General features: G+C 46.3%; 1 protein-coding gene, 1 long non-coding RNA gene and 1 pseudogene across 9 annotated transcripts; 1 reads left to right on the forward strand and 2 right to left on the reverse strand.

Moving 5' to 3' along the window:
• The first annotated feature begins 11,405 nt into the window (after positions 1-11,405).
• Positions 11,406-117,576, forward strand: GARRE1 (granule associated Rac and RHOG effector 1). 7 transcript variants are annotated; one of them, XM_033225647.1, is made up of 14 exons: positions 11,407-11,495; positions 58,460-59,747; positions 81,531-81,740; positions 89,074-89,214; positions 89,429-89,524; positions 89,648-89,809; positions 92,177-92,335; positions 95,652-95,749; positions 102,233-102,358; positions 104,109-105,136; positions 109,921-110,086; positions 111,067-111,204; positions 113,517-113,595; positions 114,642-115,018. In XM_033225647.1, exons 2-14 carry the CDS (start codon positions 59,253-59,255, stop codon positions 114,948-114,950), a joined length of 3,207 nt encoding a protein of 1,068 aa, XP_033081538.1. In that variant the 5' UTR covers positions 11,407-11,495; positions 58,460-59,252; the 3' UTR covers positions 114,951-115,018. The 7 variants fall into 7 exon arrangements, with proteins under 7 accessions (XP_033081543.1, XP_033081544.1, XP_033081538.1 ...); XM_033225649.1 differs by lacking the exon at positions 11,407-11,495 and adding an exon at positions 21,850-22,389; XM_033225648.1 differs by lacking the exon at positions 11,407-11,495 and adding an exon at positions 27,755-28,008.
• LOC117092304 lies at positions 55,012-55,660 on the reverse strand (annotated as a pseudogene).
• On the reverse strand, positions 115,082-121,643 carry LOC117092305. Of its 2 annotated transcripts, none has more exons than XR_004440721.1 (2): positions 121,307-121,643; positions 115,082-115,809 (listed from the first exon to the last, which is right to left on the reverse strand). It is a non-coding gene; the product is annotated as an uncharacterized LOC117092305 (long non-coding RNA). The 2 variants fall into 2 exon arrangements; XR_004440720.1 differs by lacking the exon at positions 121,307-121,643 and adding an exon at positions 120,489-121,296.
• Between the last annotated feature and the right edge of the window lie 253 nt (positions 121,644-121,896).

The following is a 121,896-nucleotide window of genomic DNA, read 5'->3' on the forward strand; positions in this document are numbered from 1 at the left end:
CTGGCCAACAGGGTGAAACCCTGTACTAAGTACAAAAATTAGCTGGGTGTGGTGGCAGGTACCTGTAATCCCAGCTACTCGCAAGGCTGAGGCAGGAGAATCACTTGAACCTGAAAGGCAGAGGTTGCAGCGAGATGAGATCACTGCACTCCAGCCTGGGTGACAGAGCAAGACTCCATCTCAAAAAACAAAAATAAAAATAAGTAAATAAATAAATAAAATAAAAAACATCTCCGCTTTGAACCCTGTAGCAACTTCAGAGCTGGCTTGGAGGACTCTGGCACTGTGTGGAAGGAATGAAGACTCACGTGTTAGGTCCTCCTTCCCACTGTGCCTGGAGGGAGCCGATAAGCTGCGGGCTGGTTGGCTGGCTGGCTGGCTGGCTGGCTGTGAGCTCCTTCCAGGCATCAGAATCACTGCCAAGGACAGCCATTCTGACAGCCACAGTACCCTTTTTGTTAGGGCTAATAAATCCCCTCTTGTTTTAGTGAGAAGGAGTTAGGGTTATTACATTTTGATAACCAAAAGGAAAGTCCACTTACATGGGAAAAGGGGACAGAGTTCTAGTTTCTTCAGCCAGATGGACCCAAGAAGATTTCTCACGCCCCTTAGCCCTGGCCCCTGATGGGTTTAAGAATCTGAGGGGATGCTCATAATTTTCATTGTTCAGAACCCCTCCAAAAAATGTTCAACTTAGGCCGGCACAATGGCTTGCGCCTGTAATCCCAGAACTTGCGGAGGCCAAGGCAGGCAGGTCACTTGAGGTCAGGAGTTCAAGGCCAGCCTGGCCAACAGGGTGAAACCCCCGTCTCTACTAAAAATACAAAAATTAGCCAGGCATGGTGGCATGCGCCTGTAATCCCAGCTACTCAGGAGCCTGAGGCACAAGAATTACTTGAACATGGGAGACGGAGGTTGCAGTGAGCCGAGATCAGGCCACTGCACTCCAGCCTGGGTGACAGAGGGAGACTCTGTCTCAAAAAAAAAAAAAAAAATGTGTTCAACCTCAAATTCTTTTTTTTTTTTTTCTGAAGCAGAGTCCCCCTCTGTCGCCCAGGCTGGAGTGCAGTGGCCTGATCTCAGCTCACTGCAACCTCCACTTCCCAGGTTCAAGCGATCCTCCTACCTCAGCCTCCCGAGTAGCTGGGATTACAGGCGCACACAACCATGCCCGGCTAATTTTTTTGTATTTTTAGTAAAGACAGGGTTTCACCATGTTGGCCAGGCTGATCTTGAACTCCTGACCTCAAGTGATTTGCCCGCCTCAGCCTCCCAAAGTGCTGGGATTACAGGCGTAAGCCACCATGCCTCGCTCGACCTCAAATTCTTTACAAGGCCACAGAATTGACTCTGCACACGATCCTCTAACAATTCCTGGGAGACACATCTTGTTGGACCAGCGTCTCAATGCGGGCCTTCTGAATGCAGGTGGGGCCTGTGGCCAGGGGATCTGGGAAGGACAGGACCTTTGCTCTGTCAGCTGTGGAATGGACAAGAGCTACTCTTGACTTTCAGTACAGCACTTGAGCCCAGGAGGTCAAGGCTGCAGTGAGCCATGATTGCAGGACTATACTCCCGCATGGGCGACAGAGTGAGAGCCCATCTCTAAAAAAATGACTCCAAGGTCACAGTCCTATGGCTCCACCAACACTAGAACTGTGCCTAAGGTCCCTCCCCAACACACCTGTCCTTCCTTTCCTGGTTATAAGAGCCCTTAGACTCCCTGGGAGTTTGTAGGACCTAGAAAATCTCCCTCCTGCTGGGCACGGAGGCTCACACCTGTAGCCCAGCACAAGGCGAGAGGATCGCTTGAGCCCAGGAGTTTGAGACCAGCCTGGGCAACATAGGGAGACCCCTGTCTCTACAAAATAAAAATAAAAATATAGCCAGGCATGGTGGTGCGTGCCTATAGTCCCAGCTATGGGAGGCTGAGGTGGGAGGATCACTTGAGTCAGGGAGGTTGAGGCTGCAGTGAGCTGAGATCAGGCCACTGCACTCTAGCTTGGGCAACAGAGCAAGACCCTGTCTCACAAAAAAAGAAAGAAGGAAAAAGAAAAATAAAACTTCCCCATTGTGCAGATCTTCACAGCTGGTAACTGATGGATATAGTCTCCAGGTGGCCCCTAGTCCCTTGAGTAGCTCACCCTCCACACACACACACACACACACACACACACACACACACACAAAGATACTGTTGCTTCACCAAGCCCTAGAGAGCCCTCAGGGAGCCCTGCAGCAGCTCCTCCTACCTGTACCTTAGGTTTCTCCATCTCCACACCACCCCAGCAGCCTGTTACTCAGGACTTTGCAGACGGTAAAATCAACAACATGGTATCAGACCTCTTGTCCTGGCTGCAGTGGAAGGGGCCTGGACTCCTGGGGTCCAGCTTATCCATCAGAGATCTCCCAGGCTCCTGGCCAGCACCAGACCACGAGGACAATGCAAGGTGACCATAGCTTACTGCAGCTTCAACCTCCTGGGCTCAATGAACCCCACCGTATCGGTGGGGTGAGATAAAAGCAGATTACTGCCAGGCGCGGTGGCTCAAGCCTGTAATCCCAGCACTCTGGGAGGCCGAGATGGGTGGATCACAAGGTCAGGAGATCGAGACCATCCTGGCTAACGCGGTGAAACCCCGTCTCTACTAAAAAAAATACAAAAAAAAACTAGCCGGGCGAGGTGGCACGCACCTGTAGTTCCAGCTACTCAGGAGGCTGAGGCAGGAGAATGGCGTAAACCTGGGAGGCGGAGCTTGCAGTGAGCTGAGATCCCGCCACTGCACTCCAGCCTGGGCGACAGAGCGAGACTCTGTCTCAAAAAAAAAAAAAAAAAAAGCAGATTACTCTGCCTGGCAAGGGCCTCTTAGCCACAGCACAACTGTTTCCAGCCAGTGGGGGCTGGGGCAGAGTGGGCACAACACGGTCCTCACAGAGTTATACACAGGGGAGAGAAGGGGAGGGGAACTTCCTCAGGGAAGCAATCTGGAGACTGAGGGGGAGGGGTCCCCTTCCACACTTAACCCATGCTGCCCTGAGTTCTGTTCCTTCCTGGGCTATGCCACCTAAGCCACTGGCCTGGCCTCACCCTAGACTCTCCATACCCAGCAGATGCAGCCAGTTGCTCTGTGCCCAAAATATCTAGCCAGCCCTCTCCAGACCTGTTCCCAAATCCTGCAGACTCCGGAATGCAGCTACCCTTCCTGGGGTTCACCGCCCATCTCACAGCTTTCACATCCTGCCCAAGGGAGACCAGGAAGGTAAAGTAGAAAAGTTACTCTTGGCCGGGTAAAGTGGCTCACACCTGTAATCTCAGCACTTTGGGAAGCTAAGGTGGGAGGATCACCTGAGGCTAGGAGTTGAAGACCAACCTGGGCAACAAAGTGAGACTCCATCTCTACAAAACATTTCAAAAATTAGCTAGTCATGGTGGCACCCACTTGTAGTCCCAGTTACTGGGGAGGCTGAGACAGTAGGATTGCTTGAGCCCAGCAGTTCAAGGCTACTGTGAGCTATGATTGTGCCACTGTACTCCTGCTGGACAACAGAATGAGACCCTGTCTTAAAAAAAAAAAAAAAAAAAAGTGACTCTGCAAACAACCCCATTGCCCCCTCCACCACCAAGAGCACTCGGCTGTGAAAACCCCTTTCCTGAAGGCTCTTCTTTCAGATATTCCCACTGAAACTAACATGTAAAGCCCAGCCTAGAAGCCCTGACTTTTATTTCCATAAGGAATGCACAAACCAACGGTAATAACTTTGGCTACTTAAGAAAATCAGGGCCGGGCGCGGTGGCTCAAGCCTGTAATCCCAGCACTTGGGGAGGCCGAGACGGGTGGATCACGAGGTCAGGAGATCGAGACCATCCTGGCTAACACGTTGAAACCCCATCTCTACTAAAAATACAAAAAACTAGCCGGGCGAGGTGGCGGGCTCCTGTAGTCCCAGCTACTCGGTGAGGCTGAGGCAGGAGAATGGCGTAAACCCGGGAGGCGGAGCTTGCAGTGAGCTGAGATCTGGCCACTGCACTCCAGCCTGGGCGACAGAGCGAGACTCCATCTCAACAAAAAAAAAAAAAAAAAGAAAATCAGTTCTGGAATCCCCGAGGGGCCCTCTAAGTGGGATGTTCTGATTCTGCAGCTTTTCTGACAATAGTAATGTGAAGCCCTTAGAAAAGCCAGAGGAGCAAATCTGCTTTTTTTCTCAGCAGGCAGAGCCAGCTCCTGCTGAGCTGCTGAGATCAGAGTGCATTTTCTCTTTCTTTCTTTCTTTCTTTCTTTCTTTCTTTCAGACGGAAGGAGTCTCGCTGTTTTGCCCAGGCTGGAGTGCAATGGCGTGATCTTGACTCACTGCAATCTCTGCCTCCCAGGTTCAACCGATTCTCCTGCCTTAGCCTGCCAAGTAGCTGCAATTACAGGCGTGTGCCACCATGCCTGGCAAATTTTTATATTTTTAGTAGAGATGGGGTTTCACCATGTTGGTCAGGATGGTCTCGAACTCCTGACCTCAGGTGATCTGCCCGCCTCGGCCTCCCAAAGTGCCGGGATTACAAGTGTGAGCCACCATGCCCGGCCCAGGGTGCACTTCTTTGGCATCTCTCACACAAATGCGGGTCTCGTTCATTCCAGCTCTTGGGTCATGGAGGGGCTCCCGAAGCCTCCTTCTACTCATTTGTCACAGGCACCAACCTCAGAGATGCTCATGCTTTTCATGGGACCTGGCTCTAACTCTGCCTCTATGCAGATACACAGGGGGCCAGCTGCATTCTGGAGAGACCTCTGTTTCCTGGTCTTGACCTTCTTGGCCTCCTAAACAGCAAATTACAGGTGTAGGTCTGGTGGTCTCTAAGGCACCATCTCATGCCTGTGCACATGCTGAGGCTCCGATTCACAGACCTTTCTGCAGAGCTGGAAGGCCATAGCTACCATTCCTGAAGAGGAGGGCCTGGCTTCCATCTTTAGACCTGTGGACTCCATCCCTTTTTCTCTTCTCTTCTCTTTTTTCTTTCTCTCTCTTTCTTTTCTTCTTTCATTTTTTTTTTGTTTGTTTTTGAGACAAGGTCTGACTCTATCGCCTAGGCTGGAGTGCGCAGTGGTGCAATCTCAGCTCACTGCAACCTCTCCCTCCTGGGCTCACGTGATCCTCCTGTCTCAGCCTCCCAAGAAGCTGGGACTACAGGCACATGCCACCATGCCAGGCTAATTTTTGTACTTTTTGTTTTTTGACATGGAGTCTTGATCTCTTGCCCAGGCTGGAGTGCAGTGGCGTGATCTTGGCTCACTGCAACCTCTGCCTCCTGGGTTCAAGCGATTCTCCTGCCTCAGCCTCCCGAGTAGCTGAGTAGCTGGCACTACAGGCATGTGCCACCATGCTTAGCTAATGTTTTCGTATTTTTACTAGAGACAAGGTTTCACCACATGGCCAGGCTGGTCTCGAACTCCTGACCTTGTGATCTGCCCACCTCAGCCTCCCAAAGTGCTGGGATTACAGGTGTGAGCCACCACACCCGCCCTAATTTTTGTATTTTTTGTAGACACAGGGTTTTACCATGTTGCCCAGGCTGGTCTTGAACTAGTGAGCTCGAACAATCCTCCCACCTCGGCCTCCCAAAGTGCTGGGATTACAGGCGTACACCACTGCATCTGGCCTCCATCTTTTTTTCTCAACAGTTTGGTGCAAGGAACTTGGAATAAAGAGGTGGCATGAGGTGACGAGTGCCTCAAACCTATGTGGTGGGTACGTGGGTGTTTTTTTCCCTCCTTCTCCATATGTATGTGTATTTGATGAATTAAAATAAATAATTCGAACCTGCAGGGGATGGGTATAATAGCTGCAGATGGATTCACAAAACAGAAGGTGATATGTCCACAATACAAAATGCTCTCAGGTAAGCTTGAGAGGTCCAAGGCCGTCTGGTCCCCAGAGCACCACAAAGGCCACCGAAAGGGCCCCAAGATTGTTAATGTTCACAGTGATCTCAGAACTGCATACATAGCTGAGTGGTTCTCCAGGACTCCTGGCCCAGGGAAGGGGCCAAAATGGTGTGAGCATAAGCCGTTTCTGGCACATTACTCTGGGACCATGAGGTTTGGGGTAAAGTGAGCCACAGCTTTCACATGTTAGTTTCAGTGGGAATGTCTGAAAGAAGAGCCTTCAGCAAAGGGGTTTTCACAGCCAAGTACTCTTGGTGGTGGAGGGGGCAATGGGGTTGTTTGCAGAGAGTCACTTTTTTTTTTTTTTTTTAAGATGGAATCTCACTCTGTCTCCCAGGCTGGAGTGCAGTGGCGCAACCTTGGCTCACTGCAAGCTCCGCCTCCCGGGTTCACACCATTCTCCTGCATCAGCCTCCCAAGTAACTGGGACTACAGGCGCCTGCCACCACGCCCAGCTAATTTTTTGTATTTTTAGTAGAGATGGGGTTTCACCATTCACAGGATGGTCTTGATCTCCCGACCTTGTGATCCGCCTGTCTCGGCCTCCCAAAGTGCTGGAATTACAGGCGTGAGCCACCGTGCCTGGCCACTTTTTTTTTTTTTTTTGAGACAGGGGCTCACTCTGTTCCCCAGCAGGAGTGCAGTGGCACAACCATAGCTCACAGCAGCCTTGAACTGCTGGCCTCAAGTCATCCTCCTGCCTCAGCCTCCCCAGTAACTGGGACTACAAGCCCAGCTAATTTTTGAAATTGTTTGTAGAGATGGAGTCCTACTTTGTTGCCCATGTTGATCTTCAACTCCTAGCCTCAAGTGATCCTCCCACCTCAGCCTCCCAAAGTGCTGGAATTACAAGTGTGAGTCACAATGCGGGTCTCGTTCATTCCAGCTCTTGGGTCATGGAGGAGCTCCTGAAGCCTCCTTCTACTCATTTGTCACAGGCACCAACCTCCCCACTGGGAGTAAATTTTAACTGTCTTGGTCTCCCTTGGGCAGGATGTGAAAGCTGTAAGATAGGCTGTAAGCCCCAGGAAGGGTAGCTGCATTCCAGAGTCCGCAGGATTAGGGAACAGGTCTAGAGATGGCTGGCCAGACACACGTGGGCAGGTGTGTCAGAGTCTGCCCCATGGGAAAGGGCCAATTTAACATCTCATTTGTGGCTGGCTGTGGTGGCTAACACCTGTAATCCCACCACTTTGAGAGACCAGGCTGGTGGAGCTCAGGAGTTCAAGACCAGCCTTGGCAACATGGTGAAACCCTGTCTCTGCAAAAAATACAAAAACTAGCCTGGCATGGTGGCGTACGCCCATAGTCCCAGCTCCTTTGTAGGCTGAGGTGAGAGGATGACTTGAGCTCAGGAGGTGGAGGTTGCAGTGAGCCAAGATCATGCTACTGTACTCCAGTCTGGGTGACAGAGCCAGAACCTGTCTCAAACCAACCAACCAACCCATCTGGTGTTTACCAAGTACATCCAGGTGTGGTCACTGAAGGATTCTGTGGCAAGGTCCAGTAGCCCCTGGGGCTTGTAGCAACAGCTGGGAGGACCTCTGAATAACAGATGGGCTTATCTGAGACTGCAGGAGCCACAACTGGCACACTCAAAAGCTTGCCACTAGCCAGGCATGGTGGCTCATGCCTGTAACCCCAGCACTTTGGGAGGCTGAGGTGGGAGGATTGCTCTTGAGCCCAGGAGTTCGAAACCAGCCTGGGCAACATGGTAAGAACCCATCTCCACCAAACAAACGACAAAACTTGCCACTATCATTCCTAGCCCCTTTTCCAGCCTACAAAAGCAAGAGGATGCTAGCACCCAGGCACACTTCCTCCAAGCCAGCTGTCTTCTTCCCTCTTCCCTCTCTCCTCCTGTGGTTCAGGTTCTATAGCTCAGTCCATCATGTCAGGAACACTCTTGCCCTACTCTCCGTTACTCAACCTTCTGAAGAATCCTTGCTCCACCTTCTTCCTTTACGTAAAAGCTACTGGACAAGTCCCTTAGTAGAAAGATGTCTACAGGCCAGCACGGTGGCTCATGCCTGTAATCCCTGCACTTTGGGAAGCCGAGGGGGCAGATCACCTGAGGTTAGGAGTTTGAGACCAGCCTTGCCAACATGGTGAAACCTCATCTCTACTAAAAATACAAAAATCAGCCGGGTGTGGTGGCGGGCACTTGTAATCTCAGATACCCAGGGGCTGAGGAGGCAGGAGAATCGCTTGAACCTGGGAGGTGGAGGTTGCAGTGAGCCGAGATCGTGCCACTGCACTCCAGCCTGGGTGACAGAGCGAGACTCCATCTCAAAAATTAATAAATAAATAAAGGAGATGTCTATGGTTGTCAACCTGCAGTGAATCCTCAGTACTACTGGGAAATTCTACCACGTTTCTTCTGTCCACTAACCTTTGTGCTTCCAGACCTTTCCCACTCCCCTCATTCTTTGCTGCAGTCTAAGGTAAACCTACCACCAAGCATTTTATTTCTGAATTTATTTATTTTGAGACAGAGTCTCGCTCTGTCACCCAGGCTGGAGTGCAGTGGCACAATCATGGTTCACTGCAATTTTGAACTCCCTGGGTTTAAGTGATCCTCTCACTCCAGCCTCCTGAGTAGCTGGGACTACAGGTGCATGCTCCTGCACCTGGCTAATTTTTGTATTTTTTGTAGAGACAAGGTTTCACTATGTTGGCCAGGCTGATCTCCAACTCGAAGGCTCAAGCAAAGAGCCCACCTTGGCCTTCCAAAGTGTTGGGATTAATGGTGTGAGCCACCATGCCCGATCCCACCAAGCATTTTAGATCCCCTCCCTCAAGCCTCTTCAGAACTTCACAAGAAGAACCAGATGATCTCTCTCCTATAATCTCAGCCTCTTTCAACCAGATCCTCCTCTCTGACCTTAAAACATGCTTAAGTCTCTTCTACCTTAAAAAAATCAACCACCAAGGCTGGGCGCAGTGGCTCACACCTATAATCCCAGGACTATGGGAGGCCGAGGCAGCGGATCACTTGAGGTCAGGAGTTCGAGGCCAGCCTGGCCAACATGGTGAAACTCCATCTCTACTAAAAATACAAAAATTAGCTGGGCATGGTGGTGCGCGTCTGTAATCCCAGCTACTTGGGAGGCTGAGACAGGAGAATTGCTTAAAACTGGGAGGCAGAGGTTTTAGTGAGCCGAGATTGCGCCACTGCACTCCAGCCTGGGTGACAGAGTGAGACTCCGTCCAAAAAAAAAAAAAATCAACCACCAAGAAAGATATTCCCTCAATCTACACTGACATCTCCAGCACATACCTCTCTTCTAAGCTCCAGATCCTCATCCCCAAGTGCCTTCTTGGTGCCTCCTGTTTGATGCCATGTTCACACTGGAACTCGGGTCATTTTCCCCATCCTCCGCCCTCCCAAATATGGTCCTTTTCCAGGGTTTCCCAAAAAAGTGAGTGCCAGCACAATGGCTCATCCCAGAGACCCAGGAGACATTCAGGATTCTCACCTCTCCCTCACCCTCCATATCCATTTCACCACTGATTTTACATCAATTTTATTCCAAAATCTTTCTCAAATATGACTTTTTTTTTTTTCCATCCCCATTGCCACTACCATAGTCCATGAATGGTTTTCAAAGGGAGGTTCACATACCTCACAGTACGGGAGGGCCATCCATTGGGACACTGGGAGAAAATATTAGAACTACTATATTTCTTTCTTTTTTTTTCTTTTTTCTTTTTTTTTGAGATGGACTCTCGCTTCATCGCCAAGGTCGGAATGCAGTGGTGCAATCTCAGCTCACTGCAATCTCCGCCTCCCAGGTTCAAGTTGTTCTCCTGCTTTGGCCTTCCAAGTAGCTGGGATTAGAGGCCTCTACCACCACGCCTGGCTGACTTTTTGCATTTTTAGTACAGATGAGATTTCACCATGTTGGCCAGGCTGGTCTGGAGCTCCTGACCTCAGGTGATCCTCATGCCTCAGCCTCCCATAGTGCTGGGATGACAGGTATGAGCCACAACGCCTGGCCCCTGTCTCTATGTTTTTGACGGCTCTAGGTATCTTATGTAAGTGGAATCATATGCTATTTGTCTTTGTGACTGGTTTTTTCTTTTGGCATAATGTCTTCAAAGCTCATCTATTTGGACAGTAGCTGGGATTACAGGCATACGCCACCACGCCTGGCTGATTTTGTATTTTTAGTAGAGACGGGGTTTCACCATGTTGGTCAGGCTGGTCTCGAACTCCTGACCTCAGGTGATCCACCTGCCTTGGCCTCCCAAAGTGCTAGGATTACAGGCGTGAGCCACCGCGCCCGGCCTCCTTCAACACTGAATAATATTCTACCGTTATGTTTATACCACATTTTGTGTACCCATTCACCCGTGAGTGGACAATGGGTTGCTTCCACCTTCTGACTAATATGAACACGGGTGTACACGTTTATATCCACTCTTGCCTCCCCTCCCTAGTCCTTCCTTCTCCACACTGCAGCTAGAGTAACCCCTTTACACTCTCAAGTATGGACAAATCACCTCTTGCTTAAAACTCATTAGTTTTGTGACACTGTCAAGTAAGACCTAACTTCTCACCACCCTGATTTATTATTAGAACACAAAACTGGGCCGGGCTCCATGGCTCAAGCCTGTAATCCCAGCATTTAGGGAGGTCGAAGCGGGCAGAACACCTGAGGTCAGGAGTTTGAGACCAGCCTGGCCAACACGGCGAAATCCCAGCTCTACTAAAAACACAAAAATTAGCCGGGCTTGGTGGCGCACGCTTGTAATCGCGCTACTTGGGAGGCTCAGGCAGGAAAATCACTTGAACCCGGGAGCTGCAGCTTGCAGTGAGCCAAGATCACGTCACTGCACTGCAGCCTGGGCGATAGAGCAAGACTCCGTCTCAAACAAACAAAACTCACAAAATTGGAAGACATTTGCTGTTTCTTCTGAGCAACATGTTTTCCTCCTTTCTCCAGTTTTTTTTTTTTTTTTTCCTCCCTTCTACCCCTTAGGACCTCAGCTCCTGCTCTTTCCTTGGGGGAATTCCGGATCAGTCTCCCCTACTAGGTCAGGGTACTCCCTCCCTCTTACTCTTTCCCCTTCTACCACTTGTCACCATTGGTACTATATTATCACCCGGATTTGTGACAATGGTATTGTGTGTTTACCACTAAGGAAAAAACCTATGAGGGAGAGAGCACTACCCGTTCCTGCAGAGCCCGTCGGGGCCTGGCATCTAGGAAACCCTCCATGCGCCAGTAATCAATTTCAGTAATAAATTCAGGAGGACGCAGCCGACCTCTCCCGCCTGGGGGCCAAGCCATGGTGGAGGATCTGCGTGGACCTCCGGCTCTGGCCGCCGGTCCTCAACCTCCGCCCCGGCCGTCCCGCTTGGGGGCCCTGGGTCCCAGGAGAGGAGGCTCCGGGGCGCTCCCTCCCCGCTAGTGCGAGGGCAGAGTCTGCTCCAAGCGCGGGATCCGCAGCCGCCCCGCGTCCGCCGGAGGCGGGGGCGGGGCCGGACCGGATACGTCACTTCCGGTGTACACAGCCGGTCCAAGGCGGTGCGCTGGGGGCCGGGGCGCGTCGCAGGTGAGGAGCGGGCGCGGCGGGCGCGGCGGGCGCAGGCGGGGGCTGGCGGGCGGGGTCGGGCGGTGGGCGGTGGGCGGTGGGCAGCTGGGCCCCGGGCCGCAGCCAGGGCTGACGGCGAGACGAGCTCGCGGGGCGCCGCTCCGCTCGGGGCCGCAGGGCGCGGGGCCGTGGGCTCCCGCCCCTTGCCCGCCCGCTGTGGAGGACGCCGGGCTTTGCGGGCGCTGGCCGGGCCGACGGAAGCCCGGAGGGGCCTCCTGGTGCGAACCCGGGACCTGGGGGCGCGGCGGTGACTTGGCGGCCGCGGCACCGCAGGGGCGGGTCGGCGCCCGTCAGGCGGGGAAAGGGGGCGCTCCCTCGGGTCGCCGGGGCCCAGGAGGTCGCGCTGGCGCCGGGACCCGTTCCCGGAAGCCCGCGGAGGGAGGGCGGCCTGTTGACGGCCGGGGTCCGCTGGGGCTGGCGGGGGAGGCGGCCCTCACGCCACCCCGAGGCTGCTGGGCTGGCTGCTCGCATCTTCCCGGCGGCGCCAGGCTGCCAAGGAACGCGCTTTTCCGGCCCTGCGGAGCCCGCGGGCGCATTGGGCCCGAGGGAGGGTCCGCGGGGACCGGGAGGGCCGGGGCTGAGCGTGGAGGACCCGAGCCCAAGGGGCGAGCGCAGAGTCAGGGGTGTGTCTTCCTGCGCCGCACGGTGCGAGGAAAGGAGCATGCCTGGTTGGCATGATAAGAATTTTGTTTAGACTTTTCAGAAATTTTCCAGAGAAAGACTCAGCTTCGGGGGCCTCCAGTTTGAAAATAGCTTTTTCTGGTCCCTGATCCCCATTATAAAAGCAGTTCATTCACCTCTCCTGGCAAAACACTCAAGACGACACAAAAAGTCTAAGGGAGAAAATGACAATCATCTGCCGGTCTACCATTCAGTGACAACCACTGCTAACATTTTGGTGATAATCAATAAATACAGATAGGTATTGTTATTTTTATGGACTTTACAGTATGTGATTTAACCACTGATGAGCATTGAGATCGTTTCCAGTTTGTCACAACATAATTCTGCCGGAAGGATTCATCTGATATGGTCTTTTTTTTTTTTCTTTCTTTCTTTAATAAGAGACTGTTGTCCAGGCTGGTCTCAAACTTCTGGCCTCAAGCGACCCTCCCGCCTTGGCCTCCCAAAGTGTCGGGTTTACAAGTGTGAGATACTACACCTGGTCTGATTATTAGAATAAATTTACAAATGGGGTCAAATGTAACGGTTTTTGTTCTTTGAGACAGTCTTGCTCTGTCACCCAGGCTGGAGTGCAGTGAGGGGATCTAGATTCACTGCATCCTCCGCCTCTCCAGTTCGAGCCATTATCCTGCTTTACTCTCCCGAGTGGCGGAGATTACAGGCGCCCACCACCACGCCCTGCTAATTTTTGTATTTTTAGTAGAGACAGGGTTTCCCCCGCTTGACCAGGTTGGTCTCGAACTCCTGACCTCAAGTGATCCGCCCGGGTTGGCCTTCCAAAGTGCTGGGATTATAGGCGTGAGCCACCTTGTCTGGCCGTAACATTCAATTTTTAAGAATACATGGCGGGGCGCGGTGGCTCACGCCTGTAATCCCAGCACTTTGGGAGGCCGAGGCGGGCGGATCACGAGGTCAGGAGATCGAGACCATCCTGGCTAACACTGTGAAACCCCGTCTCTACTAAAAATACAAAAAATTAGCCGGGCGTGGTGGTGCGCGCCTCTAGTCCCAGCTACTAGGAGGCTGAGGCAGGAGAATGGCGTGAACCCGGAGGCGGAACTTGGAGTGAGCCGAGATCGTGCCACTGCACTCCAGCCTGGGCGACAAAGCGAGACTCTGTCTCAACGTCTCAAAAAAATATAATACATAGTGTTTATTTTCCTTTGACATACTTGAAAAATTTTTCTGTCTCATTGTCATAAAAAAAATTCCAGCCTGGCGCGATGGCTCATGCCTATAATCCCAGCACTTTGGGAGGCTGAGGCGGACAGATCACTCTAGACCAGCCTGGCCAACATAGTGAAACCCGGATTCAACTAAAAAAATACAAAAAAAAAATTAGCCAAACATGGTGGTGCGCTTCTGTAGTCCCAGCTACTTGGGAGGCTGAGGCAGGAGAATCGCTTGAGCCCCAGAGGTGAAGGTTGCTGTAAGCTGAGGTCATGCCACTGTGCTCCAGCCTAGGCAACAGAGTGAGACTCCGTCTCAAAAAAAAAAAAAAGAAATTCATGTTTGCTTCTCATAATTTCATGGTTTTATTTTTTTGCTTTTAGTCTACCTAAAATTCATTCTTGGTTTAAAATATGAAATATTTTCTCAATGGCTAGTCAGTTCCAGATTTATTGAATAATATGTAAACTTTATCATTTTATCATATTTTAGACCAAAAGTTCTAAGTATATGTTTGTAAGGGCTACTTAGAAAGCTCATATTTAGATTTTGTGTATGTTTAGATGTTTTCAAGTTTCTTTAAAAATCACAGTATTTTCTTTTCACAACATCTTCACAATATTTTGTTTTAGAAATCATTTTCCAGTACAAGTCCAGGGAATATTTCATGTTTGAGATTTTTTTTTCTTTTTATCTTTAAAACAAAAAGTTTAGTTTATTGCGTTTCATTTGCTTTCTTGCTGACAGGATAACAAACTCCATATGAAGAGTTCAGGTTTGTTGTGGCAACTTTTCAGTCTGGCATTTGAGATTCTAATCTTCCTCTATTTTTGCACACAAATACGTAGGTTAGCATTGGAGACCAAGATAGAAAAGTTCTCAGATTCCCTTGGCAAGCCTAGATTTTTCAATCTAAAATTATCTCCGGATTTTTGGAAGACCATGTTTTAAGCATCCCTTTTTTTTTTTTTTAAGCAAATTGCACATGATTCTGTGAAAATTTTAGTAAATGTTTATTCTGTTGAAAACCTATAGCCTAATACATCAGGATCCATGTGGCAAGTGGGTCTTCCAAGTCTATAGGAAAATAATTGTTTCTGAAAGCTAGCAGGCTGGGATATCTCATGGGTTGGGTGTCCACTCTTTTTTTTTTTTTTTTTTGAGTCGGAGTCTCCCTCTGTCCCCCAGGCTGGAGTGGAGTGGTGCAATCTTGGCTCACTGCAACCTCCACCTCCTGGGTTCAAGCGATTCTCCTGCCTCAGCCTCCCTCGGAGCTGGGATCACAGGTGTGAGCCACCACGCCCAGCCAATCACTCTCTCTTTTTTCCTCTTGTGACTTTGTCCTTAGTGAAAAATGATGATCTTCCTAGGTAGGCAAAAAAATGTTGATTTAGATAAGGAATTGATTTGTTTTGGAGTTATTGAAAAGCGGGTTGCCGTTTTCTCTGAAGTGTAAGTTCACAGAGAGCCTGAATGTTGTGTTTGGATAAGGAAAAACAGCAAAAGGTTGTGCTTGTGCTTGAAATGTCTTTTTTTTTTTTTTTTTTTTTTTTTGAGAGGGAGTCTGGCTCTGTCGCCCAGGCTGGAGTGCGGTGGCCGGATCTCAGCTCACTGCAAGCTCCGCCTCCCAGGTTCACGCCATTCTCCTGCCTCCGCCTCCCAAGTAGCTGGGACTACAGGCGCCCGCCTCGTCGCCCGGCTAGTTTTTTGTATTCTTTAGTAGAGACGGGGTTTCACCGTATTAGCCAGGATGGTCTCGATCTCCTGACCTTGTGATCCGCCCGTCTTGGCCTCCCAAAGTGCTGGGATTACAGGCTTGAGCCACCGCGCCCGGCCGAAATGTCTTTAACTCTACTGAAACTGCCTTCTTGAGGGTCCCCTAATTGATGCATGCAGTGGCGATTGCTTAATCATTTTCCTTGACTTTGATCTCAGGTATTTGGCATGGTGAGCTATTCTTTCTTCCTCTCGTGAATCTCTCATTGATTGGCCTGCTTTTTTCTTTTTCTTTCCTTTTTTTTTTTTTTTTTTTTTTTGAGACAGAGTCTTGCTCTGTTGCCCAGGCTGGAGTGCAGTGGTACGATCTCAGCTCATTGCAACCTCTGGCTTCAGGGGCTCAAGCGATTCTCTTGCCTCAGCCTCCCAACTAGCTGGGATTACAGGTCTGTGTCACCACCCCCAGCTAATTTTTGTATTTTTAGTAGAGATAGGGTTTCACCATGTTGGCCAGGCTGGTCTTGAACTCCTGACCTCAAATGATCCACCCTTCTCGGCCTCCCAGAGTGCTGGGATTACAGGCGTGAGACAGCACGCCCAGCCTTGATTGGCCTTATTGACTTGAAACTAGTGTGGTCATTTCTTGCAGTCTGTGACTACATTTTCTCATTTGTCTTTACTGCTTCTCTTCATACATATATATACCTTGGGGCATTTTCTGAAGCCTAGCTTTGTACCTCTTACCCTCCCCTCCAAAACATGTTCCTTCCCACTCTTCCAGTATATGAGTCCTGGGTAGAGAACTACCTTATTTCCTCACCTCTGCCACCACTTAGTGACCCTCGACTCAGACTTTTCTGCAAGTCAATTCTTTTTCTCCTGCTCAGTAACCCCTGGACATGTTCCTGAGGCCATACTTTCTCCAGGTGAAGAAAATATCACTTCTGGCCGGGCACAGTGGCTCACGTCTGTAATCCCAGCACTTTGGGAGGGCGAGTTGGGCAGATCATGAGGTCAGGAGACCAAGTCCATCCTGGCTAACACGGTGAAACCACATCTCTACTAAAAAAACTACAAAAAAATTAGCCGGGTGTGGTGGTGGGCCCCTATAGTCCCAGTTACTCTGGAGGCTGAGGTAGGGGAATGGTGTGAACCCGAGAGGCGGTGAGCCGTGATCGCACTGCTGCACTCCAGCTTGGGTGACAGAGCGAGACTCCATCTCAAAAAAAAAGGAAAAAGAAAATATCATTTCTTTGCAAGGACAAGGTGGGAGTTTTACTTGATCTCAGGAGTTGGAGACCAGCCTGGGCAACATAGTGAGACCTCCGTCTCTTAAAAAAATGAATTTTAGATTGGGCACAGGGGCTCATGCCTGTGATCCCAGAACTTTGGGAGGCCAGGGTGGGAGGATTGCTTGAGATCAGCCTAAGCAACATAGTGAGACCCCAAAATTATCTAGGTGTGGTGGTCCATGCCTGTCTTTCCAGCTACTTGGGAGGCTGAGGCGGGAGGATTGCTTGAGCCTGGGAGGTTAAGGATTCAGTAAACTGTGATTGTGCCCCTGTACTCCAGCCCAAGCAGCAGAGTGAGACCCTGTCTCAAAATAAATAAGTAAATAAATAAATAAATATCACTTATCAAAGTGTCCTGTCCTTCCTGACTCTGAGGTTCTTACCAGCTGATGAATCACATCTTCCTTCTTGATATGGATTGTATTTGCTATTTACTTTCTATGCCCACACCTTGATTTAGACTTTGTACCTTTTTCCTAAGGAATTTCAGAATTAATGTGGTCCTGCCCTGGATGTGAAAGGAGACCCAGTGAATTTAGTCATGAATTGAGTTAGCTCACATTTGTGGAGTACCTACAGTACGGCCCAGTTACTTTACTGTAAGATCAGAATACAGAGCCTAACAGCATATCCTGGGAAGAATGCCAAATAAGCAATTGTCATAAAGTATCATAAGTGCCTAGAAGGGGAGACACCAAGTAACCTCTCCCAGTTTTCAGAGATCTTGTGTGTCTTGTTCACTGCTTTGATCTCCAGGGCCTAGGACACAGTGCCTTGGAAATGATGAAGTATTTGTTGAAGGAATGAATGGTCATCTGAGAATGACATCAGAATAAATGTTACACATATTAGCTATCTATAGAAAACATATAAGTCGAAAGATATTTTGTAAATGTAGTTTGAAGAATCTCAGGGAAAACTTTAAATTCAACCAAACTGACCCAGCTATAACCCCAGGAAGGCATGCTTGGAATGTGTTTGTAGCCAGAAAGCTTAAACTTAATTTTGTATCCTCAGAAGAAATACTTGTGCTTCTGGGAGAGGATTGGGGCAGTGTCTGGAAATTGGGGTGGCGGGTCCAAGAGAGGAATTAGGTGGTGTGTGTGTAGCCCTGTCTGGGGCCCTGACCAGAGGAGCAGTGTGCAGTGTTCCCTCTACAAAGCCATCTGCACTAATGCACAGATGGGCGTGTCCCTGTTGTTGCCTCTGGCTACGAGGGTCTCTCCCTTGCTTAGCGTCTGTCCTCCCAGTACCATTTGAGTAGAAGATAGCTGCATGTGGAGATTTCTTGGTAAGGAGAGAATGTGAGTGGTTGAGAGCTCTGCATCTAAGCTGCTTGGATCAGATCCTGGTCTTGGGATGCTGGCTAATCTTTCAGTTTTCTGATTTGTAGAATGGGGATAATAGTAGCACCTTTCTCTTAGTGTTGCAGTGAGGGCTCTGAGCATGCTCCCTGGCACCTGTGATAAGTATTCAATGAGAGTATTAGCTCTCGTTGGTGTTTATAAACTAATAACTGGCCTCTGGTTCATACATCAGTCTTTTTTTTTTTTTTTTTTTTGAGGCGGAGTCTCGCTCTGTCGCTCGGACTGGAGTGCAGTGGCCGGATCTCAGCTCACTGCAAGCTCCGCCTCCCGGGTTTACGCTATTCTCCTGCCTCAGGCTCCCGCGTAGCTGGGACTACAGGCGCCCGCCACCTCGCCCGGCTAGTTTTTGTATTTTTAGTAGAGACGGGGTTTCACCGTGTTAGCCAGGATGGGATACATCAGTCTTCTTTGAGCTTAGATAGCCTAAATAATCAGTCCCCATGAAACTGCTTGCTTCTGGTTGCATTGAATAAGCTGATAAATAGACATTGGGAAGTAATGACAGATAAGCTGTTCCTAAACTGCTCATCCAGGGAATCCAGCCTGCAGTTCTCGGGAGACTTCCTGGAGAAGGCTGTTCTTGAGCTGAGTACCGTGGGAAAAAGTAAGTCCAGTGCCACAGCAAGAGGGGAGGACTCTTGGGCAGGGGCATGACACGTCCAAAGGTGTGAAGGTGAGAGCAAGCATGAGGTATTTGAGCTGCAGAAGATTGAGGGTAGAGTCTGGACAGGTATGAATAAAGAGTAGAGGGAAATGACATTGGAAAGCGGGACCAGTCCTTGAAATAACTAATAACAATGTCTAACTGGGCACTAACAGCACTTCAGGTCCTGTGCTGAGTCGTTCGACTCACTGCGCTAACGAGGTTTGATGCTGAGGGCTTTGTCTATATTGCCTTGTATAATCCTCATAACAACCCTTTGATGTAGGTACTTACCTCTGGTATGTGTGGCATCATGTCACATGTCACCTGGCAGGTCTCTCTGTTTTTTTTTTTTTTGAGATGGAATCTTGCTCTGTCATCCTGGCTGGAGTGTAGTGGCAGGCTCTCCGTTCACTGCAACGTCCACCTCCCGGGTTCAAGTGATTCTTCTGCCACAGCCTCCCGAGTAGCTGGGACTACAGGCGAGTGCCACCATACCCAGCTCATTTTTGTATTTTCAGTAGAGACAGGGTTTCACCATATTGGCCAGGCTGGTCTCGAACTCCTGACCTCGTGATCCGCCCACCTCGGCCTCTCAAAGTGCTAGAATTACAGGCGTGAGCCACCGCACTGGTCTCAAAATATGAATTACCTTTTTTTTTTTTTTTTTTGAGGCCGAATCTCTCTTTCACCCAGGCTGTAGTCCAGTGGCGCAATCTCAGCTCATTGCAACCTCCACCTCCTGGGTTGAAGTGATTCTCCTGCCTCGGCCTTCCAAGTAGCTGGGATTACAGGTATGCGCCACCATGCCCGGCTAATTTTTATATTTTTAGTAGAAACGGGGGTTTCACTGTATTGGCTAGGCTGATTTCGAACTCCTGACCTGATGTGATCCGCCCGCCTTGGCCTCCCAAAGTGCTGGGATTACAGGCATGAGCCACCTCACCTGGCCTCTGCTTCTTGATTCAGCCTGCACATGGCTGCCAAGGTAACTCCCACTGTCTTATATAGGTTTAAAAGCTTTTCGTGATCCTGTTTCCTGATGAAGTCCAGGCACACTAAGATTCTCTGACTTCAAGAAAAACCATGAAGTTAAAATGTAAAAATATGTACATCTTAGAATTTGATAAAAACAGCACAGGTGCAGATGTAGATCAAGCTCAGAGAAATAATCAGTGAAAAAAGCAAGGTGCAGAACAGTGTATATTTGCCCATTTGTGCTTTTCTAATTTTAAACAAATTTCTCCACTTTTGAAGCAATATGTGCTTATTTATTTTAAAAAATATATATAGGCCAGGCATGGTGGCTTACGCCTGTAATCCCAGCACTTTGGGAGGCTGAGGTGGGCAGATCACCTGAGGTCCGGAGTTTGAGACCAGCCTGATGACATGGTGAAACCCCATCTCTACTAAAAATACAAAAATTAACCAGGCATGGTGGTGGGTACCTGTAATCCCAGCTGACCGGGAGGCTGCGGCAGGAGAATTGCTTGAACCTGGGAGGCAGAGGTTGCAATGAGCCAAGATCACGCCACTGCACTGCAGCCTGGGTGACAGAGTGAGACTCCATCTCAAAAATAATAAATAAAATAAATAATGTCTCCCTCTCTCGATAGATAGATAGAGAGATAGATAGAGAGATACACATGAAATAGGTTTATAAGTGGAGAAATAATTTCTGGAATGATAGAAAAGAAACTGGTTGTTTTGGGATGAGACCCTAGAAAACCAGGCTGTTAGGCTGAGTTAGCATTTTCTTTGCATACCATTTTGTATGGTGTGAATTTTTTTCCCTGTGTATATGTATTGTCTTTCTTTCTTTCTTTCTTTCTTTCTTCTTTTTTTTGAGACAGAGTCTTGTTCTGTTGTCTAGGCTGGAGTGCAGTGGTACGATCTTGGCTCACTGCAACCTCCGTCTCCTGGTTGAAGCGATTCTCCCTTCTCAGCCTCCTGAGTAGCTGGGATTACAGGCGCCCACCACCATGCCTGGCTAATTTTTGTATTTTTAGTAGAGACGGGGTTGCACCATGTTGGCCAGGCTGGTCTCAAACTCCTGAGCTCAAGTGATCCACCCGCCTTAGCCTCCCCAAGCGCTGGAATTACAGGCGTGAGTCACTGCACCCGGCCTATGTTTTCATTTTAACAATAACTTTTAAAATAAATGTCTATGATGTACATGGCTGTTGTGTAGAGTGAACGCAGCATAGAGGTTAAGAGTGAGGACTGTGTAAGACGGCTTGGGTTCAAGGCCTGCCCCTGCCTTCACCTCAGTTTCCCTCCTCTGAAAATGGAGAGGTAGTAATACCTGCCTCCTGGGGTTGTAGCAAGGCATTACTGAGTTAATATTTGTTTTTTTTTTTGTTTTTTTTTTTTTTTTTTGAGACGGAGTCTCGCTCTGTTGCCCGGCCTGGAGTGCTGTGGCCGGATCTCAGCTCACTGCAAGCTCCGCCTCCCGGGTTTTTACGCCATTCTCCTGCCTCAGCCTCCCAAGTAGCTGGGACTACAGGCGCCCGCCACCTCGCCCGGCTAGCTTTTTGTATTTTTTAGTAGAGACGGGGTTTCACCGTGTTAGCCAGGATGGTCTCGAACTCCTGACCTCGTGATTCGCCCGTCTCGGCCTCCCAAAGTGCTGGGATTACAGGCTTGAGCCACCGCGCCCGGCCCTGAGTTAATATTTGTAAAGTCCTTGGAACAGTTCCCAGGAGGTATGTGTTTGTCGTTGTCTGTGTTGCTCTGTCCCTGTGCTGTGCATGACAGTAAGTGTAAAGATGTGTCCAGCCTCTGTCTCTGATGCTCCCAGTTCATTTGGAAAGGGAGAGCACCAGCTAATGACAGAGACAGCAGAGGTTGCAGGAGTCAGAAAAGGCTCCTTGGGATCTGAGGTGGCCAAAGATGGTTTCATCAAAACGGCGGATGTTAAATATGGGTAATTTCTAGAGGGAAAATAACACAAAGGGATTTTTTCCAAGGTTGTGTGAGGCAGGCAGAGGAGTCAGAAACAGGACAAGAGCTTTGAGAAGGCCTGAAATTGGGACATGTCATGTGATGGCATGTCATTGTTATATGGCAGAGTTTTTCTTGGCATATATATGAGACAATGATATGATTTGTAAATGACGGCATCTTTGACTCAATGAAGTGTGGTGGCTCTGCCTTGATGTTTGGAATGGCTGTGAGGTGTTCCTGTGTGATGTATTTAACAATCCTCGTAATGCAGGGCACGTGGGTTATTGCTCATAGCCAGTGTTGCTAGTCAGTGTTCTTGACGCAGGCTTCTACATTAACTGTGAGTGTGTTCTAGGATTCATGCCTAGATAGAGTATTGCTTTCCTTTCTTTTTTTTTTAGTTATTTTGATTATGTTCTTTGTGTCTGGGCCACTGTCAGGTAAGTGTTTTTTCAAATTGACAGTTGCAAAGAATCATAATGGGAAGATTTTTGAAAGTGGAATTAGAGCGAGATACTACCTGAAAGAAAATATAATTTTCTTACTAAAAATGATTTTGGAATTAAGTACTAATTAGATGCTAATTATGGCCAGGAAACCTGGAAATACTTGCGTCTTCCCTCACCCCACCCCCAGGTCCCAGAGGTGGATGTATGTGCATGGGAACAGAGGCTGGGGAAAGCTGGCTTGGTTCCCAGATTTGGGTGCCGCAGGCTCTGGTGACCTAGGCAGGAAGAGGCGAAAGTGGTTCCTCTCACTAGCCACAAGGACCTGTGCTGCTTCTGTGTGTCGAGGTGGGAGAGAATGCGCTGCAACCTTGTGCTTGAGTCACTTTGTAATGTACTTTGTAATTTGAGGTGATGCCCCTCCTCAGCTGTGTCCCTTCTGTTCTTGCCTCTGGCTTGGGGTTGAAAGAGGAGGGAGTGGTGGGCAGGGAAATGGGAGGAGCCATGACCTCTTTCCCCTCCAGCGCACAGGGCACTACTTCTTTTAGTTTGTTGCTTGGACTTAGGAGTTGGGCCCGGAGCTGCAGGAAGGTAAGTTTTATTTCTGAAAGTTGTTTTAACTTACAGATTTTGGGGGTTCGAGGAAGTTTGTTTTCAACTAGTAGAAGACCAGAATTAAGAATTGCAGTGGAAGATGAAATGCTACCCTCTTACTAGTCCAGGGCCTCTTTCAGAGCAGTAGCTTTCATTTATGTAGACTGAGGGTATGGCGGAGGCTGTGCTTTATGGATTTAATCTTCAGCAGTACTGAGGCACAAGAGTTAGGCGACTTGCTCAAAGTTAGTAAGTGCTATTTATTCAGCTGATATTTACTAAGAGCAGGAATTCACATCTAGATCAGTCTGATTCCCATACCCATACCTGTAACTACTGCATTTTGGAAGTGTGTGGTTTCCATGAAGTTTCTTTGTATTGGAGCATCTACCTGAAAGGCAAGGAGCATTTTCTCCTTTTCCCTTATTAATGGTAAGCTCCTTGAGAGCAAGCATTATGTCTGTCTCTTCACTACTGCATCCTGGATGCTGGGAGCAGTGCTATGCACTTAGTAGAACCTTGGTGAACGTTTGAGTATGTGAAGGCTTATGGCGCAGATAAGTGGCACAGCTAGAAGCCAGCCAGGAGGTGAACCATTGCGGGCCTGCTCTCTGGGACTGTCTTCCCTGCCTAGCGGGTGGATGGTGAGGAATCACCTAGAATGTTCTCATTTTTTAATGTTTGACCTGCTGAAATATTTCTAGGGAAGAATGGGCTCCCTGGCTGTGACTCTGATTTTCTGTTTTTATTTTTTATTTTTTTGAGACAGAGGAGTCTCGCTCTGACGCCCAGGCTGGAGTGCAGTGGTATAATCTCGGCTCACTGCAACCTCTGCCTCCTGGGTTCAAGCGATTCTCCTGCCTCAGCCTCCTGAGTAGCTGGGACTACAGGCGCATGCCACCACACCCAGCTAATTTTTGTATTTTTAGTAGAGATGGGGTTTCACCATGTTGGCCAGGATGGTCTCGATCTCTTGACCTCGGCCTCCCAAAGTGCTGGGATTACAGGTGTGAGCCATTGCGCCAGGCGACTTTCTAGTCTTTTAGAGGGATGGGAAGGTTTGCTGGGTATGCAAAATTGGAGTCAGTGTTCTCAGCTTGGAAGAGATGTTACAATTTATTGATAAAATTTTTAATGGATGCCTTAAATTCTCAGAAATGGTCTTGAATCTTAAGTTTATCTAAAATTTATATAATCCCTCTCCATAGTGAGAAAAAAAATTTCTAAATTATAGTTTGATTTATCTGTTTATATATAAGCTTCTGGATAAATACTTGTTTTTTTTTTACCCGTTTGAGGTTAATTTTGGATAGGTTCCATAGTGCAAAGTTGTTAAGAGTGGCAGTATAGAATTTTTAAGTTTTCTTGGGCCAAACATGATAGTTTATGCCTATATCCCAGCACTTTGAAGGGCTCAGGTGGGAGGATCGCTTGAGGCCAGGAGTTCAAGACCAACCTGAACAACACAACAAGACCCTGTCTCTGCAAAAAAAATAAAAAATTACCCAGGCATGATGGTATGTGCCTGTAGTTCCATCTATTTGGGAGGCTGAGGTAGGAAGTTGCCTGAGCCCGGGAGATCGAGGCTACAGTGAGCTGTGATCACACAGCTGCAGTACTCTAGCCTCGGCAACAGAGCAAGAGACTGTAGGGTCTCACTGCAGCCTCAATCTCCCTGGCTCAAACCATCCTCCTATCTCAGCCTCCCAAGTAACTGGGACTACAGATATATGCCAGCACACTGGGCTAATTTTTTTTGTTTACTTTTAGTAGAGTCGAAGTCTTGCTATGTTGCCCAGGTTGTTCTTGAGCTCCTGAGCTCAAGCAGTCTTCCTACCTTGGCCTCCCAAAATGCCGGGATTACAGGTATGAGCCACCACGTCCAGCCAAGACCCTGTCTTTAAAAAAATAAGTAAAAACAAAAACAAAAAACATAATTTTAAGTCTTCTTAAATAACTTTCTAATGGACATAATTAGTTTTCAGTAGTCCAACTGTTTTTTACAAGTTTTGAAAACTTTTTTGGGATACCTGGGCTTTTTCACATTGTACCACACTGGAACAAAAATAAACTGCAGGTTTCTAACTGGTGTAGATTGTTGATTTTTTTTTTTTTTTTTTTTTTTTACAAATTAGGTTTGAATAAATTATGTAATTGCTTTGTGATTTTTTTTTTTTTTTTTTTTGAGACGGAGTCTTGTTCTGTTGCCCAGGCTGGAGTGCAGTGGGGTGATCTTGGCTCACTGCAACCTCCACCTCCCAGGTTCAAGCGATTCTCCTGCCTCAGCCTCCTGAGTAGCTGGGATTGCAGGCGCCTGCCACCACGCCTGGCTAATTTTTGTATTTTTAGTAGAGATGGGGTTTCTTCATGTTGGCCAGGCTGGTCTCGAACTCCTGACCTCAAGTGATCCACCCGCCTCAGCCTCCCAAAGTGCTGGGATTACAGGCATGAGCCACTGCACCCGGTGCTTTGTGATTTTTTTTTTTTTTTTTTTTTGAGATGGTTCTTGCTCTGTCGCCCAGGTTGGAGTGCAGTGGCACCATCTTGGCTCACTGCAAGCCCCACCTCCTGAGTTCATACCATTCTCCTGCCTCAGCCTCCCGAGTAGCTGGGACTACAGGTGCCTACCACCACACCCGGCTAATTTTTTGTATTTTTAGTAGAGACGAGGTTTCACCGTGTTAGCCAGGATAGTCTCGATTTCCTTACCTTTGATCTGCCCGCCTTGGCCTCCCAAAGTGCTGGGATTACAGGTGTGAGCCACTGCGCCCAGTCTGTGATTTAAAAAAAAAAAAATTTACTTAGAAATAAATTATTTTGGCCGGGCGTGGTGGCTCAAGCCTGTAATCCCAGCACTCTGGGAGGCCGAGATGGGTGGATCACGAGGTCAGGAGATCGAGACCATCCTGGCTAACATGGTGAAACCTCGTCTCTACTAAAAAATACAAAAAAGCTAGCTGGGCAAGGTGGCGGGCACCTGTAGTTCCAGCTACTCGGGAGGCTGAGGCAGGAGAATGACGTGAACCCGGGAGGCAGAGCTTGCATTGAGCTGAGATCCGGCCACTGCACTCCAGCCTGGGTGACAGAGCGAGACTCCGTCTCAAAAAAAAAAAAAAAAAAAAAGAAATAAATTATTTTCACTCCCTGATTTACATTTGAATTCCCACCAGCAACACAATTTGTTGTCATGTTTTCATAGTGCTTGGGAACATTTGATGCAGAAATTTTTAATGGTCCAAGAGTATTTTAGTTAATAGCTGAAACCTTCATTTTACCTGAAAAAACTTTTTCGGAAGTTTAGGAGCCAGCTTTGTTCATCCTTTGGTGATGAGTGGTGGTTTGTATGTGTTTGTAGACAAAACTTTCCTTGGCGGGGATTTGCCCCTTTTGTTTGTTGTTTCTTCTTTCTTTGAAGGTCTCTGTTTAACAAAGATTTTTTTTTGGCTCACAGTGTTCCTCTAATAGAATTCCTTCAAGAGTTCTAATACTAGTTTTGTTTTGTTTTGTTTTGATGGCAGCAGGTTCTGAGAATGAGCTTTTGACTTCATAAGAAGACTAAAACCACAGTCTTAGAGTACAGTTAAGTCAATTTATTACCAGAAAATCAGACAGACAGCTGGGTCTGTCCTCATCAGGACCAAGTAATACTGGATTTTTTTTTTTCATTAAATGTTCACTATTTTTCTTTGTATGAAATTGAGGCCAGGCATAGTGACTCACACTTGTAATCCCAGCACTTTGGGAGGTTGAGGTGGGAGGATTGCTTGAGTCCAGGAGTTTGAGACTGGCCCAGGCAACACAGTGAGACCCCGTCTCTTAAAAAAACAAAAAACACAAAAAAAAAAGAAAGAAAAAAGAAATTCAATATGTGGTGATTACTACCCGTTTCATTTACTTTTTTACTTACTAATGTAGTGACTGCTTAAAAAAGTGTTATGCGTTGATCTTCCTGTTCCTCCCCCACCAAAAATAAAAGCAAAAACAACAAACCACCCCTCAATTGAAACAAAATTAAGCCTGTTCTTTATCTATATGACTACTTAGCACATTTGACCTATTTTTTTAAGACCTGTGTTATTTTGAAAGTAAATTTTGGCTCCATTGACCTTACGGTTAGAAAAGTTGTTCTTCTGCTTAAATGAAATGATCAGTTGTTTGTAGATTACCAAATATAAAAGCTCTTCAGAACCGCTAATGATAAGTTGCTTTGGCTTCATAGAGGAACACCATGGTTTGTGGTGGTAGATTGTTACAGAGCGAATGTCAGTACCAGAGGCGGTCATGGATCACCACGTGGAAGCAGGTTGTTCCTACATGAGACTGGTAGCAAGCAGGTGGTGCATCTGTCTCCTTTCCCACTGCATCCTGGGTGTCTGGAGCCGCACAGGGTTGACCTGTGTCACTGAGCGGGGGCAGGGGGGGATGGTTGTAGAAGCCTCTTTATTTTACTTTTGATAGATTCTGGCACTGATTAGAAGGTTTATTCAGTAGTTTTTTTCCTATCCGCCTGAGTTTTCATAGCTCAGTATAGGATAACCTGGGCTTCGGACTTTGTCAACCAATCAATTATATAGTAGCTCTTTGTTTTGTTTTTAAAATTTATTTCTCTTTCTTTCTTTCCGTCTTTCCGTCCTTCCTTCCGTCCTTTCCTTTCCTCTCCTGTCCTGTCCTGTCCTTTCCTTCTTTCCTTCTTTCCTTCTTTCCTTCCTCTTGCTGTGTTACCCCAGGCTGGAGTGCAGTGGCATGATCACATAGCTCACTGCAACCGTGAACTCCTGGGCCCAAGTAATCCTCCTGCCTTGGCCCTCTGAAGTGTTAGGATTACAGTGTGGGCCACCACACCTGACCCTTGTTTTGTTTTAGTAGCTACCTGTTGACTAGAAAAATAGTTTAATCTTGGCCTCCTTAAAACTTTTTCATTGATATTTCTTACTTTGCTAGAATAGTTCAGTTTTTGCATATCTTCAAGTGAACATGCTTTAGTATTAATTCCTTGGAAGCCATTTCTGTAGAATAGGCTAGTGTCCAGTTTTGTCCAGTTTTCCTTTTGGAGCAGTGTTTCAGGCACAGAAATAGTCTGGGCTTGGTGGACCCCACCCCAAAGTGTCACTTCCTTTCCTCTGGCCTTGCTCTCCATGCCCGCCTTTCTCTTGTGATGTTTTAATGATACCCTCCCTGCTCGGTGATTTGTGTTCAGGAAGCTAGGCAGTGATTACTTTTGTTTCTGCTTTGTGAACTTCCTCCCCCACTTCCTATTTTTACCGCAGTTGCACAGGAAATGAGGCGGCTCCTGGCTGGCTGCTGCTAAGCAGTGATTTTAGGTAGCAGAGGACAAGGCCTTAGGACCTGAGCCATTTAAGGCATTTTCCACCTTAGTCTTTTCACTACCTTCTTCCTCTGGGAGTCATAGGAACATGATTTTGTGATTGGGTTGAAGTGACATCATGTCCTCAGCCTTGTGGGTGGAGATAGGGGTTGCTGTTTAGTTGGAGGACAGCACTTTTGTGAAGGAGGTGAGGGCTTTTTTCAGCAGTAACAATGTGGGTGGGATGTTGTGGCCCTGTGGCCTCTGCAGCTTGAGGGAAGGTTAAGTTGAAGGGAGAGGCCTTGTTGCAGGTAAGGATGGGAAGGTGGATTCTGGTTACTTTCTAGGGGGCCTTGGCTGGCAGCTTGAAGTGAGCTGAGGAGCCCAGTCTGCTCTCTGATATCTTTGAGGAGAACCTCAGCCTCTATGGCACCCTCCTTCTTCTGAACTCATGGCATTTGTTTTCTAAACGACTTACTTAGCATTTATCAGCCTCTTTTTTGATGATGCCTCTTCTTATCTTATGGACCAGTTATAGCTTAATTTATGGAGAAAGTTTGTATCATCTCCCCAGAAAGAAGTAATACTTGTTATACATTAGTTAACTTGAATATGGAAGGTGCTCAAAGCATTAGTTTATCGGAGATTCTTAAGAGCTGCACTATTAACATTTTGGGGTGGATAATTCTTTGTAGGGGCTGTCTTGTGCGTTACAGGATGTTCAGCAGCACTTCTGGCCTCTACCCACTGGATGCTGCCCACTCCAGACATTGCCAGGTATTGGTAGGGCAGAGAGGGACACGTAATTATACTTTTCCCCATTGTTGAGAACCACTGTGTTAAAGAATTGAATTACTAATTACTATTTTATAAAATGGAATAAAGTAGAATGTTTGGTTCCCTGGGACTGAAGCCATTTGTTAGTTTCTACTTCCATATCTGACATTCTCATAATTCTTAGTTTGCTACTTAGAGTGTGCTGTGCTCTATCAGCTTCAGCTAGCGTTCAGGTATGCCTTCTGTGCACTTTCTTTCTTTTTTTTTTTTTTCTTTTTCGAGATGGGATCTCACTCTGTTGCCCAGGCTAGAGTGCTGTGGCACAGTCTTGGCTCACTGCAACCTCTATCTCCCAGGTTCAACCGATTCTCCTGCCTCAGCCTAACTAGTAGCTGGGACTGCAGGTGTGCGCTGTACACCCACACCACACCACACACCACACCCGTCTTTTTAGTAGAGACGGAGTTTCACCATGTTGGCCAGGCTGATCTCGATCTCCTGACCTCGTGATCCACCCGCCTTAGCCTTTCAAAGTGCTGGGATTATAGGTGTGAGCCACTGCGCCGGGCTCTTTCTGTGTACTTTCATTGAAAGAGCTAGGGGCTGGGCGTGGTGGCTCATGTCTGTAGTACCAGCACTTTGGGAGCCGAGGCAGAAGGATCGCTTGAGCCCAGGAGTTTGAGACCAGCCTGGGCAATGTAGGAAGACCCCATCTCTACAAAAAGTCAAAGAATAAAAATTAGCTAAGCTACTTAGGAGGCTGAGGTGGGAGGAACACTTGAGCTTGGGAGGTTAAGGCTGCAGTGAGCTATGATCATGCCATTGTACTCTAGCCTGGGCCACAGAGCAAGTCTCAAAAAAAAAAAAAAGCTAGGACCTGAGCCTTTGGCAGGCTGGCTTCTTGTCCTCATAGAAGGCATTCTGTCAGCTTCTGTGCCTTGATTTTGCTTGCTCTGGGAGTCAAGTTCCTTGAAAGCTGAGTAGTGCAAGGGTAAAGGAGGTGATGAGAAGCATTTAGGATATAATAATAACAATAGGTAACATTTATGGAACAGTTGCTATAGAACTGGCACTATGGTGAACAGGATTGGCAGGATTGAAAGGACAGGCTAGTCAGGGAACAGGACAGGGACCATCTGGTTTAGGTTAAAAGTTGGTTGTGCCTTTGACCAAGCAAGGCAGTAAATGTAGCAGGAGGAGTGGGAAATGGAAAGGTGACGGTAAAACTTTTTTTTTTTTTTGAAACAGAGTCTTGCTCTGTTGCCCAGGCTGGAGTGCAGTGATGCAATCTTGGCTCACTGCAACCTCTGCCTCCTGGGTTCAAGTGATTCTCCTGCCTCAGTCTCCCAGGTAGCTCGGATTACAGGCGCCCGCCACCATGCCTGACTAATTTTTGTATTTTTAGTAGAGACAGGGTTTTGGTCAGGCTGTCTCAAACTCCTGACCTCAGGTGATCCACCCACCTCGGCTTTCCAAAGTGCTGGGATTACAGGCGTGAGCCCCAATGGGCGGCCGTGAAAACGTAAAACTTGAAGACCCTGCAGAGATGCCTCATGGGTCTGGTCCTTGGAGAGGGAGGTCTTGACTGGAGAGTTGAATTTGGGAATCATCAGCAGTGATATGGAGCATGATCTCCTTGAGAGAAGTCACTTTTCATTGCTCCAGCTTAACTTCGCCTCAGTTCCAAGAAGCTGACAGCCTTAACCATCTCCTAAGAGTGGTAAACAGAGTGCCATAGTCTGGATATTTGACAGAGGTGGGATGGTGCAAGGATGGAGAGCTCAACTTCTGGCAGCAGATTGCCACATCCCAGACCTAGCTGTGTGGTGACCATTATCTTAGCCGTGTGGTGAGAACGTGAAGAACTCACTTCATCTTGTTAGATGCCTCACCTACCTTACAGGGTCATTGTGATAACCTCGTAATTTGATAACATGGCCAGGTGTGATGACTTATACCTGTAATCCCAGCACTTTGGGAGGCCGAGGAGGTTGGATCACTTAAGGTCAGGAGTTCAAGACCAGCCTGGTTAACATGGTGAAAACCATCTCGACTAAAAACACAAAAATTAGCCAGGCGTGGTGGTGCATGCCTGTACTCCCAGTTACTTGGGAGGCTGAGGCTGGTCAATCGCTTGAACCCAGGAGGTGGAGATTGCAGTGAGCCGAGATTGTGCCACTGCACTCCAGCCTGGCCAGCAGAGGAAGACCCTGTCTCGAAAATAGATAGATAGATAGATAAATAAATACATTTGATAACATGTAAACTGCATAGCACAGTGCCTGGCTGTTACCCACAGTTAATGTCAGCTGTTTCAAGTTATTTTATACCTGAAGCTCCAAGTATAATGCTTGACACGTCGTAGACACTTAGTGACTGGTCCATTTCTTTGGGGAGTACTTGTGTGGACGTGGCATGTCTTCACCAGCTTATTTATTTATTTTAAACAGAGCCTTATTTCTAGCATCTAACTGCTGCCTCTGTGGTTGGCAAGAGTGACTTCACGAATGTTGTAAAGAAATACCTTTAAATAAATACTGAGGATGAACTGATAATTCAACAAATATCTGTTAAATGTTTACAACGTGCTTAGCACCCTTGGATGTTTTGAATGAGCTCAGAGGTCCTGGGGGTTGGAGGTGGCAGGGAAACCCAGAGCAAACCGGCAGTTGTGATCTAGCATGTTACAGTACAGCAGAATTAATGTTAAGATGGGGCTAAAAACAGGGTGTTACGGCAGCAGAGGAACCCCTCGCTCAGTCTGTCAAAGTGGTTTCTCAGAAGAAGTGATGCCTAAGTTAGACATCCAAGAGGAAAGAGAGTGAGCCAAGAGAGCTTTCCAGACAGTGGAAATGAAACGTGTGGCCAGGTGGCGAGAGGGAAGATGGCACATGTAGGAAGTGGGTGGTGTTGGGTGTAAGAAAATTGGGAAGGGTAGTGGAGAGCCATAGTGAATTTTAAGCACAGAGTGGTGTGATCACATTGACTCTGGAGACACAGCATCCAGAGGGGAGTAGCCCAGGCATTTGGAAGATCACTCAGGAGGTGCCTCTGTAATTCAGCCAGGAGGTAAAAACAGTAGCTTTGGTACGGCAGTGAAGATAGAAGGGAAAGGACTTGAGAGATACTAAGAAGGCAGGAAGAGGCCGGGCACTGTGGCTCACACCTGTAATCCCAGCACTTTGGGAGGCCAAGGCGGGCGGATCACCTTTTGTCGGGAGTTCGAGACCAGCCTGACCAATATGGAGAAACCCCGTATCTACTAAAAATACAAAATTAGCCGGGCGTGGTGGTGCATGCCTGTAATCCCAGCTACTCGGGAGGCTGAGGCAGGAGAATCGCTTGAACCTGGGAGGCGGAGGTTGCAGTGAGCCGAGATCTCGCTATTGCACTCCAGTCTGGGAAACAAGAGTGAAACTCCGTCTCAAGAAGGCAGGAAGGATAAGACTGTGATTAATTGGATGTGAAGGAGAGTGAGGAGTAGAGGTAACTCCCAGGTGTCTGCCTTGTTCAAGTAGGCAGATGGTAATGTCATTTGCCAAGACTGGGAAGGCATATTGAAAGACTTGGGAAATTTGGTTTTGGATTTTTGACTTTGGGAACTGTCCACTAGGCAGTTGAATATTTGGGTTCTGGAGCACAGGACAAAGATCTGGGCTGGAGAGATGGATTTGGGAATCTTCCCAGAAGGAATATGTTGCTCTTAGAAACAGAGAGGGCACAACACTTAAGGTCTGTCAGAGGAGGAGTAGCTCAAAGGGGCAACTAAGAATGGCCAGGAGGTATGAGGAGAGCCAGCACTAGCGTCTTTTTGTGTTAGCAACCTACAGAGTTGCTTCACTTTGTAATGTGGTAACAGATAAAGGAGCTCGAGCTAAAAAAGTAGAGTTCTAAGGAAGGTCCGAGCAAAGCACTGAATTTTCCAGGCATTTTCTTTTGCCTGGATAGATATTTTAAATTTATGAATTTTTTTTTTTAATTTATGAATGTTGAGAATAAAATTCTTCAAAGCATTTTTCTAGAGTGGATTTCTAAATATGGTTTGAGTCAGTCTGAACTGACTAAAAACATGGAAATGGTTGGGCTTTGAACTTCATAGACAATAACTTCACTAATCTGCCTAAAGAATTTCCTGTAGTGTCTCCACATTATCAAGGGTAGATATTTGGATTTACATTTTTGTGGATTGGAGAGGACAGAACATTTTCTGTGTTTTTTTTTTTTTTTTTTCTCAGAAGAGGGAATTGTTTAGGAATGATTCATCTTTATATTTTTTGTAACAGTTTTATTGAAATATAATTCACATACCATACAGTTTACCCATTTAAAGTATATAAATTGGTGGTTTATAGTGTATTCATAGCAACCATCACCAATTTTAGAATGTTTTCATCACTCTGCAAATAAACCATATACCCATTAGCAGTCCCTTATTTCCCCCATTCCACACCCCCACCCCTAGCCTTAGGCAACCATTAATTGACTTTTTGTTTCAATGGATTTGCCTAGTTGGTACAGTTCATATTAAGGGAACCATACATGGCCTCTTGGGTCTGGCTTCTTTCACTTAGCATAATGTTTTCAAGGTTCATCCGTGTATCAGTACTTTATTCCTTTTCATGGCTGAATAATACTCCATTGTATAGTTATACTACATTTTGTTTATCCATTTGTCAATTGATAGACATTTGAGTTGTTTTCAGGTTTTGGTATTATGATAATATTGCTCAAAACATTCATATGCATGTTTGTGTGTAGGTATGTTTTTCATTTCTCTTGGATATATACCTAGGAGTAGAATTTCTTGGTCGTGTGGTAATATTTTGTTTAACTGTCTGAGGAACTGCCACTGTGTTTTCCAACGTGTCTGTATCATTTTGTATTCCCCTGAGCAGTATATGAGGATTCCAAATTCTGTAACATTTTGCCAACACTTGTTATTGTCTGTTTGATTATAGTTATCCTAGTGGTTGTGAAAGAGGTATCTCATTGTGGTTTTGATTTGCATTTCCCTGATAGTTAATGATGTTGACTGTCTTTTTTTTTTTTTTTTTTTTTTTTTTTTTTTTTTTTTTTTTGAGGCGGAGTCTCGCTCTGTCGCCCGGACTGGAGTGCAGTGGCCAGTTCTCAGCTCACTGCAAGCTCCGCCTCCCGGGTTTACGCCATTCTCCTGCCTCAGCCTCCCGAGTAGCTGGGACTACAGGCGCCCGCCGCCTCGCCCGGCTAGTTTTTGTATTTTTAGTAGAGACGGGGTTTCACCGTGTTCGCCAGGATGGTCTCGATCTCCTGACCTCGTGATCCGCCCGTCTCAGCCTCCCAAAGTGCTGGGATTACAGGCTTGAGCCACCGCGCCCGGCCCGACTGTCTTTTCATATGCTTATTGGCACATCTTATTTGGAGGGTTCATCTATATTTGGTTTTTGTTTGTTTTTTTCTTTTTTTCCTTTTTTTTTGAGACGGAGTCTCACTCTGTCGCCCAGCCTGGAGTGCAGTGGCCGGATCTCAGCTCACTGCAAGCTCCGCCTCCTGGGTTTACACCATTCTCCTGCCTCAGCCTCCTGAGTAGCTGGGACTACAGGCGCCCGCCACCTTACCTGGCTAGTTTTTTGTATTTTTTAGTAGAGACGGGGTTTCACTGCGTTAGCCAGGATGGTCTTGATCTCCTGACCTCGTGATCCGCCCGTCTCGGCCTCCCAAAGTGCTGGGACTACAGGCTTGAGCCACCGCTCCCGGCCTGTTTTTTTCTTTAGAGATGGAGTCTTGCTCTGTCGTCTAGGCTGGAGTGCAGTGGTGCCGTCTTGGCTCACTGCAACCTATGTTTTCTGGGTTCAAGCAGTTCTGCCTCAGCCTCCTGAGTAGCTGGGATTACAGGTGTGCACCACCACGCCCGGCTAATTTTTGTATTTTTGGTAGAGACCGGATTTCACCATGTTGGCCAGGCTGGTCTTACACTCCTGACCTCAGGTGATCTGCCTGCCTCGGCCTCCCAAAGTGCTGGGATTAAGGGGTGAGCCCCTGCGCCCAGCCCGTACATATTTGATCATCAGTTTTGGCAAGGTAAATTAAGTTGCAAAACCTGAAACTTTAAAGGAACAAACATACATATTTGTTTGTAGAAAGGAGGGGAAAAGAGTGTGTGTGTGTGTGTGTGTGTGTGTATGTATGTGTGTGTGTATGTACATATGTGTTTATGTACAGTGGAAGGTGCCATATACAGATTTGTAAAAGTTAAAGGACAGGCTCCCCAGAGAAATAGCCAGTGTGCTCCATCCACATCAAGCCTGAGCATGAGAGGAGAGTTCTGGATAATCCTGTTACCTGGCTCTGACTTTGGAAGTGAAGACTATGATCTCTGCCTTCTCCCTCATATCATATGTCTTAAGGTCACAGATGCTGCAGCCACTGCCAGGTTTCCACAAGCCAGTCACCTTTCAGGTGGAGAGGTAGCTTGCTATAGCTGCCAGTTTCTCAGGTTTGCACGACAGTGCCACTGGAACAATGGCTCATTCATGTCAGATTTCCAGAGAGTCGGCCAGCACACTTGCGAGAATCCAGCTATGAACAAGCCATTGCTGTCTTTAGGAGCTTATGTGCCAGGTGGTAAGGTGTACATATGCAAATAAAATGGTAAGATGATTGCAAGTTGTCATGAAGACAAGACAGCATTGTAGGGGGGAGGTGACCCTAGATTAGACAGGTTGGCTGTGGAAGGCTTCTCTGAGGGTGTAACACTTGTTTTTAGAGCTAAAGGATGATAGGGAGGAGCATCATGAGTAGGTGGGAGGCAGGAGCTTTCTGGATAGAGGCAGCAGCATGTGCAAAGAGCTTGGGGCACTAGAAGAACTGGAAGATGAATGGTGTGGCTGCAGAATGATGAGCGAGGGTCAGGAGGCAAAACATGAGGCTGGAGAGGTGGGCAGGGCTGTGCGGGTCTCAGTAAGGAGTTTGATTTTATTTGAAGTGCCAGGGACCATTGGGTATAAATTCTTTGTAAACTGCATGCAGAAGAAAGATTAAAAGGTTGGCAGAAAGGAATAAAAATGCAACTGGAGGACCAAACTGGTAAAAATTGCCCCCAAGGGTCTACCAGAATCCTAATTCACTTAGGCTAATAAGATCAGTGGTTACTTATGAAGAATACGATTGAAAAGACCTATGAAAAAACACGTGAAATTTGGAGTGTCTCTGTCTCTCATGTTTCCTATAAGTTATTCGCTAGATATAGAGACTCGATTGGATTTTGATTCAGTATTTTAGGCAAAAATATTTTTTGGGTGGTGCTGTGTGCTTCCTATTTTGTCACAATGATAGGCATATAATTATATGTTTAGTTCCCCACCTTAATGATGCTGAAAGTAATTAGTGGGTTCAGGTGTTATGCCTGATTCCTTCATCATAAACTTCCCCATCAAGTTTCACCATATCATTTTAACAGTGATTAATAATCATTGACTAGATACACTATTTCATTAGAGTTGCAAAATAATAGTTTTCCTAGCATTTCTTCTATATTTATGGGCTAATTTTCTTTGATTAAGCTCTTTTCTAAATGGAGTATTCCAAAAAAAACTATATAAACAGGAAAAGCAGTATAAATGCTTGATTTCACCCCCACATCCCCAACAGTTTTCAGAACAATAGCTTGGTGCCTTAACACCTCCACAGATAGGTGACCAATGGAATTTTTCTTAGTATCATTTTTGACTCATGTTTTTTATTGTGGTAGAATATGCATAACATAAAATTTACAGTTTTAACCATTTTTATGTATACATTTCAGTGGCATTAAGTACATTAATAGTGTGCAACCATTACCACCATCGATCTCCAGAACTTTTCAGCATCCCAAACTGAAAGTCTTGGCCAGGCACGGTGGCTCATGCCGGTAATCCCAGCACTTTGGGAGGCTGAAGCGGGTGGATCACCTGAGGTCAGAAGTTTGAGACCAACCTGGCCAACATGGTGAAACCCTGTCTCTGCTAAAAATACAAAAATTAGCCGAATGTGGTGGCATGAACCTGTAGTCCCAGCTACTTGGGAGGCTGAGGCATGAGAATTGCTTGAACCCAGGAGGCAGAGGTTACAGTGAACCAAAATTGTGCCACTAGTACTCCAGCCTGGGCGACAGAGCAAGACTTCGTCTCAAAACAAAAACAAAAGTCTTGCCTATGAAACAGTAACTCGGCATTTTCCCCTTCTCTCAGCTCCTGGTGAACAACCTCTCTTCTACTTTTTGTCTCCAAAAATTTGACTGTTTTAGGCACCTCATATATATGGAATCACACAGTATTTGTCCTTTAGTATCTGGCGTCTTAGCATAGTGTCTCCAAGGTTCATCCATGTTGGAGCATGTTATTAGAATTTATTGACAGGGTCTCTGTCACCCAGGCTGGAGTGCAGTGGCGCGATCAAGCTCACTGTGGCCTCATATGCCTGGGTTCAAGTGATCCTCATGCCTCAGCCTCCCAAGTAGCTGAAACTACAAATGTGCACCATCATGCCAAGCTAATTTTTAAATTTTCTGTAGAGACAGGGTCTCGCTATGTTGCCCAGGCTAGTCTCAAACTGGCCCCAAGCGATCTTCCTACCTCAGCCTCCCAAAGTGCTAGGATTACAGGCATGAGCCACTGCTTCCAGCCTTTCTTCCTTTTTAATGCTAAATAATAGTCCATTGTATGGATATACCACATTTGTTTATTCATCTTCCACGGACATTTGGATTGTTTCCACCTTTTGACTATTACGAATAATGCTTCTGTGAACATGGGTGAAGAAATACCTGTTCATGTCCTTGCTTTCAATTCTTTTGCATGTATGTGCAGAAATTGCTGAATCACGTGGTAATTCCATGTTTAATTTTTTTAAGGAAGCACCTACTGTTTTCCACAGTAGCTACACTATTTTATATTCCCACTAGCAATACACAGGGCTTCCAATTTCTTCATGTCCTTGCCAGCGCTTTTTGTTTTGTTTTGTTTTGTTTTTGAGACAGTGTCTCGCTCTGTGGCCCAGGCTGGAGTTCAGTGGCCCACTGCGATCTCGGCTCACTGCAACCTGTGCTTCCCAGGCTCAGGTGATCCTCCCACCTCTGCCTCCCAAGTAGCTGGGACCACGCCTGGCTATTTTTTTTTTATTTTTAGTAGAGACGGGGTTTCTCCATGTTGCCCACGCTGGCAATGGTCAGCACTTATTTTCTGTGTTTTGTTTATTTTAACATTAGCCATCCTAAGGGGGTATGAAGTGGTATCTCATTGTTGTTTTGATTTGCGTTTTCCTAGTTATATTATTCTCTAGTTGTACTGTCCGTTCTTGCCTTACTATAAAGAAATACCTGAAACTGGGTAATTTATAAACAAAAGTGGTTCAGTTGGCTGTACAGGAAGTATGGCAGCATCTGCTTCTGGGGAGACCTTAGGGAGCTTTTACTGTGGCAGAAGGCAAAGCGGAGCAGGCATCTTAAATGGCAGGAGCCAGGACCGAGAGAGAAGAGGGAGGTGCTACCCACTTTTAAACAACCAGGTCTCAAACCCACTCCCTATTGAGTACAAAGGGGAAAACCCACCACATGATCCAGTCATCTCCTCCCAGGCCCCACCTCCAACATTGGGAATTATTATTCGTCGTGAGATTTGGATGGGGACACAGATTTAAACTATATCACTAGTGATTAGTGATGTTGAGCATCTCTTCATGTGCTTATTGGCTGTTTGTATATTTCTTGGTACAAGAGTCTATTCAAGTCCTTTGCCCATTTAAAAATTGGATTTTTGTGGTTGAGTTGTAGGAGTTCTTTATATATTCTGGATATTAGTTCCTTTTCCCGTATGTGATTTGTAAATATTTTTGTCTATGGATTGCTTTTTGCTCGTAATGTCCTTTGATGCATAAAAGTTTTCTTTTTGAAGTCCAGTTTATCTATATTTTGTTGCCTGTGCTTTTGGTGTCATATCCAAGAAATTATTGCTAAGTCTGAATTCAGTAATTTTTATATACTTAATGGTTTTCACCTCTAAATGGTTATTCTTTTTGATGCTTATGTTGTCCCATTATTGATTGTTAATGGAACTTATTTTTCGGGTTGACTCTAGGTGCTTTTGACCTGAGCCTAGTAGTCTTGTATGAGTTCACTGCTTTCTGGCTTGACAAGAAGTCCGGGGCTTATCAGAAAAATTTCTGATCCCAGCTCCAGAATCAGCCATTTCTTCAAGTAGTTCTGATTCTTTTTGGTGGGAAATGGTATTAAGGGCATTCATTACAACTAAGATGTGAATTCCAGTAGGTTTTTTTTTTTAATAGAACTAGGAAATACATACTTTATGGAAAGAAAAAGGTATACTATGATTTCAGACTGACTGACTTCCAATTCAAATGAAGGATTAAAGTGTTGTTTTGTTTTTTTTTTTTTGAGACGGAGTCTCGCTGTGTCGCCCAGGCTGGAGTGCAGTGGCCGGATCTCAGCTCACTGCAAACTCCGCCTCCTGGGTTTATGCCATTCTCCTGCCTCAGCCTCCCGAGTATCTGGGACTGGGACTACAGGCGCCCGCCACCTTGCCCGGCTAGTTTTTTTGTATTTTTTAGTAGAGACGGGGTTTCACCGTGTTAGCCAGAATGGTCTCGATCTCCTGACCTCGTGATCTACCCGTCTTGGCTTCCCAAAGTGCTGGGATTACAGGCTTGAGCCAGCACGCCTGGCCTATATCTGTGATTTTATATTTGTCTTTTCTCATTTGTTGACAGTAACACCAGAGGGGTCCAGTCAAAACACGATTTTATTGATTGACTGATTGATGGAGACCACTTTACTCTGTCACCCAGGCTGGAGTATAGTGGTGCCATGTTGGCTCGCTACAGCCTTGACCACCTGGGCTCAAGTGATCCTCCCACCTCAGCCTCATCAGTAGCTGGGACTACAGGCATGCACCATCATGTCTGGATAATTTTGTTTGTTTGTTTTGAGACAGAGTCTCGCTCTGTCACCCAGGCTGGAGTGCAGTGGCATGATCTCGCTTACTACAACCTCTGTCTCCCGAGTTCAAGTGATTTTCCTGCCTCAGCCTCCCGAGTAACTGGGACTACAGACGCCCGCCACCACACCTGGCTGATTTTTGTATGTTTAGTAGAGATGTGGTTTCACCATATTGGCCAGGCTGGTCTCGAACCCCTGACCTTGTGATCTGCCTGCCTCTGCCTCTCAAAGTGCTGGGATTACAGGCATGAGCCACTGCACCTGGCCAATTTTGTTTGTTTTTTATAGAGATGGGGTCTCACTGTGTTGCCCAGGCTGGTCTTGAACTCTCAAGCAATCCTCCTGCCTCGGCCTCCCAAAGTGCTGGGATTACAGGTGTGAACCTGGCCAAAACACAGGTTTAAACTTGAAATAATTCTTCTCTGTGTTGCTATGCCACTAATTTGGTAAATAATATAGATTCATTTGTCTTTTAAGTTTTAGGGATATTTTTCTTTTTTATAGTTGCTTTTTGCTTATATATTTGTGTAGTTCTAAAGATAAAACCATAAGCAAGATAGATTGAAAGAAGTCTGGCTTTCCTCCCTGTCTTTGTTCTTCTCTGTACCTTGTAGGTAAACATTTTTGTTGGTTTTTGGTTTATTCTCCCATGGCTTATTTTAAAAGCTACAAGCATGTGTGTCTGTGTGTTTTTGTATACCCTATACCTTACTTCATTCCCATTGTATTTCTTGCCTTGTTTTTATCTTGGCAATCATATTTCTTATTTCCAAGAATTCTTTGTTGATTTCTACTTCCTTTTTTTGTTCGCTTTTGTTTTTTTCCCCCCTGAGACGGAGTCTCGCTCTGTCGCCCAGAGCTGGAGTGCAGTGGTGTGATCTTGGCTCACTGCAACTTCCACATCCTGGGTTCAAGCAATTCTCATGCCTCAGCCTCCTGAGTAGCTGCGATATTGCAGGCATGTGCCACCACACCTGGCTAATTTTTGTATTTTTAGTAGAGACGGGGTTTCACCATGTTGGCCAAGCTGGTCTCAAACTCCTGACCTTGTGATCCACCTGCCTCAGCCTCCCAAAGTGCTGGGATTGCAGGCGTGAGCCACTGTGCCCAGCCCCACTTTTGTTTTAAGGATGCACTATCTTTCCAACCCTGTCTGAGGAATAGCAGTCAGAATTTCTTTTCAGATGTTTTTCTGGGACTTAAAATATATGTTTCTTCTGAGGTCTGGTCACCTTTTCATCTTAGTTGTCCTTTTTTGTCCTTTTGGTTTTCCTTCACTGTCTGGTGATCCTTATCAATGAAGAACTGGGTTGTTTATATACGTAATTTGCAGGAGGTCCCTCTGTTTTTCCAGTAGTCCTCTTGCCTTAGTGAGAGTTGGCTGATTGATCAGGAATGGGAATTACAGATGAAATCAGGTTGATTAGCCAGTTTCGCACTCCTGATTTCTATACCTGCTGACTCAAAGCTGGGCGTTTATCCAGCTCCTCCAGGAAAAAGGGCTCTGCCTCTCTGTCCTCTTTTGGCCCCACGCGTTCTAAAAAGTGGCCAGCTTTGCTCTGGTCTGTCTTGTAATATAGGTTCCTCTGCTTTCTCTCCATCCTCTGGAAAATGGCCTGCAGTTAAATAGACTGTGGCCCTCAGACTTTCTCATTACTGTTTTGCTGAGATTCCCTTGTGAATGTCTTTATTGTTAAGTCACCGGGATTTGGGGAGGATGGAGAGGTAAGTTCACGTGCCTGTTTATTTAGCCTGTTGTTTTGAAATGAAGCCCCTTTATGTCATCCCATTTCTGACAGCAGGACTGCTTGTCACTCTGTTTTCTCTATTGGCTTAATTAAGGACTGAAATGGATCTAAAATTATTCTCTATATTCACAAATCATAGCTATCAGTCTTTCGTCAGATGGGAAGACTTAATTAATTCAGGGGTTAAATTTCTCTTTATAGCTGCATGGTCCATGTAAGTAGAAGTTAGTTATCACTGAAGTGTGTGATGCTTCCTGCCCTGCGATTGGTAGATTTCTATTTGGTTCAGGGATTGGGTAACTTTTCAAGACCTTTCTTGTTTGTCAGTAACTTTTTTCCAGAGAAGCAGAAATAACAAGGTCCGCTTCCTTTGCTTGCTTTGTGGAAATGATAATAACATCATCATAAACATTTAGTTCTTAATATGTGCCAGACATCATTCTAAGTGTTTTATATGTAGAAATCCTTTTAACTTAGTAACAGTGGTTACTATAATCCTTATTTTACAGATAATGAAACAGGCAGAGAGAGGTTAAGGAACTTGCTCAAGGTCAAGTTGATCTTGACAGAGCCAAGATCTCACCCAGTTAGTCAGATGCCCAAGGCCATTCTCTTCTTCACTTCAATACTCTGTCTTTCTTTTTTTTTTTTTTTTTTTTTTGAGACGGAGTCTCACTCTGTCGCCGGGGCTGGAGTGCAGTGGCCGGATCTCAGCTCACTGTAAGCTCCACCTCCCGGGTTCACGCCATTCTCCTGCCTCAGCCTCCGGAGTAGCTGGGACTACAGGCGCCCGCCACCACGCCCGGCTAGTTTTTTGTATTTTTTAGTAGAGATGGGGTTTCACAGTGTTAGCCAGGATGGTCTCGATCTCCTGACCTCGTGATCCGCCCGTCTCGGCCTCCCAAAGTGCTGGGATTACAGGCTTGAGCCACCGCGCCTGGCCAATACTCTGTCTTTCTAAAGGGAAGTGCTTCAAGAGATTTTATCAGGATGACTGACCACTTTTCATGTCTTGTCAACCATAGGTATAAGAAAATCTCTAATACAGGCCTGGCCTTTCTTTTTCTTTTTTTTTCTTTTTTTTTTTGTGATGGTCTCAGTCACCCAGGCTGGATTGCAGTGGCACAATCTCGGCTTACTGCAACCTCCATCTCCCAGGTTTAAGTGATTCTTGTGCCTCAGCCTCCCAAGTAGCTAGAATTACCAGCGTGTGCTACCATGCTCTGCTAATGTTTGTATTTTCAGTAGAGACAGGGTTTCACCATGTTGGCCAGGCTGGTCTGGAACTCAAGTGATCTGCCCATCTCAGCCTCCCAAAGTGCTGGGATTACAGGCATGAGCCACCATGTCTGGCCTTCATCTAGTTTCAAGCATGTTCTTTATTGCCTGAAATAGAAATCGCTGAAGACTCTTAATTGCAGAAATGAATATTTTAAATGATATAATTATGGCTTAATTCAGTTTTAATCTATTGAGAACCTTTGCAAATTATTATGTTGAAAAGATGTTGCTTAAAATGTTCTTTTCTGCTATGTATTTGATACTTTTAAATAGCGTTAAAACTTAAGAGTACATGACAAATCTCACAAGTTTTGGCTACACTAACTTCTGAGGTCTTTCACAATGCGTATTTATTTCCATGCAGCATGAATAGTGGATTCATAAATGGTGAATGTTTTCCTAGTGAAAATTCTTTTTAAGAAAATATGGAGGCCGGGCGCGGTGGCTCAAGCCTGTAATCCCAGCACTTTGGGAGGCCGAGACGGGCGGATCACAAGGTCAGGAGATCGAGACCATCCTGGCTAATACGGTGAAACCCCGTCTCTACTAAAGAATACAAAAAACTAGCCGGGCGACGAGGCGGGCGCCTGTAGTCCCAGCTACTTGGGAGGCGGAGGCAGGAGAATGGCGTGAACCTGGGAGGCGGAGCTTGCAGTGAGCTGAGATCGGGCCACCGCACTCCAGCCTGGGCGACAGCCAGACTCCGTCTCAAAAAAAAAAAAAAAAAAAAAAATATGGAAAAGAAATGTCCTTAAATGGATTGAACATATTTTAACCTGTCAGGCAGATAAATATGGGGGGTGGAGAAGCATGTGAAAAACATTTAGATAGCATTAGGAAGAATTTTATTAAAATAATGATAATAATAATAATTAGCTGGGCATGGTGGCATGTGCCTGTAGTCCCAGCTACTAGGGAGGCTGCAGTAGGAAGATCACCTGAGCCCAGGAGGCAGAGGTTACAGTGAGCTGAGATCACGCCACTGCACTCCAGCCTGGGTGACAGAGCCAGACCCAATCTCAATAAATAAATAAATAAACAAAAACAGAAATAAAATAATAAAATCCATGTGTTCGTGTGTGTGTGTGTTTGTGTGTGCATTTTCAACATTCTGTTTCAGAAATGTTCAATCATACAACATTGGAGCAAGTGATATGATGCACTTCATGTACCCATCACCTAACTTCCAACAGTATTTTGTCAGGGCATATTATGATCACTGCCATGAAGACAAATGCTTAGGTAGGTATTACCACTTTCTCTGGACATCGTTTCTTGGCAAAATGCCATTTGAAAATGATGGAACTTGGGCAGGCATGATGGCTTATGGCTGTAATCCCGACACTTTGGGAGGCCGAGGCAGGCAGCTCACTTTGAGGTCAGGAGTTTGAGACCAGCCTTACCAACATAGTGACACACTGTCTCTACTAAGAGTACAAAAATTAGCCAGGCATGGTATCGGGCACCTGTAATCTCAGCTACTCAGGAGGCTGAGGCATGAGAATTGCTTGAACCCAGGAGGTGGAAGTTGTAGTGAGCCGAGATCGCACCACTGCACTCCAGCCTGGGCAACAGAGCAAGACTTCATCTCAAAAAAAGAAAATGATAGAACTTGAATGTATTTCAGTTCCATGACTTTTTTATTTTTTTGAGGTGGAGTCTCACTTTGTTGGCCCAGGCTGGAGTGCAGTGATGCGATCTCAGCTCATTGCAAGCTCCGCCTCCCAGGTTCATGCTGTTCTCCTGCCTCAGCCTCCTGAGTAGCTGGGACTACAGGTGCGCATCACCACGCCTGGCTAATTTTTTGTATTTTTAGTAAAGACGGGGTTTCACCGTGTTAGCCAGGATGGTCTTGATCTCCTGACCTTGTGATCCAGCCACCTCGGCCTCCCACAGTGCTGGGATTACAGGTGTGAGCCACTGTGCCCGGCCAGTTCCATGACATTTTTTAAAAAATTCAACACTATCTAGTTTTGATTACAACAAAGATCTGCACAGGAACACCAAATCTGTTAAGAATTAGCTAAAACCAGTTTTCATGTTTTAAATGTTTTTTCTCTCTGCTTGGTTAGGAACCCCAGGCATGATTGTGTTACTTGAGCAGTCTCATTAGAAGCAATTATGTTACAAACAGAACTTTTCATTGAACTGTCTAACTAGCCCCTTGGTTCTCAGAAAATGAGTTGTGGCCGGGCACAGTGGCACACACCTGTAATCCCAGCACTCTGGAAAGCCGAGGCAGGTGGATTGCTTGAGCTCAAGAGCCCGAGACTGGTGAAACCCTGTTTCAAAACAAACAAACAAGCAAAACAAAACAAAACAAAAAACTTATTTATCACTTTGGAGGGGAGGTGCCTTTCTGTATTATCATTATATTTTGAGATGGAGTCTCACTCTGTCGCCCAGGCTGGAGTGCAGTGGCACAATCTCGTCTCACTGCAAGCTCTGCTTCCCGGGTTCACGCCATTCTCCTGCTTTAGCCTCTCTAGTAGCTGGGACTACAGGTGCCCACCAGCACACTTGGCTAATTTATTATATTTTTAGTAGAGATGGGGTTTCACCGTGTTAGCCAGGATGGTCTTGATCTCCTGACCTCGAGATCTGGCCACCTTGGCCTCCCAAACTGCTGGGATTACAGGCGTGAGCCACCGTGCCCGGTCTTTCTGTATTCTTGAATGCACAGGAATATTGGTGAGAATCCCTGAGTTGCACTACAGTCAGCATCATCAGGCATCCTCATTCTTGTGGCTCTCAGCAGATTTTCAGCGGACCCCCAGTTTGGCTCTCAAATTATAGGATACATCAGAATCATCTGGGGAACTTGTTAAAAAAGTGTATTCTCCAAAAAATTAGCAGGACGTGGTGGTGGGCGCCTGTAGTCCCAGCTACTCAGGAGACTGAGGCAGGAGAATGGCATAAACCTGGGGGACGAAGCTTGCAGTGAGCCGAAATTGCGCCACTGCACTCCAGCCTGGGAGACAGAGCAAGACTGTCTCAAAAAAAAAAAAAAAAAAAAATGTGTATTCTCTGCTTCTTTCACAAAGATTGATTCATTAGATTTGGATTGTATGCCAGTAATCAGTGTTTAAATAGTCATTCCAGGAAGGGTGGTATCCTGATTCTAATATCAGGGAAGGAAGTCCTTAAAAGCCATTGTTGGTTTTCACTGGCTACTGCTTTCTTTTCATACTAGGTTTTTTGTTGTTGATGTTTGTTTGTTTATTTAGAGACGAGATCTCACTATTTTGCCCAGATTGGACTCAAAGTGCTGGGCTCGAGTGACCCTCCTGCTTTGGCCTCCCAAAGTGCTGAGACTGCAGGTGGGCACCACTGTGTCCAGCTCTCATCCTAGTTTTACTAAGGTTGGTAGGTGGTGAAAAACATTGCTGAAATTGTCTTCATTCTTTTTTTTTTTTTTTTTTTTTTTGAGGCGGAGTCTCGCTCTGTCGCCCGGACTGGAGTGCAGTGGCCGGATCTCAGCTCACTGCAAGCTCCGCCTCCCGGGTTCGCGCCATTCTCCTGCCTCAGCCTCCCGAGAAGCTGGGACTACAGGCGCCCGCCACCTCGCCCGGCTAGTTTTTTTGTATTTTTAGTAGAGACGGGGTTTCACTGTGTTAGCCAGGATGGTCTCGATCTCCTGACCTCGTGATCCACCCGTCTCGGCCTCCCAAAGTGCTGGGATTACAGGCTTGAGCCACTGCGCCCGGCCTGTCTTCATTCTTGAACATGCTCAGTGAGTGTATGATAACCCCACATAGACTTTTACGGCCTACAAACAGATTTACTGTCACAGAGGTTGTCTTAGTTCAGGCTACTATAACAAAGTACTATTGACTGGGTAACTTATAAACAACAGAAGCTTATTTCTCACAGTTCCAAAGTCTGGAAGTTTAAGATCAGGGTGCCACCACTGTCAGGTTCTCATGAGAACCCTCTTTCAAGATGCAGACTGCTGACTTACCATATTCTCATATGGCAGAAAGAAAGTGAGCTGGCCTCTTTTTATAAGGGCACTAATCTCATTTATGATGGCTGCACCCTCATGACCTAAATACCTCCCAAAGGCCCTACCTCCAGATACCATCACATTGGGAATTAGATTTCAACATATGCATTTTTGGGGAAACATTCGGTCCATGACATGTACCCTTGGTCGTGGGCAATTCAGTTCTGATGTTGTGGTCTGAGGACCACACCCTGACAACATAGGTACATAGTGGATAGTATGGTTGCAAAGGATCTTGTGTATTTCTCTGTGGTTCCACTAAATGCTTTTGTCCAAGCCTTAGGCCTCCCCCTGCTTGGTCACCTGTTGGACCAACACTAGGTGCAGGAAGTGCAGGAAGCTCAGTTTACAAAAGGTCATCTGGTGCCTCCAGCTCTGTGTAGCTTCCTCTGAAAGAAAAGGAAGCGTGGGGAGTGTAGAAAGCAGTTAGTTCTTCACTTGAGGCTCCAGTTCCAAAACTAAATGGAAACTTTGGTGTTTGGGATGTGTGTTTGACCAAAGTTTCCTTTCGTCAATTTCTCAAAGGAAACTGTGACTCTTCCCCCACCACCTTCCACCCCTTCACTTTCCATACATACAAGAAAGAATGATGTCCTGGAGCAACCTCTGGAGAACAACTGCGGGGCCTCCCCATTACAAAACAACCTCCCCTGTGTGGAATCAGAATGGCTTTCATCTGGGCAGAACCATACAACACACAGCTGGGCTGTGTGGACAACTGTGGCCGACTGTAGGGCTTGCCCCCTATTCTGTATGTTCCCCTACATTTCTCTACCTCTCTTGTAGTGGAATTGGTACCACCCAACCACCTCTGGCCTTTGGTGGTGGCCTTTGAGATGCAACCACCTCAAAGCGAAAGGACTTTGAAGGGAGGTGATGTGTGTCACTTTCAGTGGGAAGTATTAAAGAGTGGGTATGAGTTTTGACTTTCTTTTTTTGTGCTGGGGCAACCATGGGGGACATAAATTCTAGTGGTGTCTCTATAAGCTGAAGAAGGGCTGCCGGACAGACCCACAATGAATTTTTGTGAACAAGAAGTAATTTGGGCTGGACACCTTGGCTCATGCCTGTAATCTCAGCACTTTGGGAGGCTGAGGCACCTAGCCAACATGGTGAAACCCTGTTTCTACCAAAAATACAAAAATTAGCTGGGCATGGTGGTGTGTGCCTGTGAGGTAGGAGAATCGCTTGAACCCAGGAGGTGAAGGTTGCAGTGAGCCAAGATTGCGCCACTGCACTTCAACCTGGGCAACAGAGCAAGACTCTGTCTCAAAAAAATATATATATAAATCTGGCTGGGCATGGTGGCTCACGCCTGTAATCCCAGCATTTTGAGAGGCCAGGGCAGGAATCATTTGAGGTCAGGAGTTTGAGACCAGCCTGCGCAACATAGTGAAACCCTGTCTCTACCAAAAATACAAAAATTAGCTGGGCTTGGTGACGCATGCCTGTAGTTCCAGCTACTCTGGAGGCTGAGGCAGGAGAATTGCTTGAACCCGGGAGGCGGAGGTTGCAGTGAGCCGAGATCATGCCACTGCACTCCAGCCTGGTGACAGAGCTAGACTCTGTCTCAAAAAAAATTTTTTCTAAAAAGTAAATCTGGCCAGGCGCGGTGGCTCAAGCCTGTAATCCCAGCACTTTGGGAGGCTGAGACGGGCGGATCACGAGGTCAGGAGATCGAGACCATCCTGGCTAACATGGTGAAACCTCGTCTCTACTAAAAAATACAAAAAAATTAGCCGGGCGAGGTGGCGGCCACCTGTAGTCCCAGCTACTCGGGAGGCTGAGGCAGGAGAATGGCGTGAACCCGGGAGGCGGAGCTTGCAGTGAGCTGAGATACGGCCACAGCACTCCAGCCTGGGCGGCAGAGCGAGACTCCGTCTCAAAAAAAAAAAAAAGTAAATCTATATTAGGTTAAGTTGTTTATTTCAGGATTTGTTACTGCAGCCTAGCTTGATCTGTCTGCCAGTTTGAAGTTTTGAGAGTCAAGATACCTGAGACTACATGTGGTCTAGTGCAAGACCTTTAATTTCCTGAATCCCCTTTTTAATCTATAAATTGAAGGGTTTAAATTAGATTATCATGAAGGGCCTTTTTGGCACTTATATTCACAGATTCTGGATGGCAGCACTCACATGCAGATGTTCCTTGACTTATGATGGGGGCTGTGTCCTGATAAACCTCTCATAAGTTGAAACTATCCTAAGTTGAAAATGTAAGGGCCAGGCGCAGTGACTCATGCTTGTAATTCCAGCACTTTGGGAGGCTGAAGCAGGAGGATTGCTTGAGCTCAGGAGCTCGAGACCAGCCTGGGGAACATGGTGAAACCCAGAAAAAATACAAAAATTAGCTGGGTGTGGTGCTGTGTGCCTGTAGCCCCAGCTACTCAGGAGGCTGAGGTGGAAGGATGGCTTGAGCCCAGGAGGCAGAGCTTGCAGTGAATCACGATCGCACCACTGCACTCCAGCCTGGGTGACAGAGCCAGACCCTGTCTCAAAAAAAAAAGGAGAAAAGAAAATGTGTTTAATATTCCTAATGTACCAAACATCATAGCTTAGCCTTGCCTACCTTAAACGTGCTAAGAGCGCTTAACTTCAGCCTACAGTTTGGCAAAATCATCTACCACAAAGCCTTTTTTTTTTTTTTTCCTGTTAGAGTCAGGGTTTTACTCTGTTACCCAGGCTGGAGTACAGGGGCACAATTACAGATCATTGTAACCTCAAACTCCTGGGTTCAAGTGATCCTCCCACCTCAGCCTCTAGAATAGCTGGGACTATAGGTGCACACCACACCTGGCTAATTTGAAAAATTTTTTGTAGAGGTGGAGTCTTGCTATGTTGTCCAGACTGGTCTTGAACTCCTGGCCTCAAATGATCTTTCCAACTTGGCCTCCCAGAGTGTTGAGATGACTGTTGTAAGCCACCATGCCCAGCCACAAAGTCTATTTTGTGATAAAGTTATAAAGAAATTTGGATCAAAACTCAAAATTTGAAGTATAGTTTCTACTGAAAGCATATTGCTTTTTTTTTTTTTTTGAGACAGAGTCTCACTCTGTCACCCAGGCTGGAGTGTGGTGGCGCAATCTTGGCTCACTGCAACCTCTGCCTCCCAGATTCAAGCGATTCTCCTGCCTCAGCCTCCCAAGTTGCTGGGATTACAGACGCCTGCCACCATGCCCAGCTAATTTTTTTTTTTTTTTTTTTGAAACGGAGTCTCGCTCTGTCGCCCAGGCTGGAGTGCAGTGGCCGGATCTCAACTCACTGCAAGCTCCATCTCCTGGGTTTACGCCATTCTCCTGCCTCAGCCTCCTGAGTAGCCAGGACTACAGGCGCCCGCCACCTCGCCCAGCTAATTTTTTTGTATTTTTTAGTAAAGACGGAGTTTCACCGTGTTAGCCAGGATGGTCTCGATCTCCTGACCTTGTGATCCACCTGTCTCGGCCTCCCAAAGTGCTGAGATTACAGGCTTGAGGTACCCCGTCCGGCCATTTTTGTATTTTTTAGTAGAGACAAGGTTTCACCATGTTGGCCAGGCTGGTCTCAAACTCCTGACCTCAGGTGATCCACCCGCCTCAGCCTTCCAAAGTGCTGGCATCACAGGCGTGAGCCACTGCGCCCAGCTGCGTATTCCTTTTTTACCTTTGTAAAGTAGCAAAACTGTAAGTCAAGCCACTGTAAGTCAGGAACCGTGTGTACACTTTTCTGATTGATGTACAAAAAGGAGACTAAGTCTGGCACTAAAGCCATCCCTGGAAAACTTTATTATTATTATTAGTTTTTGCTATTAAATGAGAAGTTAGTTATGTGAAGAAAGTGACAAAGAAAGATGAAGTAATACTTTTTTAAAAATTAGTTTTATTGAGATATAATTCACATAATTAGTTTATTTGGCTCATGGTTCTGGGAAGTTCAAGGTCATGGCACTGGCATCTGGTGAGGGCCTTCTTGCTGCATCCCCAAAGCGAAAGGTGGAAGGAACAACAGGAGAGCTCAAGCGAGCAAGACAGGATTGAACTTCTGTAACAGATTCACTCTCACAATAAACTAAACCACTCCTCTGATAATGCCACTAGTCTATTCAGGAGGACAAAAGCCTTCATGACCTAATCATCTCTTACAGGTCTCACCTCTGTAAACTATTGCACTAGGGATTAAGTTTCCAATACAAGAATTTTGGGTGATGTTTCAAGCCATAGCAACCACTGTTTAACTTCAGAACATTTTCATCATCCCCCAGAAAAGCTGTACACATTAGCAAGGACTCCTCATTCCACAAATCTACATTTTTTTTTTTTTTTTTTTGGAGACAGATTCTCACTCTCTCTCCCAGGCTGGAGTACAGTGGCACCATCTTGGCTCACTGCACCCTCCACCCTCCACCTCCAGGTTCAAGTGATTCTTCTGCCTCAGCCTCCTGAATAGCTGGGATTACAGGCATGTGCCGCCACACCCGGCTAATTTTTTTTGCATTTTTAGTAGACACGGGGTTTTACCATGTTGGCCAGGCTGGTCTTGAACTCCTAGCCTCAAGTGATCTACCCCCCTTGGCCTCCCAAAGTGTTGGGATTACAGGTGTGAGCTACCACACCCGGCCAGATCTACTTTTTTATTTGTATAGGTTGCCTATTCTGGGCATTTCGTATCAGTAGACTCATATAATAGGAGTCTCCTTGTCTGGCTTCTTTCGCTTAGCACAGTGTTTTTAAGGTTCATCCATATTGTAGCATTTATCAGAACCTCATTCTTTTTTATAGTTGAATGATCCATTGTATGTACTACATTTATTTATTCATTTGTCAGTTGATAAACAGTTGGGTCGTTAACTACTTTTGACTGTTACGAATAATGCTGCTATGAACATCTGTGTGCAGGTTTTTGTTTGAACATATTTCTTCATTTCTCTTGGGTATATACATAGGAATGAAATTGCTGGGTCATGTGGTAACACTATATTTAGCATTTTGAGGACCTGCCAAACTGTTCCACAGTGGCTATCCCATTTTACTTTTTTTTTTTGTTTTTTGAGACAGCGTCTCGCTCTGTTACCCAGGCTGGAACACAGTGGCATGATTTCAACTTATTGCAACCTCTGCCTCCTGGGTTCAAGCAGTTCTCCTGCCTCAGCCTCCTGAATAGTTGGGATTACAGGCATGTGCCACCACACCCAGCTAATTTTTGTATTTTTTAGTAGAAACGTGTTTTGCCACGTTTACCAGGCTGGTCTCTGACTCCTGACCTCAAATGATCCTCCCGCCTCTGCCTCCCAAAGTGCTGGGATTACAGTGATGAGCTACTGCATTCAGCCCATTACATGAGCTACATGCAATGTATGAGTGTTTTGATGTTTCCACATCTTCATCAATACTTGTTACTGTCTTTTTTACTGAAGTAATCAGTTTTGATAAAGCAGACATATGGCAAACCAAATAGTCAGTGAAGATATTTTCACATGCGTATTAGCTTAAGTTGCTCTCTAAACAGTTGTAGTGTGTATTGGCATATTTATAAAAATTTGCACTGTGAATTTAGCACTAAGATAAAAAGTTAATGACTAATAACATAATTCTTCAACTTGTTTAGCTTTTAGAAAATTTTTCATTTCAAAAATGAAGCACTCTTGAAGGGAAAAAAAGGAGTAAATAAAAAATGAGTTGTTTCATCCTCTCCCTCTTGATTCACCAGATGTAATTGTTCTCTTGGAGCAATTTTTTTTTTTTTTAAAGACAGATTCTCTGTTGCCCAGGCTGGAGTGCAGTGGTGTGATCATGGTTCACTGTAGCCTCAACTTTTTGTGCTCAAGTGATCCTCCCACCTTAGCCTCCCGAGTAGCTGGGACCACGGGTGCGCACCATCATGCCCGGTTAATTTTTGTATATTTTTGTAGAGGCAGGGTTTCACCATGTTACCCAGGCTGGTTGAATTTCTGGGCTCAAGCGATCTGCCCGCCTTGGCCTCCCAAAGTGCTAAGATTACAGGTGTGAGCCACTTTGCCTGACTTCTTGAAGCATAAATGTGTATATATATACACACACATACACACACATATATAGTTTTTTGGGTTTTTTTTTTGAGACAGAGTCTTACTCTGTCACCCAGGCTGGGAGTGCAGGGGTGCGATCTCAACTCACTGCAACCTCTGCCTCCCAGGTTGGAGTGATTCTCCTGCCTCAGCCTCTCGAGTAGCTGGGATTACAGGCACGCGTCACCACACGTGGCTTATTTTTGTATTTTTTAGTAGAAATGGGGTTTCCTTCTGTTGGCGAGGCTGGTCTCAAACTCCTGACCTCAGGTGATCCGTCTGCCTCGGCCTCCCAAAGTGCCAGGATTACAAGCGTGAGCCACTGCGCCCGGCTGCATAAACTTATCTTTATAAATTATATGCTTCTAAATTATCAGGTGGACTGTGCCTTAAATGTGTAGGCTTGAGTAGGCTGGGCATGGTGGCTCACACCTATACTCCCAACACTTTTAGAGGCCAAGGTAAGAAGATAGCTTGGGATTAGGAGTTTAAGGCCAGCGTGGACAACATAGTGAGTACCCTGTCTCTACAAAAAAAAGAAAAGAAAATTAGGTAGGCATGGTGGTGCATGCCTGAGGTCCTGGTCCCTGAGGAGGCTGAGGTGGAGGATTGCTTGAGCCCAGAAGGTCAAGGCTGCAATGAGCCGTGATTGCATGACTATACTCCAGTTTGGGTGACTGAGAGAGACCCCATCTCTAAAAACAAAAAAAGTAATTGAAATAAAATAAAATATCATTGCTATCTTTTATTAATATTTTGTGTTTTGGGAGCCATTATTCTTATATTTTCCTTACATTTTTTAAATGTGGTTTCTTTTAGTTTTTTGAACCTACTTAAATTAGCTGACTTAAACTCTTTGTTAAGTCGAATATCTTGGCTTCCCTTGGGAAGAGTTTTTATTGTTTTTTCCCTTTATATGGGCTGTATGTTTTTATTTCTTTGCATATCTTCCAATTTTTTGTTGAAAACTGGACATTTTATTTTATTATTTTTAGACAGAGTCTCACTCTTGTCGCCCATGCTGGAGTGCAGTGGTGTGATCCAAGCAATTATCGTGCCTCAACCACCTGAATAGCTGGGACCACGGGTGGGCAACATCACACCTGGCTAATTTTTTTGGATTATTAGTAGAGACAGGGTTTCACCATGTTGGCCAAGCTGGTCTCGAACTCCTAACCTCAGGTGATTTGCTCACATCAGCCTCCCAAAGCACTGGGATTACAGGCTTGAGCCATGTGGCCAGCCAACTGGACATTTTAAATGATGTAATGTAGCAGCTCTGAAAATTGCATTCTCCTCCCTCTGCAGGTGAGCTCTCAGTCAGGTAAAATACAGAGATATTTGGAAATGGGGTATTTTGGGGAACCACCAGACAGGTCAATAATGCTAATTTCTTGGGAATGGTACTTTGAAGGAGCTGTAGCCCAGTTCTGCTTCCTCTGCTAACTGCCAGTCTTCCAGTCTTCAATGTGGATGCAGCTGGTAGTTTTCAAGGCTGTTATGGAGCTGGAGAGCTAGGAATGGGACTCAGTCAAGTTAAAATGCTACAAAACTCACTGTTCTTACCCGGATTCAGCTATTTGTCTTTGATAAATTATCCCCAGTTTGTTAAAAGCCTATTTCCACAGTTCTGAAAAAGGTGATTCTGATTATTTTGCCAATTTTTCATTGTCTTTATGTAGTAGAGAATTTTGGTCAGGGGAAGTCCTTATTCTGCCATTTTTGATGATACTCTTTCCTTCCCCTTTCTTTTTAGGCTTTTATTTTCATGAGTCTTGTATCTGTTGGTGTTTTGTTTTGTTTTGTTTTTAAACAGGGTCTTGTTTTGTCACCCAGGCTAGAGTGCAGTGGTGTAATCATGGCCCACTGCAGCTTCCAACTCCTGGGTTCAAGTGATCCTGCTTCCTCAGCCTCCCAAGTAGTGGGGACTACAGGTGCACACCACCATGACCAGCTAATTTTTTAAATTTTTTGTAGAGATGGCATCTTGCCCTGTTGTTCAGACTAGTCTCAAATTCCTGGCTTCAAGCGATCCTCCTATCTCAGCCCTTCAAAGTGCTGGGATTACAGGCTTGAGCCACTACACCAGCCTATACAATGTGAGGTCGGGGTTCAGATTCATTCTTTTCATCACCATTTATTGAAGAGACTGTTCTTTCCCCACTGGATGTTTTTTGGCATCCTGGTCTAAAATCAGTTGACTGTAGATGTTTGGGTTTATTTCTGGACTTCTAATTCTACTCCATTGATTTATGCATCTTTCGTTATGCCAGTATTTCACTGCTTTGATTACTATAGCCTTATAGTAGATTTTGAAATCAGGAAATATGACTTTTACAACATTTTTTCTTTCAGTATTTGTTTTGGTCATCCTGGATCCCTCGCTTTTTTTTTTTTTTTTTTTCCTTGCCTCAGGTTTATATGTACAGATAGCACAGGAGGATCCCAGCCCCATGCAGATGACAGCCCGAGAGGGTCACACCAGTCCTTCTGTTCTCACATTGGTAGACAGAGATACCTACTCTGAAGCCTTTGTAGGGGCCTGGGCACTTTTGGGAGCCTGAGCTGAAACTGAAGCTGGAGCTGCAGCCTCGGCCTTGGTTTGATCCTTGGCCTTGCTTGGCCTTTGGCCGGCACAGCCTGAGTACCTTGGCAGTGCGGGCACGAGCACACTTTCCAAGCTTGGGGTGGGCAATGTAGACAAGTCGATCGAGCTTGTAGCTGACACCCTTTGGGATCTCGGGCTTAATCTCCTTGGGTTTTACGAGGGCCTTGATAGCCTCGGCACGTGCACACATGGCCTTGGCATTGTTGACCTGCATCTTCTTTAGGCCCTTTTTGTTGTGCTTCTTGGCAAAGTGCATGTTCCTCAGGAACCTGGGGTCCACCCCTTAAGAGATTCGTATCTTTGTGATCGGGTTTCTTGATACTATTTCTGTGCCATTTTCGGGACTGGTCGTGTTTGGTGTGGTTCTTGGTCTTGGCCATGTCTGTACCTTAAGCCCCAGCTCCTGAAGCACCTAGAACTGGAACCCTCACATTTTTATATGAATTTTAAGGCTTTGTTTTATTTTTAGAGACAGAGTCTTGCAGTGTTGCCCAGGCTGCTCTTAGACTCCTGGGCTCCAGTGATGCTCTCACCTTGGCCACCTCTAAGTAGCTAGAACAGCAGGCATGCACTACCACTCCTGGTTTCCAAATGAATTTTGGGGTCAACTTGCCCATTTCTCTAGAAAAGGTAATTCAAATTTTGAGGCCAGCACAGTGACTCATGCCTGTAATCCCAGCACTTTGGGAGGCCGAGGTGGGTGGATCACTTGAGGCCAGGAGTTTGAGACCAGCCTGGCCAACATGGCAAAACCTCATCTCTACTAAAAATACAAAAAATTAGCCAGGCGTTGTGGCGCGCGCCTGTAATCCCAGCCACTTGGGAGACTGAGGCAGGAGAATCTCTTGAACCCTGGAGGTGGAGGTTGCCATGAGCTGAGATCGCGACACTGCACTCCAGACTGGGCAACAGAGCACAACTCTGTTTCAAAAAATAAATAAATAAATAAAAATTTTTTTTGATAGAGATTGTGTTGAATCTGTGGATGAATTTGGTGAAATAGTATAACTTTAAGCATTATAAGTTTCATTTAGAGAAAGTTTAGAAGTATGTAAAGTGAAAAAGAGTTCAGTGTTTGTGATTTTTTAATTAGGTAAGCGTATAGGTCCCACTTGGCCTTCTAGATCTGTCAAAGGAATGGGGGCAGCCTCTCCTAGAGCCACAGGCAGTCCGCGGTATAGGAACTAGGAAGCTGGTGCACCACTGAACAAAGATAGAGTGCTTCTCAGGGCTGCCTAAGACTCTCACTGTGGCCAACTCAGGTGAAGGTTTTCCTTCAGAGGCCACAGAGTCTCCACGGGAACAGCCTGCCCCCTTCAGCATTCCTGTAGAGTGCTTCTGTTGTACATCAGAACCTGTAAATCGTGGAGCACTCGGGTGGGGATAGATATGATTGCCTTATTTGTCATGAATTTGAAAAAAGAAAACATTTGGGAACACATTTTTTACAAGTAGCCATTTGATATTTGTTTCCTGAAAAGTTTATGAGATTTTTTTAAAGAGCTCAAATTTTATTGAACATAGAGCCATAAATGGTGGTTTATTGACTTTATATGTATGTGTTTGTATCCACAGTGTTCTTCTCATTTCTTGCCTTTGTAACGTACCTAATTCTGTGTTGCCAACACAATCATAGAAATACAAAGGAATTATGGTAATTGGCCGTAAGTGATGAAGTATGAGTTACATTTAATTATATATTCAAAAAAGGAAAATGGAAGGAAAGAAAACCTGGTTATCAATAAGTAGACCAAACTATATACCACCATTACTTAGGTTGTAGTTGAATATGTGGTCAAGCACGGTGGCTCATGCCTGTAATCTCAGCATTTTGGGCTGAGGCAGGAGGATCACCTGAGCTCAGGAGTTTGAGACCAGCCTGGGCAACATGGCGAAACCTCGTCTCTACAAAAAATACAAAAATTAACCAAGCATGGTGGTACGTCTGTAGTCCCAGCTACTCTGGCAACTGAGGCAGGAGGATTGCTTAGGCCTAGGAGTTCGAGGCTGTAAGTAGGTCAAGGTCGTGCCACTGCACTCTAGCCTGGGTAACAGAGTGAGACTCTGTCTCAAAAAAAAAAAAAAAAAGGTGGCCGGGCACAGTGGCTCATACCTATAATCCCAGCACTTTGGGAGGCTGAGATGGGCGGATTACCTGAGGTCAGGAGTTCGAGACCAGCCTGGCCAGCATGGTAAAACGCCGTCTCTACTAAAAATACAAAAATTAGCCAGGCATGGTGGGTGCTTGTACTCCCAGCTACTCAGGAGGCTGAGGCAGGAGAATCACTGGAACCTGGGAGGCGGAGGTTGCATTGACCCAAGACCATGCCACTGCACTCCAGCCTGGGCAACAGCAAGACTCCATCTCAAAAAATAATAATAATAATAAAATAAGTTAAATATGTGGTAAATGTGACTTTCAGTGAAATGTATTTGAACTTTTGTTTGGGAGAGCAGATGGTTTCAAGCAAGCGTTATTCCTGATTTTAGCTTTTTGAGAAGAATCACAGTATTCCACTGTTGTAGGTATCAGAAACTATAATCAGCGATGTCCAGATTCTGCTATTTGAACCTACCCAGAGTCAGGGGTTCTAAGAAGCCACCCAAGGTGTGAAACTGGTATACTTTGCCAGGCTCCCGCTCTGCACACCCAAAGGGAAACTGGTACCGGAAGGAGGATTGGAAGAATCGTGTCTGTAAACCACCTGCCAGCCACTCCCTTCTCGAGGCTCTATTTCTGCACCCTGCACTGAAGCCCAGCTTGGTATCTGACTGTCCTGTCCTGCTTTGGGACCTTTGCCATGGTAGTCCTTTCCCTTGTGAGTCCCACCTGTCCCTTTTGCACTTGTCCAAACCTATCCTACAATCAAGGCCTACCTCAGAATAATATTTTTTTTCGTAACAGCCTTCTTGATTTCTCTCGCCCTTTGCCCATCTCTGCCTTTGCTGATGCCCCATAAAGTTTATGAGTGCTGTGCTTGTCAACAGCCCTCACCATAATCTGAGTACTCAGGCAATCCTCCTACAACTTGTGAGCTCTTCAAGGAGGAAACAAGAAAATGCTGAAAGATGATCCAGGCCCTGTTCAATGTGCCAGCCTTAGCTTTGAAGGGGCCAGCCTAGAATCATACTTTTTTTGTTGCATTATTTTTTTTATTACTACTTGAGGAATTTTCTAACAGTCATTTCATAGTTCAGTACTCACTATTGTATCTGCTCCTGTAAGGTTATAATATGATTTCTTATTTCGTTCATTTGTAGCCCACCTGCGTGGATAACAGCATCACAGGAGTTATTGTCCGGAATTACTCATTGTCCTGTAGCCTTCCTCACTTTATCTTATTTTTCCCCCCGACAGGAAAGGACTTAGAAGCCTTACAAATACATCTGTGCATTCTTGCTTCAGACTTTACAACTGAGGGCCAGCCCAGTCTGGAAGCATCTCTTGTTAATGTTAAAGGAAACCGCTACCTCAGCAAACAGAAGGAATGGAGGAGGAGACTTATAACAAATGCCATTTAAAAAAAAGAGAAAAACTTGTTTTCAGAAAACATTAGAGGAAATTCGGAGAATTTTAGCATTGCATAGAAGCAGTTTTACAGGTAAACGGATTTGACGGGCAGGCTCTGTCAAAATTCTGCAGAAGTTTGATCTTCTTAAGGACTTTGTGTGAAGTAATTCTGTACTGCTTTTTAAATTGCTGTTGATCAGCTTCTGGGTTTTTGGGTTCTAACTTTTTTGGGTATATTGAAGACATGGTGTATTACATTATATTACATTTTTAAAAGTTAAGTTATTTTTCTGCCATTGTAAATACAAGTATCAAACTATTCTTGCAAAGAAGTAAACATTTTTCTCAGCAAGCATATCCTTTTAGTAAGAGAGTGGAATGCTAAACAGTTCTTATCCAGCATTTTGGACATCTTTTATTTTTTGTCAGAGATCCTGCCTACACTGAAAATATTAATTATATAAACCTGTTGTCTCTCTCACCTCTACGTTGGATCACATGGTCACCTGCCTCATGGAAATGCCTTTTCTAAAACTTCGATTTGCAGAACTCCACTATTTTTATACCTAGCTACAGTTTTGAGAAAGAAGAATCAGAAGCCTGACCTGCTTACGGTCGCTGGGACAATTCCCTCTCACGCATGTATTGCTGCAGTGCCCAGGACAGTAAAATGGACTACAAGCGGCGCTTCCTGCTTGGCGGGTCCAAGCAGAAGGTGCAGCAGCACCAGCAGTACCCGATGCCCGAGCTGGGCCGAGCGCTGAGTGCTCCCCTGGCATCCACAGCCACCACTGCCCCCCTGGGCAGTCTGACTGCTGCAGGCAGCTGCCACCATGCCATGCCCCACTCCACTCCCATCGCCGATATCCAGCAGGGCATCTCCAAGTATCTGGATGCCCTGAACGTCTTCTGCCGCGCCAGTACTTTTCTCACAGATCTCTTCAGCACTGTGTTCAGGAACTCTCACTACTCAAAGGCAGCCACGCAGCTCAAAGATGTGCAAGAGCATGTCATGGAAGCAGCCAGTCGGTTGACCTCGGCCATAAAGCCTGAGATCGCCAAGATGCTAATGGAACTTAGTGCTGGGGCTGCAAATTTTACGGATCAAAAGGAATTCAGTCTCCAGGACATTGAGGTAGAGTATCTTTTGTGTCATACTTGTGTAGAAAAATATACTACAAAGGTAAGTAAGAATATTGTCTTAAGTTTTTTCCAAATCACTATAATAGTAGCCTTTGTCCTCTTTCTGTTGGTACTCTGTCTTTGTAAGAAATTTGTGCATGCCAGGTTCTGAATTGCTTTCATATCAAATTAAGTAGGTTAAGGGTAGGTGTGGTGGCTATAACCCCACGGTTACAGCCAAGACGGGAGGATCGCTTGAGCTCAGGAGTTTGAGGCATCATAGTAAGACCTTGTCTCTACAAAAAATGAAAAAATTAATTAGCTGGGTGTGGTGGTGTGCACCTCTTTGATAGATTTTTTTTTTTTTTTTTTGAGACGGAGTCTCGCTCTGTCACCCAGGCTGGAGTGCAGTGGTGCGATCTCAGCTCACTGCAAGCTCCACCTCCCAGGTTCACGCTATTCTCCTGCTTCAGCCTCCTGAGTAGCTGGGACTACAGGTGCCCGCCACCACGCGCGGTCAATCTCTCACATTTTTAGTAGAGATGGGGTTTTACTGTGTTAGCCAGGATGGTCTCGATCTCCTGACCTCGTGATCTGCCCGCCTCGGCCTCCGAAAGTGCTGGGATTACAGGCGTGAGCCATTGTGCCCAGCCTATAGATTTTAAAAATTACTTTCAGGTGTTCAGAGAGTTAATCTGACATTAGTTTTTCCATCCTTCTACACCCAGAAGCCCTGGCATTCCAGAAGCCCAGAAGCTGAGGTGGGAGGATCGCTTGAGCCCAGGAGTTTGAGGCTGCAGTGAGGCATGATTGCACTGCTGTACTCCAGCCTGGACGGCAGAGTGAGACCATGTCTCCAAAAAAAAAAAGAAGAAGAAGAAAAATAATTATTAAGCAAACCAGCCCATATTTTATGTTGTTATCTTTCAAATTTTCAAGTCGAAACCTAATTTTCAAGTACGGTACTGGTAAAAGTTATTAGTGAGTGCTGAGAATTCTAAATATGATTATGAGCTTTATTTGTGGATTTTTTTTTTTTTTTTTTTTTTGAGACAGAATCTGGCTCTGTCTCCCAGGCTGGAGCGCAGTAGCCGGATCCCAGCTCACTGCAAGCTCCACCTCCCGGGTTTACGCCATTCTCCTGCCTCAGCCTCACGGGATTTTTTTTTTTTTTTTTTTTTTTTGAGAAGGAGTCTCGCTCTGTCACCCAGGCTAGAGTACAGTGGCGTGATCTCGGCTCACTGCAAGCTCCGCCTTCTGGGTTCACGCCATTCTCCTGCGTCAGCCTCCCAGTAGCTGGGACTACAGGTGCCCGCCACCACGCCCGGCTAACTTTTTTGTATTTTTAATAGAGATGGTGTTTCATCGTGTTAGCCAGGATGGTCTTGATCTCCTGATCTCGTGATCTGCCCACCTTGGCCTCCCAAAGTGCTGGGAGTACAGGCTTGAGCCACTGCACCCAGCCATTTTTTTTTTTTGAGTCAAGAGTTTCACCCTTGTTGCCCAGGCTGGAGTGCAATGGTGCAATCTTGGCTCACCGCAGCCTCTGCCTCCTGGGTTCAAGCTATTCCCTTGCCTCAGCCTCCCGAGTAGCTGTGATCACAGGCATGCACCACCATGCCCGGCTAATTTTTGTATTTTTAGTAGAGACAGGGTTTCACCATGTTGGTCAGGCTAGGGTCTCAAACTCCCGACCTCAGGTGATCTGCCAGCCTCAGCCTCCCAAAGTGCTGGGATTATAGGCAGGAGCCACCACACCCAGCCTTTTTTTTTTTTTTTGAGGTGGAATCTTACTCTGTCACCGTGCTGGAGTGCAGTGGCACGATCTTGGCTCACTGCAACATCTACCTTCCAGGTTCAAGCAGTTCTCTGCCTCGCCTCCTGAGTAGCTGGGATTACAGGCACTCGCCCCCACACCTGGGTAACTTTTTTGTATTTTTAATAGAGACGGTGTTTCATCATGTTAGCCAGGATGGTCTTGATCTCCTGACCTCGTGATCTGCCCACCTTGGCCTCCCAAAGTGCTGGGAGTACAGGCATGAGCCACCGCGCCCAGCCATTTTTTTTTTTTTTTGAGTCAGAGTTTCACTCTTGTTGCCCAGGCTGGAGTGCAATGGTACAATCTTGGCTCACCGCAACCTCTGCCTCCTGAGTTCAAGCTATTCTCCTGCCTCAGCCTTCCGAGTAGCTGGGATTACAGGCATGCGCCACCATGCCCAGCTAATTTTTGTATTTTTAGTAGAGACAGGGTTTCACCATGTTGGTCAGGCTAGGGTCTCGAACTCCCGACCTCAGGTGATCTGCCAGCCTCAGCCACCCAAAGTGCTGGGATTATAGGCAGGAGCCACCGCACCCAGCCTTTTTTTTTTTTTTTTTGAGGTGGAATCTTACTCTGTCACCATGCTGGAGTGCAGTGGCACGATCTTGGCTCACTGCAACATCTGCCTCCCAGGTTCAAGCAGTTCTCTGCCTCGGCCTTCTCAGTACCTGGGATTACAGGCACCCGCCACCATGCCCAGCTAATTTTTTGTATTTTTAGTAGAGACAGGGTTTTACCATCTTGGCCAGGTCGGTCTCGAACTCCTAACCTCAAGTGGTCCTCCCGCCTTGGCCTCCCAAAGTGCTGGGGTTATAGGCTTGAGCCACCCTGCTCGTCCTGTGGATTTTATTATATGGAATCATTGGTTTGTAGAGAGTCCCACACATGTTTATAGAATAATGTTTCCAATTCTAAATTCATAGTTGCTGATATTCAGATGCATTTGAGTCTTACTCAGTACATTTCTTGGGATCTTTGATAGTTTTTTTGTTTGTTTAAGAGACAGAGTCTTGCTCTGTCGCCCAGGCTGAAGTGTAGTGGCACGATCTCGGCTCACTGCAACCTCTGCTTCCCAGGTTCTAGCAGTTCTCCTGTCTCAGCCTCCTGAGTAGCTGGGACTACAGGCGCATGTGGCCACACCTGGCTAATTTTTTGTATTTCGATAGAGATGGGGTTTCACCGTCTTGCCCAGGCTGGTGTCAAACTCCTGAGCTTAGGCAGTCCACCCGCCTTGTCCTCCTAAAGTGCTAGGATTACAGGCGTGAGCCACCACACCTGGCCTCTTTGATAGTTAAAATGAAATATTCTTCTTTCAGGGCTCTAGATTACAATGTAAGATTAGAATACAAGTTTCATTCAAAGTAAAGATAACCTTTTTTCTTGTTTTCATTTAGGAAATGATTTATTAAAATTTGATCTATTATATTTGTTTGATTTTTAAAATTACTTTTAGCTCTTCAGAGAGTTAATCTGACATTAGTTTTTCCATCCTTCTACATCCAGGTGAAGTTCCTGGATATGAGATCCTAGGAAGGAGAATGTTCCTTACCCCATCCTGGGGTTAAGATCACCAGTCTTTTGAGTCAGATCTGATGATTGAGGTGCCTGAATAAGCTAACTAACACTGCTTTGGGTTAACCAAAAAAAGAACTCGACCTTTAAGTAACACAGCTAATTTTTACTGTTTAAAAGTGATTTTGAAGGGATTTCCAAGAAGAACTTAGAGTTATTTCTCATCAGACACAGCATCATTGGTGTAAATCAGGGTTTATCAAACTTTTTCTATTAAGGGCAGACACAAATTTTAGGCTTCATGGACCACATGTGGCCTCTCTCACATATGCTTTGTTTTTGTTTTTGTTTTAAGACGGAGTTTCATCTTGTAGTCCAGGCTGGAGTGCAATGGCGCGATCTTGGCTCACTGCAACCCCGCCTCCCGGGTTCAAGCAATTCTCCTGCCTCAGCCTCCCGAGTAGGTGGGGTTACAAGCGCCCGCCACCGTGCCTGGCTAATTTTTGTATTTTTAGTAGAGATAGGGTTTCACCATGTTGGTCAGGCTGGTCTCAAACTCCTGACCTCAAGTGATCCAACCGCCTCAGCCTCCCAAAGTACTGGGATTTACAGGTGTGAGCCTCCGCTCCCGGCCTTGTTTTTATTCTTTGTTTTACAACGTTTAAAAATGTGAAAGTCAGTTTTACTTTGTGGGCCCATCTATTCCATGGTTGGGGTTTGGTTCATGCGTTCTAGTTTGCTGCACCTGGTGGTATAAGTGTATAATCACTTCCTTGGGTCAGGGTCATTCTACCTTGGATCTATCTTTGTAATTTTTTTTTTTTTTTTTTTTTTTTTTGTGAGACGGAGTCTGGCTCTGTCGCCCAGGCTGGAGTGCAGTGGCCGGTTCTCAGCTCACTGCAAGCTCCACCTTCCGGGTTTACACCATTCTCCTGCCTCAGCCTCCCCAGTAGCTGGGACTACATTAGCTGGGACTACAGGCGCCCGCCACCTCGCCCGGCTAGTTTTTTGTATTTTTTAGTAGAGACGGGGTTTCACTGTGTTAGCCAGGATGGTCTTGATCTCCTGACCTCGTGATCCGCCCGTCTCAGCCTCCCAAAGTGCTGGGATTACAGACTTGAGCCACCGCGCCCGGCCTTTTTTTTTTTTTTTTAAGATAAGAGTCTTGCTCTGCTGCCCAGCCTTGAGTGCAGTGGCGATCTCAGCTCACTGCAACCTCTGCCTCCTGGGTTCAAGCAATTCTCATGTCTCAGCCTCCCAAATAGCTGGGATTATAGACATGTGCCAACACACCCAGTGAATTTTTATATTTTTAGTAGAGACAGGGTTTTGCTATGTTGGCCAGGCTGGTCTCGAACTCATGGCCTCAAAATGCTGAGATCACAGGCATGGGCCACCGTGCCCAGCCATCTTTGTCATTTTTTTTTTTTTTGAGACAGAGTCTTGCTCTGTTGCCCAGGCTAAAGTGCAGTGGCGTGGTCTCGGCTCACAGCAATCTCTGTCTCCTGTGTTCAAGCGATTCTCATGCCTCAGCCTCCCAAGTAGCTGGGACTACAGGCACGTGCCACCACACCTGGGTAATTTTTTTTGTATTTTTAGTAGAGACGGGTTTCACCATGTTGACTAGGCTGGTCTCAAACTCCTGACCTCAAGTGATCCACCTACCTCGGCCTCCCAAACTGGTGGAATTGCAGGCGTGAGCCACCACGCCCAGCCATCTTCTTAATTTCTTTCTTTTTTTTTTTTTTCTTTGAGACGGAATCTGGCTCTGTCGCCCGGGTGGGAGTGCAGTGGCCGGATCTCAGCTCACTGCAAGCTCCGCCTCTCGGGTTTTACGCCATTCTCCTGCCTCAGCCTCCCGAGTAGCTGGGACTACAGGCGCCCGCCACCTTGCCCGGCTAGTTCTTTTTTTTGTTTTTTTTTTTCTATTTTTTAGTAGAGACGGGGTTTCACTGTGTTAACCAGTATGGTCTGGATCTCCTGACCTCGTGATCCGCCTGTCTCGGCCTCCCAGAGTGCTGGGATTACAGGCTTGAGCCACCGCGCCTGGCCCGTAATTTCTTTCTTTTTTTTTTTTTTTGAGACGGAGTCTCGCTCTGTCACCCAGGCTGGAGTGCAGTGGCGCGATCTCGGCTCACTGCAAGCTCCGCCTCCCGGGTTCCCGCCATTCTCCAGCCTCAGCCTCCAGAGTAGCTGGGACTACAGGCGCCCGCCACCACGCCCGGCTAGTTTTTTTGTATTTTTAGTAGACGGGGTTTCACCGTGTTCGCCAGGATGGTCTCGATCTCCTGACCTCATGATCCACCCGCCTGGCCTCCCAAAGTGCTGGGATTACAGGCTTGAGCCACCGCCCCGCCTGGCCCCTAATTTCTAACTGTTTCTATGATCACATTTTATACCCAGGGAAATTACCATTTTAAAGCATGTATAAAATGGCTTGTCATATATTTTTTTTTTTGAGACGGAGTCTTGCTCTGTCGCCCAGGCTGGAGTGCAATGGTGCGATTTTGGCTCTCTGCAAGCTCCGCCTGCCGGGTTCACGCCATTCTCCTGCCTCAGCCTCCCTAGTAGCTGGAACTACAGGCGCCCGCCACCACACCTGGCTAATTTTTTGTATTTTTAGTAGAGACGGGTTTCACCGTGTTAGCCAGGATGGTCTTGATCTCCTAACTTCATGATCTGCCCATCTCGGCCTCCCAAAGTGCTGGGATTATAGGCGTGAACCACCGCGCCCAGCCGGCTTGTTATAATTTTGTTTAAAAATTTGACACATAAAAAACATGCCTTACTTCTCAAAAGAAATGTAAGCAGTGAAACTTCTACCTTCCTTTAGCATCTCATTCCTTTCTCCAGAAGTGACCATTGGTAACTGGTTGTTGTATGCCATTCCAGACTACCGCCTGTACATGCATGGATGTTTACAGATGTGTGCAGCTTTGACTTTGACATAAAGAACCACATTGTTCAGCCACCATGTTGCCTGATCACTGCTTGATAGAGATATGGCAGGAGAGCAGTTAGGAACACTTTGTCCTCTCCTAGAAAGTATTGAACAATCTTAGACTCTGACACAGCTATCACCCCATGATGACATAGTGCTCTTAGCTTTATTCAGGACTTCAGGCAAAAGTGGTTTGAGATATAAGACCAAAGGCTTTTATTTTAACCTGTTACTGAGCTCTTCTTCAGGCCATGCTTGCAGGTATTGGAGGAAACAGTTTGACCTGCAGGGCCCTTTGCTTCCCAACCCTGGAGGGCAAGTGTGCCTGTTGCCCAGGGCAGGACAATTAGAGAAGATAACCAGCCATGAGCAGTAGGGGCTTGGTAAGCCGCTGGGGCACAGCAGTACCTGCTTTGTTTCTTCTGCTTTCCTGGGACTGGCATTGACCCCTGTAGCTGAGAACGGGAAATACTTATTGTTGTAGTTTGGAATTTTGACTTGGCTTTCCGCATTGAAATGCTGATTAGTTAGCTGGAATTCTACCATGGTTTTTTGTACATAATGGGCTGAACAGGCTTTCCCAGACAAGTCTGGAAACTAAGGAGTTGGTGGGTTTTCCAGTTTATGCGTCTATTCTGAGTTTCAAACAGCTGACTTACAAGTGAGTTTCTAAATGTAATTGCCAAGCATAGGCCCGCAGACTTCACGTTTCACTTTTTCCCCAGAGCAGTGTTTGTTGTTTCTGGAATTTATGTACTGCCAGGGGATTTAGCCATAGGCCAATAAGGGTCTCTCTCAGAATGTTCAGCAACTCAGATGAAATGGGTAGGCATTTGGATTTTTTCCTTTCTGTTTTTTAAGGATTTTTATAAGCAAGGTCCTGAGAGTTGCTTTGACATTCATCCCTGGGGAAAGAGGTCTGTGGCCTAACATTGCTAGGCAAGGCCTCTACTCAGGCGCTCAGTCTGGGACTGTGGGTGAGAAAAGCTCTGGATTTGAGAGTATTCAAATATTTGACCATTTAAGAGCTAGGACAAAGGACGATCCTGTCCCCTTGCCATGTGGCCAGTGCATGTGTACAGTGTTCCCAGGTGATTTTGACTTACAGCCAGGTTTGGGCTGTGGTTATTGATTGACAGATACTGATGCCTGTGTCCAGGAATGGTGGTGGCTGACTGTGTGCTCTGCCACCATGCCTTGGAACCAGCCGGGCATATGTGAGTCCTGTCCAGTCTGTACTCACCAGTGACTTTGTCCCTTAGCCCAAGTGGTTCACCATCACAGTCTCCATGTTAGAGAAGTGAGTTGTGATTCTAGGGTTTCACTAACTGACTAGTGCCTGCGACACTGTTTGGTACATCAGCCTAGGAAGTCAGTTACAGGGCACAGAGTCAGAAGACCTGGGTTTGGAAGGTGACATCTGTCACTTAAATTACTTGTTTAGTGGAAGTGTATGTAAATAAAAGAATCAAAGTGACTTGTGATTTGTGCTTTCATTCCACAGATATTTATTATATGCCTCGTTTCTGCCTGGTGCTACTCCAGCATATTGATTGCAGCAGTGAACGTGACAGAAATCTCTCATGTAGCTAGAAGGGAATTTCGATGTTAGAGAAGGTAGTTAGAAAAGGTACCATTGAGAAGGTGACATTTGAGTAAAGGCCTGAAGGGATGAGAGAACAAGCCTGTTGGCCAAGAAAAGAGGATTCTAGGCAGAGGGAGCGCCTAGCAGAGTCCCAGAGGCAGGAGCCAGGGAGGAGCCAGCCTGGAGTGTTGGAAGAGTAGCACGGAACTTGCTGTGGCTGAAACAGAGTGAACGGAAGGGAGAGAAGTTGGGGTGAGGTCAGAAAGGTAAAGAGGAGCCACTCTGTTGTCTGTTCTGAGTAGCCAGGTAGGAGGCAGGGTGAGGTACACTTCTGAAAGGCAGGGGAAGGGAGGGCAGCAGGCTGGGCTCTGCCATTCTTATGTAGTGAGCAGTGATGCCACTTCTCCCCTTGCCTCCTTCATACTGGGTAGCTCCAGGGCTCTGGTTTTACATAGGGTCCTCACTGTTGAGAGGTGTTGGTCCTCTGTGTAGGCAGTCCAGGAACCAAGGGCAACCATGGGGCTCCCAGGAGTTGTATGTCTCTAAGGAGTCTATATTTTATAAATTCCAGCATTTATTGATTTTTCAAGTGTTTACCATCTTGTGAATAAGCAGACAGACATTTATACACACACACACACACACACACACACACACACACACACACATATATATTACAGATTAGGCCTTGCTATATTGCTCAGGCTAGCCTCGAACTCCTGGGCTCAAGTAGTCCTCCAACCTCAGCTTAGTATGTGTCACTGTGCCTGGCTCTCAAATTACACAGTTGCATCTTGGCTTTCAGTTTGACACAACGACAAATTTCTTTTGTATATATGTGATTACCCATCAATATGTTTGAAATAATTTATCTGTGAGTGCTGACTGACTCTTAATTAAGGACCTTAATTCAGGTATATTAACATTTATTTTGGATAGATATATGCCAAGAATATTGTAGAGTAACAATAATGGAAAATATTAGAAACTGGTTTCAGAAATATGATTTGCATTAACCTTAATGGAATTAAATGTGCATCCTGTTCCTTCTTTTTTTTTTTTTGTCCTAAAGGTAAAAGTCAGTGTTACTTGTTTTGACTGGTAGATCTTCCGTAACAGATTATGGAGTAAATATTTCCTAATGGTATGTGCCAGATGAAAGTTCATATTGCTGCTGCTAATCAGAAACTGAAGTTCACCTCATAAAAAGCTTGTATGAATCCAATTTTGAAACTTGCTAATTTCAGGTCAGTCTTTTTTTGGCTTGCTTTTTTGCTGAGGTGAATCTGCCATTACCTAAATTGTCTTCAGACTTTAGCCTGTAGAGGAAGCTGTACTTAATTAAACAGCTGGAATTTGAGTAATTCTGTAAATTTGCATTGTGGTCAACAAACATGGTTTACCATCTGCCTAGCCCATTCTACGTGGGTGGAAGCCACCAGGACCAGTGGGCATCTGTCACTGTGGAGGGACTGGACCCTTTGACTTTGATTGAGACAGGCATGTGCAACCAACTCATTATTCTGATAATTGCTCATTGAAAGGAGAAAAGTAAGGAAGTAAGCAAATTTCCTGCTTTTCCGGTAGAAACTGTTTTTCATGGTAACCAAATAGCCCTAATGGATGAGAGAAAAATCTCCACTTTGCAGACCATGATCAATTCAGTGACTCAACCAGTGGCCAACAGTGGAGGATGAAACCATTTGTTGGAAGGTTGCTGAGGAACTGCATTTGGGAGAATCAAGCCTTCCCCACCCAAATCCCATTGATCAGCCTTAGTGTCATGGAAATGGAGACAGGTAATCGTGTCTCCTGATGTGCTGCAGTAAGAACCACACAACATCTCTAATATTAATAATATTATTCTACTTCTCCCTCTTAAAAAAAAAAACCTGAAATAATCTAATCTAGCTTCTAAAATGAATCCAGTCTACAGGAAATGTGGGGTGCAGTGACGCAAGTTATGCAATACCACGAGAAAGCAACCAGACAAATTCAGAATGTGGCATATCCTGTAATAAGTTGACCTGATTTGGTTTTTTTTTTTTTTTTTTGAGACGGAGTCTCGCTCTATCGCCCGGGCTGGAGTGCAGTGGCCGGATCTCAGCTCACTGCAAGCTCCGCCTCCCGGGTTTACGCCATTCTCCTGCCTCAGCCTCCCGAGTAGCTGGGACTACAGGCGCCCGCCACCTCGCCCGGCTAGTTTTTTGTATTTTTTTAGTAGAGACGGGGTTTCACCGTGTTAGCCAGGATGGTCTCGATCTCCTGACCTCGTGATCCGCCCGTCTCGGCCTCCCAAAGTGCTGGGATTACAGACTTGAGCCACCGCGCCCGGCGACCTGATTTGTTTAACAAGTCAGTAGCATTAAAAAAAATTACAGGCCGGGCGCGGTGGCTCATGCCTGTAATCCCAGCACTTTGGGAGGCCGAGGCGGGCGGATCACGAGGTCAGGAGATCGAGACCATCCTGGCTAACACGGTGAAACCCAGTCTCTACTAAAAATACAAAAAATTAGCCAGGCGTGGTGGTGGGCGCCTGTAGTCCCAGCTTCTCGGGAGGCTGAGGCAGGAGAATGGCATGAACCCGGGAGGCGGAGCTTGCAGTGAGCTGAGATCCGGCCACTGCACTCCAGCCTGGGCGACAGAGCGAGACTCCGTCTCAAAAAAAAAAAAAAAATTACACAGAATGTACTGTTCTGGATTAAAAGAGAGTTAAGCAATATAACAACCAAATAAAATTACCTTTTTGGGGTTGAGATTCAAACCAAATGTGAAAAGATAATGTTTAAAAGATAATTTGGGAAGCTTGAACACATACTGAGTCTTGGTTGACTGGGATTTGCTTCAAAAAAAAAAAAAAATGATGGGTAGGGATAGATGGAAAAAGTATGGCAAAATGTTAATGGAATTGAAACTTTTAATTTTTTTGTAGAGACAGGATCTTGCTGTGTTGCCCAGGCTGATCTCAAACTCCTGGGCTCAAGTGATCCTCTCACCTCAGCCTCCTACAACACTGGGATTATAGTCATGAGCCACTGTGCCTGGCCATAGGATTGAAGCGTTTTGATGGGTACATGCTTTTGTGTACGTTTGGACCTTTTCCAAGTTTGCAAAAAGTGAGAGAGAAATTCAGGAATGTATTAAAAGTGTAATATATCAGAGTACCCAATAAATAACTCCATTTCATGAAGGGGTTTTCGCATGTGAAGTGGTCTTCTAACAGAAAGGGGAGCATTATTGAGTAGTTAGAAAACCCAAGGTATAGGGATGAAGAGAAAAGCATGTGTTCTTCAAAAAATGAAGAGAATAAAAGTGAATCAAAGGAGAAAATGGGAACAGAGAAAAGACCCTCTCTGAAAGTGGGAGGCCAGCAGCAGGGTAGGAGTCAAGGAAAGAATGAAATGTTGCTAGTTTGGGGGACTAGTGATTGAATGACAATGTTGCTGTCTTTTCAGAGAGTAGGATTTAAAATTTTGAGTTGCTGAAAACGCTTGAGTGAATTTGCTGGAAAAATTAGGTTTGGTGGGTAGATTAGAAGGAAACAAATAGGAGAGTTCATGGAATATAATTTCAGATAGAACTGGCTTTCCTGAATTAATTTTTTGGTTCTGGTCAGCTTGGGAGACCTCACAGGATTGGATATGGCCTGTTCTGGCAGCCTCCCTCCTCTCTACAAACCAGGAACCTGAGCACCCATAAAACAGCATTTGCCTGAAGTCCTGAGGGCAGCCAACGAAGGGGTTATGTGTCCTATGTGTCTGCTGCCTCCCTGCTGCATCGGGCCGGTGCAGTCTAATGCAGAGGGGCTTGTTGGCAGAGGCCATCCCACTGTGAGAACAGGCTGCCTTGCCCCTCTGCTAATGGCGAAATGTCCAGAGCCAGGAAATCAGAAGCAGCCTGATGTGGCGGCACCCCTGAGCACCCTTGCTCTCACTAGGACCGCTCCTGAGTAGGCCCAGCCACCTGCCCTGCCTTCCTCTTCTTCCAGCTGAGCCACCCACCTGCCTCGATAAATACACATGAGCTAGCTGCAAGCGTTGCACAGATGATCGGGTCAATAAAAGCGCTCCAGGACTGGTAGGCCAGATAAATAAATAGACAGTGGCACTAGGTGTGATGAGTGCTGTGATGCAGATGGAAAATAGCCTCAAGTCTGTTGACTGGGCAAAACTTTCAACTGCTCCTCTCCCCGCACCCAGCTCACTGTGCCAGGGCCAGCCCTCTTACCAGAACCTCCTACCTAACCAAGAGCGCGTCCGAGCGGGGGCAGGGCAGACAGCCCAGTAGGCCATGGGGAGAGTGAGGAGATACTGGTAACTGCCTCTCAATATGCAATCTCTTTTTTCTTTTTTCCTTCTTCTTTCTTTCTTTACCTTTTTTTTCCCCCAAGACAGGATTTCACTTTGTTGCCCAGGGTGGAGTGCAGTGGCACAATCACAGTTCACTGCAGCCTGAACTCCTGGGCTCAAACGATTCTCCTGTCTCAGCCTCCCAACTATCTGCGTCTACAGGTGCACTTCACCACACCCAGCTAAACTGTATTTTTTGTAGAGTCAGGGTTCCATTACATTGCCCAAGCTGCCCTTTTTTCTTAGTAACAAACTCTCATTTTGTTTTCCATACTGTGCCTGGAATAAGGACTACTCTTAGTTCCTTAAAGCTGGGAGTAGTCACTTGAATAAGATCTGGTTCATGATGGCGTAACTAGAATTACTACATGAGATTACTGGGACGTCTTCTTAAGGGGAAATGGGTGATCCTTTCTCCCCTAATTTTCTACCATCTCCAGTGCGTACAGAATGGCTGAGGGCCATTTAACCATTTACGACCATGAAGTCACCTAGAAATGGGAGCCTCGCATGAGTGTGCTGAGCAGAAAGCTGGGAAGTGGGCTCCTTGTGATGCCCTGGCATCTCTATTCTAGCCCTGGTCCCTCTGCTCTGGATTTGTTTTATCTTAGAAAAAAATAAACATCATTGTTTTTTTCCCCCCGCTCTGAGATGGAGTTTCACTCGAGTACAGTGGAGTACAATGGTGTGATCTCGGCTCACTGCAACCTCTGCCTCCTGGGTTCAGGCGATTCTCTTGCCTCAGCCTCCCAAGTAGCTGGGATTACAGGCGTGTGCCACCACGCCCGGCTAATTTTTGCATTCTTAGTAGAGACGGGGTTTTACCATGTTGGTCAGGCTGGTCTCAAACTCCTGACCTCAGGTGATCCACCTACCCTGGCCTTCCAAAGTGCTGGGATTACAGGCGTGAGCCACTGCACCCAGCAACATTGTTCTTATTTAAGCCACTGTATTGGTTTTGGGTTTGATTTTAATTATTATTATTATTTTTTTTTACTGTAGAGATGGAGCCTCATAGTGTTGCCCAGGCTGGTCTCAAACTCCTGGGCTTAAGTGATCCTCCTGTCTGGGCCTCCTAAAGTACTGGGATTACAGGTGTGAGCCACCATGCCTGGCCTGTTTCTGTTTTTGTTTTGTTATATGTAGATAAACCTGACTAATTAAATGGAAGCAGGAAGACTAGTTAAGGGGCTATTAGAGCAGTCTAAGTGAGGGATGATAGTAGTTTGGAATAGAAGGGTAGCAGAGGTGACTAGAAGTAGTTATATGTATTTTTACTGCGGTAAAATATATGTAACATAAATTTTGCCATTTTAACCATCGTTAAGTGTACAGTAGTGTTAAGTACACTCACATTGTTGTGCAAGCATCACCACCACCCATCTCTAGAACTTTCTTATCTTCCTAAACTGAAACTCTGTACCTGCTCAACAATAACTCCTGGTTCCCCTCTCCTCCCAGCTCCTGGCAACAACCTTTCTTTGTGTCTCTATAAATTTGACTAGGAACCTCGTATAAATGGACTCGTAGAATATTTGTCCTTTTGTGACAAGTGTGTTTCACTTAGTATAATGTCTTTAAGGCTCATTCGTGAGCTTTATATTTCCTTTTAAGGCTAGCATCAGAATTTCCTTCTTTTTAAAGGCTGCGGCCGGGCACAGTGGCTCATGCTTGTAATCCCAGCACTTTGGGAGACTGAGGCGGATGAATCACCTGAGGTCAGGAGTTTGAGACCAGCCTGGCCAACGTGGTGAAATCCCATCTCTACTAAAAATACAAAAAATAGCCAGGCATGGTGATGAATGCCTGTAGTCCCAATTACTTGGGAGGCTGAGGCAGGAGAATCGCTTGAACCTGGGAAGCGGAGGTAGCAGTGAGCCAAGATCGCACCATTGCACTCCAGCCTGGGTGACAAAAGTGAAACTCCGTCTCAGAAAAATAAAAATAAAAATAATAAATAAATAATAAATAAATAAATAAAATAAAGGCTGATAAATATTTCAGCAGTTGTATTTTGCATGGTTTATGACATGAGCACCTAGGTCACTCACTCTCTGGTAGTGCTGTTTACTGAGATGGGGAGTAGTGGGGAAGAGTAAGTTCAGATAATAGGTCTGTGATGCCTGTTAGATATCCCACGGGTGATTTCTAGAGGATAGTTGCATACACAAATCTGGAGTTGAGGGTTGAGGTCCAGAACTTGGAGACCCTCAGTCAGTAGATGAATGTAAAGCTAGAGAACTGAAGGCGGTCATCAAGGAAGAGCGTAGTTGGAGAATGAGTAAACCCTGGGGCACTCCCACATTTACAGTCAAAAGATGAATAGGAAGCCGCCCAGGAGTCTGAAACTGGAACAGCTGGAGAGCTAGGAAGGAAATGAAGCAAGGGTGCTGCTGCTGAAGGGAGGTGAGGCCTCCTCTCCACCCCATTCCAAGATTTGCCATAGTTATACCACTTGGAACTTGGAACACTGTGCACATACAGCCGGCTGGGAGTGTCCCTGTCAGATGTGGATATTGGGATCTCTGTCTCAGTGCGGTAACATGCAAGGCATCTAGTGTGACAGAGTGGCCTCGCCCAAGTGATATGTCATGATAAGGAGACTGGCATATGGAGACTGATTGGAGACTGATTTCCATTTGCCAGTTCCCTGTTTGCCTTTGTAATCGGTTTATCAATTGAGGTATTTTAGTATTCTTGATGGAAATGACAAATTTTAACAAAAAGTACACTCGTGAACAAAAAGAATTTTCTGACCTCTGATGGGCTCCTGAGGCCATATATCAGGATAACTTAAATATATTTTTATCTCTGCCCTATATAAACCCACAGTGTAAACTTGTTTATGGAGAAAACTTTCATTTTGTTTTTATTTATTTTTTGAAACGGAGTCTCGCTCTTTCTTCCAGTCTGGAGTGCAGTGTTGTGATCTTGGCTCACTGCAACCTCTGCCTCCCAGGTTTAAGCGATTCTCCTGCCTCAGCCTCCGGAGGAGCTGGAATCACAGGCGTGCACCACCACGCCCGGCTAATTTTTGTAGAGACAGGGTTTCACCATGTTGACCAGGCTGGTCTTGAACTGTTGACCTCAAATGATCCGCCTGCCTCAGCCTCCCGAAGTGCTGGGATTACAGGCATGAGCCACTGTGCCTGGCCAAAACTTGCATTTTGAATGGGAAAAATTACTCAATAGTAATTAACGTGGACTTAGTTATCTTGAGTGGCGTTTCATTTTTTCCCTGGATGATATTTGGTAATTATTATTATTAGGTGTGTTAAGATTTATAGCAGTGTAGCTGAAATATAAAACTTCCTATGTATATTGATATGGTAACAAATTTTTAATTTATTTTGGAAAGCAAACTATAAAACAACACACAATCTACTTTTTGCAAAAAAAAAAATCTATAGGTACAAATATGGGCTGTTAGGAATCGTACAATCAACGGTTATACCTATTTAGGAATATTTAGAACTATTTGTATGTTTGTATAGCTAATCTTTTCCCCCCGACTTATTGATGATGAGTATTACTGATATAAAAGGTTTTGTGCACCACAGTGCATTGCCCATGAAATATGAACTCAGAAACTGCCTATGCTGTTATTTTCACCAGCAGTGAAGCAGCGTGTCCGGGGGCAGAATGTACTCTTGTGTGAGTTATTAGCATTTGGTGTTGGTTCCGGCACCCTTGGGCATGAGCTTTCTTTCTCTCCCTCATTTGTTCTAAACATAGCATGGCAGCTTTTTTATGCTCTAGGTTATTGGTGACTGCAAGGAGACTGGGTTGTTCTTTAGTTAGTTTTTTACTTATTAGTTTCAGTAAGCCTGTTTCTTACATTTTTCTACTGTAGCATAATCTTCATAAGTACTTTCTATAGTCCAGGCATGGTCTACTGCATTCTCTGTGTCTCTGGGTCTTTGTGTCACATTCTGGTGTGTAGTTCATTATGTAATGAATCCAGTGATCATCAGAACAAAAGAGACCTCATTAAGAACAAGGTTGAGGACACTAGGAACCTGGCCGGGCGTGGTGGCTCAAGCCTGTAATCTCAGCACTTTGGGAGGCCGAGACGGGTGGATCACGAGGTCAGGAGATCGAGACCATCCTGGCTAACACGGTGAAACCCCGTCTCTACTAAAAAACTAGCCGGGTGAAGTGGAGGGCACCTGTAGTCCCAGCTACTCGGGAGGCTGAGGCAGGAGAATGGCGTAAACCTGGGAGGCGGAGCTTGTAGTGAGCTGAGATCCGGCCACTGCACTCCAGCCTGGGCGACAGAGCGAGACTCTGTCTCAAAAAAAAAAAAAAAAAAGAACAAGGTTGAGGACACTAGGAACCTAATGTAACATTTAAGGTATAAATGAGTATTGAAGAGAAAGAAATGATTGCTTTGGAATGTCTAATACAAGCACTCATCTTGGACCTACTTACACTGGGCTTTTAAAGTAATCGGAAATAAATGGATGTATGAGAGTTTTACTTGTTCCTTACTCTAAAGGGATATAAAAAAGATGAACTCGAGTTCATGGAGTTGAGCAGAACAGTGAACTTAGTGAGAAATTATTTGTATTGGTATGAAAATCACACCATGTTTTGGGAAATGGGGTGGACTTGGGCACTCCATAATTCCAACCACATGCAGGTATTACAGGCTGAGTCAGACCTGAGCCTAGAGAGGAATAGCTGCAAGTAAACTTTGAAATATTCCAGGAAAGCAGAGTTGACATGTAGGTTGATCTTCAACAACTGCAGTGGTATAGAAAGAGTGATCTTGGCCAGGCATGGTGGCTCATGCCTGTAATCCCAGCACTTTGGGAGACCGAGGCGGGCAGATCACGAGGTCAGGAGATCGAGACCATCCTGGCTAACACAGTGAAACCCCGTCTCTACTAAAAATACAAAAAATTAGCCGGGCGTTGTGGCGGGTGCGTGTAGTCCCAGCTACTCTGGAGACTGAGGCAGGAGAATGGCAGGAACGTGGGAGGTGGAGCTTGCAGTGAGCCGAGATTATGCCACTGTACTCCAGCCTGGGCCCCAGAGCAGGACTCTGTCTAAACAAACAAACAAAAAAAGACAGAAAGGGTAGTCTTTTGGGGCTCCAAATAGGAAGACCTTAAATTAAAAACTGTTTTACAATCTGAATAAAATATAAATATCACCAAAAAAAAAGGTATTCTGGTCACGTACATGAACACAACATCCTTAGCAGCAGATGTGGTATATGTGCAAAGGAATAGGAAGGTAAACATGCACCCTTCTCCTCCAACATCAAGGGTTGCTAGAAGACAGGCTCTCATTCAGTAGACCCCGATAGCTGTCTGTAATCCATAGCTCCTCTTCTGATTAGTATTTATCCACTACTGTGGCTACATTCTAGATCTTGTCATAGGAAGAAAGTGTAGTCTGGTGGTTGGCAACACAACTTGTGGAGTCAAACAGACCTGGTGTCAGATCCCCACTTATTACCTGCTTGACATTGAGCAAGTTTCTTTATCTCAGTAAACCTCAGTGTTGTCATCTGTAAAATGGGTGAATTGCTCACACCCCACAGGGATGGTTCACCAAATGTAAGGTGCTTGGTATTTAAACACTCAATAAATGCTAGCTGTTGATAGAGCTTCACTGGCATTTTAAACTTAAATGCCTGCCTTTGGCCACTCTGCTCATCCACTCCCCAGCTTCCCACACCTGTTCTGCAATTTGAACAACACAGTCCAGGAAACTTTCTCCATGTGAAGGAGAAAATAGCTTTCCACAGCCCTGGGGTCACACTCTCCCAAATTTATGTCAGGAAGACACCCAAGGACTGGCTCATCCCTGGGTCAAGGAGAGTGGGGTCTGTTTCAGGCGGGAAGCTCAGCTAAGACATGAGATCCTCGTAGAGGAAAGGTGGGCAAAGGCAGGCCAGAGGTTGAGCTCTGTAGTCTCTTAAGAGAAGGTGGTGGTTATGTATCTGCTACTCTGGGTAAATTTTTAGAGCAGATATCTGATGAAATGGCTGTTTCCAAGGTCTAACATTAACCATTGGTTTGATTGGCTTTGAATAAGTTATTTACAGCACAGATATTTTGTTACAATAATAATTTGTATGACTGAGTTGGTCTCTAGGCATCCTGGGTAGGAGAGGGAGGTGCACAGTGGCTGAGCTGTTGTCCTCATTCCTTATTTATAGGAAAGAAGCTTAGGTTAAATGACTCACCCAAGGTCAAACAGGTCCTAAGTGGTGGAGACAACACAGACAATGCCTTTTAAAACTGATGCGTGTCTCTTCCCTCACTCCTTCCTATGGCAGCGTTCTGCCTTTCTTACTGCCACCCCATAGCAAGAGGGCTTCCTCTACCTCATTCTCCCCAGGGGTGATGGCCTTGTCAGAAAGCATCCTGTTCTTGATCTGGGGGCCCTCCTTCAGGCCTTCAGCCATTCCTCAGAACTTTGCCCCTGGCCGGGCGCGGTGGCTCAAGCCTGTAATCCCAGCACTTTGGGAGGCTGAGACGGGCGGATCACGAGGTCAGGAGATCGAGACCATCCTGGCTAACACGGTGAAACCCCGTCTCTACTAAAAATACAAAAACGAGCCGGGCGAGGTGGCGGGTGCCTGTAGTCCCAGCTACTCGGGAGGCTGAGGCAGGAGAATGGCGTAAACCCGGGAGGCGGAGCTTGCAGTGAGCTGAGATCTGGCCACTGCACTCCAGTCCGGGCGACAGAGCGACACTCCGCCTCAAAAAAAAAAAAAAAAAAAAAAAAGAACTTTGCCCCTTAGGAGGTGATAGGGTAGCTCTCTCTTTGCCCTTGTTCATTTCCTCGGAGAGCCTTTTCCTTCCCACCCGCCTGTGTTCCTTTCCCAGCAGCACCCGACCTTGCATATCTGTTCATTGCCTGTTGACTCCCCCATTAGAATGTCACCCTGGCGAGAGCAGGGACTTGCTCATTCTCTTTCCGGTAGTGTTCCCAGCTCCTTGTGCTTGGTGCATATTAGGCATCCCCATGTTATATATTTACTGAGAGAATGAATGACTCAGTTGTGTCCGTCAGAGCTGTGAGCGTGTGAACCCAGAGCTAATGGACCATGGCGTCTTCCCTTTCTCCTCCTCCTCCTCCAGCTTCCCATAGCTGCCAAGGTGCTGAGGAAGGAGAGGGAGGAAGAGTTTGTGTCCCTGGGGAGCCAGCTCACACCTCCTCCCTGTGTCTGCAGTGGATGAGGAGATTGAGGACACCCTCAGCCTACACTATTTAAGATGGAGTTTCTGTCACGTGCCAGTTGATCCCAGTTTAGAGTCTGCTGAAGGCGGTGGGGCACACAAGTGAAGGGCGTGGACATTTGAGTCAGGTGACTGGTCTACCACATCTAGTTTGTATCACCTTGACAAAATTTCATAGCCTTTCTATATCTTGATCTTGTTATCTGTGAAGGGAGGATGACCTCATAGGGTGGTTCCTGGGATTGAATGCTCTAGCCCACGTGACTCTCCAGCATTGGTCAGGTAGAGGCTGCTTGCTCCACTAAAGCTGTCTGTGTGCTCTACAGGACTGAATAGCTGCTGCTTATTCTACTCCTGGCACCTGTCTAACTGGCCTAGGTGCGCTGCCTCTGTGTCCCTCACCCTGCCCCTTCTAGCACAGAGCACCGGGGGAAGTGCTCTGAGGAGGTGTGAGTGGAAGCCCAGGAGTTTGGGGGACTTCAGCCTGTAATGCCAGTTGTTCACTCTGGAGGGCAGATGCTTTGGTGTGAGATTTGTGTGTGGTTTTTTGTTTGCTTTAGTTTGGTCCTGGTGATTTCCACGGGGTGAGGAGGGATTCAGAGAGAATAAGTGTTATGCTGGGAACTGGCTTGCCCCTGCTTCTCTAGGAAACATCTCTGACTCGTGGGAACTGAGAGGGCATGTGGCAAAGGGTAGATGCTGAGGCGAGGCGAGAGGTCCACCTGCGCCCTGCGCCCAAGGAATCTGCGCATGTGCGTGAGGTAAGGCAGGGTGTGATGTCCACGTGCATGCCACAAGGCAGAGAGTCCACGTGTTCATCTGAGGGGAGAGGAAGGTTGAGTCTTACTGTATGCTGCTCAAGGGTCAGGACAGTGCATGGGCACTGTGCTGGATTTTGGTTCCTAGTAAAAAGCAATGGCCATAGTTCCCTGACCTTCACTACTTCCACGAGGCAGTGGGCTGAGGGCCGGCTCTCTCAGGTCCACTCCTGCTCAGTTGGGTGAGTTGCAAACTCAGTAAAGTAAGTTGTGAGTAAGTAATCTGCATAAGCCAAAGAAATATAAAGTATCTCCCACAAAAAGATTATTAGGGAACAGGATAAAAGAGCTGCAAAAGGTTTTTGTTGGTATTGTCAGATCTGATGTGGGCAAAACAACTATGAGAGATTAGGAAAAAATGTCAATAATCTGGAAGGTTTGTGGTCAGGTTGCTTTGTAAGTGGCAGGTTTTTGCCCTGTGTTAAAGAGGAAATAAGGCCAGCCATGGTAGCTCACGTCTATAATCCCAGCCCTTTGGGAGGCCGAGGCAGGTGGAGTGCCTGAGGTCAGGAATTTGAGACCAACCTGGCAAACATGGTGAAACCCCATCTCTACTGAAAATACAAAAATTAGCTGGGTGTGATGGTACTCTCAGGTCAGAGAATCGCTTGAACTCGGGAGGTGGAGGTTACAGTGAGCCAAGATCATGCCACTGCACTCCAGCCTGGGTGACAGAGCGAGACTCCATTTCAAAAAAAAGAAAGATAAATAATAAATGATAGAGAACATATTGTAACTGGTTTACGCAAGAGAGTAACAGGGAGGAGCAGCAAGGGAGCTGTCAGAACAGCCTTAGCCCATACCAGAAGGCTGCCAGAGAAATGCACAATCATATCTGAAAATGTTTGTGGCACGTAGTATGTATTTAGTATACATCTTATTATAATTACATATTTATGTGTATAGTATTTTTTAAGTTAATTTCCTACTTGGTCTATTAGCAACCAATCACGGATATATATCAGGCTAATGGTACTCATGAATGGAGCTGTCCATTATATTTTCTTGACTCCTGGAAGACTGGTCTGTCAGCTTTGTTTCGTAAGACTGGAAAGATGACATATGACTATGTTAATAACTATGTTAACACTCTTACTAAAATAACCAGTATATTTGGATTCCACTTTCAATGGAATGTCTTATGGTCAAATTGGCCTTCTTTCAGATTTTTAGTTGCACGGTTTTTTCTTTACCTTCTGAATACTGTGTGGACATAATTGCAGTTGTGGATGACTGTGGTTCAGCAGGAGCTCAAAGACACCAGAAGTGTTGTGAGTCCAGATGTAGGGAGTGGAGAACAGGATTGGGGGCGAGTTGGTGGGAAATGGGAAGACTTATTTCAACCTTGGACCTTCTTATTTGATGGAAATGTTTTGACTTCTGGGCATCAGTCACTGAGGTCCAAACACAAAAACAAAGGCAGATCCTTCTGAAGCATGGTGGACTTTTAACTTTGTATGATTTTGGAATTCCAGTTAACCATTACTTCTATTAAGTTGGTCACTGAAAATTTACTGCGCGAATCCAACAGCAACCCACAACCTAAACATCCCTGGCTGTCTTGTTTTCACAGGTGTTGGGGCGATGTTTCCTGACTGTGGTGCAAGTCCATTTCCAGTTTTTGACTCATGCATTACAGAAGGTCCAGCCGGTGGCTCACTCTTGCTTTGCTGAGGTCATTGTGCCAGAAAAAAAGAACAGCAGCAGTGGCGGCAGCTTATCTGGCATGGGCCACACACCTGAACTGGAAGAAGCTGTGCGGTCCTGGCGGGGGGCTGCTGAGGTAACCCTGGCTTTGGGGAGATTGGTACCTGTGTTCAAGTAGGAGAGGCTCCAGAGGGCCTTTGCCTGTCGATTCTCAAAAGAGCCATTTCATTTAGAAATGTACATTTTAAACTGTTTCATTAGCTTGTTCATTCATTTAACAGTGAACATCTTTGTGAATGCCCACTTTGTGCCAGGCATGTGCCAGGCACTAGGATGACAATCTCTACTCACAGCCTTCTGGGAGAATAGGATTACAAAAACAGGGTTAAGGGGCCAGGATGGAGATGTGCGGGAGCCAGAGGAAGGGAGGGTGGGAGGGTCATGTCTCTGAACGGTAGTGCTGCAGGAAAGCTAAGATGGGGGACCAGTGAGAAGAGGCTGGCACCCAAGTCAGGAAAGACGGGGTGGAGCTGTCTGGGGAGGGTAAGTAGCCAGCCAGGCAGCGAGGCAGGCAAGCAGGAGTGTTTGGCAGACAGATGGGATGGCAGGCTCCAAAGATAAAACCACAGCAGGGCGAGAGCTCAGTGGACACAGGGAATTTTGTCTGTTTTTTGCTAGTCAAATCATTCCCTATAGCAGTGCTTGGAATCTTTGAAACTTTTTTAATTCTTTAAGTTTTTCTTTTCTTTTCTTTTCTTTTTGAGACAGGGTGTCGCTCTGCTGTCTAGGCTGAAGTGCAGTGCTGTGATCAAGGCTCACTACAGCCTGGACCTCCAGGCTTAAGAGATCCTCCCATCTCAACCTCTTCCAAGTAGCTGGGACTACAGGCTCATGCCACCATGTCTAGCTTATTATTATTATTATTATTACTATTACTATTATTCTATTCTTCTTTTTTGGTAGAGATGGAGTCTCACTGTGTTGTCCAGGCTGGTCTTGAGCTGCTGGGCTCAAGTGATCCACCTACCTCTGCCTCCCAAAGTGCTGGAATTACAGGCATGAGCCACTGTGCCTAGACAAGATTCTTTTTTGTTTTGTTTTGTTTTGAGATGGAGTCTCACTCTGTCCCCCAGGTTGGAGTGCAGTGGCTTGGCTCACTGCAAGCTCTGCCTCCTGAGTTCACGCCATTCTCCTGCCTCAGCCTCCCGAGTAGCTGGGACTATAGGCGCCTGCCACTACGCCTGGCCTTTTTTTTTTTTTTTTTGATTTTTAGTAGAGACGGGGTCTCACCGTGTTAGCCAGGATGATCTTGATCTTTTGACCTCGTGATCTGCCTGCCTCGGCTTCCCAAAGTGCTGGGATTACCTCGTGATCTGCCTGCCTCCGGCCTCCCAAAGTCTGGGATTACAGGTGTGGACAAGATTCTTAATTGGTCTAACTCTGCCCAGATCCTCATTTGTCAGTTGCTTTACATGTGATCTGAGCAGTTCTCTAGTATGCTTTATGTGACTTCATGAAGTTTTTTTTGTTTGTTTTTTGGTTTTTTTTTTTGATACGGGGTCTTGCCCTGTCGCCCAGGCTGGAGTACAGTGGCACGATCTTGGCTCACTGCAGCCTCCGCCTGCTGGGTTCAAACAATTCTCTGCCTCAGCCTCCCTCGTAGCTGGGATTACAGGTGCCCGCCACCACGCCTGGCTAATTTTTGTATTTTAGCCCAGCTAAGTTTTGTATTTTTAGTAGAGGCAGGGTTTCACCATCTTGGCCAGGCTGGTCTTGAACTCCTAACCTTGTGATCTACCTGCCTTGGCCTCTGAAAGTGCTGGGATTACAGGCGTGAGCCACCACGCCGGACCAACATGAAGTCTTTTATCCCTTGGAAGATTGGCTATTTCCCAGCACAGGAGATATGTTTATAAAATCTAACCATCATGCAAGAGCTAGACCAGGAGGTTGGCTCCCTAGTGGATAGAGAGCGCAGTGGTGTGGGATGGTGTGGCATGGTCATCAGCAATAACGTGGGGGAGAATTGTGCGAGTCTTCTCTCGTGGTGACAACCTTATGACTGAATGGTGGGCTGCAGGGAGCCACTCTGGTGGGGCGATTTCAGCCTAGCGCAGGGTTGCTTTCCTAGTCACTCTGGTGTGGCATTCGCTATTCCTTTTCCACAGCCAGAAGCACTTAAGCTTAAATAAAAGGCAATCAAAAACAGCTCTGAAAAAGTCTGTTTTAAGGAGACTTTTGCCTATGATCAGTGACATTTCTTTTGGGAGACAGAGTTTCGCTCTTGTTGCTCAGGCTGGAGTGCAGTGGCATGATCTTGGCTCACTGCAACCTCCACCTCCCAGGTTCAAGCAATTCTCCTGCTTCAGCCTCCTGAGTAGCTGGGATAACAGGCACACACCACCACGCCAGGCTAATTTTTTTATTTTTAGTAGAGATGAGGTTTCACCATGTTGGCCTGGCTGGTCTCGAACTCCTGACCTCAGGTGATCCACCCTCCTTGGCCTTCCAAAATGCTGGGATTACAGGTGGGAGCCACCTTCTTGTAGGCATTTTACTACATCTTTGTTTCCAGTATGAGAAATAAAAAATAAACATTAGAAGTTGAGACTTTAACTAGGACTTACTGCTCCATTTTACCGAGTAGAAGATAATTTTCTTTTCTTTTATTTCTTTTTTTTTTTTTTTTTGAGACAGAGTCTTGCTCTTTCGCCCAGGCTGGAGTGCAGTGGCACAATCCCCACTCACTGCACCCTCCGCCTCCCAGGTTCAAGTAGTTCTCCTGCCTCAGCCTCCTCAGTAGCTGGGATTATAGGCGCCTGCCACCATGCCCAGCCAGTTTTTGTGTTTTTAGTAGAGATGGGGTTTCGTCATGTTGGCCAGGATGGTCTCAAGCTCCTGACCTCAGGTGATCCACCTGACTCGGCCTCCCAAAGTGCTGAGATTACAGGCGTGAGGCACCACCCGGGCCAAAAGATAATTTTTTAAAACTATCCCAACAGGCAAACACAGAGTAAACCATAATTTATAGTTAACAGTATAGTGATTCATTAATGTCTAGTTCACATCATTCCATAATGAACTTGGCAAAGTATTTCATTTTATGTTTTGGAAATTTTCTTTAGTAAAATTTTCAAAACATGATTTTTCACATCTTAATATTGTCCAGTCTCTAGTTTTTTTATTATTTTAATTTCATGCCATTTGCTGCATTGTTGTCATTTCTTTTTAATTTTCACTGTTTGCTTGCTTGTTTTGGTCTTTTTCCTGTTTGCTTGCATGTTTTGGTCTGTCTTTCATGCTAAAGACTTTCCTTGAGCTGGCTTTCTGTTCGTCAGAAAGGCCCTAGAATGCTAATTGGAGGCTGTGTGTGGGGTTGGACCAGTTGGCTTTATTGTAGATGGCTGGGCCCTGAGGTCCAGACCTGTACCTTGTCGCCTTGTCGTGTGACTTTACAGCCCTCGGTGTCCTCTTGGCTGCTGGGCCCCAGCCTCCTGACTGCTCAGCTCACACATGTGAACCTAACACCTGCCTTGGTCCCCTGCTCTATCTTCTGGACCACTCATGCTAAGGACCAGCCCACAGTAGGAGGCCTCCAAGTGCTCTCTTGACCTGTTCACCTTGACCTTTTCTGCCACCATTTTAGTCTGTCCAGGCCTTTCTGCCCTTTTTACACTCCTTTGCTTTCAGCCAGTGATGCCACCTTCCACTACACTGAGAAAATAGAATCTCCCTGATGGCAGCCCTTCTTCCTCATGTGGCCAAGCCACCACCACCCCTGCCACCCCGCTTCACACCCATCTTTTCTTCCTTCTCCTGCCTCATGACAGCAAGGGAGGTGCTGTCTTCTCCTGTCCAGGATTGCCCGGTGCCCACCTTGCCCCCATCCTCGAGGGCCCAGCTTCTGTGGTGTGACCCAGTGTTTTCTCTCCCTCATCCTCAGCCTGTTCCCGCCAGTACACAAAGATGCTTCCCACAGAAAAGTCCACTCTGCCCTGCCCTCTTTCTCTGCTCTTTTCTCAGCCAACTTCTTGGAGTAGTTGTCTGCCTTTCTTTCACTTTTCATTCGTTCTAAAAAATTACTATTTTATTTTTACTGCACCCTGTGGCTCCTTACTGCTCCTGGCATACCCCATAGACAGTTTACCCAGAGTAGTCTAAAAAGTAATTATTGTTGAAGTATTTCAGGCATATAGAACATTTCATACCCATCAGTATCTTCCTTTTAGCTGCCTGCCGTATTTGCTCATGCCTGTTACATATTTTTAACAGAAAAGTATCACCAGTGCACCTTTTTTTTTTTTTTTTATCTTTTTAAGACTGGGTCTTGCTTTTGTTGCCCAGGCTGGTGTGCAGTGGTGATCACAGCTTACTGCAGTCTTGACCTCCTTGGCTCAAGCAATCCTCCTGAGTGTCTCAGACTATAGGCATGCACCACCATGCTTGGCTAATTATTTATTTTATTTTACTGTTTATTTATTTTTGCAAAGACAGGGTCTTGTTATGTTCCCAGGCTGGTCCCCAGCTCCTAGGCTCCTGCACCCAGTCTGCAAATTCACTTGAATCCCTTTTGTACCTCTCCACTTTCTTATGCATCCCTTCGTCTCTAGAGATAACCTCTTTTGAATTTGAAGCCTGTGATTCTTGTGCATATTATTTTTCCATATATGAATGTATCCATATATAAGGTATTATTTTACACAGTCTGAAACTTTATGTACATGATGTCATTCAGCTTGCTGAAATCTGGCTTCCACTCCTATACAAGAACATGCCTTCTCTTGTCAAGGTCATTGGTGCCTTCCTTCCATGTTTTCAAATCCAGGGAAGCCTTTCAACAACTTTCAGCAGCTCATAGCAGTGTGGAGAATATTCCTCCCTGGAAATACGCTCATCTTGTGACATCCAAGAACCAGGCTTTCTTTCCTCTTGGGTCATCCTTTCTTCATCTAGTTTACTGGCTTCTCCTTCCTCAACACAACTTCTGAATGAGTTTCTCCAGGCTCAGTTCTAGCTGCCCTTCTCCTTAGGGGTTCTCCATACAGTCTTGGGACTCAAAAAGCCACCTGTGTCCTGGGAGGGGGCTCAAATGTGTGTGACCAGTGAGCAGCCCACTTCCTGTGGGCTTCAGGCACTTGAGCTCAGCTGCTACCGGGGGTCTCGCAGGTGGCTCGGATGTAGCCTCTCTCCACTCACCTATTCCTCCCTAGACCCTCTCCATGCTAGTAAGCGGTGCCATCCCACACTAGGTTGTTCACTTGAGAAAGCTGAGATTTATCCTTCAGCATTTCCATCATGTCCATACCTAGTCCAGTCCTTAAGAAAACCCGGCAGGTCCCACCTCCAAAATGCTATCCCAGATCTGTCCCCTTCTTCCATGTCCTTTATCACTACCCTCGTTCAGGGAATTGTTACTTCTCCCCTCCCTGTCTTGCTCTCCTTCATTTTAAAATTGGATGATGTTGCTTCTCATTTCCTTAGGGTAGCACGTGGATCCCTCGGCACGACCTGCCTAGACCTGCCTAGTCTGGCTCCTGCCTTGATGGCCAGCCTTATCAGTGATCACCCTGCCCTCGCTCACTGGGCTGTAGTTCCTTGGATGTGTCTTTCTTTCTTATCTTGGATCCTTGGCCTGTTTCATGGACCCGTCTGTTGGTCTTGACACCCCCACCCCACCCCACACACATGCAGTTCCATTCATGACCTTCTCCTCTAATTCTCACCGTAAATGCTGCTTTCTGGGTATCTAGGACACTCCCTGGTATAGTCCTCTGTTTCCCTCAGTGTTTTTTCTCCATTTATAATTATGTTTTCCTTGTTCACCTTTTTGGCCATGAGGCTGTCAGCTCCAGGAGGGTAAGGAGCAGCTTTGTGCTCTAGCATGTACCTAATACACCACCTTGTGAGCTAAATATTTGACTGAAAGATTCTTAGAAAGAGTCAAACAGTTTTAAACTGTGAGACTGTTAGGTTTCAGGGAAGGGTGTTTACATACAGTTTGTGAAACCAAAGCTTTGGAACTTTACGGCATTATAGCAGCTAGTCATTTTCCTGTAGTCTGCAAGTTTTGTAAATATTACAACTCCTGCACTGGCCCAGCAGAACAAAAGTTAACTGCTAAAAAATGTTACTTGGGGCCGGGCGCGGTGACTCAAGCCTGTAATCCCAGCACTTTGGGAGGCCGAGACGGGCGGATCACGAGGTCAGGAGATCAAGACCATCCTGGCTAACACAGTGAAACCCCGTCTCTACTAAAAAATACAAAAAAACTAGCCGGGCGAGGTGGCGGGCGCCTGTAGTCCCAGCTACTCGGGAGGCTGAGGCAGGAGAATGGCGTGAACCTGGGAGGCGGAGCTTGCAGTGAGCAGAGATCCGGCCACTGCACTCCAGCCTGGGCGGCAGAGCAAGACTCCGTCTCAAAAAAAAAAAAAAATGTTACTTGGTTCACAGAATTGCAACAAAAATAGAAATCTAAAAACAGTTCATCTGTAATCCCATCTAATAAATCAAATATATATTTTTCTGTATTCTCTTCTTGTCCTGATCCATGTATGTATTTTCTGCATTTAATCATCAAATGACAGAGATTAGTTTCTCCTTTTCTATCTTGCTTATCTACTCTTCATAAACATATGTAGTGACTGAACAATAAATATTTAATTTTCTGTGCAGATTTGAAAAGCTCTGTTTTTCGTTAACATGCCAATGTATATTTTTCCTGTTCTGTATTCATGTGGCCTTTTCCTTCACTGTATAGGAATGCCCAACCATGTATGTTCTTCCTTTCTTTTTTTTTATTCTGGAAACTCCAAGTGCCAATATTCTAGGTAACCTGTCTTTTTAAAGCAGGAAAGTTAAAAATGTCTGAATATATATATGTATATATAAAACAAATAACAAGTAGGTAAGTCTTTTTTCCAGGGTTCCTAAAATAAAGGGAGATTTCGGCCGGGTGTCGTGGCTCAAGCCTGTAATCCCAGCTTTTGGGAGGCCAAGGTGGGTGGATCACGTAAGGTCAGGAGTTCAATACCAGCCTGACCCAACATCATGAAACCCCATCTCTACTAAAAATACAGAACTTAACTGGGCACAGTGGTGGGCGCCTGTAATCCCAGCTACTCGGGAGGCTGAGTTCAGCAGGAGAATCGCTTGAACTCGGGAGGTGGAGGTTGCAGTTAGCCGAGATAGCACCACTACACTCCAGCCTGGGTGACAGAGGAAGACCTTGTCTCAAAAAAAATAAAATAAAATAAAGGGAGATTTCCTTTATCTTCAGGATGGTTAATTAGGCTTTCAAAATTTGGGCTGCTCACTTTGCAGTACAAACAATCTAGAACTTCTAGTTTATTTGCTTAGATGGTTTATTGCTGCATTTTAGTTGAGGGGGTTTTTCTTGTTGTTATTGTTGGTCTAATGTTGCTAGAACTGTGCGACCCTCTTTTACCTACCAGTTACTACATATGTTGCAGGCGACATCTAGGCTAAGAGAAAGAGGCTGTGATGGTTGCCTGGCAGGAATTGAAGTTCAACAACTCTTTTGTTCTCAAAGTGCAGCAATTCCTGAGCACCAGCTAAAAGAACTGAACATAAAAATCGACAGTGCTTTGCAAGTAAGTTTTTCAGAACTGACATACTGATTTCCATGGGATAGAAACAAGGGAGAGAGTTAAAGTTGTGATGTTGAACCAATTACAAAGGGTTATAAAGTAGTAATTGGCCTCGAGTCTTTTAATAGCTATAGAAATTTAAGACTTCTATTTCCATTGAACTGTCATCTTATAATTTGCTTTATGATCTTGATTGTTAAAAATAACTTATTTCCAGGCATATAAGATAGCTCTGGAAAGCTTAGGACACTGTGAATATGCAATGAAAGCTGGCTTCCACCTGAATCCAAAGGCGATTGAAGCAAGTTTGCAGGTACACTTTTCCTTCCTAAAGCTCTGGGGACCTGGGGTGCTGCTGCTGCAGTGTAATGTGAACCAAGTGTTTTAACAGATGAGCGATGGGTCACCTCTCCTCTTCCATTCATTCCTTTTCCAGGGCTGCTGCAGCGAGGCGGAAGCCCAGCAGACAGGGCGGAGGCAGACACCCCCGCAGCCCATGCAGTGTGAGCTCCCCACCGTCCCTGTGCAGATAGGATCGCACTTCCTGAAGGGCGTCTCCTTTAATGAGTCGGCCGCCGACAATCTGAAACTTAAGACGGTAGCTTTCCATGGGGTTCCGGCAACTGAGTGTGAACTTGAAAATAGAGTTTTTAAGAGAAATGTAAAGGCTTGCAAAGGACGTAGATTAAAAAACAAAATGGGGCTGGGCATGGTGGCTCACGCCTGTAATCCTAGCACTTTGGAAGGCCAAAGCAGGTGGTTCACCTGAGGTCAGGAGTTTGAGACTAGCCTGGATCAACATGGTGAAACCCCATTTCCACTAAAAATACAAAAATCAGCCGGGTGTGGTGGCGCACGCCTGTAGTCCCAGCTATTCGGGAGGCTGAGGCGGGAGAATTGCTTGAACCCATGAGGTGGAGGCTGCAGTGAGCTAAGATTGTGCCATTGCACTCCAGCCTGGGCAGCAAGAGCAAAACTCTGTCTTAAAAAAAAAAAAATTAAAAAGCAGACCTATGGAAACTTTAATCAGACATTTGTCAAGCAAGTTTTTTTTTGTTTTTTGAGATGGGGTTTTACTCTCTCATCCAGGCTAGAGTACAGTGGTGTGATCTCTGTCAGCTCACTGCAACCTTCACCTCCTGGGTTCAAGCAATCCTCCTGCCTCAGCCTCTGAAGAAGCTGGGACTACAGGCATGTGCTACCATGGTAGCCTGGCTAATTTTTGTATTTTTAGTAGAGACGGGGTTTCACTGTGTTGGCCAGGATGATCTCGAACTCCTGACCTCAGCTGATCCACCTTACTTGGCCTCCCAAAGTGCTGGGATTATAGGCATGAGCCACCGACCTGGGCCAAGAGAGTTTTATTCATAATTTTATTCAGATGTTTAACAGAAAGGGTTTGAAAGTACACTATAAGATATTGTTTATGCCGGGCGCGGTGGCTCAAGCCTGTAATCCCAGCACTTTGGGAGGCCGAGACAGGCGGATCACGAGGTCAGGAGATCGAGACCATCCTGGCTAACACGGTGAAACCCCGTCTCTACTAAAAAATACAAAAACTAGCCGGGCGAGATGGCGGGCGCCTGTAGTCCCAGCTACTCGGGAGGCTGAGGCAGGAGAATGGCATAAACCCGGGAGGCGGAGCTTGCAGTGAGCTGAGATCCGGCCACTGCACTCCAGTCCGGGCAACAGAGCGAGACTCCGCCTCAAAAAAAAAAAAAAAAAAGATATTGTTTATGATTAATGTCTCTCAGTGGACTTGTATGAATTAAATAAGAAGAGAGATATTGTCATAATGCTGCAGTGATCATGATTATTTGTGGAACGTCATGTGTTCCAGTCATTGTGCTAGGTGCTCCACATCATTGTCTCACTTAATGCTCACCCACGAGGTGGGGGTGCTGCCCTTTGGCCCACCTGCCACACCTGGGAACTGATACCCAAGGTCACACAGCTAGAAAGTAGAAGAGCTAGAATTTGAGCTTATGTAATCTGTTTCCAGAGCCTGAATACCTGACTTCTTGGTCATCCAAAATAAAATTGAGATTTTAATTGGTATTTGCTTGTATCACATTATTTTGTTTCCCTATTTGGAGGGATTCAGAATTTCAAAATTGCTCAATCAGTTCACATCAGTAGATTGCTAAATAATTCTGTATTTTGTGCTGGTATAGAAATACCTGTGTATATTATTGCATATGTATCCATATCTAGTCATTCATTCTATGGAGTTGAGAAAATCTCTGAGAGTGATTGATGATGATTACTAAAGAAGTTCAAATGACATAATTAGGGTGTATTTAAAATGCTCTTCTTGAGCCAGACGTGGTGGCTCATGCCTGTAATTACAGCACTTTGGGAGGCCAAGGTGGACGGATCTCCTGAGGTCAGGAGTTCAAGACCAGCCTGAGCAACATGGCAAAACCCCATCTCTACTAAAAATACAAAAATTAGCTGGGTGTAGTGGCGGGCGCCCATAATCCCAGCTACTCAAGAGGCTGAGGCAGAAGAATTGCTTGAACCCAGGAGGTGGAGGTTGCAGTGAGCTGAGATTGTGCCAGTGCACTCCAGTCTAGGCAACAGAGCAAGGCTGCGTCTCAAAAAAAAAAAAAAGTTGCCCTTCTCCCAGGAGTTCAAGACTAGCCTGGGCAACATAGCAAGATTCCACGTCTACAAAAAATTTAAAAATTAGTTGAGTGTGGTGGTGTGCACTTACCTGTGTGGTCCCAGCTACTGGGGAGGCTTGAAGCAGGAGAATCACATAAGCCCGAGGGGTCGAGGCTGCAGTGAGCCATGTTCATGCCACTGGAGTGCAGCTTGGATGATAGAGTGAGACCGTGTCTCAAAAAACATATAAATAAAATGCTCTTCTCTTGAGGATGATTGTATAAATGCATTTTTACAAATTTTAGAACCTTGCATGGCTTTGTCTTGAGGTGTGAACTCTCTTCTTACCAATCTATAGCATACAATGTTACAGCTGATGAAGGAGGCAGGCTGCTATAATGGAATCACATCCAGGGATGATTTTCCTGTGACTGAAGTGCTGAACCAGGTTTGCCCATCCACATGGCGGGGTGCCTGCAAGACGGCGGTGCAGCTGCTGTTTGGCCAGGCTGGACTGGTGAGTGAGTGCGGGTGGTGGATGATAGGTGGAATACCAAGATGTTTCAAGCATATGAGGATGTGGTGCAGACACATGTGTGAAAATATTGAATAATTTAAAAAGTTATTTGGTGCTATGGAATTTAGACCAGGAAGGTAGACAAGGTAAAGGAAGAGCAGCATTTAAAAAATCTCTTTAAAAAGAAAAATCAGATTGATAATACATATTTGCAGGGAACCTAGTTGCAAAATGATGCTATGGGCTTTGCTCATTTTAAGAAAACCATTACAGGCTGGGCCCCGTGGCTCATGCGTGTAGTCCTAGCACTTTGGCAGGAGGATTGCTTAAGTCTAGGAGTTTTAAATCAGCCTGGGCAACATAGTGAGACCCTGCCTCTATTTTTTCTTTTTTTTTTTTTTTGTGACAGACTCTTGCTCTGTCGCCCAGGCTGCAGTGCAGTGACACGATCTCAACTCGCCGCAACCTCTGCCTCCTAGGTTTGAGTGATTCTCCTGCCTTAGCTTCCCAAGTAACTGAGATTACAGGTGCCCGCCACCACACCTGGATAATTTTTTTTTTTTTTGAGATGGAGTCTCGCTGTGTTGCACAGGCTGCAGTGCAGTGGCGTGATCTCGGCTCACCACAACCTCTGCCTCCTGGGTTCAAGTGATTCTCCTCCCTCAGCCTCACGAGTAGCTGGAACTACAGGTATGCACCACCATGCCTGGCTAATTTTTGTATTTTTTAGTAGAGACAAGGTTTCACTATGTTGGCCAGGCTGGTCTCGAACTCCTGACCTCGTGATCCGTCCACTTAGGCATCCCAAACTGCTGGAATTACAGGCATGAGCCACCATACCCGGCCCTTAAAAAAAAAAGAAAAGAAAAATTACATTAGTAACAATTTGACAGGGCCCCTTAACCTAGCCCCTATTCTGGACCTACATTGGATGTCTGTTGCTCAAACATCCCATGCTTCTTCCTGTCCCAGGCCTGTGCTCTTGATGCCCCTTTTATCTGAAAATACTCTTCTCTCTGGTTATCATGTAGGTCACTCCTTATCTTCCTGGTGTCAGCTCCAAAATCACCTCCTCTTAGAGGCCTACCTTGACCACAGTGGTATAAGTAGTGCCCCGATCCAGTCACTGTATACCAGTTCTGTTTATCTCCTTCTTAGCAGTACAGTAACATCAACTAAAAAATAATGATTTGTTCATCTTTCAGAGAAAAAAGAAAGTTTGGCCAGAGTTGAGTGCGTCAGATCAACATCTGAAATCACTATTTAGCTTTTTGTTTGCACCACTGACCCATAGAATCTTATGTATTTGATCTCCCTTTCTAGTAAATGACAACTTTTCAAAAAGATATGGTGGCAGGGCGTGGTGGCTCACACCTGTAATCCCAACCCTTTGGGAGGTTGAGGCAGGTAGATCACCTGAGGTCAGGAGTTCAAGACCAGCCTGGCCAGCATGGCGAAACCTCGTCTCTAAAAATACAAAAATTAGCCAGGTGTGGTGGCGGGCACCTGTAATCCCAGCTACTTGAAAGGCTGAAGCATGAGAATCACTTGAACCCAGGAGTCAGAGATTGCAGTGAGCTGAGATCGTGCCACTGCACTCCAGCCTGGGTGATAGAGTGAGACCCAGTGTCAAAAAAAAAAAAAAGGATACGGCATTTCAGTCAGAGGTTGGAAGGACCTAATTGGAGATTAAGAAAATTAAAGAACTTGTTTTTTAGTCTGATTCCTACTTCATTCACAAAAAGAGCTATTGAGGGTATGCTGTCCTTTTGTTTCAAGCGGGTCAGGGCTCAGGCAGCCTAGCTCAGAGTGGGGCTGCCTTGTGGAGACTCAGATGAGGGCCTGTTCACAGTAATGAGTTACATTTCCTTTGGGATCTTTTCCTCAGTATAGGGACCTCCAAAAGAAGTAGTAAACCAGACATGCCTTGCTGAAGCATGGAAAAGCCCATTGGCTTTACGATACCAATCTATACCCCCAGAGACCATTTAGCTGAAACTGCAAGGACCATGCCAATGAGTTCCCCTGAAAGGAGTGTGCAAAATGAGGCCAAAAGGCACAAAGGCTATTTTGAGAAAACACTGTAGGTTAAAAAAAAAAAGGTCCATGTTACTCAGAGAGCAGAAACTTCTTCCTAGTTCCTTGCGTCTTGATTGCAGGATGCTTTTATGTGTGACTTTAGGTTATGGTTCTGGGGATGGGAGGAGAGAGGAAACACCTGTGTGGTCCAACAGTGGCTATTCCTTTGACAGGAAGTTTTTTCCAAAGGTCATTGCAGATCAGCTATGGGAACTCTTTAAACCAGTGAAAGCTGGCTGCGTTAGAGGCTGAATTTGGAATATGATACACAACTCTATACAGTTTTACCCCTTCTGAAATATTACAGATTTGGTTCTAAAATATTTTATGATTTCTTAAAACATTCTTTTAGTTATTTGAAAATATATTCATTACTTTGTCAGACTCTAGATTACATAGGATACTCTATCACCTATCTAGTATTAAAGACTCTTCCTGGAAATAAGAGGAAATTATTCAAAAAGGGGTTAGTTCTTCCTCTGTCCTGAAGTAGTTCAGTTTTTATTGATGGTTGAGGATAAAATAATCTTTAAAAAAAGTTTCATCCACTTCTGGGCATATCATGACAAATGGGCTTATCTGAAGCATTGGTTTGACTTTTTTTTTTTTTTGAGATGGAGTCTCGCTCTGTTGCCCAGGCTAGAGTGCAGTGGCACGATCTCAGCTCACTACAGCCTCTGCCTCCCGGGTTCAAGCAATTCTCCTGCCTCAGCCTCCCGAGTAGCTCGCACTGCAGGACCACCATGCCTGGCTAATTTTTGTATTTTTAGCAGAGATGGCAGTTTCACCATGTTGGCCAGGGTGGTCTCAAACTCCTGACCACCTGCCTAAGCCTCCCAGTGTGCTGGGATTACAGGCGTGAGCCACTGCACCCAGCCTGGTTTGACTTTCAGTGATACTTTTACTTCTTTTAAGTGCATAAAGTAAAAAACACTAAGATAAAGGACACACATTAATTCCTAATTAACATATTTATAGTTTGGAAAAAGTGCTAGAGGTGCTTGCCAGTTCAGTAAATCCCATGCCCACAATGTGGTTTCTGTTTGTTGAAATGTTCTTAGATTTGGTCATCTTTACTACTTGCTGTTGTCTTCATGGGGCCCTGACTGGCTTTGGCATAACTAGGCTGCTAGGGGAATAGTTCTTAAGAGAGTCATTTTATGTATTGGATTTTATTCTGATGCGTTTTCCTCGCTGAAAGCTGGTTGTTGTTATTTGTTGTTTTTTTCTATCTTAGGTGGTGGTTGACACAGCACAGATTGAGAATAAAGAAGCCTATGCCCCCCAGATCAGTTTAGAAGGCTCTAGAATCGTGGTTCAAGTCCCATCCACATGGTAACGTGCCTCTTACTTTCACCGGAGCCTAAGCTCTCACTGACGTTTGCACATCTTTCAAATGATGGCCTTGTTTTGAACAATCCTCACGCTGGCTGACGCAGCAAGTCTTGCTGCATGTGCAGGTTTATGGGCAGCAGTGGTATGTTAGTGGCATGTATCATGATTATTGGTCTATGATGAGAAAGCCAAGAGGTCTGAAAAATGATCTCATTGACCATAAGGTAACTAAAATGTTATATACTCTTGGATCATAATGAGCAGTATTATCTTTATTACTGAGTCTACAGCATTTAAACATAGTATATCATTTTCTGTAACTCACCCAGTGTTCACTAAAGCCGAGTAGAGAACATAGAATTCCTTCTCCTCTGTTCCAACTACAACCCTGATGATCTTGAGCTCATGTTATGACACACCCAGTATCTTTACAAATCTTGGGACAAACAGTCATTTTTAGATACTATATTTGTAACACTTATAAGAGATAAAAGATTATTCTTAATTTTTTTTTTTTGAGACGGAGTCTTGCTCTGTCGCCCAGGTTGGAGTGTAGTGGCCAGGTCTCAGCTCACTGCAAGCTCTGCCTCCCGGGTTTATGCCATTTTCCTGCCTCAGCCTCCTGAGTAGCTGGGACTACAGGTGCCCGCCACCTCGCCTGGCTAGTTTTTTGTATTTTTTAGTAGAGACGGGGTTTCACCATGTTAGCCAGGATGGTCTCGATCTCCTGACCTCGTGATCCACCCGTCTCGGCCTCCCAAAGTGCTGGGATTACAGGCTTGAGCCACCGCGCCCGGCCACACTTTTTTTTTTTTTTTAAGTTCCTACAAATCAGAAGAAAATGGTCAAGGGACATGAACAGCTAAGTCAGAAAAGAAGACATATGATCAACAAATAGATTAAGAAAATGTAATGGCCAGGTGTGGTGGCTCACACCTATAATCCTATCACTTTGGGAGGCCAAGGCAGGCAGATCGCCTGAGATCAGGAGTTTGAGACCAGCCTGCCCAATGTGGTGAAACCCCATCTCTACTAAAAATACAAAAATTATCCAGGCATGGTGGGGCGGGGGGCCTGTAATCCCAGCTAATCAGGAAGCTGAGGCACAAGAATCGCTTGAACCCGGAAGGCGGAGTTTGCAGTGAACTGAGATTGCACTACTGCATTCCAGCTGGGCGATAGAGCAAAACTGTCTCAAAAAAAAAAAAAAAAAAAAAAAAAACGGTATAACTTCACCTAATAATCAGAGACAAAGTAAAGAAACCATATGGGGCCAGGTGGGGTGACTCACACCTGTAATAATTCCAGCACTTTGGAAGGCCGTAGCAAGTGGATCGCCTGAGGTCAGGAGTTTGAGACCAGCCTGGCCAACGTGGCGAAACCCTCTCTCTACTAAAAATACAAAAATTAGCCCAGCGTGGTGGTGTGCACCTGTAATCCCAGCTTGAGGCAGGAGAACCACTTAAGCCTGGGTGACAGAGATTGCAGTGAGCAGAGATCGTGCCACTGCACTCCAGCCTGGGTGACAGAGCGAGACCCCGTCTCCAAAAAAAAAAAAAATATGATGTCATTTTGCCCAGAATATTGTTAAATTGTTTTAGAATAACTATACTAAATATAGTGGCAATACTAGTTTGAACCAGACTGTGAAAACAGGCAAAGGGGTTGTTGAATAAATACAGCCTTTCTGGAGGGCAGTTTAGTATATTAGAAGCCTAAAATAAGCGATACGACCTCAACAATTCCAGTTTCGCCTCTAGAAATTTATCTTTGTGGTGTGTATTCACATTCAACTATAAGGATGAGCATCATAGCTTTATTAATAAACAGGAAAAATTAAGCATATATTGGAAGGCATTTGCTATTAAAATGATAATCTGCATGAATATTTAGCTATAAGAGAACATATTTAAATCATTTAAGTAGGCAGAGATACTAAGGAACAAAGAGGCGCCATTGGTGCCTATGTGAACTAAAATGGTAGTTGGGTAAGGCATACAAGTTGTATTTAAACCATTTGTTCTTTTTTTTTTTTTCTTTTTCTTTTTTTTTGAGATGGAGTCTTGGTCTGTCGCCCAGGCTGGCGTGCAATGGCGCAATCTCAGCTCCCTGAAGCCTCTTCCGCCTGGGTTCCAGTGATTCTTCTGCCTCAGCCTTCTGGGTAGCTGGGATTACAGGCACACGGCACCACGCCCAGCTAATTTTTGTATTTTTAGTAAAGACAGGGTTTCGCCATGTTGGCCAGGCTGGTCTTGAACTCCTGACCTCAGGTGATCCACCCGCCTTGGCCTCCCACAGTGCTGGGATTACAGGCGTGAGCCACCATGCCTGGCCCATTTGTTCTTGAAATGTAAGAGTACAATAGTTGATTCTGTAAAAAATGTTTAGAATCTATGAATATATTAAGTAAAGATTGGCAGTTCACTTTGTGTCATAAAACCTCCCTTCTATAAGTACTCTGCCACCAAAAAGTTTTTATGTTTTTAAATTAATTTTTTTTTTGGTAGAGACTAGATCTCATGCTGTCCCCCAGACTGGAGGGCAGTGGTGTGATCATGGCTTACTGTAGCCTTGAACTCCTAGTCTCGAGCAATCCTACCACCCTAGCCTCCCAAGTAGCTGGGACTACAGGCATGCGCCACCATGCCTGGCTAATTTTTAAGTTTTTTTGTAGAGATGGAGTCTCACTATATTGGCCAGCATGGTCTGGAACTCATGGGTTCAAGTGATCCCACTGCCTTGGCCTTCCAAAGTGCTGGGATTGCAGGCATGAGCTACTGTACCTGGCTCAAAATTTTAAGTTAATTATAGGGTGGCATACTGTGTCCTGAAATTAATGGTAATTTATACACATATTTTTCATTTCTATCAAACAGTAAACCAGAGGCTCACTTTTCTGTAAGATTTTTATGTTCCTAAATTCTTTTTTTTTTTTCTTTTGTTCATACCCAAGGTCAGGAAGACTATGTAAGGGCATAGGTCATTGGGGGGGTCAGTCACTTTAGGGTGTGGCTGCCACCACTGAATTTGGTGAGACTTTAAGGGTTGGTAGGAGCTGGCCAGGTACAGGGGTGAGGGTGTGTCAGGCTGGGTAGTCAGTGTTCTACTGAAATGTGTTCCTGAATTTTTTTTTTTTTTTTTTTTTTTGAGAGAGTTTTGTTCTTGTTGCCCAGGCTGGAGTCTCCTGGGTTCAAATGACTTTCCTGCCTCAGCTTCCTTAGTAGCTGGGATTACAGGCACCCACCTGCATGCCCAGCTAATAAATTTTGTATTTTTAGTAGAGATGGGGTTTCACCATGTTAGCCAAGCTGGTCTCAAACTCCTGACCTCAGGTAATCCACCCGCCTTGGCTTCCCAAAGTGCTGGGATTACAGGCGTGAGCCACTGCACCCGGCCCTGAATTCTTAAATTTTTCCAATTCAGGCTGTCATTGGAAAATGTTAAAACTTAATCAGAATTCTCATTTTGAATAAAACAGTTTGAACTTTTGGATGGTTGGGTGAATATAAACAGCCAATGCAAAAATGGCTAACACTTCGGTTTATTTTGAAAACTCTTCCTGTGGGGTTGATTTCCTTTGTAACTCATTGCACCCCCACAAAAAAGACCTTGTAGACTGTGAGTCCTTGTAGAGGCTCCCTCTGCTGGCTGCTTTTGGTAATTTTGCAAAATTTTAATTCTTTTGTTTTTTTCAAATTACAGAATACTGTATGTGCTTGTTGGGAAGAATACAAACAGAAATGATTGCTTTACTCCACCAGGAGAAAAAGGATATTGCTATCCATCCATGCTTCATTTCACTGAATATTTACTGAATACTTATTGTGTACCAGACACTGTTCTGGGCTCTGGGAATTTAATTATGAGCAAGACACACAGGGTCCCTGCCCCTCATAAACCAACTTGAGAATAGAGAAGGGGGAGACAGCTGTTAAGTATAAGAGATGAGTTCAAACACAGGCGGGCATATGATGGAAATGAGAGGAGAGCGCCAATATATGATAGAGAATAAGTGGGATAGAGATTGGGGGGAGACTTTTAGACGAGTCAGTCTGGAAGGGGTTCTGACGATATGACGTTGGATTTGAGAGGAGCCTGCCATGGAGAGAGCAGACGGGGAGCACACTTCAGGCAGAAGGAATGCCAGTGCAGAGGCTTCGGGAGTGAACCAGCATGGAACGAGATGCGCTAGGTGGTGATAAGGACGGGAAGTTATAGTTGTCAAGACTTGCAGGGCCCTTGAGGGAACCGGGCTTTTAATCTAAGAACAGGTACAGGGTTTTAAGCAAGTTTTGATGATTTGTCAGCAGAATGGGTTTAGCTACTTAAGGGCATTTTATTGATCAGCTCAAGACTGATGAACAAAATAAAAATGCCAGTTTGTTAATTGTTGATTTTTCAGAAAGATTAATTATTATCACCAGAAACTGGAGTACTCTTTTCTGCATGGCCAACAAATGCTTTCCTAGTGGGCAAACATGTGACAAGCCAAGTCACAGCAAGACTTGGCTTGGGAACAAGAGCAAATGTGTCCTGATTATCAGTGATTCCAGACGGAGAGAATTGGGTGCACTGAACCCTGGGCAGGCTCAGTTGCCAAGATTCTCTCTGAGGAGTCCAAGGTCTAGCTGGGCACTAGCAGAGCTTGCGTTGTTGTTCACCCTTTCCTGTGCTTCAGAGCCTGGCTGACTCTCATTTCATTCTCTTATGCATTTCTTTGATACATTTCTTCCCAAGTCAAAGTCATGTTAGGGAGTACTGCTACCTCCTTGGGTGACTTTGCAAGTGTTGAGTTCACCATTTAGCTCCTAGAGTGCCCAGGATTTGGCAGACATCATCTTCCTAGTAGACCTGTGCTGTTCAGACTGTTTTCCCTCTCAGAAAAAGGCTCTTGGCCGGACCAAGTGGGTCACACCTGTAATCCTAGCACTTTGGGAGGCTGAGGCAGGAGGATCACCTGAGCTAAGGAGTTCAGGACTAGCCTGAGCAACATAGTGAGACCCTGTCTCTACAAAAAAATTAAAAAATTAGCCGGGTGTGGTGGCACATGCCTGTAGTCCCTGCTACTTGGGAGGCTGACATGGGAAGATGGCTTGAGCCCAGGAGGTTGAGGATACAGTGAACTTTGATCACACCACTGCACTCCAGCCTTGAGGACAGAGTGGGACTCTGTCTCAAAAAAAGGTTGGGGGGCTCTTGGTGTAGGTACCCTGAATGGACAGTGGAGACCCAAATGATGAGAAGCAGTTGGCCGTATCCAAATCTCAGGAAAGAGAAATTCGGGCAAAGGCAGCAGCAAGAACAAAGGTCCTAGGTGTGGACAAACCCATCCAGGGAAAGAGAAGGCCTCACGGCTGGGACAAGGTCGAAGGGCTTTGAGGACTGTGGTGAGGGTTTAGATTTTATTTCAATCACGATGAGATGCCGTTGAAGGGTTTTAAGCAGGGGAGTGATGTGCTCTGATTGGCACTACAGGAAGCTCACTCTGGCTGCTATGTGAAGGATGGGCTTTGGAGGTACAGGAGTAGAGAAAAAAGAGACCAGGTGAGAGCTTGGTCCTGAAACCCAGGAGTGGTGGTTTCCTGAAGCAGGGATTTCATAAACAAGGTGATGAGAAGTGCTTGGATTCTGGATGTGTTTTATAAGAACATCTGTCAGGATTCACTGATGGACTGCATGCAAGATGTGAGGAACTAGAGAGGATGTGTTAAGTTTTGGGGTAGACAGTTGTGTTGTTTACTTATTGGAGAAGTCAGCAGGAATCAGAGTGTCTGAGCTAGCACAGACCCCACAGGTTAAGGGCTCAGCCCCGCAAGGCTACTTCCCACTTCAGATGCCATCCACAAGTCCCAGGTGGTCACCCGACTTCTAACCAGTTGGCTATAAGTTGAGGGTTCCCATAACCTCCAGGTTTGATATTTTGCTATAATGTCTCACAGAACTCAGTAAAACATTTAATTACATTTATGGTTTGTTATAAAGGATATTATAGCAGATACACAGCCAGGTGAAGAGGTGCATAGTGTGCAGTGTATAGGATGGGGCCCCGAGCCTCCATGCCCTTGCCAGGTGTGCCCCATGCCTAGCACCTCAGTGTGTTCACCAGCGTGGAAGTTCTCAGAACCCGATGATCTAATGATTTTTATGGAGGCTTCACCATATAAGCAAGTCATCTTATTAGAACAAAAGACACTATCACCCAGGAAATCTCAAGGGTTTTAGGAGCTCTGTATGAGTAACTGGAGGCAGAGACCAAATATATATTCTGATATCACGAGACCTCAGACCCTTTTGCTTCCTCCTCCTCTTGTGGAGCAGTGAGTTCCAGGGTCAGCCCTGTTGTTTTCTCCATGTTCTTACAGTTACTGAATTTTTGTTGGGCGCCAGAAGTACATAAAAGTTGTAGCCTTTTCTATGAGACCTGCTTGAAACACCTTTGCAGAGAAGGGCAGCCAAGACTAATGCAGCCTAATCTGTGCCTAGGTGCCTGAAAGAAGACCCTGCCACCATGTCCCTGCTGCAGAGAAGCCTTGATCCTGAGAAGACCCTGGGTCTGGTGGACGTGCTCTACACAGCCGTGCTGGACCTAAACCGCTGGAAGGCTGGAAGGTTGGTGTCTGTGCGGGTCACTTAAATTGTCTGTGGTTTGCATTTAGATGCATACTGAGGGGACAGTGTGACTCTGCACAATTTCATGTGTGCTTATGTTACTGATAGTATGCAGTATTGTAAATAAGGCAATACAGACTTTTTAGTAACTTTTACTTTCAGAATAATGTAAAACCTGCAGCAAAGTGGCAAGAATAATACAAAGAACTGCTCCATGCCCTGTACCCATATTATCCTATTTGCTAACATTTTTGCCTTCCTTTGTTTTGTCGTTTGAGAGGAAGTCCATCAAGAGGACTTTTAACTCAACTCATATTCTCCTTATGAATTAAGAACAGAGAAATGTTTAGAAAATTTACTTATGTCTTTTAGAATTTGTTTTCTTGGCTGGGCGCGGTGGCTCAAGCCTGTAATCCCAGCACTTTGGGAGGCCGAGACGGGTGGATCACGAGGTCAGGAGATCGAGACCATCCTGGCTAACACAGTGAAACCCTGTCTCTACTAAAAAATACAAAAAAAACTAGCTGGGCGAGGTGGCGGGTGCCTGTAGTCCCAGCTACTCGGGAGGCTGAGGCAGGAGAATGGCGTGAACCAGGAGGCGGAGCTTGCAGTGAGCTGAGATCCGGCCACTGCACTCCAGCCTGGGCGACAGAGCAAGACTCCGTCTCAAAAAAAAAAAAAAAGAATTTGTTTTATTTTTCAATCCGTTCTCTCAGGTTGAACTTGAAAAATGTGTATACATCTGGTAGGAGCCTTAAACATCTAGCCATGGCCCCTCTCCCTTTTCTTTTCTTTTCTTTTTTTTTTTTTTTCTTTTCTGTCTTAGTCTTTGTGTTTGGTTTTGTCATCTTGTCTTTATAGGATCTGGCTCTGTCACCCAGCCAGGCTGGAGTGTAGTAGTACAATCTCAGCTCACTGCAGCCTCCCCCAGCTCCTGGGCTCAAGTCATCCTCCCACCTCAGCCTCCCCAGTAGCTGGGATTACAGGTGTGCGCCACCACGCCCAGCCAATTTTTGTATTTTTCATGAAGATGGGGTTTCGCCGTGTTGGCCAGGCTGATATCAAACTCCTGACCTCAAGTGATCTGCCTGCCTTGGACTCCCAAAGTGCTGGGATTACAGGCGTGAGCCACCATGCCCAACCTTTTCTCCCTTTCTTAACTCATGAGTACACAAAGGCCAGAATAGTGAAGTGACTTTTCCAGGGCCACACAGCCTTCTCCTGCCTCAGCTCCTGACCCCATGCCCTTTCGCTCTGTAGGGCTCCATTTTAGTATGGGGAAAATGTGCTCAGGAAACTTTGAAAGTCACAGCCATCTTTTGGGACAACATTGGTGCGTAGTATCCCTACACCCCCCACCACCTCCCTCTGCTTTGTGGAGTTGTCCATTGTCCCTCTGCTGTATTTGCGTGGCTGTAGCCCCTGTCCTCCAGGTACAAAGCTAGCTTCTGCAGGTTGCATCCCCACATCTAGCCATGCTTTCCCCTCCTGTGCCACCATTAGAGGATTTCACTCAATCACACTCCTCAGGCCAGAATCCTAGCAGAACTTCCAGTCCTGTGTTAGACACTGTAGATTTCATACTCTCCAAACCCCTGGGTGTTCATTTATCTATAAAATAAGTGAACCCGATACCAATCAGAGAGGTTTTTCTTGCTCTCAACACCATTCTTAAATACAAAGAGGTCCATTCTATTATTTTATATATTTGTCTTTTTTTTTTTTTTTAAACAAATATCTGTTTAAATAGGGAGCAAGCTTTACCCTGCATACAGATCCAGCTGCAAAGGGAGATCTGTGATTTTGGCAACCAGGCTGACCTGCCTTCTGGAAATGGAAACAAATCTTCAGGTGGCCTGCAGAAGACATTCTCCAAACTGACATCCCGGTTCACCAAGAAAGCTTCATGTACTAGCTCCAGCAGCAGCACAAATTATTCCATCCAAAATACCCCTTCTAAAAACATCTTCATAGCTGGATGTTCAGAAGAGAAGGCCAAAATGCCTGGCAATATTGATACAAGGTTACAAAGCATTTTGAACATTGGTAATTTCCCCAGGACTACAGACCTTTCACAGTCAGCTCAGAATTCCAGTAATCCAGTGGCCAATGGCTTTCTCATGGAGAGGCGTGAGAACTTCCTGCATGGAGATGATGGCAAGGATGAGAAGGGTATGAACTTACCAACTGATCAGGAAATGCAAGAGGTGATAGATTTTCTCTCGGGCTTTAACATGGGCCAGTCACATCAGGGCTCTCCGTTGGTGACAAGGCGTAATTCTGCTGCCACAGCCATGGTGACTGAGCAGAAGGCAGGAGCCATGCAGCCACAGCAGCCGTCACTGCCCATGCCCCCTCCACCACGGGCACCCCAGGCTGGGGCACACACACCTCTGACACCCCAGCCAGGACTGGCACCTCAGCAGCAGTCCCCAAAGCAGCAACAACCTCAAGTCCAATACTACCAACACCTACTCCAGCCCATTGGACCACAGCAGCCCCAGCCTCGGGCACCTGGGAAATGGGTACATGGCTCATCCCAGCAGCCAGGGCAGACTGTTGGAGCAGGTCTGTCTCCTCTTGGTCAGTGGCCGGGCATATCTGATCTCAGTTCTGACTTGTACAGCTTGGGTCTGGTGAGCAGCTATATGGATAACGTGATGTCAGAGGTTCTGGGACAGAAGCCGCAGGGACCTAGAAATAACACGTGGCCAAACCGTGACCAAAGCGATGGAGTCTTCGGAATGCTGGGAGAGATCCTGCCTTTCGATCCTGCAGGTATGTGAGGCCTCCCACCCCTCGCCCAGTGTCAACAGCAAACGCAACTGCTGAGGTCTTCCCAGGGCCTGTCTACCACAGCCTTACTTGTGAAGGTGAAATCACTTAATCCCCCTTTACGACCCTTTCTCACTGTGGAGGCGAGTGTGGGGCAGATTTAGCAAGAGTGGGAAACAGTGGTGAGAAAGGGGCTGAGAACGTGAGTGGACTATTTTTCTTACTTTATAGAGAACAGAACTGAGGCTAAGAGAGGTTACTTGAATAGCTCAAAGTCCCATAGTTCAAGTGGGCTCCAGTCTAGGCCTGCCCACTCCCAGCAGCCAAGATCAACAGTCTTTTGTGGGGTGCTTTTTTCCTGATTATATAACCTGTTCTTTGCGATGCTTTTTTTTTGCCTAAACTCTAGGACTTATGATAGGTAACAGACACCCTCCTGCCTTCATAGAATACAGCTTTTCCTGGCCTAGACAATGAAGATACCACCAGAGTCATCTTAAGAAATTAGAGAAGGAATTTACAAACAAGAACAAACTAGGAGGAGGAATTAAGGGGGAAAAGCCAAAAATAAGTAAATTAAAAAGAAAAATAGAGTAGAAATTGCAAATAACTCTAAAGGATCTTTGGAAGACCAATAAAATATATAAGCCAATTTAAGCTTGATTAAGAGAGAACAAAGAAAAACAAAATTAGGAAATAGGGTACATTAAAAGCACTTTAGTGGCTCATGCCTGTAATCCCAGCACTTTGAGAGGCTGAGGCGGGAGGATCACTTGAAGCCAGGAGTTCAAGACCAGCCTGGTCAACATCACAAAACCCTCATCTCTAAACAAAAAATCAGCTGGGTGTGGTGGTGCTTAGGAAGCTGGAGCAGTAGCATCCCTTGACCCCAGGATTTTGAGGCTGCAGTGAGCTGTGATCATGCCACTATACCCCAGCCTGGATGACAGAGAGAGACCCTGTCTCAAAAAAAAGCCACTTAAGTCATTACCATCTAAGACTTAATAGCAATACATTTGGAAACTCAGCAGAAAATCGATTCTTTCCTAGCAAAATAGGCATTACAAAATTATACCAAGAAGTGGAAAACCTGGCCGGGCACGCTGTCTCATGCCTGTAATCCCAGCACTTTGGAAGGCTGAGGTAGGCAGATTCCAGGAGGCCAGGAGTTCAAGACCAGTTTGGCCAACATAGTTCTACAAAAAATAAAAAATTAGCCAGGTGTAGTGGCACATGCCTGTTGTCCCAGCTCCTTGAGGCTGAGGTGGGAAGATCACTTGAGCTCAGGAGGTTGAGGCTGCAGTGAGCCATGATCACACCACAGCAGCCCAGCCTGGGCAACAAAGTGAGACTCTTGTCTCTAAAAAATAAGTAAATAAATGAAAAATAAAAAAGACTATCTACCAAAAGCTAATAGCAAATAGTGCCTTATATAATGAAACAAAAATCATTTCAGTTAATATCAGGAATCAGACAAGGGCAACCGTTATCACCTGTAGCATGTAACTTTGTCTTGGACTTCACAGCAAATGCAGCAAGACAAAAAGCAATGAAATAAGTGGTCTAAGCTTTGGAAAATGATAGATTAAGTAGCACATCTTTTTGCTGATAATAGAATTGAACCCCCCCCCAAATCTAAAATTAGTAAGAGAATTTGGTAACATAGGTACATGCAAACTTTTTTCTCTAATTAAATTAGCAAAAGGCATACAGAAGTAGAAAATGTATTTCATTCACACGGGAGTACTGTGAAATGTTACAAATAAGTATAGCAAATACTTGTACAAGTAAATCCCCACCAGAAGAGGAGATTCCTTGCTGAAACACCCCCGCACTTGTTCCAGGAGGGAAGTTAATGCTGGGGTTAACACTCTTTTTTTTTTTTTTTTTTTTTTGAGACAGAGTCTCGCGTTGTTGCCCAGGCTGGAGTGCAGTGGCACGATCCCCACTCACTGCAACCTCTGCCTCCTGGGCTCAAAAGATTCTCCTGCCTCAGCCTCCTGAGTAGCTGGGACTACAGGCGCCCACCACCACACCCGGCTAATTTTTATATTTTTAGTAGAGACGGGGTTTTGCCATGTTGTTCAAGCTGGTCTTGACCTCCTGATCTCCGGTGATCCACCCACTTCAGCCTCCCAAAGTGCTGAGATTATAGGCGTGAGCCACCGCACCTGACCATTGCTCATGTCTTCTGAAAATTCTTCATGCCGCTGCTCCTGCTGTCTTGTGCTTGCTCCCCCTGGGTGGATGGATATAGGAAAGCCTTGTGCCTGCAACCCTGGGCCACAAGAAGGGTAAACACCTCCATCCTGCTAAGAAACAGCAAGCCCACTGGCTACCACCCACTGCTATGGGCACAGTGCGTTTTCTCAGTTGATCATAAATGGTCTGTACATTTTTTGACTGTCATGTAACTAAATTCAGAATATAAACAGTATTTGTCAGAATCGTATCATATTTGAGGCCGGGTGCATTGGCTCACGCCTGTAGTCCCAGCAGTTTGAGAGGCTGAGGCCAGCAGATTGCTTGAGGCAAGGAGTTCAAGACCAGCCTGGCCAATATGGTGAAACCCCATCTCTACCAAAAGTACAAAAAAATTAGCCAGGTGTGGTAGTCCCAACCACCTGGGAGGCTGAGGCACGAGAATTACTTGAACCCAGGAGGCAGAGGTTGCAGTGAGCTGAGATGGCGCCACTGCACTCCAGCTTGGATAACTAGAGTGAGACTTGTCTAAAAAAAATTTTTTTTACATAAGAATGTTACCATATTTGACCTCTGAGTCCTGGACACCTCTTATGTCTGTAGACTACAAATCCTACTCTTTCCCTTCTGGGTGTTCCTTTCTGCCCCTGAAGTCCATGGTGTAGTTTGCTACAGACCCTGCCCCCAGGGCGTAAGATCTGCATAGCCCTTGATGCAGATTAAGGAGGAGCGCCCCTATGGACAGAATCAGAGGGCGCCATCTAGTGCCCCTGTCTGGATAGGCAAACTCAGTGCGGGATGGGGGTCGTGAGACAGGACAGTGTGACTGAGATCATCTTGTGACAGTGCCCTAGGATAAGCTGGTAATGGGATTGTGCCCTAGCATCTTCCCTAATTTTAAGCTAAAAAATGAATTGCTGAGTCACATTTATGATTCATGGATGCTTTCCTGCCATATGTTTTTTTTTTTTTTGACACTTTCTGTAAACGCCATCTGTGCTTTTCTCCCGTTTGTACTGCCCTGCATATACCCATTCAGCACTGCCAGTGTTTCCAGCCACCTCTTAAAGCATTCTGAAGTTTCATTTTATTCTTTGCCACACTTAAGATATTCAGATGGAATCAGCAAATCTCCTGTCCAATAGCCAGGAAAATACTAGATCAAACTTTAGCTCAAGTGGGAACAGCATATAACCTCTATCTGGCTGACCCCAATGCTTTGATGCTTTGTTAACTTTCAGGTTATCAGTTGGCCAAAGTCGTCATCTGATTTTCTAAGTTGTTAGCTAATGACTCTAGGTACAGAGCACTAAGACGCTGGACTTCTTTTAAGTTGGAGTTTCGCTCTTGTCACCCAGGCTAGAGTGCAATAGCGCGATTTCGGCTCCCTGCAACCTCCGCCTCCCAGGTTCAAGTGATTCTCTTGTCTCAGCCTCTTGAGTAGCTGGAATTAAAGGTGCCTGCCACTACATCCGGCTAATTTTTGGTATTTTTAGTAGAGACGGGTTTTCACCATGTTGGCCAGGCTGGTCTCGAATTCCTGGCCTCAGGTGATCCACCCGTTTCGGCCTCCCAAAGTGCTGGGATTACAGGCATGAGCCACCAAGTCCAGCCCGGGTGTTTTTTTTTTTGTTTTTTGTTTCTTTTTTTTAAGACAGTGTCTAGCTCTTTCTCTCAGGCTGGAGTGCAGTGGCGCAATCTTGGCTCACTGCAACCTCCACCTCCCGGGCTCAAGTGATCCTCCCACCTCAGCCTCCCAAGTAGCTGTGACTACAGGTGCACACCACCACACCCAACTAATTTTTTTTTTTTTTTTTGAGACAGAGTCTTGCTTTTTCTCCCAGGCTAGAGTGCAATGGCATGATCTCGGCTCACTGCGACCCCTGCCACCTGGGTTCAAGCGACTCTCCTGCCTCAGCCTCCCGAGTAGCTAGGATTACAGGCACCTGCCGCCGCGCCTAGCTAATTTTTGTATTTTTAGTAATGACAGGGTTTCACCATCTTAGCTAGACTGGTCTTGAACTCATGACCTCATGATCCACCTGCCTTGGCCTCCCAGAGTGCTGAGATTACAGGCGTGAACCACCGCGCCTGGCCCACACCCAGCTAATTTTTGTATAGATGAGGTTTCTCCATGTTGGCCAGGCTAGTCGCGAACTTCTGGGCTCAAGCGATCTGCCCACCTCATGCTCCCAAAATGCTAGGATTACAGGAGTGAGCCATTGTGCCTGGCTGATGCTAGAAATTTTTTTAAGTTATTAGTATTTGTCTTTAAAATCTAATCATGGGTAAATCAAGCCATTTTTCTTTCTTTTTGTTTCTTTCACACTTACCTGCCTCTGTCCTAGGCATAGCCCTTCCGGACATCCCTGGCACACACTGTGCCTCAGCCCTAGGTGCTACAAGTCCCATCTCCCCACAGCAGGGTGCTGGGCACAGCCTACAGCCCACGCTGTGGGGCACAAGCCTGGCAGCTCCTCACTGCCTTTCATTGCATGTGTGACCAGCATGTCAGCAAAGCATAGGGAAGGACCAAGAGGCCAGTTTCTCCCCAAACCCGGTTTGTTCCTTTTGTCGCAATGCAGTGGGCTCAGACCCAGAGTTTGCACGCTATGTGGCAGGAGTGAGCCAGGCGATGCAGCAGAAGCGGCAGGCCCAGCATGGTCGCCGGCCAGGCAACCCCCGGGGCAACTGGCCGCCTATAGATGATGCCCATCGGACCTGGCCCTTCTCCGAGTTCTTCACAGAAGGGTGAGTGCTGGGTACTGCACGGAATCCGAGTTTGAGACCCAAGTGTCCCCCGAGGGGCCTGTGAGAAGCGAGGCTCCTTGCCTGTGGGCATTCTTTTCAAGCAGTTCAATTCCAAGCCCCCATGTGAGAGAGTGACATGGGATTAAATCTTTAGGGGTCAGAGTCATGTGGCTGACTGTTAGATGCCAAGTAGTGTGATGTGTCCCTGTGAACATGTCATTGGTATACATTCATGATTTTCAAAACACACTCTTCAGCCCTAGACAAGGCGCTTACATGATGGTGCTTGTGAGATAAATGCATATTTAACACGGCCTTTATACTGAAATGAGTGTGGCTGTGAAGCCCACATGATTTATAGAATGCTGTCATTATAGCCTACAAAAAGCAAAGGTGTACAGTTGAGATTCTAGTATATTGACAGAATTGCAAATTTTTATCATAAAGACAAGTGGGGAATTTTTTATATCCCATATTGCTACCTGGTTAATAAATCTGGGTGATTAAAGACCAGCTCAACTTTTAGTTTTTTCTTACTTCTTAATTTTTTTTTTAACTTAAAAACATTTTTTTTCTTTCAACTTTTATTGTAAGTTCAGGGGTACATGTGCAGGATGTGCAAGTTTGTTGCAAAGGTTAACGTGTGCCATGTTGGTTTGCTGCACAGATCATCCCATCACTTAGGTATTAAGCCCAGCATCCATTAGCTATTCTTCCCCATGCTATCCCTCCCTTGTTTTTTCGAAAACAAATTTCATATACAAACCATAGGCTTCTTAGAGGAATAAAGGGAAGTGAAGAATATATATTACTTTTGAAATAAGGCAAAGGAGGAAAACCTCACGTTTTAAGAAGGGAGAGACAAGAGACCACTATTTGGTTATGGGATGAATGCAGGGTAAGGACTGCCCTTTCAGGGTGGGGTGGAGGGTGGTGGGGCTGCAGGAGGCCCTGGCGCAGCTTCTCTCTCTGGCTTTCAGGGATGGCCTGCATGGTGCCTGGTCGGGTGCTCAGGGAGACTCTGCCAGCTCGAGTGATGAGACATCCTCAGCTAACGGGGACAGCTTGTTCTCCATGTTTTCAGGGCCTGACCTCGTTGCTGCTGTCAAGCAGAGAAGGTATGAAGGGATTTCTAAACCAAGGTGGGGAGAGAGGGGCATGTGACTGCAACCCATGGCTCACTCCCTGGGAAAGCCAGGAGCTCAGTCGCTCCTAGTCTCCCTGTGTGAGAGGAGGGGCTCTTCCAGCACTGCCTGGCTGAAGCCTCTAAAGAGCACCTGCAGGAGGCAGTTTCCACGAGGAAGAGCCGGCCTCGTCTTGTGCCGGCTGGATTTGAGAGACAGGGTGGCCGGTGCTGGTCTGTGCCTTGCAGGAGGCACCCCTTTCTGTGGGAAGAGCAGGCCCTTGGTTGCGAGTTCTAATCTGGACTCACCAACAGGCTCTGCAACCCCAGACAAGGGGCTGGCCCTCACTGACCCTCGGTCTTTTTATTAAAGATGGATAAAATGACCTCTGAATGGCATTTCAAAGTTGGAAAAAGTAGTAATATAGCATATTCAGACCTGAGAATGTTTCAAAAGTAGTCACAAAAATTAAAATGGGCTGTGAACTAAGAGGAGAGCTTGGTTAGAAATAAGTAGAGAAACTGCTGTGGATATGAAAGCAAGGTTAGGGTGGCAGACTAAGGGCCATGGGCGGGAGTGGGGGGTACACAGGGCTCCCAGGTACTCGAAGCCATGCTGTGGAGCAGAGCGGGAGGCTGGGTTACATGGTCCTTGCCGGACAGGCCAGGCTCCGTCGGATAGGCAGTGGGGAGCGGGTAGGTGAAGACAGAATGGTACTTGCACAGAATAGTAGTGGGGTGGGGGGTGGCAGTGACCAATCCCGAGCACACATTCAGATGCTTTCTGTCCACACTTGTAGTCCCAGCTACTCGGGAGGCTGAGGTGGGAGGATCACTTTAGCCTGGGAAGTTGAGGCTACAGTAAGCTGTGTTTGTGCCACTGCACTCTAGCCTAGGCAACAGAGTGAGACCCTGTCTCAAAAATCAAACAAAAAATCATGTCAGGTTAGGCTAGGTGCTCTGAAGGAAAATAAAGCAGGGTATGAGGGTAGTAAACGCAGAGAACAGATGGATGTTCTATTTTCAGAGCTTAGTCAATGAGACTTCAGATGAGCAGAGAGCTGAACAAAGTGCAGCAGCAGCTAGTGGGGAATTGGCAGTGGGGTATGGGTGAGGGGGGAAGAGTCAAAGATGACATGCAAGTTTTCCGCCTGAGCTTCTGTGAAGGGTGCCGTGAACTGAGGGGCAAAGCCTGCAGGAAGAGCAAGTTTGAGCCGGGGTGGAGTTTGAGACTGCTGTTTCAGACATATGACTGATTCGACTTCTGAGAAGTCACATCTGGCACCATCTCTGCAGAGACTGTTGTCTGCATGCAGGAGTGCTGGCTCTGATCTGGCCACATCCTGCCTTTTTCATTCAACTTTGTAACAGTCACATATCCTTAGTGCTTGGAAACAGTATCTCTTAAATGAATTAACAAAAAGCCGGCCAGGCCTGCTGGCTCACACCTGTAATCCCAGTACTCTGGGAGGCTGAGGCAGGCAGATCACCTGAGGTCAGGAGTTCGAGATCAGCCTGGCCAACATGGTGAAACCCTATCTCTACTAAAAATACAAAAATTAGGCCGGGCGCAGTGGCTCAAGCCTGTAATCCCAGCACTTTGGGAGGCCGAGACGGGTGGATCACGAGGTCAGGAGATCGAGACTCATCCTGGCTAACACGGTGAAACCCCGTCTCTACTAAAAAATACAAAAAACTAGCCGGGCGAGGTGGCGGGCGCCTGTAGTCCCAGCTACTCGGGAGGCTGAGGCAGGAGAATGGTGTAAACCCCGGAGGTGGAGCTTGCAGTGAGCTGAGATCCGGCCACTACACTCCAGCCTGGGCGATAGAGCGAGACTCTGTCTCAAAAAAAAAAAAAAACAAAAAAACAAAAATTAGCTGCGCATGGTGGCACATGCCTGTAATCCCAGCTACTCGGGAGGCTGAGGCACAAGAATTGCTTGAACCTGGGAGGCGGAGGTTGCAATGAGCTGAGATCATGCCAGTACACTCCAGCCTGGGAAACAGAGTGAGACTCGGTCTCAAAAAAAAAAAAAAAAGCAAAGAAGGTGGACTCAGCATCTGAGTAAAGCCAGTGCCTGTCTTTGCCTGCCACCCCCAACCCCAGCTCCTCTGCACTGGCCGTGCAGGAGCGCATCATTCAGTTCTGGCTCCCCTTTACCCCCTTTACACCATGGACCCATGCAGCCCTCCTCCCCTCCTAGAACCAGGGCCTGGAGTTGCTGCAGCCTAGCACTAGTGTGTCCCATGCAGGTGGGCTAGCCAGGAAGCCAGGCAATCACTGCCCTGAGCTCTTGGTTCTTTCAGGAAACACAGCAGTGGAGAGCAGGACACCAGCACGCTGCCCTCACCGCCTCTCCTCACCACAGTGGAGGACGTGAACCAGGTATTCAGGCAGGCTCTGTGGGCACAGACTTGGGCTAGCTTCCACAGCTGCAGTTTTCAGAGGGCCTCAAAGTAATGAGGGGTCTTCTTTGTGATGATTAACTGTGTAAATGATTAGCTTCCTCAGCTGACTCAGCCACAGGAAGTTCTATGGCTGTGCTGTCCAGTATGATAGCCATTCACCACATGTGGCTATGTAAATTTAAATACAAATAAAAATTCAGGCTGGGCATGGTGGCTCATGCCTGTAATCCTAGTGCTTTGGGAGGCCAAGGCAGGAGGATGGCTTGAGGCCAGAGGTTTGTGACCAACCCAGGCAACATAGACACTGTCTCTACAAAAAAATTAAAAGATTAGCTAGGCATGGTGGCACATGCCTATAGTCCTAGCTGCTCAGGAGGTTGAGGCAGGAGGATGGCTTGAACCCAGGAATTTGAGATTACAGTGAGCTATGACTGCACCATTGTACTCCAGCCTGGGTGATAGAGCGAGACTGCCTCTAAAATATTTTTTTAAAAGAATTAATCAACCGGGCACAGTGGCAATGCCTGTACTCCCAGCACTTTGGGAGGCCGAGGCGGGTGGATCATAAATGAGGTCAGGAGGTCGAAACTATCCTGGCTAACATGGTGAAATCCCGTCTCTACTGAAAATACAAAAATTAGCCAGGCATGGTGGCACACGCTTGTAATCCCAGCTACTCAGGAGGCTGAGGCAGGAGAATCGCTTGAACCTGGGAGGCGGAGGTTGCAGTGAGCCGAGATCGCGCCACTGCACTTCAGCCTTCAGCCTGGGTGAGAGACAGACTGCGTCTCCAAAAAAAAAAAAAAAATTTCCTCAGTTTGCACTAGCCACATGTGGCAAGTGGCTACCGTGTAGGCACAGAACATGGCTATCATTGCAAGAAGTTCTGTTGGACAGGGCTGTGGGAGAGAGTGGGGCTCTCACCCTGCCTCCTAGGTGGGAATAAGGGCCAGGGATCTGGGGAGGTGGAAAAAGATGATACATTGCCCAAAATGCCACTAAGAACTCTTTTCTGTCTCTCAGGATAACAAAACCAAAACGTGGCCACCCAAAGCACCCTGGCAGCACCCTTCCCCGCTTCCCAGCACGCTGCCCAGCCCCAGCACACCACTCTATGCAGTCACCAGCCCCGGCAGCCAGTGGAACGACACCATGCAGATGCTGCAGTCCCCAGTGTGGGCCGCAACCAACGACTGCAGTGCCGCCGCCTTCTCCTACGTGCAGACCCCACCACAGCCCCCACCCCCACCAGCACACAAGGCAGCACCCAAGGGCTTCAAGGCCTTCCCTGGGAAGGCTGAGCGCAGGCCAGCCTATCTGCCCCAGTACTGACCCCAGGCCAGCCTGCCTGCCTGCCCAGAGCTGTGGGGATGGGTGTCCCCATCCCAGGGCCGCCTAGCTGACACCAGCCACTCAGAGGACCAGCGCGCCCCATCCCAGGGAAGGTTCCTTGGGGACAAGGGTGGTTGGCAGCTCCCAGCCTTTAAACCTGGCTTCTCAAACATTGGCAGCATCAGAGCCCTGGAGAGCCAGTTGGAGACACATGCGTCTGGCCTTTGGGGGCTTGCTGGGGAACCTGCATGCCTAATAAGCCCCGCAGGTGACTCTGATGCAGGCACCACGGCCACACTTGAAGAAACATAGCTCTTGGGTTTTTAGTCCTGCTTTGTGTTGAGAAGACATCAGGCCTGAAAGCTGAGGGCATAACTGACCATTTTTCAGAAACCCTCTCCTCCCTCCTCCACACCTTGAGTGATGACCACACCAATCACTGTATTTTTATAGCTATTTTTTTCATGTAGGTTTTTAGTTAAAACATCTCCTGCCTAAAATGTATTGAATATTTTAAGATAACAGATATACTGGCTGGAGGTTTAACACTAAGCTTATACAAAATGGGCAAAATATAGAATATTTGTGATTAGAAGCAGTCACCTGGGGTTTCTGCGGGTGGACAGTTCCTCGCCACCCAGCAGCACCCAGGGACTGTGGCCTTTCCCAGCTTTATGGAAGCAGGATGGTGGAACTCGTGTCGGAGGTATACTGCTGAAGGTGCGTGGCGGTGGACCAGCCGGCTGCTGTCCATGTGCAGAGCAAGGCTGCACCTGCTGCCCTTCGATCCTTCCACATATGGCCAGGACACTGCCACAGTCCTCGGGGTGTGGTCAAGGGGCACTCAGAGACACCTGCACTAGAAATTACATTGACATTGTGAGCTGGCTCAGAAGACAAACTAATTAAGATGTAGATAGAAATTAATTTAAGGTCTTTTCTTAAAAAATCCACCTCATTTTCAGTTAACATGTGCCATTAAATAGATAACATCCTGTGGATTTAGGGATATTTTCCAGCCAGAATGGATCCAGAAGAATTGAATGGTGCTTAAATTGAGAAATAATAATAAATATATCTATATAGAATAGACATATCCCATTGTATATTAACTGAGGTTACAGAAAGTTCTTTATATAAAACTTATTTAAATTTTTCATATTTCATCTTTGAAAAAGTCTAATTGAGAAAAATCCATAATATTTTCTAGTATGAAAGTTTGACAGTATTAATATTTTTTTTATATTTTCTTAAATCATTAAACCATTTTAATATATGTTAACTACTAATAAATGATTTATTCTTTCTAACTCCATATAAGCTTTTCCAGCAAAGATTGTAATAACACATTTATGTTCTCGTTTTTCTACAGATACAAGTAAATTTATATATAAAAATACCAAAAAGAGGACGGGCGCGGTGGCTCACGCCTGTAATCCCAGCACTTTGGGAGACCGAGGTGGGCGGATCACAAGGTCAGGAGTTCAAGACCAGCCTGGCCAATATGGTGAAACCCCAACTCTTACTAAAAATACAAAAATTAGCCAGGCGTGGTGGCGGGCGCCTGTAGTCCCAGCTACTTGGGAGGCTGAGGCAGAAGAATCGCTTGAACCCGGGAGGCGGAAGTTGCAGTGAGCCAAGATTGTGCCACTGCACTCCAGCATGGGTGACCAAGCGAGATTCCGTCTCAAAAAGAAAAAAAAAAAAAAGAATATATATATACACGCACATATATATATGTACGTACACACACACACACACACACCACACACACACACACACACACACACACAAATTCGAGAGGACCCTTAGGGTGTCTGAGCCCAGCCACCTGAGTTTTTAGTACTGTGTTGTCAGGCTGTTCCCAGGCCTCAGGTGTTGTCTTTTGTGCTGTGTGGGGATGCATTGCTGCCTGTATTTATGATCTTTTGCCGTGGTTCTGAGCATTCACCTCACCATGTTTACAAAGAACTGTTTTGTATATAGACATTTTCAGGCACGTGCTTTGCACCAACCCTGCGTGGCTCCTGTCTGTGTTAGCTGTCACAGTGTGCACACTAATCTCTGTTAAAGTTGTCTATGGCTGTTCTACTTGTAAGATAGTTTTCTATTTCCTTCAGTAATGTGTCCACAGTACCCTGTATTTCGAGTTCTATTATACTGATGTACTCTTGTTTTAATAGTGCCTCCCCAAAGGCCTCACCTTGGACAGAGGTCAGTCCTTGATGCCCCAGCACAGGTGATGTCGCTAATTGTCACTTTCCAGTTTGTTTTTCTCTATTAAGGAAGACATTTTCTAATTGCATCTCCATGGGCTGTGAGACTGTGTGAAGCCGTTTGTGTGGTCTCCATGTAGGTGCTGTGTTCCCGGCACCGCCTTGCTCTGAACACTGGTAATTCCAGGTGCTGCGCTTGGCAGAGGGGGTCTCGCCAAAGCGCATGTGTGTGCGTGTGTGAATGTATGTGTCCTTTGCATGGTCAGGCGTGGCTGCCTTGCTAGGGCATCAGCAGGACATTGTGTGTATAGTTACAATGCTTCCAAACTGGAACTCTACATTTTGTATCTTTTAAAGCTCCTATAAGTAAAATAACTATTGGCTTTATTAAAAATATACATTTAATAATACTTTGTATCCTTGTTTAAAATGAACTGCAGAGGACATTATGTCAAAAGCCCTGCCTGATTCATTGCTTTGAAAAGCTGCACACTGAGTTGGTTTTTAGGTCAGCCTGTCCTCTGATTCTAGCAAGGGGAAGACCACTTGGGATATTATGGTGAGCTGAAGTGGATGGGCAGGAGGCAGAACAAGCAGCTACACCTCCTCTATTGGCTTCCCTAAGGCCCAAGCTGGTTTAGGCCCCTGTGCAGGGGAAGCCAGTGCAGTAGTGAAGGAGATGTCCTCTGAAAGGTGCAAGCTCTCTGGGTTGGGGTCTGCCAACACCCATGTCCCACCAAATGTGGATGCTGTGACTTGCCCAGCTAGATTGTCCAATGAGGAGACCCAGGAATGAGGGCTTATTTTACCCTCTCCCCAAACCAGGGACCCAATCTATGGCAGAGATACTGTGCCACACGGGGATAAGAAGGACCTGTCTCTGCCTGCCGCAGTGGCTCACACCTGTTATCCCAGCACTTTAGGAGGCTGAGGCAGGTGGACCACGAGGTCGGGAAATCAAGACCATCCCGGCCAACATGGTGAAACCCCACCTCTACTAAAAATACAAAAATTAGCTGGGCATGGTGGCGCGTGCCTGTAATCCCGGCTACTCAGGAGGCTGAGGCAGAAGAATCGCTTTGCTTGAACCCAGGATGTCGGAGGTTGCAGTGAGCCGAAATCGTGCCACTGCACTGCGTGCAGCCTGTCGACAGAGCAAGACTGTCTACAAAGAAAAAAAAAAAGGCCAGGCATTGTGGCTCACACCTGTAATCCCACCACTTTGGGAGGCTGAGGCGGTGGATCATGAGGTCAGGAGTTCAAGCCCAGCCTGCCCAACATGGTGAAACCCCATCTCTACTAAAAATACAAAAAATTAGGTGGTATGGTTGTAGGCATCAGTAATCCCAGCTACTCGGAAGGCTAAGGCAGGAGAATTGCTTGAACCCAGTAGGCAGAGGCTGCAGTGAGCCAAAACTGCTCCACTGCACTCCAGCAAGACTCTGTCTCAGACAAAAGGAAAAAAAAAAGAAGGACCTGTCTCACTGGATGATGCCATCCTGCTAAAGCGGAAGGAAGATAGTATCGTGAGAACCACAAATGGAGGGCAGGTCACAAGAGCATTTCAACTCTTTCATTTACAGAAAGCACCTTATTGGAACCATTTTTGCTGACCTGAAGGAAATGGAGTAATGTGGGGATTAATATATAAGCTGCTGGTGTAGGAACCACTCTTCTTTCTGCCAAGGTGCCCTGAAGCTGAGCATGGGGACCAAGTCCCAGAGCCTTCCAAATGCACCTCAGGACAAAGTTGCTCAGTAACAGCCATGTTGCCAGAGAGTGCTGAAGAATACACTGGAAGTCCATATTAAAAAGCTAGCAGGGGCTGGGTGTGCTGGCTCACACCTGTAATCCCAGCAATTTGGGAGGCTCACCTGGGAGGACTGCTTGAGGCCAGGAGTTCAAGACAGCCTGGGCAACATAGTGAGACCCCATCTCTTTAAAAAAAAAAAAAGGCCCATATTTTATTCAAGTGTGTTCCCGTTTAACACAAGCACCCAGTTCTCTTGACTAGTTCTGATTCACAGCAGTGCTGGAGGCCAGAGGGCGGGAGTCCCGTAGCTCTGGCTGTGTGCGAATGAGTGGGGAGGGAAGCTGAGCAGATGCTACACCTGACCTACTGCAGGGGCCTCACAGACCTCAGCCCATCTGAGGTACTTGGGAGGCTTGTGACCTTCCTTTCCCACCTGGGGGCTCCTTGGATCGGGGGGGGGGGGGGGGGGGGGCTTCCAGTTTGGAGGCTGAGATGCCGCATGCCAACCATGGGGCTGTTAGGGGATGGCTTTTGTGCACTGTGTGGCCACTCCGTGACCTGCCTCCTAATGTGGAGACAGGAAATAAACCTTCCCAGTGATCAGCTTCTCCACTGCCCAAAAGCATGTATGTGAACAGCATGACTGGCTACCTCCCAGCCACAGGTACCCGGGAGTCGGAGGCATCTCCAAGGGTAGGCTCTGGAAATAAGACATGCACCTGGCCTTACAGCACAGGGGTGAGCTCCTGGGCCCAGGCCTCTGTGTGTCGGTGAGGGGACTGAATGTGGCTTGTACTGGAATACTGACTTGGAGATGTGGGCCTAGGTGAGGGAGAAGGATTGTTTGAGGCATGTCACATTCATTTCAACATTCACTAATGTCACATAAGGGCTAGGCCCTTGCTAGGAGCCAAGACTGCAAAGATAACAGTCCCTGCCTTTAAAACTCAGTATTTTAGGGGAGACAACCCATCTTTCCCGTCCTTGATAAGAGAACCAGCATCCACCAGCAACCCAGTTGCTCAGGCTGAAATCCCAGAAGATATTCTTCATTTCTTCATTTCCTCATTCAACTAATCAACAAGTCCTATAAGCGTATTCCCAAGCACACTCAAATTTCACCATGTTCTAGCCAGGTGCTGTGGCTCACACCTATAATCCCAGCACTTTGGGAGGCCGAAGCAGGTGGATCACCCAAGGTCAGGAGTTTGAGACTAGCCTGCCAACATGGTGAAACCCCGTCTCTACTAAAAAATACAAAAATTAGCTGGGCATGGTGGCGGGTGCCTGTAATCCCAGCTACTCAGGAAGCTGAGGCAGGAGAATTGCTTGAACTCGGGAGGTGGAAGTTGCAGTGAGCTGAGATCTCACCATTGCACTCTAGCCTGGGCAACAAAGCAAGACTCCGTCTCAAAAAAAAAAAAAAAATTCCACCATGTTCTTACATCTCCACTGCTATCTACCTGGACTTCACCTGGCTCCTGCCTCTACCCCCACAGCCTCAGGGTTTCCCATGCACCCTCCCCTACTTCCAAGTAGCCTTGCCATGTGTCCCTCCAACTTGCCTACCTGTTGCTCCCAAGGCTGCTTGGGCCTCTCCATCAGTTTTCTGGGGTTAGAGCCCATCTTCCAGCCTGGCTTCGTTTCTCATGACAGCACTTAGCACTCTTCTGGAGTTTGTGTTTGCATTTGTGTCTCATTGGAATGAAGGCCCCATGAGAGCAAGGAGCGAGTCTTGTTCATGGCCGCATGTGCAAGGTGCAGGACAGGTCCTGTGACCACCACAATGCAACTTGAGACAGATGAAAGGACGTGTTGCCGGGGCCAGAACTTACGAATTCTAATACTGAGCAAAAAAATAGAACTAGAGGCCAGGTGCAGCGGCTCATGCCTGGAATCCCAGCACTTTGGGAGGCCAAGGTGGGAGGATCACTTGAGCCCAGGAGTTTGAGGCTGCAGTGAGCCGAGAGCGTGCCACTGCACTCCAGCCTGAGTAATAGAGCAAGACTCTGTCTCTAAAAACGAAAAACAAAACAACCAAACGAAAAGTCTCTCGCGTTGGGCTAAAAGAATACTATTAAATACATCATTGAGGCTGTCCCAGGACTGGGAGGGGATTAGCACTACGGTGGAGATGCGCATAGGCCCAAGCAGGCCTCAAATAAATGTAAAGCTTTTTATTCTCGTGGAAACACCTATGTACAATGAAGAAAATGTGTTTAAGCACCTAGCAAAGGATTCGGGGCCCTAGTAACGAAGCCCCAAAACGACAAGAGTCGGTAGCGTAGGGTAAAGCCAACAACGGGTACAAGCTCTAGGGCTCTTGGGGGCGTGGTGAGGAGGCGGTCCCTCCACGCACCACTCCCGGTGTGCGCATGCGCACTCACCACGTCCATCCCAGACGTGCGGACCCGGGTGTCTGCAAGGCTCGGTGTCTTCAAGGCTCGGTCTCCGCACTCCAGCGCCCGACCCTGCGCGGGGACATGCGCACAAGCTCTCGCCCAGCCCACCCGGACGTGCTGGCCCACACGCACACGCGTGCGCACCTCTCCCCGCGCCGCGCCCCATCCGCGCCTGCGCTCAACCCCGCCTACACCTGCTCCGTGGCCTCCCCGGAGACAGTGAGCCAACCCCGGCAGCTCCACGGAGCCCTAGAGGCGCGGGCCGCACGCCTTCGCCGGTAAACATGACTCAGCATCCTCGGTGGACTCGCCCCCCCGCCCTGGAACAGATGTCTAAAATCCATCGGCGTGGAAACGCCACGCCCCGCCCCGCTCCCGACTCCTTCAGCTCGGGCCCCAGAACTGACCACCCCACCAATCCCCTGCCCCAGTCCCTCTGCCTTCTCTCCCATGACTACCTGTCCTCCAGGGCCTGCCTGACCCCTGTCCAGCGGCCCTTAAGTAAGGTCTGAGATGTCTAAATGTCCATACCTCAGTTTCCCCATCTTTAGAACGGGGCTCTTGTTTGGAACTGT

This window comes from Trachypithecus francoisi, unplaced genomic scaffold (genome assembly GCF_009764315.1).
Source record: "Trachypithecus francoisi isolate TF-2019V2 unplaced genomic scaffold, Tfra_2.0 Lachesis_group12, whole genome shotgun sequence".
Classification (NCBI taxonomy): Eukaryota; Metazoa; Chordata; class Mammalia; order Primates; family Cercopithecidae; genus Trachypithecus; species Trachypithecus francoisi.

Bases quoted from the DNA above. Each gene is read 5' to 3' on its own strand.
- GARRE1 (XM_033225647.1), top strand. From the start codon at position 59,253: ATGTATTGCTGCAGTGCCCAGGACAGTAAAATGGACTACAAGCGGCGC. The intron at 81,741-89,073 runs GTAACCCTGGCT...CATATGTTGCAG, and splicing joins CCTGGCGGGGGGCTGCTGAG to GCGACATCTAGGCTAAGAGA. The intron at 110,087-111,066 runs GTGAGTGCTGGG...TCTGGCTTTCAG, and splicing joins TCCGAGTTCTTCACAGAAGG to GGATGGCCTGCATGGTGCCT.